The 144,179-nt window shown below is 38.7% G+C and overlaps 2 protein-coding genes and 1 pseudogene across 4 annotated transcripts; all 3 read right to left on the reverse strand.

Annotated features, from left to right (window-relative positions):
- Positions 1–1,497: 1,497 nt before the first annotated feature.
- On the reverse strand, positions 1,498–62,977 carry SLC35D2 (solute carrier family 35 member D2). 3 transcript variants are annotated; one of them, XM_086685180.1, is made up of 13 exons: positions 62,753–62,894; positions 62,359–62,458; positions 56,322–56,355; positions 54,230–54,316; positions 49,219–49,286; positions 40,739–40,810; positions 39,775–39,843; positions 35,029–35,131; positions 33,650–33,742; positions 28,950–29,017; positions 3,925–4,003; positions 2,823–2,905; positions 1,498–2,192 (listed from the first exon to the last, which is right to left on the reverse strand). In XM_086685180.1, exons 4-13 carry the CDS (start codon positions 54,314–54,316, stop codon positions 2,090–2,092), a joined length of 825 nt encoding a protein of 274 aa, XP_086541306.1. In that variant the 5' UTR covers positions 56,322–56,355; positions 62,359–62,458; positions 62,753–62,894; the 3' UTR covers positions 1,498–2,089. The 3 variants fall into 3 exon arrangements, with proteins under 3 accessions (XP_086541306.1, XP_086541304.1, XP_086541305.1); XM_086685178.1 differs by lacking the exon at positions 62,359–62,458 and having other exon boundaries at positions 62,753–62,971; XM_086685179.1 differs by lacking the exons at positions 1,498–2,192; positions 2,823–2,905; positions 3,925–4,003; positions 62,359–62,458 and adding an exon at positions 27,735–28,838 and having other exon boundaries at positions 62,753–62,977.
- Positions 6,365–20,855, reverse strand: LOC147574793 (large ribosomal subunit protein eL33 pseudogene; annotated as a pseudogene).
- Positions 62,978–65,458: 2,481 nt separating the features above from the next.
- ZNF367 (zinc finger protein 367) lies at positions 65,459–92,396 on the reverse strand. Its single transcript, XM_086685181.1, has 5 exons — positions 91,531–92,396; positions 75,001–75,151; positions 71,839–71,958; positions 70,601–70,739; positions 65,459–68,015 (listed from the first exon to the last, which is right to left on the reverse strand). The coding sequence occupies exons 1-5, from the start codon at positions 91,942–91,944 to the stop codon at positions 67,793–67,795; spliced, it is 1,047 nt and encodes a 348-aa protein (XP_086541307.1). The 5' UTR covers positions 91,945–92,396; the 3' UTR covers positions 65,459–67,792.
- Positions 92,397–144,179: the final 51,783 nt, after the last annotated feature.

Raw genomic sequence — 144,179 nt, forward strand, 5'->3', positions numbered from 1 at the left:
GGTGCACCCAGAGAGGGCATGGATGCACCAAGCCCCTTCCCACACACCTTTTCCTACGTATCGCTTCTTTCTGGCTATTCCAGGGCTGTATCCTTTATAATAAACCCTTAAGAGAGAGTAAGGCACTTCCTCTGGGTTCTGTGAGCCATTCTAGCAAACTGTGAAACCCAAGGAAGGGGGTATGGAAACTCCTGATTCATGGCCAGTTGGTCAGAAGCACAACCTGGGACTTGGGATCAGCATCTGAAGTGGGTGGGGGCAACCTTGTGGGACTGAGCCCTTAACCTGCGGGGTCTGCGCTAGCTCCAGGTAGTTAATGTCAGAATTGAATTGTAGGACACCTAGTTGGTGTCCAGAGAATGGGAGAATTCCTTAATATGAGGTCAACACCCCACACATTTGATGTCAGGAGTGTTATGTGTACAAAGGAAAGAAATTTTAATATCCAAAAGAATGGAAATCAGGGTCTCAAAGACACATCTGTACTCCCATGTTCATAGCAGAATGATTCATAAATAGCCAAACGTCCACTGACAGACAAATGGATAAGCAAAATGTGGTATACCCATCCATATGAAGGAATATAATTCAGCCTTAGAAAGGAATTCTAACACATGCTACAACATGGATGAACTTTGGGGACATTAGTTAGCCTAACTAAGGTAAGCCAGGCACAAAAAGACAAGTACTGTGCAATTCCACTTATATATTTAGAGTAGTCATATTCAAGAGACAGAAAGAATGGTGGTTGCCAGGGGCTATGGGGACCTATTGTTTCATGGGTACAGAGTTTCAGTTTTGCAAGATGAAAATGTTCTAGAGATTGGTTGCACAACATGATAAATATACTTAACACTACTAAATGTATACATTTAGAAATAGTTAAGATAACAAATTTTATGTTGTGCGTTTTACAATTAAAACTAAATTTTTTAAATTTTTTTTATGTTTATTCATTTTCTTTGAGAGAGAGAGACAGAGAGTGAGTGGAGGAGGGGCAGAGAGGGAGACACAGAATCCGAAGCAGACTCCAGGCTCTGAGCTGTCTCAGCACAGGGCCCGATGCAGGGTTCAAACCCAGGAACTGCGAGATCATGACCTAGGCTGAAGTCAGATGTTTAACCAACTGAGCCACCCAGGTGCCCCATCCCAGCTCATTTTTTGATGGAGAGAAAAAGAACACTCATCCATTCAGGGCTCCTTCCCACACACCACACATCTGGGAAGTTAGACGAGCCTGTGAAGAAGTGTACCTTTGGTTAAAGTCCAAGTGATCTGAATGTCAAAGCCCCCTGAACTTAGAGAGATGGGAGAGAAATAAGAGCTACTTAAATGTTAACAGGACACATGGAGTTTTTGTTTTTGTTTTTGTTTTCCTGTTGAGTTATTTTACAAGTTTTTTCCAGCATGAGCCTTAAAAGGAAGATCACCCTTGAAGGCACAGTGAATAATTGACTATCTTTCTGCCTATCTCCAATAATGGAACAGTATGAGACATGAGTATAAATTATTCTTTATTTTACTTTGATGACTGGGAAAAGATACCAACATATAAAATGAAATCAGAGCTAACAAATAACTTGGAGCTAACTGGCTAACTTTATTAAAATAAACAAAAGTCTGCTTAAACTGAAAAAAAAATGCTCTCACTGGCACTTTACTTTGGCTGGGACCTTTAAAATTAAGGCCAACGTGCTGATAATAATCACACCATCGACCTTTCCCCTCCTCTTAGCACACAAGGTACTGGCAAACAGCAGCACAGATATTTGGATGGGTCACCAACCGTTCAGTGCCCTGCCTGTGCAAGACCTTTGGAAATAATACCTTTAACCAACGGTTTACTGTGAAAGATTCACTTTCAGATGGTAAAGCTCTGCCCAAATACATTTCTCAGGGCTGATGAGGGCTCGCCGTGCAGCAGCACATGAGGTAGATTCTCTCTGCATTTTGCAGACGTTCCTGTGGTGCTTTAAGCAGGGGGGTAAGTGTTGCCCATGACCAGAACATCGGGATCCACATTCCTACATGTGGGAATGCCGCTGCATGTTCCCAGTTTGCAAGCCAGGCTGCGATTCTGCCCCAGATCCTAACTCTTTAAATCCAGAGGGATGCTTTCTTCGTCCACAGATTGTTTAGGGTTTAACTGGCTGCTCAGAGTTAAAAACGAGTATCTCAAGCCCCCTGCCATGCTGAAAGGAGAAAAAAAAAGTGAGAATAAATAAATCTCATAGGTGGTACCACCAGCAATTCCTGACATCTTTATAAGTATAGCCCGCTTAATTTGAAGGGAATTTTTCTCCTCAAGTTTGTGGATTACTTGATGAGAATCACTCCTCTAGAAATCTTTTGGGAAAGAAAAAAGTAGATCAAATCTAATACAAAACTTTGGAGAGAAACAAATACTTTATTATTGAATAAACTATGCTATTATCTTAAAACAGCACTCCATGTGTAGGACCCCAAAATGCCTTTCAAAAGTATCTCAGCCACTCCTCCCAATATCCTTAGCGGATGGTGCTCTGACAGAGCAGGACATCAGTGAGGCCCACTTCACAAGAGGAAGAAACATAATTTAGGAGACTTTTTTTGTGAGAAAGACACATGAATTAAGTTTGGATCTCAGCCCCTTGAATTTTCATTACACACGTCCCCATGATCCACGTGAAGGAGCATGTCATTAAAACAGATGAACTGAGTGATTTAAGTAAAATTATCTTAGAAACTGAAATGTCAAAACATCTTGCATTCTTTCACTTATAAATCAGACTTTTTAAAACTCATATTTTACTAAAATGAGTTCATTTAGAAATCCCACTTACCAAATATTTAACCCTACAAAGTTTAACACAGAGAAAATGTAGTCTCCACCAACTAACATCCCAATGTAGGCAATGGATACATTCTGCAGAAAGAGAGAGAAGATTAGTCATTTTATTTTACTTTATTAAAGTTTATTTATTTATTTATTTAGTTAGTTAGTTAGTTACTTACTTTCTTATTTAGAGGGAGAGAGAGAGAGAGAATGTGAGCAGGGGAGGGGCAGAGAGAGGGAGGGAGAGAATCCCAAGCAGGCTCCATGCTGTCAGCACACAGCCCAACTTGGGGCTTGATCTCATGAACCACAAGATCACGACCTAAGCCAAAAATCAAGAGTTGGACACTTAACTAACCGAGCCACTCAGGTGCCTCGGATCAGTCATTTTAAAAGTGAAGAATTTAAGGGGGAAATACATGTATATGGTAAAATCTGAAACTAAATATTTTAGCTTTGCTCAGAGACTTTAACTTTGCTCAGAGACTTGTAAGTACATAGGTGTTCACAGAGTATTGAATGAATAAGTAAAAAACCATTACACATGGCTTTATAAAGAAATAAGGTAAACCATGGCATAATTACAGAACACTGCATCACACACAAAAAAAGATGTGTAAGAGTTGAGTTGTCATCAGCTTTTCAGATCCCATCTCTTTACCATCATTGGGTAGTGAATTTTAATCATACTGACCCTAAACTCACACAGATCAGACATCCAGCAAATTCCAAGTAGTGCCCTGCCCCGGGTATTCTAGGAGGGTCTGGGCAGCCAACAGACAAGTCAACTGTTAAAGCAGGAAGTCTTTCTCACTCACTTTATTCATGTGAATAGAGAAACAAAGCAACTGTATGAGAGAACACAGAAAACCCATCCTCTTCTTCAGGACTGTGTGGATTCAAACGCACACACATAAAACACACCTACGCACAATCCATGAGTTTAGAACCTTATAAGTGAGCATATACCTAGATTGAAAAACAGTTCTTCATGGGGCTTCCCTTTCTTACACATTTTTTAATGCTTATTTATTTGCTTAATTTTTGTTTGAGAGACAGAGAGAGACAGAGCATGAGAAGAGGAGGGGCAGCCCCCCTTACCCCCTTACCTTGATGGCTCCAACCACTGCCGTCGTGAGGGCTGAATTGTAATAGCTGCACAAAACTGTGGAGTACATCAACAGAAACCTGGGGCAAGGAAGGAAACGCTTGGATGTATGCCTTACTGTGCTGGGTATAATAACAGATTAAGAAGAGTCCCCATGTGACCCACCCACAAATGCTTTAAACAAAAAAGAAAAACGTACGATAAAGATTTTATAACCTACATCTAAAAACATCCCCTTTGTAACTCCAAATTGTTACAGGAAAATCGTCCAGTGGTGAATCAGCCAAACTTTCACCCTTAGGTATACTTTTCATTCTATCTGTGCACTTCCCATTATATTTCCACATAAAGGGGGGTAAGGACTGGGAAAGTTTTTGTAATGGTCTGAAATCTTTTGTTTAACAACTATGTCACAACAGTGCTCTCTAACCTTCTGTGCATCGGAATCAGCTGGCACACTTTTAACACACAATGATGCCTGACAGAAGTTCTCCTTCCGTTGATTTGAGGTGGGGCCCTTGGCTGCATGCAATATCAAAGCTCCAGAGATAATTCTAATGTGCAGCAGCTGAGAACCACTGGTGTTAGAAGGGAAAATCAGGGAAGGGTCACCGGCTTTGGATGAAAAAGAATGAAATGAATGGATCCCACAGCAATGAGACAACAAAAAGAAACAAAAGACATCCAAATTGGTAAGGAAGAAGTAAAGTTTTCACTATTTGCAGATGACATGATAATCTATAAATTAAACCCAAAGACTCCACCAAAAAACTGCTAGGACTGATCAACAAATTTAGTAGTATACAGGATACAAAATCAATGTATAGAAATCTGTTGCTATTCTATACACTAATGAAGCAGCAGAAAGAGAAATTACAACAACAATCCCATTTACAATCGCACCAAAAATAATAACATACCTAGGAATAAACTTAACCGAAGAGTGAAAGACCTGTCCTCTGAAAACTATAAAACACTGATGAAAGAAACTGAAGATGACACAAAGAAATGGAAAGATATTCCATGCTCCTGGATTGGAAGAACAAATATTGTTAAAATGTCTATACTACCCAAAGCAATCTACAGATTTAATGCAATCCCTATAAAAACACCAACAGCATTTTTCACACAACTAGAACAAACAATCCTAAGATTTGTATGGAACCAGAAGAGACCCTGACTAGCCAAAGTAATCCTGAAAAAGAAAACCAAAGCTGGAGGTATCATAATTCCAGATTTTAAGTTATATTACAAAGATGTAGTCATCAAAACAGTATGGTACTGGCACAAAAATAGACACATAGATCAACAGTACAGAACAGAAAACCCAGAAATAAACCCACAATTACATGGTCAAGTAATATTCCACAAAGGAGGCAAGAATATACAATGGGAAAGACAGTCTCTTCAACTAATGAAAACTGGACGACAATGTACAAAAGAATGAAACTGAACCACTTTCTTTCACTGTACACAAAAATAAACTCAAGATGTATTAAGGACCTAAATGTGAGACCTCAAACCATAAAAATCCTAGGAGAGAGCACAGGCAGTAATTTCTTTGACACTGGTCATAGCAACATCTTTCTAATTAGGTCTCCTGAGACAAAGGAAATAAAAGCAAAAGTAAACTACTGGGATTATATCAAAATCAAAAGCTGCATGGCAAAAGATACAATCAATAAAACTAAAAGGCAATGTACTGAATGGGAGAAGATATTTTCAAATGATAGATCTGATAAAGAGTTGGTATCCAAAATCTATAAAGAATTCATTAAACTCAACACCCCCAAAATAAGTAATCCAGTAAAAAATGGGCAGAACACATAAACAAATATTTCTCCAAAGAAGACATCGAGATGGGCAACAGACAAATTAAAAGATGCTCAACATCATTGATCATCAGGGAAATGCAAATCAAAACTACAATGAGGTATCATCTCACACCTGTCAGAATGCCTAAAATCCAAAATACAGGAAACAAGTGTTGGTAAGGATGTGGAGAAAAGGGAATACTTGTGCACTGTTGGTGGGAATGTAGGCTGGTGTGGCCACTGTGGAAAATGTGGAGGTTCTTCATAAAGTAAAAACAGAACCACCCTATGATCTAGTAATCACACTACTATGTATTTACCCCCAAAATACAAAAGCACTAATTCAAAGGGATACATGCACCGTTATGTTTATTGCAGCATTATTTACAATAGCCGAATTATGGAAGCAGACCAAGTGTCCATCAAGAGATGAATGGATAATGGCAGTTGTAGAACGGGAGGGATGTCTAGCATATCAGGTATGATTGGTGAAAGGGAAATAGCATTGATTCTGATCATTCTTGGTCAGCTTCTTTCTTTTCTTTCTCTTTCCTTCCTTCCTTTCCTCCCTTTGTTTTTTTCCTTCTTTTCCTCCCTCCCTTCCTTCCTTCTTCCCTCCCTCCCTCCCTCTCTTTCTTTCTTTCTACAAAAATTAGGGGCGCCTATGTGGCTCAGTCAATTAAGCTTCCGACTCTTGATCTCAGTGTTGCAAATTCAAACCCTGCACTGGGCTCCACACTGGGTGTGAAGCCTACTTTAAAAAAATTAAATTTAGGGGCATCTAGGTGGCTCAGTCGGTTAAGTGTCTGACTTTGGCTCACAGTTCGTGGGTTTGAGCCCACGCTGGGGTCTGTGCTGACAGCTCAGAGCCTGAAGCCTGCTTCAGATTCTCTGTCTCCCTCTCTCTCTGCCCCTCCCCTGCTTGCTCTCTGTGTGTCTCTCCCTCAAAAAATAAAAAACATTTAAAAAAATTTTTTTAATTAAAAATAAAAAAAATTACATTTAACAGTTTGGCATTACAGGCTCATGATTCATGCTTGCTCTAACGTGAAGGTTAAGGTTATTGTAGAACTTCAAGCTCAGGGGTGCCTGAGTGGCCCAGTTGGTTAGGCGTCCGACTTTGGTTCAGGTCATGATCTCACAGTTCATGAGTTCTAGCCCCACGTTGGACTCTGTGCTGACAGCTCAGAGTCTGGAGCCTGCTTTGGATTCTGTGTCTCCCTCTCTCTCTGCCCCTTCCCTGCTCACACTCTGTCTCTGTCTCTCAAAAATGAATAAATATTAAAAAAAAAAGAACTTCAAGCTCAGTAATTTTGAACACTGAAATGTTCATCTGGGATGTAATAGCAATATTCAGTACTGACCATCACTGTTAAAACAATTTTTAGTTTTCCTCAAGTTAGTTATATTGCCTAAGCAGCAAGTGTGTGTAGGTTAAAACAGTTACACTTATGTTAAATGATGTTTTTTTTTTTTCTTTCTACACCTTTATTTACTTTTCAGTTAGTTTAAATCCTTGAGGGATACAGCATTACATGGATTCTGTGGCCAATGGCTTTAGCAGAAAGGTTGCTTTGGAATTTGGCAGAACCATGCCACTGTTTCCATGAGCACAAGTTACCTTTCCCCAGATTACTCTGGTTTTATTTGGTTTGCCTTCAGGAGTCACTGTGTTGTTCTTTGCTTTGTACACATAAGCATATCTCTTGCCTAAAGAGAATTCAGTTTCATTTCAAGCATAAAGACCTTCAATTTGAAGAAGAGCTGTGTGCTCCCTTTGGTTCCAGAGACCCTGCTTACAGCCAGCAAAAATGGCTTTGGACCACAGCCTTCCAGATATATTTGTCATTTCAGGAGTCCTGTTCCCAGCAGGCCTCCACAGGTTCCAAGATGGCAGAAAGAGCTAAATGTTGCTCTTACAGCACAATACTCTGAAAGCTTTGGATACATGTTGAGAAATACACTTTTCTGCCAAACTGAAATGTAGGAGCTGTGTCTATGATTCAGAGTGAAAACACCTGGCATGTTTGTTAATTCTAACTGTTTGGTTTAATATCCTATAAGGCATGTAAGTGTACACTTGTATTTTTTTAAGATCTGGGACAATTTTGAAATTCAATACCAATACTTTAGGAGTTTGGTCATGTTATTTGTATGAGATGCTGAGGCTTTGATTTAAAACTTTCCTTGTATTGTGATTTCCATTAGATGTACTGTACTAAGTGAAATTTATTAAATAAATCTTTCTTTTAAAAACTGGGAAAAAAGAGATGAATGGATAAAGAAGATGTGCTATATACACACATAAATGGAATATTATTCCCCCATAAAAAAGAAAAATAATGAAATCTTACCATTTGCAATGACATAGATGGAGCTAGAGAGTATTATGCTAAGAGAAATAAGTCAGTCACAGAAAAATAAATACCATATGATTTCACTCGTATGTGGAATTTAAAGAACAAAACAAGTGAGCACAGGAAAAAGAGAGAGAGACCAAGAAACAGACACTTAACTACAGAGACCAAACTGATGGTTGCCACAGGGAAGGTGGGTGGGGGGATGTGTGAAATAGGTGATGGGGACTAAAGAGTGCATGAGAAAAAGAGAGAGAGAGAGAGAGAAATTAGTGAATTCCATATGTCAGTGATAATCCTGTACCCTATGACCAAAGTTAATTCACCAGACATTCAACGTTGAGTACTATATTGAAAAGAAAATGACTACAGAACTGTAATCAAGAACCACACAAAAAGCATATATGTACAGGAAAGAATCCAATCAGAAGAAATATGTTCATTTCACTCAAGAAGTGAAGACAATTAGCTGAGGCGTAAGTGGGGTGCAAATTCCATCCACCCAAAAAGAGGGATCATAAGATGTGTTTGATTTTAAAGCTAAATCCCAGTTAGGAGGCATAAGCCTGGACTCCCAGTGACAGAGCAGAGGGAATCAGACTCCAGAAAGGGCTCAGCCTGTATCCCTGTGTCTTAGGGAGTATCTTCCTACCAGAATTTAGTGCCCAGCCCAGGGTCCAGGTGAGAATCTCCAAACTGTTAATAACAGAATCCGGATCACAAATCTTCAACACAGTAACTGCTTTTGGCCTGAGTATGTTTTCTTAATAGGGATAGTAGAGAAAAATATTAGAGATAAAGTACACCAGGCTTTCATGTTAAGGAATAAACTCAATTACAAACTTAAATTCTGTAATCTTCAGAATACCATGTCTCTGTTATGAAGCTAATTAACACAATTTGACAAGTTAGAGGACCCAACATCTTGGCCTCTGTGGTTTGAAACTGAAATTTGCAATTGGGATTACACTTGCAATTTTCATTTGAAAGAAGTAAGAAAATCTGAGTCCATCTGAACACAGTATCTGATGTTTAAAAGAAGCTGATTTACCACATTTCTAAGTTTGGTTTATTAGATTTCAAAGAGTTGCTTAGGTGTGTTAAGCAACCTGGCTCATAAGCTTTGCTAGGGCTTTATTAGGGCTTAGAATAGCTGGAGAAAAATAAGGTGAATTGTATTTGTAAATGCAGTTTAAAATGTTTAATTTTTTTTGGTAAATGAGACCAATGTACACTAAATTGTTTAGGAGGTTTTAATCAGCTAAACTTGAGTTAATAAACCATTAATAAATAATGAAAGTAAATGCTATGTCAATACAAAAATTAGTAACTTTATAAAGAGAGCAACAGTATTCATAAACTGAATTTAAAGGCTTAAAAAAATCTAAGTTTTTTATGTTTATAATTTTCATAAATTCAACATTAATTCATAGCCCCAGGAACTATAAATAATCCTATTCATGCATAAAATAAAAAGATTAAAAAACTCAATATGATGTTACTGAGTGCCTACTCTGCTAGGTCCAGATAGTAAGAGTACATAACCCACAGCATCTGCCCTGGAGGAGGTGAGTCTAATAAAATACCAGAGATTATAGCACAGAGAAGGGGTCTCACCCAACTTACTGGATACAGAAAAGTTTCCTGCAGGCTTCCTAAATTAGTACAGACTTAAACCCAAAGCAGTCATAGTTTTTACTTTTATTTTTATTTAAAAATTCCTACCCCAGGGTTCTAATCATGCAACGTTTTCTCCATCCTAATTTTAGTTAAAACACCTCCACTTACATTCAGAATTGGAGAATACCTTGGATATAAGATCTCAGTATCCATGAGTGTGGACAACTAGAGCACAAACTCATCAGCTGGGCAGAGCACAGAAGGCGCTCCCCTCTCCAAGGTCTGGAGGAGTCTGAATTAGCCAATGTCCTAAGTAAAAGATGGCCTCTAGACCAAAAGGCTGCACTTCTCAGTATCACCACCAGGTGTCCCCAGAGGGAAGATAAATAGATACACATAGATAGATATACAGACATGGATGTATAGATATATATAGATATATCCACAAGGATCAAAGTAGTGTATTACAATTTTCTTTCTAAGAAACAACCTTTCTATATGCCAATGTGCACCCTATAGAGTCCTTTGGCTAAGAACAAGGTTCTAAACTAAAAGAACTTCTATTAACTCAGTACAAAGGAAACCATACCACTTTTAACACTAAAAATGTCAACCTCCACTTGACAGTAGTTTTGCTTTTAGCATCCGTGGATTAACAAAATGCAGATATTTAAAGGCATTGCTGAATTAGCAGCTTCTTGCCATTCTGTATTTTTTAGATCAGATATCATCTATGTACATTTGAAAAATAATAGCACATATATATGATACACATTCAGACAACAGATGCCAACAGTATATTTGAGCTTATAGGTCTCCAAGAGATGGAGGTGCTCACGTGGAAACCCTGGAGCAGAACTCCTGCTCCAAGGTTCTTACCATTTCTGAAAACGACACAAAAAAATAACTGATTTACCCAAAATTGTAGGGCAAACCGGCGGCAGTCACAAATAGAACACAAATTACCTCGTTTACAACTTGTGCTGGTTATCATTCCATGAATGAGCATATACATAAATTCAACACAAATGTTCAAATAATAATGGGCCACTTTTACAGTCCTTTCACAAACCACAGTGGTACCCTAGCACATTACTCTAATTCCAGATTTCAAAGAATTTCAAGTAATGTCATCTCACCCATCTCTAGTAAGAACACACTCCTACCCAAGCTCTCAGTGGTGTGCCAGGGATGCCAAAATCGTGGGATAACTATGGTCCATCCTCCCAAAGCACCAATCTTACACTAAGATTTGATTTGTTGAGAATGTGGGAATATCTGCAGTCTTTAAAGTGCCGTTGCTCCTATGCCCCAGCTATCTGCAGGGTCCTGTTTTCTCTTATCTGTTACATCTTGGTGGGAGAAGTGAAGGTTCAAAGAATAAAACATTTTTTTATCCTGTGATTAGAAAATATTTGATACTTCTGTGTTTTCATTAAGGAATATATTACTGCTTCAGTGGGATCAAAAGATCTGCTACTGGGGCAGAAAGAGACTAGAATAATCACCTCCAAGGCCCAAGGGCTGGGCCAGCCACTGGTATGAATGAACTGGAGCCTGTAATTTTTCAGCAATATTAAAAAGACTTGCAGAGCAAGCTTTTTAAAATCTAGTTTGTCAACTTAAATTTCAGCCTATATTTTACTTTGGCCTGCATTAAATTATCTTAGGTCCCACAATCCAGTTTACCTTCCTGACATAATTAAACTCAATCATATGTTTTATTTACAAACTCCTGATTACAAACAGCATTTTCAAGAGCTGAATCTTTCTACCATAATTCGAAAAAAAAATTAAAATCCTACCCTTTTCACCATTCCATTCATTTAACATATATTTTTTAAGTGTTATAATTCTGTAATTATATTTCAACAGGGACAGAGGTTTGGTGGTTAGAAAAAGCAAGTTTGAAATGCAAACTTGAAAGAGTGAAAATAAGTAAGAAGCTGAGCATCAGAATCCTCTGGAATCAAGGGTTGGGATGCATATGTATGAGCCCTAAGTCATTCCTTGAGCAGAGGCTAAAGAAAATGGACAGATGAGCCCAGTACCAATTGTTCTGAAAACCAAGAATGTGCTCAGAAGCTTATAATGGCTTCTCTTACTGTGAAAAAATAAGTGATCCAATGCTTTGAGTGAGAAACTTTGAGAAAGGATTTTGAAAAATACACTATGCCAAAATTGGAGTTTCCTTCAAGAGCAGTTTCAGAATTAAAATTTGACCCCTGAAGGTAAAGTAGAGCTGATCCCTGAACAACACAGAAGCTAGGGGTGCCACCCCCCCCCCAGTCAAAAATCTAGGTATAACTTTTGACTTCCCAAAAACTTAACTGCTAATAGCCTACTGTAGACCAGAAACCTTACTGACAACATAGTCAATTAACACATATTTTGTATATTATATGCATTGAATACTGTATTCTTACAATAAAGTAAGCTAGAGAAAAGGAAATATTATTAAGAAAATCATGAGTTATTGGGACCTCATCAAGATAAAAAACTTATGCACAGTGAAGGAAACAATCAACAAAACTAAAAGGCAACCAATGGAATGGGAAAAAATATTTACAAATGACATATCAGATAAAGGGTTAGTATCCAAAATCTATAAAGAACTGATCAAACTCAGGGAGAGGCCAAGATGGTAGAACAGCATGAAAGTTTTTTGTGTGTCTCGCGTCCATGAAATGCGGCCAGATCAACACTAAACCATCCTGCACACCTAGAAAATGGATTTGAGGATTAACACAATAATCTGCACAGCCTGAACCACAGAACTCAGCAGGTACACGGCATGGAGAAGTGAACTGGGGGAGAGAGAAGCCACGGAGGGAAGGGAGCTGTTTTGCTTGTGGAGAGAGGACACAGATAGGGAGAGAGTTCGGGAAAAGTACCTCCCCTCCAAAAGCAGCTGGAAAGTGGAAAACTGGAAACAGCCACAGGGACTGAACTAAAAAGGGAGAAAGGAGAGGGTTTAAATTCCATTAAGACTCTATAAACAGGGGGAGCACAGAGTCTGAAACTCCACAGCTCAATACTTGGCAGTGCTCTGGTGGGAAGGGCAAATCCCCAGGAGCAGAGTGGAGTCCGGGAGGTTCTCAGGCCACACAGGGAGAAACGGTTCCACTGCTGGAAGGGCATTTGGTAGAGGCTATGCAGCCACCCAGTCCCAGCAGACCCCAGAGAACAACCACATTCACTGGTACTGGAGCAAGGTCATTAAGGGTGAAGCCTGGTGCCAGATGTGTGTTGTGATTTTCCATAATCCCTGAAACACTGCTGCTACACAATCATGTGAACTTTTTCTGGGGCAGGCTGCCACCCAGCCACAGTCTCTGGGAATCAGCAGCAGCACGGTCCCGCGAACATTCCTGGGTGCAGCCGACACTCAGCCATTGCTTGGTGAGACTCTCCCCCAGAGGATCTGAGTGGGTGAAAGCCACAGCCCCTCAGAAGTGAGGGGTTGGGAAACACAGCCACATGTGAGATAAAACTCAGGAAGGAGGTACGGCCTGACAACCTGATGGCTTGGTTACAGACAGTGTAAAAGCGGGGAGTAGACAGAAGCCGGAGAAAAAGTACAGGTGTGCAATTGCTCATTGGGGAGAGCACAGAGTTCCAATACTAGAGACTGGGTAGCTGGGTGATGCCATTTTCACCCCCCCTGCACATGCTCATACATACCTACAAGCACCACAACAATCACCCCAGTAATCTAAGCAGCGCCATTTAGTGGAGAATGGAGTTGTTGCACTAAGCCCCACCCAACTGGGCCAACCTCGCTCTTCAGGAACATCACAAATCTCTCCGCCTGCCTAGTTTGTGGACTATAAAGTGCTTCATAGTTTGACTTCTAGGGGAAACCAATGTAATTTCAATTATATTTCAGTCTGTTCAAGGGTCCATCTATTCAATTTTCTTTTTTTTTCTTTTTCATTTCTTTCTTGAATACAGAGAGAAAAAAGTTATTTTTATTTTCAATTTTTATTAAAAATATTTTTATTTTTTAACTATATTTTTTACTTCTTTTGTAAATTTGTCAAATTCTATTTTACTTCCATTTCATTTTATTCTATTTCACTGTATTCATTTTCTCAAATTTTTAAACTTTTTTTCCCTTTTTTTTCTATCAAGCTCCTTTCAATAACCAGACCAAAACACACCTAGAATCTAGCATCATGCATTTGATTTGCATGTGTTGTTTTTAATTTTTTAATTTTTTTTTTTATCTTATCAATTCCTTTTCTTCCTTCAAAATGAAGAAATGAAGGAATTCACCACAAAGAAAGAGCTGGAAGAAATGACAGCCAGGGGCTTAAGCAACACAGATACAAGCAAGATGTCTGAACCAGAATTTAGAATCACAATAACCAGAATACTAGCTAGGGTCGAAAACAGATTAGAATCCCTCTCTGTGGAGATAAGAAGTAAAAGCTAGTCAGGATGAAATAAAACATGCTATAACTGAGCTGTTATCATGAATAGATGCCACAGCAGCAAGGATGGATGAGGCAGAATAGCGAATCAGCGATATAGAAGACAAACTTCTGAAGAATAATGAAGCAGAAAAAAAAGAGGGAGACTAAGGCAAAAGAGTACAAAAATTAGAGAAATTGGTGACTCATCAATAAGGAACAACATTAGAATCATAGGGGTCCCAGAAGATGAAGAAAGAGAAAAAGGGGTAGAAGGGTTATGTGAGCAAATCATAGCAGAAAACTTCCCTAACCCGGGGAAAGACACAGACATCAAAATCCAGGAAACACAAAGGACTCCCATTAGATTCAACAAAAACGGACCATCAATAAGGCATATCACAGTCAAATTCACAAAACACTCAGGCAAGGAGAGAATCGTGAGAGCAGCAAGGGGAAAAAGGTCCTTAAACTACAAGGGAAGATAGATCAGGTTTGCAGCAGACCTATCCACAGAAACTTGGCAGGCCAGAAAGGAGTGGCAGGACATATTCAATGTGCTGAATCAGAAAAATATGCAGCCAAGAATTCTTTATCCAGCAAGACTGTCATTCAAAATAGAAGGAGAGATTAAAAGTTTCCCAAACAAAAATTAAAGGATTTCATGACCACTAAACCACCCCTGCAAGAAATTTTAATGGGGGCTCTCTGAAGGGAGAAAAGACGGAAAAAAAAAAAAAGAAAAGAAAAAGACCAAAAGCAACAAAGACTAGAAAGGACCAGAGAACACCACCAGAAACTCCAATTCTACAAGAAACAAAATGGCAATAAATTCATATCTTTCAGTACTCACTCTAAACGTCAATGGACTAAATGCTCCAATCAAAAGACATAGGGTAACAGAATGGATAAGAAAACAAGATCCATCTAAATGCTGTTTACAAGAGACCCACTTTAGACCTAAAGACACCTTCAGATTGAAAGCAAGGGGATGGAGAACCATCTTTCATGGTAACAGTCGACAAAACAAAGCTGGAGTAGCCATATTTATATCAGATTATATCTAGATTAAAATCTAGACTTTAAAATAAAGACTGTAACAAGAGATGAAGAAAAGCATTATATCATAATTAAGGGGTCTATCCACCGAGAAGATCTAACAATTGTAAACATTTATGCTCCAAATGTGAGAGTACCCAAATATATACATCAATTAATCATAAACATAAACTCACTGATTATAAATACCATAATAGTAGGGGACTTCAACATCCCACTTACAACAATGGACAGATCATCTAAGAAGAAAATCAAGAAGGAAACAATGGCTTTGAATGACACACTGGACCAGATGGACTTAACAGATTATTTCAGAACACTTCATCCTAAAGCAGCAGAATATACATTCTTCTCCAGTGCAGATGGAACGTTCTCCAGAATAGATTACATACTGGGACACAAATCATCCCTCAACAAGCACAAAAAGATTGAGATTATACTGTGCATAGTTTCAGATCACAATGCTATGAAACTCAAAATCAACCACAAGAAAAAATTTGGAAAGATAACAAATACTTGGAGCCTAAAGAACATCCTACTAAAGAATGAATGGTTTAACCAAGAAGTTAAAGAGGCAATTAAAAAGTACATGGAAGCCAATGAAAATGATAACACCACCACCCAAAACCTCTGGGATACAAAGGCAGTCATAAGAGGGAAGTATATAGCAATCCAGGTCTTCCTAAAGAAGGAAGAAAGGTCTCAGATACACAATCTAACCTTACATCTTAACGAGCTGGAAAAAGAACAGCAAATAAAACCCAAAGCCAGCAGAAGACAAGAAATAATAATGATTAGAGCAGGAATCAATGCTATTGAAAACAAAAACAAAAACAAACAAACAAACAAAGAAAAAACAGTAGAAAAGATCAATAAAACCAGAAGCTGGTTCTTTGAAAGAATTAACAAAATTGATAAACCACTATCCAATTTGGTCAAAAAGAAAAAGGAAAGGACCGAAATAAATAAAATCAAGAATGAAAGAGGAGAGATCAAAACCAACACAGCAGAAATAAAAATACTAAGAGAATATTATGAGCAATTATATGCCAATAAAATGGGCAATCTGGAAGAAATGGACAAATTCCTAGAAACATATAAACTACCAAAACTGAAACAGGAAGAAATAGAAAATTTTAACAGACCCATAACCAGGAAAGAAATCGAATTAGTAATCAAAAATCTCCTTAAAAAACCAGAGTCCAGGGCTGGATGGCTTTCCAGGGGAATTCTACCAAACATTTAAGGAAGAGTTAACACCTATTCTTTTGAAGCTGTTCCAAAAATTAGAAATGAAAGGAAAACTTCCAAACTCTTTCTATGAAGCCAGCATTACCTTGATTCCAAAACCAGACAAAGACCCCACTAAAAAGGAGAACTACAGACCAATTTCTCTGATGAACACGGATGCAAAATCCTCAACAAGATATTAGCCAACCAGATCCAACAATACATTAAAAAAATTATTCACCACGACCAAGTGGGATTTACATCTGGGATGCAGGGCTGGTTCAATATCTGCAAAACAATCAATGTGATGCATCACATCAATAAAAGAAAGGAGAAGAACCACATGATCCTCTCAATAGATGCAAAGAAAGCATTTGACAAAATACAGCATCCTCTATTGCTAAAAACCCTTAAGAAAGTAGGGATAGAAGAATCATACCTCGAGATCACAAAAGACATATATGAAAGACCTACCACTGATATCATCCTCAATGGAGAAAAATTGAGAGCTTTCCCCCTAAGGTCAGGAACAAGACAGGGATGTCCACTCTCGCCACTGTTATTCAACACAGTATTGGAAGTCTTAGCCTCAGCAATCAGGCAATACAAAGAAATAAAAGGCATCCAAATCAGCCAGGGGGAAGCCAAACTTTCACTCTTCACAGATGACATGATACTCTATATGGAAAACCCAAAAGATTCCACCAAAAAACTGCTAGAACTGATCCATGAATTCAGCAAAGTTGCAGGATATAAAACCAATGCACAGAAATCGGTTGCATTCCTATACACCAACAATGAAGCAACAGAAAGAGAAATCAAGGAATTGATTCCATTTACAACTGCACCAAAAACCATAAAATACCTAGGAATAAATCTAACCAAAAGAGGTGAAAAATCTATATACTGAAAACTAGAAAGCTTATGAAAGAAATTGAAGAAGACACACACAAAAAAGGAAAAATATTCCATGTTCCTGGATTGGCAGAACAAACATTGTTAAAATGTTGATACTACCCAAAGCAATCTACACATTCAATTCAATCCCTATCAAAATAACACCAGCATCTTCACAGAGCTAGAACAAACAATCCTAAAATTTGTATGGAACCAGAAAAGATCCCAAATAGCCAAAGCAATCTTGAAAAAGAAAACCAAAGCAGGAGGCATCACAATCCTGGACTTCAAACTGTACTACAAAGCTGTAATCATCAAGACAGTATGATACTGGCACAAGAACAGACACTCAGATCAATGGAACAGAATAGAGAATCTAGAAATGGACCCACAAACGTATGGCCAACTAATCTTTGACAAAGCAGGAAAGAATATCCAATGGAATAAAGACAGTCTCTTCAGCAAGTGGTGCTGGGAAAACTGGATAGCAATATGCAGAAAAATGAACCTGGACCACTTCTAAGAAAAAAAATTTTTTTTATTTATTTACAAAAATAAACTCAAAATGGACGAAAGACCTAAATGTAAGACAGAAAGCCATCAAAATCCTAGAGGAGAAAGCAGGCAAAAACCTCTTTGACCTCGGCCACAGCAACTTCTTACTCAACACGTCTCCAGAGGCAAGGGAAACAAAAGCAAAAATGAACTACTGGGACCTCATAAAAAGAAAAAACTTCTGCACAGCAAAGGAAACCATCAGCAAAACTAAAAGGCAACCAACAGAATGGGAGAAGATATTTGCAAATGACATATCAGATAAAAGGTTAGTATCCAAAATCTATAAAGAATTTAGCAAACTCAGCACGCAAAAAACAAATAATCCAGTGAAGAAATGGGCAAAAGACATGAATAGACACTTCTCCAAAGAAGACATCCAGATGGCCAACTGACACATGAAAAAATGCTCAACATCACTCATCAACAGGGAAATACAAATCAAAACCACAATGAGATACCACCTCACACCTGTCCGAATGGCTAACATTAACAACTCAAGCAACAAGAGATGTTGGCGAGGATCAGGAGAAAGAGGACCTCTTTTGCACTGCTGGTGGGAATGCAAACTGGGGCAAACAATCTGAAAAACAGTGTGGAGGCTCCTCAAAAAATTAAAACTAGAACTACCCTATGACCCAGCAATTGCACTACTAAGTATTTATCCAAGGGATACAGGGATGCTGTTTCAAAGGGACACATGCACCCCAATGTTTATAGAAGCCCTATCAACAGTAGCCAAAGTATGGAAAGAGCCCAAATGTCCATCCATGGATGAATGGATAAAGAAAATGCGGTATATATATACAGTGGAGTATTACTCAGCAATCAAATAGAATGGAATCTTGCCATTTGCAACTACATGGATGGAACTAGAGGGTATTATGCTAAGCAAAATTAGTCAAAGAAAGATAAATATCATATGACTTCACTCATATGAGGACTTTAAGATACAAAACAGATGAACATAGGGAAGGGAAGCAAAAATAGTAAAAAACAGGGAGGGGGACAAAAACATAAGAGACTCTTAAATATGGAGAAGAAACAGAGGGTTACTGGAGAGGTTGTAGGAGAGGGGGTGGGCTAAAAGGGTAAGGGGCATTAAGGAATCTACTCCTGAACAATGAAATCATTGTTGCATTATATGTAAACTAACTTGGATGTAAACTTAAAAAATAAATTAAACAAAAATTTTAAAGAATTTATCAAACTCAACACCCAAAAAACAAATAATCCAATAAAGAAGTAGTCAGAAGACATGAAGAGACACTTTTCCAAAGATGACATCCAGATGGCTAACAGACATATGAAAAGATGCTCCACATCACTCATCATCAGGGAAATACAAATCAAAACCAAAATAAGATACCACCTCACACCTGTTAGGATGGCTAAAATTAACAACTCAGGAAACAACAGATGTTGGCAAGGATGCAGAGAAACGGGAACCCTCTTGAACCATTGATGAGAATGCAAACTGGGGTAGCCCCTCTGGAAAATAGTATGGTGGGCCCTCAAAAAATTAAAAATAGAACTACCCTACGACCCAGCAATTGCAATACTAGGTATTTATCCAAAGGATACAAAAATGCTGATTCTGAAGGGGCACATGCACCCTAATGTTTTAGCAGCACTATCAACAATAGCCAAATCATGGAAAGAGCCAAATGGACATCAACTGATGACTGCATAAAGAAGATGTGGTGTATATATATACAATGGAATATTACTCAGTGATCACAAAGAATGAAATCTTGCCATTTGCAACAATGTGGATGGAGCTAGAATGTATTATGCTAAATGAAATAAGTCAGTCAGAGAAAGACAAGTATCATACGATTTCACTCATGTGGAATTTAATTAACAAAACAGATGATCACTGGGGAAGGGAAGGAAAAATAAGACAAAAACAGAGAGGGAAGCAAACCATAAGAGACTCTTAAACACAGTGAAGAAACTGAGGGTTGGTGTTGGGATGGGCTACATGGGTGATGGGCATTAAGGAGGGCACTTGTTGGATAAGCACTGGGTGTTATATGGAAGTGATGAACCACTGGTTTCTCCTCCTGAAACTAATACTACACTGTACGTTAACGAACTTCAATTTAAATAAATTATGTACTCTAAGAAAAAAAGAAAAGAAAAACCCTAAGTAACAAAGACAAGTCACATGCTGGAATGAGATATTTAAGTATATAAAGCTAATAAAGAGTCAATATCTATAATAAAAATAGAAAATAATAAGGAAGAGAAAATATACTTACAGTACTGTATGTATTTATTGAGAAAATTCACACATAAATGAACCCACACAGTTCATTTATGTGTCGTTCAAGGGTCAACTGTATATGTAACAGAAAAAAAAAAAAAACTGTTGAAGCCATGCACTATAGGAAGAACCAATTCTGTCTGGGGTGAAAAGAGGTCAGCTCAAAAACAGGCTGACCTCAAGAAATAGAAATATTTAACAACAGTTAACATTACTGGACATTTTCCGTGTCCAGCATTGTTCTAAGTGCTCATCTCTATTATCTCATTCAATCCACATCCTATGAATCAGATACTTTATTTCATTGTCCACATTTTAAAGATAAGGAAATTGAGGCTCAGAGTGGTTAAATAACTTGTCCAAGGACCCAGAGTTAGTAAGTGGCAAAGCCATGATTCAAACCCAGGCCATCTGATTCCAGAGTTCAGACACTTAGCTGCTGAAATAGTGCCATGATTTTAGTGTCCTCAAAAGACCCACTTAAAAAACAGACCTACCTAGTTTTCATCCTTAAAGTTGGGTAAAACCTGAAATCTTGATGATTTCATCATTTACTGATTTATTTATAATTGATATGCCTTTATGGCATTTTCATTTGCAAAGTGACTACTGATGACAAAAACTTTTGTAAAGTATTTGTTTTCTAAGAAACACATTATTAAATAGGAAAAAATGCATGGAGTTATACACAGATAGGGCCAGGCCTATGGCAGGCAAGTCCCAGAGAGTGGCAGCTCATATCCAGACGCCCCCAGCGCATCATTCACTGAGGACAGCTGACATTGGAGGGTTTACTTCTTGATTTCCTTCAAGGAATGACTAAGTGGTATAATGCAAGTAAAAAAAAACAAAAATTAAAAAAAAATAGAAACAGTATCTCATTGAGTTTATAGTGAAATGAGAAAAACTTTGAAATTTAGCTCTGTTGTTCATAGGTGAATCTGGGATTAGCCAGGGAAAAGTGCTAGTCTGAGTTTGTGTGATATAGGTTGAATTTTTTTTAACCAGAGAGAAAAGATGGTTTGACAAAGGGTGATTCACAAGCATGGCTTAGATTTTGTTTTCAAAGTTAAATGTCAGCCAACAACTGGGAAAACTACAAATATTTCACTTAACTTATGTTTCTGACAATGGCTACCTAAGTGCACTAAGGGACCCTCCCAGTGCAAAGCAACCTATGCCTGGAAAGGACACACTACTTGAGAGATCACTGGTCTTGAAAGAGGCACAAGAGGTCACCCAAACCCTCTTCCTTTAAAAAAGGAGGAACTGGACACAGACTGATAAAGTATTAGGGCCAGGCAGGAGTCGGAGCAGAACACAACTGAAACAGAATAGGGGTGCCTTGGGGCAGAGACCTTAGCAGAACAGCACTGTCTGGAAACAGCCTTGAGCCAGACTCCATGTTGAGAGGGACACTTTAGCTCACTGAGCCTAGACCCTCAGAAATGCACACAGCGGTCCAGGTCAGGGGCAATGCCTGGCTGTCAGCAGGACCAGAAACAATTTGTCCCCACAGGAAGGTTTCTCAAATTTGCATTTTGTTATGAGCGTTCAGCCCATAACACTGATTAAGCACTGTGTTCACAACGACAAGTCACCAACCACACACAGTTTGACAGTCACAAACTATATATAACATTTAGATTCTTAAAAACTGCAGATAAGTGGAATCATTAAATGAAGAATACAGAACAGCTATGTGTATAACATTTAAAGAAATGAAAGTTACTACAGTCCAAAGATCACCAATGAGAGAATGTTAGGAATGAAACGTTTGTTAAAAAAAAAAAAAAAAAAAAAAAGAAACTTTTACAAATAAAAAATTGTTAAAATCAAAAAGTCAATCAAGGGGAGGTTGGAAGATGGCGGCATAGGAGGACGCTGGGCTCACCATGCATCCTGCTGATCACTTAGATTCCACCTACACCTGCCTAAATAACCCAGAAAACCACGAGAGGATTAGCAGAACGGAGTCGCCGTAGCCAAGCGCAGACGAGAGGCCCACGGAAGAGGGTAGGAAGGGCGGCGAGTCGGTGCGCGCTCCAAGGACTGGCAGGAGGGAGCCGGGGCGGAGGGGCAGCCTGCCGCCCAAGCAGAGCCCCCAAGTCTGGCTGGCAAAAGCAGAGGGGCCGGACGGAGTGTGTTCCGACAGCAAGCGCGACTTAGCATCTGGGAGGTCATAAGTTAACAGCTCTGCTCAGAAAGCAGGAAGGCTGGAGGACAAAGGGAGGGAGAGTTGCTGAGTCCCCGGACTACAGAGCTCAGTTTGGTGGGGAACAGAGGCGCTCGCCAGCGCCATGTCCCTCGCCCATCCCCCAGCCAAAATCCCAAAGGGAACCAGTTCCTGCCAGGGAACTTGCTCCAACGCTGTGCTTCTGCAGAGCCAAACCTCCGGCAGCGGATCTGACTCCCTCCCGCTGCCACAAGGCCCCTCCTGAAGTGGATCACCTAAGGAGAAGCGAGCTAAGCCTGCCCTTCCTGCCCCCATGCACCTTGCCTACCCACCCCAGCTAATACGCCAGATCCCCAGCACCACAAGCCTGGCAGTGTGCAAGTAGCCCAGACGGGCCACGCCACCCCACAGTGAATCCCGCCCCTAGGAGAGGGAAGAGAAGGTACACACCAGTCTGACTGTGGCCCCAGCGGTGGGCAGGGGGCAGACATCAGGTCTGACTGCGGCCCCGCCCACCAACTCCAGTTATACACCACAGCACAGGGGAAGTGCCCTGCAGGTCCCCACCACTCCAGGGACTATCCAAAATGACCAAACGGAAGAATTCCCCTCAGAAGAATCTCCAGGAAATAACAACAGCTAATGAACTGATCAAAAAGGATTTAAATAATATAACAGAAAGTGAATTTAGAATAATAGTCATAAAATTAATCCCTGGGCTTGAAAACAGTATAGAGGACAGCAGAGAATCTCTTGCTACAGAGATCAAGGGACTAAGGAACAGTCACAAGGAGCTGAAAAACGCTTTAAACGAAATGCAAAACAAAATGGAAACGACGACGTCTCGGATTGAAGAGGCAGAGGAGAGAATAGGTGAACTAGAAGATAAAGTTATGGAAAAAGAGGAAGCTGAGAGAAAGAGAGATTAAAAAAAATCCAGGAGTATGAGGGGAAAATTAGAGAACTAAGTGATACACTAAAAAGAAATAATATACGCATAATTGGTATCCCAGAGGAGGACGAGAGAGGGAAAGGTGCTGAAGGGGTACTTGAAGAAATTATAGCTGAGAACTTCCCTGAACTGGGGAAGGAAAAAGGCATTGAAATCCAAGAGGCACAGAGAACTCCCTTCAGACGTAACTTGAATCGATCTTCTGCACGACATATCATAGTCAAACTGGCAAAATACAAGGATAAAGAGAAAATTCTGAAAGCAGCAAGGGATAAACGTGCCCTCACATATAAAGGGAGACCTATAAGACTCGTGACTGATCTCTCTTTTGAAACTTGGCAGGCCAGAAAGAATTGGCACGAGATCTTCAGTGTGCTAAACAGAAAAAATACGCAGCCGAGAATCCTTTATCCAGCAAGTCTGTCATTTAGAATAGAAGGAGAGATAAAGGTCTTCCCAAACAAACAAAAACTGAAGGAATTTGTCACCACTAAACCAGCCCTACAAGAAATCCTAAGGGGGATCCTGTGAGACAAAGTACCAGAGACATCACTACAAGCATAAAACATACAGACATCACAATGACTCTAAACCCATATCTTTCTATAATAACACTGAATGTAAATGGATTAAATGCGCCAACCAAAAGACATAGGGCATCAGAATGGATAAAAAAACAAGACCCATCTATTTGCTGTCTACAAGAGACTCATTTTAGATCTGAGGACACCTTTAGATTGAGAATGAGGGGATGGAGAATGATCTATCATGCTACTGGAAGCCAAAAGAAAGCTGGAGTAGCCATACTTATATCAGACAAACTAGACTTTAAATTAAAGGCTGTAACAAGAGATGAAGAAGGACATTATATAATAATTACAGGGTCTATCCATCAGGAAGAGCTAACAATTATAAATGTCTATGCGCCGAATACAGGAGCCCTCAAATATATAAAACAATTACTCATAAACATAAGCAACCTTATTGAGAAGAATGTGGTAATTGCAGGGGACTTTAACACTCCACTTACAGAAATGGATAGATCATCTAGACACATGGTCAATAAAGAAACAAGGGCCCTGAATGAGACATTGGACCACATGGACTTGATAGATATATTTAGAACTCTGCATCCCAAAGCAACAGAATATACTTTCTTCTCGAGTGCACATGGAACATTCTCCAAGATAGATCATATACTGGGTCACAAAACAGCCCTTCATAAGTTTACAAGAATTGAAATTATACCATGCATACTTTCAGACCACAATGCTATGAAGCTTGAAATCAACCACAGGAAAAAGTCTGGAAAACCTCCAAAAGCATGGAGGTTAAAGAACACCCTACTAAAAAATGAGTGGGTCAACCAGGCAATTAGAGAAGAAATTAAAAAATATATGGAAACAAACAAAAATGAAAATACGACAATCCAAACGCTTTGGGATGCAGCAAAGGCAGTCCTGAGAGGAAAATACATCGCAATCCAGGCCTATCTCAAGAAACAAGAAAAATCCCAAATACAAAATCTAACAGCACACCTAAAGGAAATAGAAGCAGAACAGCAAAGGCAGCCTAAACCCAGCAGAAGAAGAGAAATAATAAAGATCAGAGCAGAAATAAACAATATAGAATCTAAAAAAACTGTAGAGCTGACCAACAAAACCAAGAGTTGGTTTTTTGAAAAAATAAAATTGACAAACCTCTAGCCAGGCTTCTCAAAAAAGAAAAGGGAGATGACCCAAATAGATAAAATCATCAATGAAAATGGAATTATTACAACCAATCCCTCACAGATACAAACAATTATCAGGGAATACTATGAAAAATTATATACCAACAAATTGGACAACCTGGAAGAAATGGACAAATTCCTAAACACCCACACTCTTCCAAAACTCAATCAGGAGGAAATAGAAAGCTTGAACAGACCCATAACCAGCGAAGAAACTGAATCGGTTATCAAAAATCTCCCAACAAATAAGAGTCCAGGACCAGATGGCTTCCCAGGGGAGTTCTACCAGACATTTAAAGCAGAGATAATACCTATCCTTCTCAAGCTATTCCAAGAAATAGAAAGGGAAGGAAAACTTTCAGACTCATTCTATGAAGCCAGTATTACTTTGATTCCTAAACCAGACAGAGACCCAGTAAAAAAAAGAGAACTACAGGCCAATATCCCTGATGAATATGGATGCAAAAATTCTCAATAAGATACTAGCAAATCGAATTCAACAGCATATAAAAAGAATTATTCACCATGATCAAGTGGGATTCATTCCTGGGATGCAGGACTGGTTCAACATTTGCAAATCAATCAACGTGATACATCACATTAATAAAAAAAAAAAAGAGAGAGAAGAACCATATGATCCTGTCAATCGATGCAGAAAAGGCCTTTGACAAAATCCAGCACCCTTTCTTAATAAAAACCCTTGAGAAAGTCGGGATAGAAGGAACATACTTACACATCATAAAAGCCATTTATGAAAAGCCCACAGCTAACATCATCCTCAATGGGGAAAAACTGAGAGCTTTTTCCCTGAGATCAGGAACTCGACAGGGATGCCCACTCTCACCGCTGTTGTTTAACATAGTGTTGGAAGTTCTAGCATCAGCAATCAGACAACAAAAGGAAATCAAAGGCATCAAAATTGGCAAAGATGAAGTCAAGCTTTCGCTTTTTGCAGATGACATGATATTATACATGGAAAATCCGATAGACTCCACCAAAAGTCTGCTAGAACTGATACATGAATTCAGCAAAGTTGCAGGATACAAAATCAATGTACAGAAATCAGTTGCATTCTTATACGCTAACAATGAAGCAACAGAAAGACAAATAAAGAAACTGATCCCATTCACAATTGCACCAAGAAGCATAAAATACCTAGGAATAAATCTAACCAAAGATGTAAAAGATCTGTATGTTGAAAACTATAGAAAGCTTATGAAGGTAATTGAAGAAGATATAAAGAAATGGAAAGACATTCCCTGCTCATGGATTGGAAGAATATTGTCAAAATGTCAATACTACCCAAAGCTATCTACACATTCAATGCAATCCCAATCAAAATTGCACCAGCATTCTTCTCGAAACTAGAACAAGCAATCCTAAAATTCATATGGAACCACAAAAGGCCCCGAATAGCCAAAGTAATTTTGAAGAAGAAGACCAAAGCAGGAGGCATCACAATCCCAGACTTTAGCCTCTACTACAAAGCTGTCATCATCAAGACAGCATGGTATTGGCACAAAAACAGACACACAGACCAATGGAATAGAATAGAAACCCCAGAACTAGACCCACAAACGTATGGCCAACTCATCTTTGACAAAGCAGGAAAGAACATCCAATGGAAAAAAGACAGTCTCTTTAACAAATGGTGCTGGGAGAACTGGACAGCAACATGCAGAAGGTTGAAACTAGACCACTTTCTCACACCATTTACAAAAATAAACTCAAAATGGATAAAGGACCTGAATGTGAGACAGGAAACCATCAAAACCCTAGAGGAGAAAGCAGGAAAAGACCTCTCTGACCTCAGCTGTAGCAATCTCTTACTCGACACATCCCCAAAGGCAAGGGAATTAAAAGCAAAAATGAATTACTGGGACCTTATGAAGATAAAAAGCTTCTGCACAGCAAAGGAAACAACCAACAAAACTAAAAGGCAAACAACGGAATGGGAAAAGATCTTTGCAAATGACATATCGGACAAAGGGCTAGTATCCAAAATCTATAAAGAGCTCACCAAACTCCACACCCGAAAAGCAAATAACCCAGTGAAGAAATGGGCAGAAAACATGAATAGACACTTCTCTTAAGAAGACATCCAGATGGCCAACAGGCACATGAAAAGATGTTCAACGTCGCTCCTTATCAGGGAAATACAAATCAAAACCACACTCAGATATCACCTCACGCCAGTCAGAGTGGCCAAAATGAACAAATCAGGAGACTATAGATGCTGGAGAGGATGTGGAGAAACAGGAACCCTCTTGCATTGTTGGTGGGAATGCAAATTGGTGCAGCCGCTCTGGAAAGCAGTGTGGAGGTTCCTCAGAAAATTAAAAATAGACCTACCCTATGACCCAGCAATAGCACTGCTAGGAATTTACCCAAGGGATACAGGAGTACTGATGCATAGGGGCACTTGTACCCCAATGTTTATAGCAGCACTCTCAACAATAGCCAAATTATGGAAAGAGCCTAAATGTCCATCAACTGATGAATGGATAAAGAAATTGTAGTTTATACACACAATGGAATACTACATGGCAATGAGAAAGAATGAAATATGGCCTTTTGTAGCAACGTGGATGGAACTGGAGAGTGTGATGCTAAGTGAAATAAGCCATACAGAGAAAGATAGATACCATATGGTTTCACTCTTATGTGGATCCTGAGTAACTTAACAGATACCCATGGGGGAGGGGAAGGAAAAAAAAAAAAAAAAAAGAGGTTAGAGTGGGAGAGAGCCAAAGCATAAGAGACTGTTAAAAACAGAGAACAAACTGAGGGTTGATGGGGGGTGGGAGGGAGGGGAGGGTGGGTGATGGGTATTGAGGAGGGCACCTTTTGGGATGAGCACTGGGTGTCGTATGGAAACAAATTTGACAATAAATTTCATATATTGAAAAAAAAAAGCCAATCAAGAGGCTCAACATTAAATCAGACACAGCTAAAAAGAGAATTAGTGAAATGGAAGTTATACATAAATGTTTGCATTGTGTGAGACTACAACACTGCAATTAAAATCAAGTTTGAGAATTTTTAAGTGTTGATCAAAGAGACTGAGGTGTTCTTAGCCAATTTAAACATAATGAAAACTGTTCTACTGGCGGTAAAAAAAAAAGGGGGGGGAATTCACAGAATTATTTTTGATAAGTAATTCCCTGACATAGTCATTCAAAGCACCTTTCAGTATGGGATAAGATAGGTGTTCGTCTATGCATGTAGCCCCACTCAGGAAAGATATGCCAAAAACTTCAAACAGGGGTCACCTCTGAAGAAGAAAACTGCAGTGCTGGGGGACAGGGAAAAATGGAGTAGCTTTTGTTCCCTGTGAATTCTGTTGCAGTTCTTGGATTATTTAGTTGCGTGTATTACCTATTCATGAAAGGGAATTTTCAAGTTTTCGGAAGATAAAAGACACAGGCTGCATGGCTTCTCAACAGGAAGACAGACGTAAGGAAAATTTTAAGACAAAAGCCTAAAATTGTTGGACAATACAATGGCTTGGACAATGCTCCTCAGAAATTTCCCTGAATACAGCAGGTACGGCGCTAGAGTAAATGGTTGTCATTTCCACATATTTATGTGGGTGGAAGATCTTGAAAACTGAGGGACATTGTAGCAAAGACAACAACTAGCACTGAATGTAATACATCAGCGGACCTCATGCAGACTTTCAGAAATCAATAGACAACATCATATTTTGGAGAAATGTGATGTTAACATGACTCTCAAAAATAAGTGTTTCATGCTTGCTCCTGGTCTTTTGGGCTGTGTTCCCAGGGATCCTGGGTCTCACTCCACTCCTCTGCTGCAGGGGTACTTTCCAGAGAAAGCTGGAGAAGCATAGACAAAGGGATTTTAACAGAGCATACAGAACGTATATTTCAATTTGACTTGTCAAGAGATGTCAGAGACTGAGCTTCTACTGGTCTATGGTTTCTTACCCCAAAAAACAGGAAAGAAGAAACTGTATGATAAATAGAACATTCTTCCATTCATTGAATTCAGTAGCCTATTACAAAAAAGAAAGAAAACTAATGGTTAGACTCATAATACTGCAGTTTAAATTTATGGATTTTACCAAATCATGTTTTATTACAGGAACCACTTTCCCAAACAAAATACAACTTAAAAAATCCTAGCCAATACCAGCTGTGGGATGTTGGGCATATCACTTTTACTCCCTAAATCTCAGATTCCTTTCACAAAACAGGGATTTTTTTAAAAAAACTTCCTCAAAAAGTCCATGTGAGGATTTAATGAAACTATTTAGAACCTGGCGGGAGCCAAGTATCCAGTATCACTATTGTTGCTGTGACTTTATTAATCTGTAATTAACTCTTTATTAGTCTGTAGTCACAAAATCAGGATTGGGTTTACTTTTTATAAATAATCTTAGAAGAAGGGTGCCCAGAGGGCTCAGTCAGTTGAGCATCCAACTTCGGCTCAGGTCATGATCTCACCAGTTTGTGAGTTCGAGCCCCACATTGGGCTCACGCTGTTAGCAAGAGCCCGCTTTGGATCCTCTGTCCCCTTCTCTCTGCCCCACCCCCACTCACGCTTGCTCGCTCTCTCTCAAAAATAAACATTAAAAATTTTTTTTGGTAATAAATAATCTTAGAAGAAAGCTTATTAGAAAATTAATAATAATGGCTAAGTCCATGAAATATTTTCAAGAATTTACAAATGCTTAGTAAGTATTATGAACAAATAAACTAAATTATTTGCTTTTTACAAAGCAAGGAAGTAATTGGGGTGGTGGAGTTAAGACAGAAGTTGGGTGCAGGAGTTTCAACTCTCAAGAACTTAGCTGAGAAGATGAAATTAACCCCCTTGAAATGACAGGTAACAATAAAAAGGAGCATTTTATTCATGATTTGTCCTTTGTCTACATCCAAAAATGATTTTAAAGAGACTCAAGACAATAAGCATGTGCTGCACATAAGCATGTGCTGAATAACACAGTTGAACATAAGCTCTATTCACTTCCTACTAGGCAAAACTTGGTTAATCAAGTTTTATAAGTTTACAGATTTAAAACTATTTAAATTCTTGTTAAGTTTAGAATTCAAAAATTTTAAGCCAATTAGAATGGAATTCTCCCCCAATTAATACAATCCTGCCACACTTGTTATTTTTTCATTAGTAAGACTCTGCCCACATCTCTTATCAAAAAGATACACGTTAAATATTGATGATAACTGTTGAAGCTGGTTGGTGGGTACGTGGGGTCTGTTATGCTATTTGTTCTCCTTCTGTATAGCTTTGAAAGTTTCCAGCATAAAATTATTTTTTTAATGCTTACTTGTGAAAGGAAAATATAAATATAAAGCTGTCTTACTGTCAAAGGGGCAGAAAACATCCAAGGTAGTCAAAGATCAAAACCAAACAAAAACTATAGAAAACACTCTGTATCTAAAGTTAAAATAAAACTGGAAATAAGAGAAAACCATATGCTCCAAACTCCAAGCCACAGATAGAAAAACATTTATTTGCTCAACAAACTGGAAGTATTTACTCAACAAGCTGAAAGTATTTCTGCAAACAGTAAATAAAAACTGTTCTGATACCATATAAACCACTGAGGGCTATGTAGTAATCTTCACAAAAATATCTGGATTCTTTGCCAATCTATATTTTAATAGATTTTAGTTTTATTTTGTTCCATTAATAATGATGAGGCTGTGCTGGTGGCATTTTAAAAAATAATGTAAAAAATAATGTAGTATGACATTTATTTTAAAACAAAATAATTAAAGGTGAAGAACGATGAAGTGCTGCTTCCTTTAGACTTGCTATTGCTGTGCTCGCTTCGGCAGCACATATACTAGACTTGCTATTTCTCTAGCAGTATGGTGGAGCATGCATCTTTTTTATTTTGCATTTATGTGTGTTTTTTATCAGAAAAATAAATCCTATTATTTACCCTATTCATCAAATGCAATATACCCCATGTACTTTGAGCCTGGTGCAGCAATTCAAATGACTAAAAAAAGGTCACCCAAACAGTATTATCCAGGGGCACAAATTGTTGACAAGAGGAGCTGGCATCATGGACTTGGACAATCAGAGACAGAGTCAAGGTGCTGTTACCAGGTTTGTTGACCGTGTAAGTCCAAGGTCCCAGAGTGAGTGAATCTCCATGCAGTAAGTCATACACATGAGTCTTAACCACAACCTCTGATCCTCTCCAGCCAACCAGGAAAAATGCTTCACCTAAGTACTTTTTCTATTAACAAGTTAACATTTTGCCCTAATTTATCAATTTCTGCTATAATCAAACCAAACTTGGCAAACAAAATGCAATTTTATAGGCTAACACATCTAATTATATAAGTTCTCTTCTTTATTACATTCGGTTCACAATCTAAAATGGATTCACACATGGTTAAAAGTAACCAATTGGAAGAAGCTTACGATTCAATGGAACGAACACACAGCAGAACAATCTTACTAGTGAAAAATACATTATTTTTTTCCACAGGGTTTTAAAAATCACTGATTATAGTGAGTGTCCCATATCTTCTGGATCTCCTATCATACAATACTTTTAAATTAAAATAGAGTCAAATTTTTAACTTCGTGATTTTGTATCTTATCATTTTTACAGAAGGCCCTTTTAACAGTTATAAACACATTCTATTTTTTTCCAATTATAAGTTTCTTACAGATTTTTAAATAAATCTATATATTTAGCTCTGCTCCATCTGGAATTTCTGTGGAGAGTAATCACAGCTGGGGCTCTAAAGTACCTAGACAAACTGTAGATTAGAAGCCTGGTCAAAAAAGAGACTAGATAGGGTACATATTGAGATAGTTCAGCACCAAAAACCAGGATAGGAACATAACATTCTCCTAGAACACCACTACTTAATAAGTTAAAGTATACGTTAGGCCTCTTGTACTTTCTAAGATATAAGTGATAGGTTATAGTTTTTCATGCATGAAGGCAAGAAACACTTTTCATGTACAATAAGGTAACTAAGATTACAGTGGAGAATGAGTTCCAGAGCAAGACTGCCTGGATCGATCACCTGCTGTCCTTGGATGGTATTTAAACACCGTGCTCTAGATTCCTCATCTACAAGATGAATAGCAAACAGTCCCTTCTCCTCAGAAGGCTGCTGTGGAAAGCAGTGAAATCGTTCATGTACAGTGCTTTAAACAATGTCTGATACAGTAAGTCCTCAATAAATATTAGCTGCTATTATTTTTATTATTACCTGAGAAAGTATAATAATTCTGCAGGGATAATCGTTACAAGGAAGAGAAACTTCTGAGAGCCCATGTTACAAGTTATAAAGCAATGGTTTGGGTGTGGGAACACATATTCCTATCAAAACAATGTTATCAATTATTAACATAATACATCTAGTCAATTTAACTCATAAGGTACCTAAACTTCAGTTTCTGGTCTGTTTCCTCTTCTGGACAGGAACTGTACAAATGAAAAGTATAGCTTTGAGAAAGAATATGAAACCCTGACATCCACCCAGGAGCCCACAAGAGCCTGCAGCCTTCTGGAAGTACTCAACCCCCTAAAAGGCGGGGGTTGGATGGGGGGAGATGGAATCAACTCAAACTGTTTGCACCACAGAAACATGCTGATTAGTAAACACAGAAATAACAGTCATGTGGCAGGTGATGGGTTACTGCACAAGGCCTCTCTGAACACCCCCCCTCACCCCCACCCCTGTCGGTCCAGCAACAAAAGGGTTGCTGAGGGTTGGTTCTGTGGGTGGAGGCCAGACTGGACCATAATTCTGCCTAGCAAATCTTCTCATGTGAACTTAAACATCTCCCTTAAGATACAGGCAAAATTCTTAGAAGAGGTGTAGCTGGCAACTTTCTGAAAAAGTAGGGCTTGGCAGGGGCTGACACACCTCAAGGTGGCTACTGGGGATGCTACTGGGTGAACATCACCCTTCCTGAATGACTGGTCTTCACTCCCTCCAGCTGGGCCCCCTCTGTTTCTACTCATCTACCATCTGATTTGTCTCTCATGTATGTGCAGCAGACAGGTGAGCAGGGCAGATACCAAAAGAACAACACGTCCTCAAAATTCAAATGTACATCCTGGAATATTTAGAGACAAAATCCCATGATATCTGGAATTTGCTTTAAAATATTCCAGAGGGGGGAAAAAATGAAAGCAGATGGGGACAGATGAAATAAGAACGACAAAACGCCAAACAGTATTGACCCTGGGCGGTGGGTACAGGAGCGTTCATTTAATTATTCTCTGTACTTTGCATATGTTTCAAAATGTGCATTATAAAGGTAATAGATAAATAAATCCATTTTTAAAACTATCAAAATCCCCTTCTAAGTTAGTTTTCCTAGGATCCCCACATCAGCAAACGGGGATACGAAAACTCAAACTCAGATTTTTACTGTTGTAGTTTTCCAAAATCTTCAAGTCCAGAATTCTTGTGACTACTTCTGCTGCTTCCCAGGTGTCTAAAGATAAACACCAAAGGAAGGATAGTGTCAGAGGCATTACTGGTGATGTCACACATCTCGATTCCATGTACCCTCCTGGTAATCCGACTTACCTTTACGCTTTACACTGCAGTACAAAAAGTTAACTATTAAGACTCTCAGAGGCTGCTCAGCAGGAATGTAATGACTGTCACCAGCTCACCTGCTGAAGGTCTCCAGTAGAGACACTGATGATAAGAGTTGGTATAATCATGAAGCAGGCATTGTAAAAAAGCACTCCATATTTGCCTAACTCCTACAAAAACAAAGAAACACTGAATTTTAGAAACACAAAGCATCAAATTTTGAAGGCATTTATATAACTATGTATTTATGCAGAGTTAAAAATCTATTCTGACCAACTCTGTATTGGAATATTTTCAGTAAATTCCTAATGTAAAATGCTTCACCTCAAGCATATCATGATAGCAAAACAAACATTTGTTTTAAACAAAAATGGCAGATAAAATGGATGAATATGGATGGACTCTGAGGCCCACCCATCTCTCACATTCTAATTGTTTTTTTTTTTTAATCATTTTGTCTGCAAAATGAGAGATCTGGAACAAAATTAAGAACATTTAAAATGTTAATATAAACAGAACTCCTTAAAAACATCTGCTCTTTCTGGTAAGGAACAGCAGTGTTAAAATACAAGGTATCTCATTTTCTAATCTTGCATAAATTTACTTTTCATTAAAGTGGCTTCACTACTTCTCCACCATTTTTCATAAAGGGTGACATACTGTGACCCTCAAAAGGCAAAAAACCTGTTTTTGTAAAACTGCCACCAGTAAAAAAACAAAGGGCCCTGCAGAAAAAAACAGTGCAGATAAAAAGCAGCTCACAGAAATGAGTCTATCCGTCAAAGCAAACTCCCTCACTCAACACAAAGAACTTGGAACAAAGCAACATATGCCTGGCTCATCCTCCAGAGCTTCCGGAACAGCTGGGGTGGGGTAAGCGCTGTCCCCCCACCCCCACAGACGTGGAGGCGGCCACATGCAAGAAACGCCCATCTGCCCACCAGTCTCTGGGGAGACCGCTCAGTTACTGACCAGGAGAGGCAGTTCCTGCTGGGCAAGACCTTACAAATGATCCATTCCACAGATGATGAAACTGAGGTTTGGAGAAGTTTAAGGGTCCAAGTCACAACAACCAGTAAGCAGCATAACTTTTATATGTAACCCATACCTTCAGACTCTCAAACTGGAGTGGCTCTCAGAATACCCCTGACTTTGCCTTGGTCACTGATGAGGATAGCAAAAAACACCTTTTAATTTTAATCTGCCTCTCAAAATAATCTCTTTATATATTCTGACTTTGCATCTAAAATAGTGTCTTATTTTCAACCAAAACTTTGTAAGGTAAGGGATAACAAGAACCCATACAAACAAGATAACTGAAAAGAAATTAGTGACTTATAAAGCATATCATGTAAATTAAATTATGTGCCAACTTTACAAATCCATTTCGTTTTTTCATGTAATTTCAGGGGCCAGAGGACAAAGCCTAAAAATCAAAGGAGTGAAGATCTGGTACCTTTGGGTCCATTTTCTGTTTGGTATAAACTCCATTTGCTGCTGTGAAGATATCATTCAGGAATACAAAAATATAGCCTTCCAAGTTAAAGGCAAGGTCAGAACTGGGAGGGAGAACACAAAAGGATGATTATTCAGAAACTCACAACTTGGCCTTCAAGCCTGCCTGTTTTATCTTGCCCTAATCAAATCCACTTGTGATGCTAGTAACCACTTTCTTTTCCTCTGGCATATTTCCCCCCTCTGTGGTTAATTCCTCTGCTTTGCCTCCAGACAAAACAAAACCAGGCCATCAGGTGGCTTCAATTTAATCATGAATGACTTAAAACCAGAGCAACATTAACCACCTTCCTTTAACTGCAAAGCCCTTTCTTTCGCCAACTGATCAAATGGCGTAATAATCGGTGAGCTCTGCTTTTCTGAGGGGAATGATTTGTCCAACCCACCCAGTGGCTTTGCTTATTGTAATAAACAGGGCCATCTCCAGGGGAGATGCCCTGTGGGGACAGCTGGGCAGTGACTGGGGCAAGAGAGGTCGAAAGAGGAACTGACACCTCCATCTGGTGTCCCTCCGATCACATCATCCACCAGCATGCCCCCACCCTGTTTGTCAAAAAGGCAAGGCATCGATCCATTCCTTCTCTGCAATTCCTCTAAGGCTACCTTCTCCTCATTCTTTTGAACATCTTCTTTTCTACTTCCATTTTATATAAATAATACTGGTATAAAAATGTTCGGGGGCACACGGCACAGGGAGAGAAAGAACAGCTGAGTCATGATATGAGTCACCTACTACACTTGATCCTACAGACAGTACCAGACCCATGTCATAATTCATAAATACATATCATCAAGGAGGTTTCCTCTACCCTCTTAGGTTCAGTGACTGGAGCCTGCAAATTTAACTGACAGTAGCTTAACAAGAAAAAAGGAATACAACTTTTATAAAACATTTCACATGTATAGGAGTTCACAAAAAAGAAATGAATCTCAAACAAGTGGTTAGACTCTGGGGCTTATATATCATTTTAACAAAAAAAGACATTTGGATTCCAAGGAACAAATAAATTATGGAGAAAGGACTAGGAAATGCATGGGGGAAACCAATGGAAGATAAGCGTTACTGTAGTAAGGTTTATCTACACAGACTCATCTCGGTGCAGGTCCTCTGTCTCCAGTGAGAACTGCCCTCCTACTCCTGGTGCAGGAGAAGGGGGGCACATTCACAAAGGGAAATTTATGGTCTGCTTTTAGGCAGGAAAGGGGAAGATCGAGAACTCTTCCTACATCTGTTGGTTCTCAATTGCCTTCAGCTCAAAATAATGTTTGTGCCCAAGTGGCATATTTTAGAATGGCATATCCTGATCTCCTGCAACATAAAAATTTGTTTTAAAGAAAGATCATTTCTAACCAAAGAAAAAGAAATAGGCAAAAGTTGTGCCAAAATCTGAATGCAAACTAAACCAGATTTGCTTGAGGCTTCTGCTGGCATTATTAACTACAAATATATTTGTGAGAATGTAAATTAACTTTAGATCATTATAAATCAGAATTCTCTGGCTCAATCACACAAAAAATAAAATCTCTTATAATAAGGGTCTTCCAAATCTCATGCCTATCCACATTTGGCTCCATGTTAAGAAGCGTCTGCTGTTCCACAAAATGGCAAAGAATCCAATGGATAAAAGAGCCAGGTTTCTAGGGGAGTGGAAAGGTGTTGCTCACTTCCTAGGAGAGCCCGAGGGAAATTCCCAGAGTTCTCAGATCTGCTCCGGGGGCCTCAAGTTTCCTAGCACCACTTGTTTAGGCCACTGGTAAAAGCACAGAAATTTGAAAAGAATTCATTTGCTTTAATAAATGAGAGCAAATTCATGGTTAACCCTTTAGTTGTCATTTACGGCTGTTTACAGACATGATATTTTAACTTTATCTGGCCGTGTAACTTGCTTCAGCAAACAAAATGTAAGAGGAAGTAATGCATGGCATTTCCAGGAAAAAGCTTGAAGAGCTGGGGCACGATTCCCCACATGCCCTTTTCCCTCCCTTTGAGGCAGGGGTTCCATCAGCTTGGGTCCCTGAGTAGCTACAATGAGCTGAGCACCTGCAGAGCGTTAACTAATGTTGGTCTGAGTAAGTAGTGTGAGCAGAATATATTTGGTATGTTAATGTGGGAGCTGTTTGTTACAGCAGCATAAACTGGCTCATCTGAGTAAATCAGCTCTACAGTTATTTGCATTTAGACGAGGTGATTTGAATGAGCAGAGAGAAGGTTGGGGGTCACAGCCAGCCTGCAGCTAAGAACTGTGCTTGTCACCCACCTAGATAGTATCCATTCTGTGGGTGCTGAGGATGGGAAAGGTTGAGAAGTACTGTTCCAAGCTGGCTCTTGGGGGAAAGTTAGATGTTTTGGGAACACTACCCTTTGAGCTCATTAGAATATCACATGTGCTAATTATGAGCTGAATTTCTATTCACTGGGTCTGGAAATACGCCTCCGTATACACAGCATCTGAAGCACCATTCCTCACGAAAGCCTTACAGACATTTTTATAAACCATTTTTGTAAAAGTATACAATTGACTCTGAGTAGTTTCCAAATCAAGCTCTAAGAAACTTACAAAAAAGAGGCTGCCCAGGGGACACCTCAAAGCGCTGTGGGAGGAGGCCACTTTCAACAGAGCACCTCCCTCTTTTAGCTACTTTGCTCCTATGATTATCTTGGAACAAAATCTTCACGACTACAACAGGCTCTAAGTGCTGCTGTTTAAAGTCCACATACCAGAGACCTAAAACAGTGCTGAAAGTAGAGGCCAGCTTGCAGAGGGGCTGAACTCAGCCACAGATAGGACTGGGGACAGGGATGTTACAGATGAAAATGTAAATAATAAACTTTGGTTAGGCAAGGGACTAACCACATTTATAATAATAAAAAAACAAAACAAATAAATTGCTCATATCTGTCACCATCTGGCGTGATGTATTTTCTAATCTGTTTCTTTTACTTATTGTCTGTCTCCACCAACTAGAATGGAAGCTCCGTGCAGGCAAGGTTTCTTGTCTGTTTTGTTAACAGCTGGACTCCCCAGCACCTAGAATGATGCCTGGTGTATAGTACACACTCAACATGTATTTGGTGAACTTGGCCACATGCTAGAGTAAACCCCAGTTTTCTATCTCATTTCATTCTCACAAAGACACTAGTAGGTGGGTCTGTTCTAACCTCCATTGCATAGTCGAAATAACTGGGGTGCGGGCAGGCTAAATCACTTGTCCTGGTTGTACAGCTAGTAAGCAAGGAGACTAGAATAAGAGAATATCCATGCCCTTATTTAATTTGCAATCAATGATCCAGAACTCTTCTTTCTCAATCAGTTAAGGAAACTAATTTAACTGAAATTCATCCACTCTGCATTCTTCCCTTCACTCAGGTAGGGTTTTTTTTTTTTTTTTCCTATTCTTTACTGTACACATGAGTAAAACTGAGGCACAGAGAGGCTGAGAAACGGCTGACAAGGGGCTGGGCTAAGTTTTGGACCCAGGGAATATAACTGTACATATGCTTTAAGCACCAGGCTATAAAAGCCAGGAGTCTAGGGCGCCTGGGTGGCTCAGTCAGTTAAGCATCTGTCTTCGGCTCAGGTCATGATCTCACAGTGAGTTCGAGCCCTGCATCGGGCTTCATGCTGACAGCTCAGAGCCTGCAGCCTGCTTCAGATTCTGTGTCCCCCTTTCTCTCAGCCCCTCCCCTGCTTGCACTCTGTCTCTCTCTGTCTCTCAAAAATAAATAAACATTAAAAAAAAATCTATTTAAAAGCCAGGAGTCTGAGCGTCTGCTTTCAAATGCAAACTTGGAGTCCGAATTCCTGGTCTTACATATTAACAAATATGATACTATAATTGACCCTGAACAACACAGGTTTGAACTGTGCTGGTCCATTTATCCATGCATTTTTTTTTTTCAATAAATACAGTACAATATTGTATTTGTATTTTGTATTTGTATTTGTAAATGTAAATGTATTTTCTCTTCCTTATGATTTTCTTAACATTTTTCTTTAGTTTGCTTTACTTTAGGAATACGGTATATGAAACATATAACATACAAAATATGTGTTAATTGGCTATGTTATCAGTAAGACTTCCAGTCAACAATAGGCTATTAGTAGTGAAGTTTTTAGGGAGTTGAAAGTTATACTTGGATTTTCCACGGAGGGAGGGGGAGTGGGAGGGAGTGCAGTTGGCACCCTTAATCCCCGTGTTGTTCAAGGGTCAACTTAGTCATGCACTGGTATTGGCTCCTGTCCCAGATATACAAATACATTTAATTAGAGTACCCCACCTGGGAAACAGACTGCTAAGGCATCACAGGTGATAAAACAAATCAGCATACAAGGGCTTTATAAAGCTGTTATTCTTGACCAAATGCCCAAGAACTTTTCAAGTAAATTTTTTGTACTGAAGACAAACATTCAGTAATAAAAGCAAGTAGTTTACTCCTTTTTATGAAAAAAAGCTATATTCATATCTTCTAATGTTCCCTTTATACATTCTCAGAAATGTTCCGGCCAAGTTAGAACCCAGTCTGACTTTCACAGGAACACATGGGGAACCCACTAACATCAACAGACTTGTCTCCTGGCTGCTCAATTCAACTGCAGCCAGATGGAAAATGGAAAATGAGGGCGGGGTGGGGCCTATTGTCAAAGGCACAAAGAAGTTACTGAACAGAAGCAGTCCAGAGTCTTACCCAGCTGCTATGAAAGCACCAAGTATGATGGTAAAAACACTGACGATGATGTTCAAGGAATAGTGTTTCCTGGGATAAATAGATGGAAAGATGATAGAGAAGGAAAGAAAAAGGAAAAAATATAGATTATAATTCTTAAACTGAAAATACACATTGCCCACAGTTTTATAGCTAAAATCTAACGGACATCGCTTTACAGAGAGAAAGCACTGTAAGTATCTGTAAGAGGATTAATAAATCAGACCAAATGTCTTTTTTAAACAGTTGTTTAATTTAATTATAAGTGTATTTCTCTGTTCTCATTAGAAAGATGCTGTGACAGAATGCACAAGGGCCCCTGCCGACAGTTCTAGATGGTCTTATGTCAAGCATCCAAAGACTAAGATAAAATTCAACATAGGACTTAGAACATTGGGCCATCATCCAAATTCCATTGCTAAATAATCTTCCTAAGCAAAATCAGGAACCATCTTTTCTGATACTGGCCTGAGTATCTTTATGAGAAATTTTTAAACTAACATTATAAAAATTAATTTATTCCTATGTTCTCTTGTAATCACTACATCAGAATGGATTTTCATGACTTCCTGCATTCCTATTCTATATGTACACATGGAGAATTTTTCCTCTGTATTCCTGTCAGGGTATATTCCAGCTGGCTCAGGAAACATACTTACATCTGTTTGGGGATTGTTGGGGTTTTTTTTTTAATAATTTTCTATTATAAACACATATTATTAGTCTACTATAAAATCACAAGCAAAAAAATCACTCATGTTCTTATGGAATCATGGAAACAGGAGACTGCTTTTAAATGAATAAACCATTTGTCCTTAAGTTATTGCTACTAGCAATTCAAATTGACTATTTGGAAAAACAATTAGATATTGAGAACTTGCTAAGCAAAAATAATATGGGATGAGGGGAAAGGACATGAGAGGAACAGAGGAAACACAAAAATCACCCAAGTATGATGGTTTCCAGGAGTAAAGTAAGTGGAATGGTAAATTTCCTGAGCACGGTGAACATCGGCAAACTGTTGGGAAAAGATTCAAGTATAGTAACATCAGACACCAAGTATTTTTTTCACATGCTTTACATTTTTAATTAAGCCCACTAACTTTCCAAATTAAATATAAGAAATTAACCTTAATTCTCACATATAACACCAATAAATCACATTAAATAATAGAAATGGAGATTTAGTAGCTTCATGCCACTTTTGCTTATTAGCAATTTTTTTCACTTGCTAGCAATTTTTAAAAATCATGTTATCCAACTACTGCAAACATTGTGCTAAAACTACAAAGACTATGCTAAAATACCGTATGCAGTATACACCAACACACCCTTTGGCAAATTAAGTTGGAATTATGTATCAACAGTCATTAAGTGCTAACCTTGGACCTAATGATTTCTTTTTGGGAAATTCAGCCCAAGGTAATAATACAAAAGAAAGAAAAAAACCAGGTGCGCAAATGTGTTCATTACAACAGTGTCTTTGGAGAAAACATCAGAAACAACCTAAAAGTCATACAATAAGGGGCGCCTGGGTGGCTCAGTAAGTTAAGCATCTGACTTCGGCTCAGGTCATGATATTGCGTTTGTGGGTTTGAGCCCTGCAGCAGCAGGCTCTGTGCTGACAGCTCAGAGCCTGGAGCCTGCTTTGGATTCTGTGTCTCCCTTTCTCTCTGCCCCTCCCCTGCTCACTCTCTGTCTCTCTCTGTCTCTTAAAATATAAAATAAAACGTTAAAAAAAAGTCACACAATAAGACAGTGATAAAATATATGATTAATCTATTTGAGAGAACACTACACATTAACTCTAGAATGTAAAACTTTATACCACTATTGTAAAATAAATATTAAATAAAACAAGGAGAATACATAACTATATAGAAGCTACAACTGTAACATGATACATTGTACATATGGGGAAACACTGAAATCAATATTTAAAGTAGTATGTTAGAAGATAAAGAGTTGAGTTATTTTTTCCTCAAAACTTTATGTAATGAGGCTATATTCATTGCCTTTTAAAAATACTTAAGAACTTTCAGTGGGGCCTCAAAACTCAGAGATTCCAAAACACAGCTCAATACACACCCAAAAAAACTGACTAAGCTGGAACAGCCAACCTCCACCTGCTTCCAGATGTCACCCTGAGAAGATGGTGACCTGGAGAAAGAAAGTCACAACCACAGCCAGGACAGCAGTGACCATCTCCTCCGGACCAGACCTGTGGAGGGGTTCCATGTGATCAATGATGCCACAACCAGAGAACAAGTACAGAAAGAATTTTCAGGAACTTTATACCCACACTTAAAGATATCTTATTAGGGGTGCCTGGGTGGCTCAGTTGGTTAAGCGGCCGACTTCGGCTCAGGTCATGATTTCGTGGTCCGTGAGTTTGAGCCCTGTGTCGGGCTCTGTGCTGACAGCTCAGAGCCTGGAGCCTGTTTCAGATTCTGTGTCTCCCTCTCTCTGACCCTCCCCCATTCATGCTCTGTCTCTCTCTGTCTCAAAAATAAATAAACATTAAAAAAAAAAAAAAGATCTCTTATGAGACGGATTAGAACTACCTTTTTCAAAGCACCCAAAAAGTCAATTAATTCCAAAAAGTATTTTTAATGATGCCTTTTAAAAGCAAGTAAGTTATACTTAATGATGAAAAGCTGACTGTTTCCCCTTAAGATCAGTAATAAGACCAGAATGTTTGCTCTCAACACTACATCAATTCAACATATACTTGGGATTCTAGAAGAGGCAATTAAACTGAAAAAAAAAAAAAAAAAAGATACTGTTTAGAAAGCAAGAAATAAAGTTATCCCTATTTGCAAATGACACGTAAAGAAAATCCTAAGGAATCCACTAAAGAGTCATCATAATGAATAGTTAAGCAAGAGTGCAGGAAAAAAACTGCATATACAAAAATCAATTACATTTCTATATATATTGCAATGAGCAATCCAAAAAGGAAATTAAAACAATTCCATTAATGATAGCATCAAAAGAACAAAATTCTTAGGAATAAATTTAAGAAAATAAGTGTAAGACTTGTACACTAAAAACTACAAAATATTGTTAGAGGATTAAAGAAGCGTTAAGTGGAAAGATACTCCATGTTTCTGGATCAATAGGCTTAAAATTGTTAAAGTATTGGAAATACTCCCAAATAGATCTATAGTTTCAACACAATCCTATCAAAATCTCAGTTGGCTTTTTTCCCCCCAGAAATTAACAAGCTGATGTTAAAACTGATATGGTGAGGCACCTGGCTGGCTCAGACAGTACAGCATGAGACTCTTGATCTCAGGGTCATGAGTTCAAGCCCCATACTGGGTATGGAGCCTACTTAAAATAAAGATTGGGGCACCTGAGTGGCTCACTCGGTTGAGTATCTGACTCTTGTTTTCAGTTCAGGTCATGATCCCAGGGTCGTGGGATTGAGCCCCACATTGGGCTCTGAGCTGAGCATGGAGCCTACTTAAGATTCTCTCCCTGTCCCTGTCCCTGTCCCTGTCCCTCTCCCTCTCTCTCTCTCTCCCCCACCCACCCCATGCCCCTTTCCCCAGCTTGCACTTTTTCTCTATCTAAAATTTAAAAAATCTATAAAAAATAAAGATTAAAAAATCAAAATATGGTCATGCAAGAAAGCTAAAACAAGAAAGCTAAACCAGAAAGCTAGAACAATCTTGAAAAAGAATAAAGTTGGCAGACCCAATGTCAAAACTTATTACAAAGGTACAGTAATTAGCACTATCTAGTTATTGATTATAGACATGTAATCAAAGGAATAGGATTAAGAATCTAGAAATAAATCCATACAATTATGGTCAACTCATTTTCAACAAGGGTTCCAAGACAATACAATGGGGAAAGAAAAGTCTTTTCAACAAATGGTGCTGGGACAACTGAATATGCATCCACATGCAAAAGAATGAATTTGAACCCCTTTCTCACACCACATACAAGAATTTATCACATATCAAAGACCTAAATATGGGAGCTAAAATTATTAAAATTTTGAAGAAAGCATAGGGATAAATCTTCATGACCTTGGATTAGGCAGTCTTCTTAGATATAATACCAAAAGTACAAGCAGCAAAAGATAGACTTGATAAATTAGACTTCATCAAAATTTTCAACTTTTATAAATGGATAATCAGAAGGTGATATATTCAAACAATTGAATATTATTTAGCCTTAAAAAAGTAATAGGGGTGCTTGCCTGGCACAGTTGGCAGAGCATGTGACTCATGATTTTGGGGTTGTGAGTTCAAGCCCCAGGGTGGATGTAGAGATTACTTTAAAAATAAAATCTTTTAAAAAGAGAATAAAATTCTTATACATGCTACAACAGGAGTGAACCTTGAAAACATTATACTAACTGAAATAAGCCGTAACTTAAAAAAAAAAAACCAGATTGTATCATTTCACTTGTATGAAATATCTGGAGTAGGCAAGTTAATTGAGACAGAATGTAATATAAAGGTTATCTGTGGCTGGAAGCATGAGAAAATTAGCAGTTTTTTTTTTTTTTTAATTTTTTTTTTCAACGTTTATTTATTTTTGGGACAGAGAGAGACAGAGCATGAACGGGGGAGGGGCAGAGAGAGAGGGAGACACAGAATCGGAAACAGGCTCCAGGCTCTGAGCCATCAGCCCAGAGCCTGGCGCGGGGCTCGAACTCACGGACCGCGAGATCGTGACCTGGCTGAAGTCGGACGCCCAACCGACTGCGCCACCCAGGCGCCCCTGGCAGTTATTTTTTAATGGGTACAGAGCTTCAGTTTAAGATGATGTTAAAGTTCAAGGAATAGATACTGAAGATGGTTGCTCAACATGTGAATATACTGAATGCCAATGAACCATATACTTAAAAATGGTTAAAATGGTTAAAATGGTAACCATTTGGGGCGCCTGGGTGGCGCAGTCGGTTAAGCGTCCGACTTCAGCCAGGTCACGATCTCGCGGTCCGCGAGTTCGAGCCCCGCGTCGGGCTCTGGCCTGATGGCTCGGAGCCTGGAGCCTGTTTCCGATTCTGTGTCTCCCTCTCTCTCTGCCCCTCCCCCGTTCATGCTCTGTCTCTCTCTGTCCCAAAAATAAATAAACGTTGGAAAAAAAAAATTAAAAAAAAATAAATAAATAAAATGGTAACCATTTTATGTTACATATATTTTACCTTAATTGTTAATTTTATGTTACATATATTTTACCTTAATTGTTAATTAAATTTTTAAAAACCTAAAACTTTTGTGTTTCAAAGTATACCATTAAGAGAGTAAAAAGACAACCTACAAAATAAGAGAAAACTTTGCAATCTTGTGTGTTAAGTGTTAAGGGACTTGTATATAAAGTACATAAAGAGGACTTACAGCTTAATAATAAAAAGATGAATAACCATATTAAAAATACGCAGAAGATCTGAATAGATATTTCTCTAAAATATATCTATATCTATATAGATAGATGGCCAATAAGCACATGAAAAGATGCTCAATACCATTAGTCATCAGAGAAATGGAATCAAAACCATGAGATACTACTTCACAACTACTAGAACAGCCATAATCAGAACAACAGACAATAACAAATTTGGCAAGAATGTAGACAAGTTGCAGCCCTCTTACATGGCTGGTGGACTGTAAACTGGTATAGCTACTTTGAGAAATAGTTTGACGTTCCACAAAATGTTAAACAGAGAACTGCCATATGACCAGCAATCCTACTCCTAGGCATAAATCCAATCAATGGCAATCCCATTCTTCAATGAAGTCATCCTTGTCTCCTTTCTTTCTCCCACACATGTTATTTATCAGGAAATTGTGTTGGCTGGTCCTTCACAATATATCCAGAACCTAGATTGTGGCCTGAACATAACCTTTACCATTAAAAACAACCAGGGGAGGGGTGCCTGGGTGGCTCAGATAGTTCAGCGTCCAACTTTTGATTTTTGCTCAGGTCATAATCCCAGGGTCATGGGATGGAGCCCTACATCAGGCCTGCTTAAGATTCTCTCTCTCTCCCCTGCCCCTCTCCCCTGCTCATGTGCTCTCTCTCTCTCCCTCCAAAATAATAAAATAAAATAAAATACAATAAAATACAATACAATACAATACAATACAATACAATACAATACAATACAATACAATAAAATAAAATAAAATAAAATAAAAATAAACAAGGGATCCTTGGAGAATGGCAGGAAAAGTTCAAGATAAGCCTGGGACATCATGTGCCAGAAAGCAAGGAACTAACCAGAGCACTGGGGCCCTAGAACATAAAAACCAACTCATAGGGGCTCCCATTGGCCTGAGATGGGATAATGTGAGCATCAAAAGAATTATGTATATAATTAACTAAAAATATCAAGTAAATGAAATAGATCAATAGAATATACTAGAGCACCCAGAAATATACCCACACAAATACAGTCAACTGACCTTTGACAAAGGAGCAACCATAATTTAATGGAGAATGGATGGTCTTTTCAACAAATCATGCTAAAACAACTAGACATCTACATGCAAAAAATGGAATCTAGACAGACCCTACACCTTTCACAAATAAACTCAAAATAGACCATATGCTTAAATGTAAAATGCAACCTATCAAACTCCTGGAAAATAGCACAGGACAAAATGTAGGTGATGGGGTACAGCAATGAGTTGGGTTTTTTTTATCTTTAAAGACATTTTTTAATGTTTTATTTTATTTTTTGAGAGTGGGGGGAGAGAGGGAGAGTGGGGGAGGAACAGAGACAGAGGGAGACAGAATCCCAAGGAGGCTCCAGACTGCAAGCTGTCAGCACAAAGCCCAACACGGGGCTCTAACCCACGCACCATGAGATCATGACCTGAGCCAAAGTTGGACACTTAACCAACTCAGCCACCAGGCACCCCTAAGATTTTATTAAGTAATCTCTACACCCAACATGGGATTCAAACTTACAACCCCAAGATCAAAAGTCATATGCTCCACCAACTGAGCCAGCCAGACACCCCTCAACAATGAGTTTTTAAATACAACACCAAAAGCATGAACCATGAGAGAAAAAAATGATATGGAACTTCATTAAAATTTAAAACTTCTCTGAAAGACAACACTAAGAGAACAAAAAGACAAAACTACAGACTGAAAGAAAATACTTGCAAAACACAGATCTGACAAAAGACTTCTATCAAGTAAATGGAAATTCATGAGTTTATAATGATTATAGTAAAAAAAAACAAGCAAAAACTCTCACTGGTCACCACTGAAGGTGACAGGACACTAATTTATTATACTGAACATGTATAAATAAAGCTTACATCCTGCCTTTCTTGTGTGAAATGGTGAAAGTTTGTATTTATTAAAGAAGTTTGCATAATACATGAAGACAGTGTGATCTGCAACTTGTAATGAAATAATGGATCTAGAAAGTCATCATCAATGAATCTAAAACCATTTGGTGAAAGACTGATGGGAGTGCCTGGGTGGCTCAGTCAGTTAGGCATCTGACTTCAGCTCAGGTCATGATCTCACGGTTTATGAATTTGAGCCCCATGTCGGGCTCTGTGCTGACAGTCAGATCCAGGAGCCGTCTTTGGATCCTTGTCTCCCTCTCTCTCTGCCCCTCCCTCACTCATTCTCATTCTGTCTCTCTCTCTCAAAAATGAATAAAACATTAAAAAAGGAAGGAAGGAAGGAAGGAAGGAAGGAAGGAAGGAAGGAAGGAAGGAAGGAAGGAAGAGAGAGAGAAAGAAAGAAAGAAAGAAAGAAAGAGAAAGAGAAGAAAGAAAGAAAAAGAGAAAGAAAGAAAGAAAGAAAGAAAGAAAGAAAGAAAGAAAGAAAGAAAGAAAGAAAGAAAGAAAGAAAGAAAGAAAGAAAGGTTGGCTGACTGACAGGGCACTTTCTAATGAAGGGACCAGACTGACCCCTTAAAATCATTAAAAGGGGAATCAATCAATGTAATATCATTATAAGTAGGTCACTTGAGGAAATCTTTATGGGTGTTAGATACTGCAGTGATAGATTTCACAGACTTATACACAGGCCAAAACTTATCAGTTGTGCATTATAATTATGTACAGTTTATTTTATACCAATTATACCTCAAAAAGGGTTTTTTTAAAAAAGTGGGCTAGGGGTACCTGGGTGGCTCAGTCGGTTAACAGTCCAAAGCTATGATCTCACAGTTCATGGGATCAAGCCCCATGTGCTTGGTATTCTCTCTCTCCCTCTCCCTCTGTCCCTCCTCTGCTCGTGCTCTCTCTCAAAATAAAGAAAATAAACATTTTTTTAAGAAGTGGGCTAAAACATTATGTGCCCCATGATGCAATAGAAAGAACCCAACTTCACCAATAAACTGATCTTGTCTGAAAAACTGAACCTAATATGATCAAAGCAGTAGAACCAGCTACCAGTTTATGGAAAATATGAGGCACAGCAGAACACATTACATGACACCACATGAACAATCTTTCTTCCTCCTTACTCTCATTTTCTGGTTAACTCTCTTCTCCTAGAAACCCCACGGCATTTGAGAAGCCCTCTTCTCCAAATGCATGTAGGGAAGTGTTTAAGAACACTTGTAATAAAGATGTTTCTAACATTGCTACCTTGAGAATAGTGTTGTATCAATGAATGGAAGTTATACTCATTCTTCAATGCATGTAGAGCCTTTCAGAACACCTATAATAAGTATGCTTCTAAAATCACTTTTAAAAAAAAAAAGAAGAGGGGCACCTGGGTGGCTCAGTCGGTTAAGCGTTCAACTCCTGATCTCAGCTCAGGTCTTGAGTTCAAGCCCCTCATTGGGCTCTACACTGGGGGTGAAGCCTACTTTTAAAAAAGAAGAGGATGAAGAAGGTGGGGAGGGGAGGAGGGGGAGGGAAAAGGGAGGAGGGGGGAGAAAGAGGGGTGGGGGAAGGAAGAGGAAGAAGGAAGCAAAGCCTTCATCTGTGAAGCGGAGACCCCTGATGCAAGGAGTGAGCAGCTGTCAGTGTTAACCGAAACCATTCCCCACAGCTGCAGGTGAACTCACTCAGAGACAAGCCAATAAGATCCATGGTAACACAGCAATAGCACCTAACTCCGGAAGCTTTAATGCAAATTTGATACAATTAAGGAAAACCGTCCCAATCCCAGAAAGAAACAAAACAACAACAAAAAAAAAACTAAAATGTATAACTAAAACCAGTATTTCACATTTTATTTTCCACAACTACAATCTGTCCTTTCCAAATAAGAGGAAAGATGAGAGGTCTACTTTCTGTTGTCAGTTTTATATGTCCTTCTTCTGGTCTACCTTCCACCTGCCCCCTTTTTACTCTCACTATACAAATAGGGCTTTCCTCAATCTCATGTAATATTTTGAAAAAATCAAACTTGGTCTTTGTATTGTACCATTAGAAACAAACGAGTGAAGAACCTCCCATCAACCATTCCCCTGCACCATACCTTAATTTACTTGTGCTTGATAATCCACTTATGTGGTTTCCAACATAGAGGAGAGGCAGAGGAAACAGCTTCCATGAAAAAAAAAAAAAAAAAGAATATTTGATTAGAACTCCAATAATGATTTTCCTTCATATATATAGATGGTGACACTCACTCCCCATCAGTAAGCAAATCATTTCCCTGTAACAACTGTGAATTTTCCACAATCTAAAACACACCACAGGGTGCCTGGGTGGCTTAGTCAGTTAAGCGTCTGCGTTCAGCTCAGGTCATGATCTCAGTTTGTGAATTCGAGCCCCACGAGCCCCACATCAGGCTCTCTGCTATCCGAGCAGAGCCCGCTTCATACCCTCTGTCCCCGTCTCTTTCTGCCCCTCCCCTGCTTGCTCACACACACACACACACACTCTCTCTCTCTCAAAAATAAATAAAATAAAAACTGTAAATAAATAAAACACACCACTGGAATGTCACAAGGTTGGTGACCCTTTCAAAAAATTGTGTCTACCACCCACATTACTTTGGAGTTACTTTATTTGTTTTCAAGGTCTAGAATGATTACATATCTACCAAGGTTAAACAACATACCAGTAGTACTTGAATTAGGTTTACTGAGCTCTGACCTCCTGAACTATTTTTTCAAGAGAAATACTGTTCAGAACATACTGAAGAAACATCAAAAGACCTACTCTTCCATAAATGAAAAAAAATATATATCCTTTCATAAGGTCACACACTGAGAACTTTTTGACTGATATACAATCCACAGCTATCAAGGGGAGTCCAACATTTTTTTCCCACTAAAAAGACATTAAGTGTGCAATTCAGATAAGACATCCTTTGAAGGATTTTGAAATACTAAGTGTCATTTACCCCCCAAAAATTAGAAAACGTTATTATCAGGAGATTTGCTCAAGAAAGAAGAAAGAAAGAGAGGGCCTCGCATCCAAGACCTTCCCCTTCATTCACAACATTCTTGTTGACAGCCTACAACTGGCTAAACAATAAAACTTCTGGGATATTACAACTTTAGAGGTTCTTAGGTATTGAAAAGAATCAGTTGCCCTCCTTTCCATGTATAATTCAAAATAAAAACAATACTGACTTCTAGTTCCTGGTAATGGTGAGCTAGATTATCTGTGTTAATCTCCCTGCTGAAAACAATTAAAAATGCTAGGTAAAATAACTTAAAACCTTTATAAAAGCATGAAATATGTGGGAGATAGTGAGTCTCCAAGCCAAAAACTAAAGCAAGAACAGAAACCCAGAAACAATGGAAGGCAGAGGGCAGCAGAACTGCATCATCTTCAAGGGTCTGTCAGATTAGAATGCTACCTCCCAACAAGAATGTCTTTTGAAAGCAAAGGAAAAATATGCAGTCTTTTTCAGACAAAAAAAAAAAAAAAAAACTAAGGGAATTTAAGCAGACTATTAGTAAAGGAAATTCTAAAGGAGGTAATTTAATCACGAGGAAAGTAGAAAGTGTGGGATGCAAAAAGGAGAGAAAAGCAAAGGGAGCAGTAAATACGTGGGTAAATATAAATAAACATTGATGGGTTTTTTTTTAAAGAAAATAAAAATATATTGTGAGATTTACATAAAGTTATTCAAGTACCTGTTGAAAACAGCACATTAAATTGGGAGGAGGGGTAAATGTGTAAAAGTCCTTACACTGTTGAAGGGGAAGATACACTTATTTTTTTTTAAGTTTTTCTTTCTTGTGAGAGAAAGAGAGAGAGAGCATGAGCAAGGGAGGGGCAGAGAGAAAGGGAGACAGAGAATCCCAAGCAGGCTTCGTGCTGTCAGGAAAGAGCCCAAAGTGGGCTCAATTTCACAAACCATGAGATCATGACCTGAGCTGAAATCAAGATTTGGACGCTTACTGACTGAGCCACCCAGGAGCATAAGGGGGAAGATACACTTATTAATTAACTTTACAATTTGATAAGTTAGGTATGCCTGCTGTAGTTTCCAGGTACACTAAAAGAACTGAAACAGAAGTCCACCTCATATATAGTTGATCCTTGGACAATGTGAAGCTTAGGGATGCCAACACCCTACACAGTCAAAAATCCATGTATAGCTTTTGATTTCCCCAAAACCTAACTGCTAATAGCCTACTGTTGACTGGCAGTCTTAGTAATAACATAAACAGGCACTCACATTTTGTATGTTACATGTGTTATATACTACATTCTTACATAAAGTAAGCTAGAGAAAAGAAAATGTTAAGATCATAAGAGAAAACACATTTACAACCCTGTACTCTATTCATCCAAAAAAAAAAAAAGAAAAAGAAATCCACATATGATGAACCTATGCAGTTGAAATCCATGTTGTTTCAGGGTGAGCTGTGATTAAACACTTTACCTGGAAGATTTAACTAAAGTTTTAGGCACCTAACGATATGGCCTCAAAATAAATTAAACAAAACAAAAAACCTGACATCAATACCAAGAGAAATAGACAAATCCATAATCAGAGATGATGGCTACAATAATATTTTCTATTTCACATGCTCTTAAAATGTGCCTTTACCACTTTCTTCCATCCAGAGGTATGATCTAGGTCCCTTCCTCTTAAAACTGCATGGGATTGTTTCAATTAATAATGTACAGATGAAATGCTGCTATATGACCTTTGAGGCTAGGTCATAAAAAGCAAGGCAGTTTTGCCCTGCTTGCTGGAACACTCACCCTTGAAGAATTCAGCACCATGTGACCACTTTGACTCCCCTGAGCCTGCCATTTTGTAAGGAAGCCCAAATGAGCCTATAGGAGTGACCACACAGAGAGGCCTAAGATTATAGGAAGAGAGGTTTGTGACCAGCTCCCAGCTGCACTAACCAGCAACCCCATCGTTGTTTCCACTCTGCTACTGTCTGTCCAAAACTATATAGAAGCCTTAAGCCAGAACTACCCAGTTGACACTGTCCTGAATTCCTGAACCACAGTTACTGTGAGAAATAACACAATGATTATTGTTTTGAGTCACAAGTTATGCAGCAAATGACAACTGGAATAGGCATATAAGCTATCTACAAAAAGCCTACAACAAACAACACACTAAACGGTGAAATGCCAAAAGCTTCCCCTTGGAGATCAGCCAGTATTACCACTTATACCAAGTTGTACTGAGGGTCCTATACGATACAGTAACAGAAGTAAAAGAATAAAAGTTAGAATGTTGGAAAGAATGAAGCAAAACTGTCATTTGTTGTAGATGACCTGATCGTGAATGTAGAAAAATCTAAAGGAAACCACAAATAAATTATGATTAATATTCTATAATTTTTCAAATATAAAAACAATATATAAATGCAATATAAAAACATATCCATCTAATTTTCCAAATTATATATACATATATAAATATAGTCATTTATAATATATAAATGAGTAAACATCAAATATATATGAAAAGTATATTATTAAATATATATAAATAAGTAAAGATTAAATTATTAAATATATATTTATACATAAATATATAAATAAGTAAACATTAAATATATATATACATTTTGAGAGTGAGCAGGGGAGGGTGAGAGAGAGAGAGAGAGAGAGAGAGAAAGAATCCCAAGCAGGCTCCATGCCCAACATGGAGCCCCCACATGGGGCTTGATCTCATGAACCATGAGATTACGACCTGAGCCGAAATCAAGAGCTGGACGCTTAACTGACTGAGCCACCCAGGTGCCCCCCAAATAATATATTTTTTAAAGATATATGCAATAGCAAAAACTCAAAAAAAAATGTTCACAACAACAGTATTCTCTTTACAGAACACTCAAGAATAGTACGAGTTCAGCAAAACATAATTCAGGGACACATATTAGAATAATTACAAAGAAAGTAAGAAAATTATTACGAAAGTCAAAATAGTGGGTAAGGAGGATTCTGTGATCCCATCTCATGATCTAGGTAATGATTACATGCGTTATTATTCATTCAAGTATACGTTCATGTATGATGCCTTTTCCCTACATATAGATCATATTTCACAGTGCTTAAAGTGTTTTAAAACTATAGCATATCATAAACTAAGTGTAAGCAAGGCCAACGATATTCTGATTGTTCCTATGATGATTGGGTTAATAGCCTTTGTTATACTTCAATATTTTGTTTTTCTCTTTTTGTGGATGTCCCTGATGCTTAGTCAGACTGATGATTAATCTAGTGACAGATGCCAGCATCTTTCCAGGGCTTAGAGACATGGTAGTGAACAAGCCAGGAGAGGTTCTCACTCTCAAGGAACTGACAGCCTGATTTAACTTCCCTAAATCCAAAAATGTCATCAAAATACAGTTAATACTACCTGTTGTATAGGACTGCTCTAAGAATTAAATGGTTGACTTAAAGCAACTGTTTATTGAGCCAGCAACTGTTTAAAAAAGGTAGTTCTGTTCCTCATTCCCAGTAAGGTAAGGCAGGTTTTATGTTTCTAGTTCCACCACAGACAAACCCATGTATTTCTATGTGCATCAAACTATATTCTTCATTCTACTCACAGCTTTTATCAATCCAGGCAAAAAATGAAAACTTAAAATAGGATCAGAAAAGTAGGGCCTATGAGCCAAATCTGGCCCATCTTTTGTCTATGTAAATAAAGTTTCATTAGAAAACGATGACAGCAATTTATTTATCTATCATGGTACAGTGGCAGAGCTGAATAATTGCAACAGAGATGGTCTGGCCCACAAAGCCTAAATATTTACTATCTGCTTTTTTACCAAAAAAGCCTACCAAATCCTAATGCTATAGGGCTTTGCCATTTCAGAAGACACATAGTATTATTTAGTGTCAGTTGCTAAGCACACACTTTGACTATTATTACATTATGTTAATGAACAACTGAATGAATGATATAAAATCTCTGTTAAGAAGTTTCTACCCAGTGTAAGCAGGAAGCACAGTGTGTATGGAAACCAACATGCATTCCAAAATCAATTTGTAATTCTATAGTATTTTCATATCTTTCACCATAGTTATTTGTACTCGTCATCACATACCTTCACGGGAATTTTCTTGTCAAAATCAGGGAAGTGAATTATTTTATTTAGTTTGGACACATACAGTATCATTATGGTAGCTGCCATCTAAAAAAAGGGAAGGAGAAACTTCAGCAAAATATCTGGAAAGACTGAGGTACAAAGACACCTTCAGAAGAAAATACATTCATCAAAAAGAATACATTATCCAAAAAAAATCCATTTTCTAGGTTCCAAAAAATAACTATTTCTTGGAATATCAAAATTGTTTTTCTTGCCAATGTATGAATTCTATCAGAACTATAGGCAAAAACTGTTAAGATCAAATAGACTCACACACATATATGCATATTATCTCAAGGGGTTCAGAGAAAGAAATGGTGTCCCCCAAAACTGGCCAGAGTAACCACAGTTGGTGAGGCCAGTCCTTGATCCTGGACCATACTTCCCATGTACTGAACATATGGACACCTTTCCACATAAAGTGAGTCTAGGGGTACTGCAAGGGGCAAACTCCACACTAACACACTTTTTGTAAAGTCTCATATTCCTATAACACAGAAGACAAATTAAGAGAAAAACAATTTTAAAAGGAATCTACTTTTCTCTTCAATCTTAGCCGGTACTGCAAAAATGTCTCATTCAAATCCTACTCATCTAGAGTACAAGTATATTAGAAATACTCCAGATTATTATGAAATAAAAAATTTTAATATCATCTTCCTATGCAAATTTTAGAACTTACTCAATTGTTTCCATATTATTATGAAAAAATTTAAGACATCCTTCAACATGATTATCCCTAAACCCTGAGCCTAATGACTTTACAAATGTAATACTTATGATAGATCGTAACATAAGGCCATCCTGAATTATAATTATAGTTTGTATTTATAACTGACCTTATAATTCTTACAGAAATATACTAACATTTATTTAAAATATTCTGTAACTCAGACTTTTAAACGAGGTCTGCTGCCCTCTTCCCCCACAAATTGTGTATCAGAAAGGCTTTATTTTGAGCACAAGCCAGTGAATTTTTATTTGCCTTGGGGATTACTAAGGGCACATTATCACATATTCACTGATCTTTTAGAGTACTTTTTTCTACATTTTTCACACTGAAACATTAAGATGATGTATTTTTGGCATTAAGGAAATATATTATTATATTTTTTATTCCTAAAATGATATTGCAAAGAGTACCTTATCAGCAAAACATTTAACCAGAATAATGTTTAATCATATATATGACATCCTTCTCAAGATTCACAATTAAAAATTTAATTAACAGACACAGTTTTCACAATTTTATGTTTTTCTCCCTATAAATTAAAGCAAAACCAACCAAACAAACAAAAAAAAAAGGTGCCTTTGGTGCCTGTTACCACTTGCCTACTGGAAATCACCAGCATATGATCCAGATAGTAAACAAGCCACAAATAAATATTAATGGGAAATTTCAGAAGCAGCTAAATGGGGTTAGTCTGAAAGCTTATCCAATCTTGTCTTTATACTTGAGAACAAAAATCACAAACGGCAGGAAACAAAACGCAAACATGTTTAGTTAGGCCCACAGAGAGTTTTGTAAAAATCTGAATGTTTTGCTAGCATTTACAAATTTGATGTAAAAATTCAAAATCCCTGCTACTCTTGGAAAACGTCCAGAGGTGTTAAAATAAGGGCATAGTGAACCCAATCTCATCTCCTGAGTCCTTTCCTCTCAGCACAGTGGCTTAAACTGAGTCCCAAATGCACACTTCAACTTTGGCAACTATATCCTTGTCCCACTGCAGCCTCCAATTTATTCATTTGTTCCCCACCAGGCCTTGAGGCTTTCAGTCTTCTGGCCCTTGCTTTAAAGGGTAATTAAATTCAATTAAGAAAGCTGAAACAAGTAATTGCTTTTTCCTACAAATACAACTGTTCCTAAATTATAGAAAGACTTAAAATGTGTGTCAATATTTTATGCTCTTTCACCAAAAGTACCATGATCCTCTGGCCCTCTGTCAGCTGAATAAATTTGTAAACCGCAGTCTTAAACAAAAGCACTTAAAATTTCATTGTGTATAATGACAACTAATTAAGTGGTTAATTTTTCATTTTCACTTACCTGTCCAATTCCAAGAAAAATTGGTGATGGGAAACTATAAAAAACACAGAATAACAATTTTAGCAACTGATAAAAATTTGCAGTCTATAATATGTAATGGCAGGAGTTATTTAAAAATCTTAGACTTTTTTTTCATTCTTAGACCATTAAAACTTAACATAAAATTCATTGACTTTTCATTTGTTCATTTCTTTTCATTTTTAAACTGATTGTTGCTAAACTTGGCAATTTTCTATTGCCCCTTGTCTGTCATCATATTAACAGATAACATGACTATGTATATAGAAAGCCGAAATAATCTGGGGATAAATTATTAGAATAATTTTTAGCAAGGTCACTGGCTACAAGATGAATATATGAAAAAAACATCATTTATATATCTACATGCCAGAAGAAACAAAGTGAAAATTTTAAAGAGATCATTTATAATAGCACTAAAAGCACATCAAATAATACTAACTGTATATTTTATGATATTAGGAATTATCTTTAGTTTTTTAGGTATGAAAGGTATTGGGGTGGTGTTTTTTTTTAAACGAAAGAGCCCTTCTTATCATTTAGAAATACATCTTGAAATGCATATGATGATATGTTTTTAATTTGCCTCAAAATAAACTCGGCGGGCGGGAGGGCGCCTGGGTGGCTCAGTCGACTGAGTGTCCAACTTCGGCTCACGTCATGATTTCATGGCCTGTGAGTTCAAGCCCCACGTCAGGCTCTGTGCTGACAGCTCAGAGCCTGGAGCCTGCTTCAGATTCTGTGTCTCCCTCTCTCTCTGACCCTCCCCCGCTCATGCTCTGTCTCTCTCTCTCTCTCTCTGTCAAAAATAAATAAACATTAAAAAAAAATTTTTTTTTAAACTCTGGGGGGAAATGGTAGGATTGAGTGCAAGGGGGGATACAAATGTAATGAGTTGTTGACACTGGGTGACGGCTACTGGGTGATTCATTAGACAGATATATCTCATTTTATCACTCTTCACTTTATTATGCTTTGCAGATGCCACATTTCTTACAAAGTGAGGGTTTGTGGTAACCCTGCCTTGAGCAAGTTTATCGGCACCATTTTTCCAGCAGCATTTGCTCACTTTGTGTCTCTGTGTCACATATTGATAATGCTCGTGATATTTCACACTTTTTCATTATTATTATACTTGTGATGGTGATCTGTGACTGGTGATTATGACTCCCTGAAAACTCAGATGATGGTTAGCATTTTTTTAGCAATAAAGTATTTTTTTAATTAAGGTATGTACATTGTTTTTCAGACATAATGCTATTGCACACTTAACAGACTACAGTATAGTATAAACATAACTTTTATATGCCCTGGAAAACCACAAAATTCAATTGACTCACTTTACTGCAATACTTACTGTATTGTGGTGGTCTGGAACCAAACCCACAACATCTCTGAAGTATGCCTATGCTATTTTTTTTTTTTTAAATAATATATCCAGGAACAAACCTAACAAAATATTAATTAAAGATTACAATAAATGCATTCCATTACAACTGGTGAGAGAAAAAATTCTCTAAAGGCCTGGGATATAAGAGAAGCCATTTTGGATTTCTTTCTAAGTCAGCATAACTACATGTACACTTTGTTGAAACCAAAAGCCTGATTCATGGCCCACCAAGCATACAATGTACCCCTGCTTGGTGAATGAGTAGCCTAAAAGAAGACCATGTTGTCCTTAAGATAGCAATCAATGCTCCTACTTCCTGTTCCTTGACATTAAAACTTGTGATTCTCGCCTATATGCTAATATATAATCTTCTGAGCTTTAATGAGATGTGAAAACTGTAAAAACCCTGTAAAACCTTTTCATTCTCTGGAGCTCTTTCTTCTTTGTAAAGAATATGTTTCCTGGGCAGCTGTCCTAACTTGGGCTCGAATAAAGCTCTTACTTTTAGAGACTCCAAAAGGTTTGTTCATTTTGCATCCACACAATGGAAGAGAACAGAGATGAGGACAGATACACACATACATACATGACACAGATGACAGTGCACAGCAGTGAGGGAAAGATGGTCTTTCAACAAACGGCATTGGGTAAGTTAGATGATACACTTCGCACCACATTTAACAAGGCAGCACATCACCTCACCCTGCTCACTTACCCAAACCTGCACTGGCTCCCAGTCATTCTCTCAGAGACTCTCCCACACACACACCCCTAGCTCAGCCCTCAATCTGCATGTCAGAGGAAAACACACCTATTTCAGATAGGGCAAGAAGAGAGTAAAGAGCTGACTCGCCTTATCAAAGAAAACAGAATGAATGTCTGGACAGTAACACCATGAGAATGAAATCCATTCTAGTGGATGGATACCAGTTGTGCCACCCAGTTGTTGCTTAAGAAACCTGAACACGTTTTCAGGGCTAGAGCTGCTGAGGCAGAATGAGGAGGGGGTAGGAGTGGAGCATTGCACCCACAGAGAGGAGAGGGGGACCTTAGGTGGATAAAAGGCTCCCTACATATTAGCATAAGGGCACTGTGGGGGCCTCAAATGACACCTTCCACTTTCTCAATAAAGTATCAGAGAAGGGGAGTGGAGGGGGGGGGGGGGGGTAGGTGGGATTCCAGGACGCAGGAGAAAGCAGAAAGGAGTCAAAGCAAAACCCCAGAAGAAACAAGTGGGCAGGAAGGAGAGCCAGCTGAGCTTTGCGATCACCACTTTAAAGCTCAGAAGTGGTTTCCCTCCCACAACAGTCTGACTTGCTCAGTGAAGGAAGGAGGCATGCGGCAGGCTGTGCCAGACCAGGGCCAGGCCCAGTGGGCCCCAGAAAGGACTCTAAGGTTGGATGTGGACACCAGCAGGAGACAGCACTGGGCGTGAAAAGCTGGTGGGTCACAGCCAAGCATGCACCCCCCGGGGACTGTCTGCAGGAAGCAAGGCCACATCGACTGCCAGGGTTCCCCACAAGGAGTCCCTGAGTCCCCAAGGTTGACACCAGTCCAGATGGAGATCAGGCCTCTTCCTTGTGTGAGTGACAGGAGCTCAGAAGCCACCACAAAGGACCATAAGGAGTGGTAAGTCTGGAGCACACAGAGTCTGGGCAGTGGGGAGCCACGAGGACCCAACCCCACCTCCTGGCCACACCTGGGGTGAAACCAACATCCAGCTGCGTCCAGCGGCCAAGGAAGCGGTGTCTTCAGGAGAGAGCAGGTTTTCACCAAAGAAAGAGAAAATTACAAGTTGTTTTTGTTTTTAGTATGGATTTCCAGTTCCCACTGCCCGAGACTCGATACAATATATTTTATAAAAACCTCTCCAAGTAATTCACAGTCCCAGGCAGGTTTGAAAACCACTGTGCTAAATGATCCCAATGTCCTAGGATACATAAAGAACTAGACATACAGGAAATACTCATTGAACTGAATACAACTAAGGTCTATATTTTTATTAAGCACCATTAGTAAATTCTTGCATGTCCTAGAGAACAGTGTATTTCAGTGGCAACAAAAAAGCAACTCCAGACCACCCCACCACCCTCATGAATCTGATTCCAAAGACCCAATAGTGTAACCAACTAGCCACAGATTCTTAGGTGACCTTGCTTTTCCCTCCCACCCTAACAGATTCTGAGAGTTCATATCCTTCAAAGATTTCTCTGTCCAACTAGATAAATCTAGCATTACAATGAACCAGATAAGTCTAGCGTAAGAAATAAGGAACACCACTCATCAGACCTGAACCCCAACCAGAAACAATCCGTTCAAAATGCAGGAGAAAAAAAATACCATGACCCTGTGGATTAGGTAATTATCAAAATGCCCTTCTTTCTACTCTACAACACAATATTCTATCTTCAAACATCTAATGTTTGGATCAGATTTTTGTGGTTTATTGTTATAACCAAATCAACCCAACCCTCCTCCCCTCAAAAATGTGTTCTTAAAGCATTTTGAGATGAGAGAATGAATAATGTTATTTGAACAGGGTTCTCCAACTGTATATTACATTACGGAAATGTGAAATGTTTACTTCTAAGGATTGAAAGAGTTTTGTCTTGCAGAGAAAAAAAAACTCCATTTCCTCCTTTAATCATGGAAAGGCTAGAGTGTAAGATATCTCATATAATAATAATCCTTCCTGGTTGGAGACTTCCCCTTCATCTTCAAAGCACTTAATCACTGTTTACTGGTCCCTGCTTCCAACAAGAAGACACCTGTTTTTGGAGCCAGTGACTGCTATGGCCAGAGAGCACACGGCTCATTCAAGTGCAGAAAATAGAGACTGACCTTCAAACTTCATCCAACATAACTGCCAACCACTCCCAAACAAGCCTATTAGTAGCATTCTCTTATTATTTTTGGTCAAAAAATGTTTAGTTTTCTTTTTTGTTCATTAGCAGTGTTGGTGTTTCCCATGGACACCAGCAAGCATGCTTGCAACACACTGGGAAAGACTTGTAAAGAACATCAACAGCTGTAAGATCACCAAAAAATATCCCAGATCTCTCTCTTCCCTCCATATCTGTCTGCTGCTGCCCCTCCCTACAGTCCAAGACATCTTTTAGAATTATCTAGAATACTAGATAATTCCCTATGCTTCCACCCTGGTCCTCAAGATCATGTTACTCCTCTGCTCAACACTGGCTGGTGGCTCCCATCTCCTGAGAGCCTCCATGGCAGCCTCATAGGCCCTCCCGGGGTCTATGGTAACAATCCATTACCCTCACCTAGTACCATTTCTACCCAAACACCCTTCTCTTTCACGCTTGGAATGTTCTTTCCTCATTTCCTTCGTGTCACTCATCTCTTGGCTCAACTGTCACCTCCTCAGTGAAGCTTCACTGATCACACTGAGATGGCAAACTCCTTCCCATGCCCACACTCCCTAACTCCCTTCCCTGCCTTATTTTTTTCTCCTGACCACACAACTGCATCTGACATAATATAAATTCTATCAGTTTATTTGCTGATTCAGTAGAAAGCTCCATGTAAGCTTTAGAAGGATAGATATTTGCTCCATGACATTTAGGGTTCTGATCTGCTTTATTCACTCCTATATCTCAAGTGCCTAGAATAGTGCCTGACACATAACAGATGCTTAAGAAATATTATTGAGTGAATGAAGGGTCTGATCCTGCCTTTCCTGCCTCCCTCCCCCCCATCATCTCTCCTACCTTCTTCCATTTGCTCATTCAGTTCCTCCAACAGACCAAACTCATGCCCACTTCATCAGACTGCCTGTCTGGAATGCTCTAGCACCAACCGCTCCATCCCAGGCACTCTCATAACATACCTGAAATCACCCTGCTTATTCTTGAACCCACTTCCTTTATGTCTCTACCAATGGTATGGAATCTCCAGAGCAGTGGCTCTGTGTTGATCACACCTGCTTCTCTGGTGCCTGCAATGGGCTTGGCACACAGTAGGTGCTCAGTAAATATCTGTGGGAGGTGTAACCGGCCAAGCTCCTGTGGGTCGCAGCTTTCTCAGGTATAACATAAGAAACCTGAAGATACTCTCTGAGGTCTCTTTAGGCTCTTTATAAAATTCTGATTTTACACTCTTATTGCACAGACAGTATAGTTTACAAAGAGCAGCTTTACTTAAACGGCAGCTCCTGCGAAGCTTTGGAAGGTAATTAACAGGTAATTAACAGGATTATAATTATCCGGCTTTTGCATTTGGGAAAATGCTGACTTTGGGTCTGGCCCAACAGGCACAGCTATTAGATGGTGGAACTGGATCTAAATCCACAGTGCTCTCAGTGCTGATATAAGGATAGCAGAATTAAACAGGATTTTCTAGTCCTTACAAATAGGCTCAAGGAACCAGGAATCTGGTTTACTGCACACTAATCCAAGAAAGTGCGTCATGAGTGAGAACTTTTTTTCCTCGTCATGTGAACTCCTAATGGTTTTCCCCAGTCTTCCATGAATACACTGGTAATTTGACAATGAATGATCAAACGATAAACATAAACTTATCCGCTTAGGACTCATCTGATTGTTGAACATCTCCACTTGTGTAAACTGTTCGCCTTTAAAGTTCACATTCAGATCACTTGTTTCAGCGCACCGGGGCACTTGAACGCTTTGGGGTGTAGCTCTACAAGCGCGGTACGCAGTGTCTCTGTCTCGCAGTAGTAGTAAGCGGTGGAGAGGCGTATCCGCGATTACTGAGAGTAAAACGACTGTTAGCTTGTGGCTTGGGTTGTGGAAGGTCCCGGCTCGGCAAAAACGCGGTCAGTGTGTCGAGCCCACAGCCACCCACGTTGGCACCGGAGTCGGCAGTGAGACCCCACGCGCTCCGTTCCTGCCAGCCCGCGGACCCCGGCGCGGCCAACGTGCTGGGAGCGCAAGGGCAGCCCCGCCGCGCCCCGAACCCTGGGACCTCACGCGGCGCCGCGAACGGACGGTCCCGGGACCCGGCGCCCCGCGGACCCCGCCCGACCCCCTGGCGCTCTCCTCACCGGTAGGTGGTCAGCAGCGCCTTGTTGACCAGCACGATGAGGAAGGAGCAGGCCCCGTAAAAGAGCGCCGACAGCAGTTTGGCCACCCGGGAAGGCCCCCGCGCGGACGCGACATCCGCGTCCGCGCCCTCGGCCTGGCGGCCGGCAGTCATGTCCCGCGGCCGCGCGCCGCCCGCCGGCCTCCGCCACTCTCCGGCCCGCTCCGCCCCAGTTCCGTCCCCGCCCGCGGCCGGCCCGCGAGAGGGCGCGGCCGAAACAGGAAGGGCCGCGGCCGCCCAGAGCGCGCCCCGCCGCTGCGGCGTCGAGGGGCTGGAGCCCGCGTCCCGCAGTGCCCGGGTCTGAGCTCGGCAGAAACGGGGTCCCGAGAGGTGAAAAGTCCTCGCTCCTTCCCAGCGGCCCTCCCGGGGAGACGCTTCAGTTTAGTCTGAACGTTTGTTTTGCCTTTTTTTTTTTTTTTCATACATTTTAAACATATAATTAACGTACAACGAAATGCAGGCTTTACGACCCACAGTTCGTCGTTTGGACAAATGCGTACACCCTTGTAACCACCCAATCAACACATTAACATCACCTCAAAAAGTGCCCTTTGTGCCCCCACTGAAACCAACCCCATCTCATTCTGACTTCTGTTGCCGAGTTAGAGTTCCCTTTTTCTAGAATTTCATAAATAAATTTCATGTATGTACTCTTTCAAGGTTTTTTTGTACTCTTCTTTATTGCTTTTGCTTCCCACCCTTGTTTCTTTAACTTGCTGAAGAGGACCACAGTTTGCCTATTCACCAGTTGATGGGCATGTTGGTTGTTCCCCGTTTAGGGCTATAACTCAAAATGCTTCCATGACCATTCGTGTACAAGTTCTTCTGTGAACCATTTCCATTTCTCTCTGGTAAACACGAAGGAGGAAAGGTTAAGATGGGTGCAAAGTCTCAAGTCTTTTCTTGCCTCTATGTGCTTTATGGCAAGTTGTCTCCTTACATACGGGCCCATTTCTTTTCTAGGCAAAGGGCAACTAGCTCCAGTGTCTGTTGTTCATAGGAATTGAAGAGTCTCCCACAACGGTCTACTTTGACCACACTCTACCTGCTGTAGCATTTTGCAAGTAAGCGTCCCCTATTTTCATCCTATAATGAACTTATAAAAATCTTAAAGTCTAAGGGTGCCTGGGTGGCTGAGTCGGTCAGCCATCCGACTTTGGCTCAGGTCATGATCTTGCAGTTTCTTGAGTTTGAGACCGTCACCTGGTTCTGTGCGGATAGCTCAGCCTGGAGCCTGCTCCAGATTCTGTGTCTCCCTCTCTGCCCCTCCCCTGCAGACACTCTGACTCACTCTCTCTCTCAAAAATAAATAAACATTAAAAAAAAATTTTTTTTAATCTGAAACTTTGGCTTTTTAGAAAAGCTGAAGATTTCAAATGAAAGAAACATTTGAGCGTAACTGTATTCATGCCATGCAATTGTTTGCCATGCAATCTGTGGGCATTGAACAACCAGGAACATTTTCAGCACTGATAAGAACCAAAGTAGAACTCTTAATGAATAACTAGCTCTTAAAAAGCCATAAAGAGTCCACATTACCCAAAATAAGAAAGCAAACACACATTAAGACCATTATAAAATAGAAAATGAAGTCAGATTCCAGTTGAACCAAAAACTCAGAACTTGAAGTCATTTTGGATTATTTCCTTTTAAAAAGATCAGCTTAGTTCCCGTGAGTCTTCCAAATAGTTTTGACTGCAAAACAGTAAAGTCATTTTTAATATTTAATCATATTTGCACTTAATTTGCTTCTACATACATACTTCCGGGACCTTCAGTCACTATTGAAATCTCATCCTGTTTAAATCACAACTCACACTGAAGAGTTGTGTGTGAAATTCTCTTGCTCAAAGCCTGGACAGGCTGAACCTTGCCAATTGCAAGTATACAACTAAAGATAAATAATGAAAAAGTTCAACCAATTTGCTTGATTCTTTAAACAGTAAACAGGCCCCGGGGTGCCTGGGTGGCTCAGTCGGTTGAGCTTCTGACTTCGGCTCAGGCCATGATCTCACGGTGAGTTCCAGCCCCACGTCAGGCTCTGTGCTGACAGCTTAGAGCCTGGAGCCTGCTTCAGATTCTGTGTCTCCCTCTCTCTCTGACCCTCCCCCATCCATGCTCTGTCTCTCTCTGTCTCGAAAATAAAATAAAACATTAAAAAAAATTTAAAACAAAACAGTAAACAGGCCCTGAGCGTCTCCTCAGGGAGGTGACCCCAGATTCAACACATCCTGAATATACGATCTTCAGTCTAATGCTCTCCCAGCTGCGCTATTTCGGCTGCTCAACACATCCTGAATATAAATGAAATGAAATCCCAGGTCCTGATCACCCATCAGGCCTAATATAGAGCTGGCAATACTATCCACACCAGTGTATTTTTAACACGGTAATAATGAACCAGATGAGGAAGTTAAATTTACATCTATAATCTAAAAGGCCATAATTTTAAAGTAAAAAAAGCAATCTACACTATGGTGTCTACTATGCTGAAAAGATACCTGAGATGAGCTCATACTGGAATGAAGTAGAAAATGCACCAAATAATAATGATAGAAGAACGCAGGGCCATAGGTGACATTACTACCTTTTCAATTTTTTATATTATGGTTATTGTTGACAGGAAAACAAATTATAAAGGGTTCAAGAATGAACATGTACTTTAAACTGTAAATTAAAATAAATTTTTATTCAAAGCATCTTTTAAAATTACAGCATGTTTATTCTTATGCTGTTATCTCTGCCAAACTACATCTTAGCCATATGAAGCATAAAACACTTCAAAAATTTGAATGTAAACCACATGTTTAAAACAAAAAGCAGTCTTAACATACCTCAAATTTTAGATGCCAATATATTTTTTCCAAGCATATAGCTTATATCAAAAAAGAACATTTTAAATATTTCTATAGTATGTAGTTGTAATAATTTCTTAAACTTCCAATTATACAAATAAAAAATGTTTGCGAAAATAACTATTATAGTTGACAAAAGCTGACCAAGAAACAAACAAAAACCCTTACTTTTGAAGACTGTAAATTTTATTATCTGTGAATTGACAAGTATTTGTATTTTTAAAATTCCTACTGCCCTTCCTTCTTTAGGTAAGTTCATCAAATTTTAAATTTCCCAAGACTGATGAGTGTTGCTTTTCATAGTTCATTTAAGTCATATTTGAGAGCAAAAAATCTAGAGAAAATGTTGAAACCTAAACCAAGAAAATTCAGATGCTACAGTCTCTCTCCCTGTGCTTATAAGTGCTCCAAGTTAAAATTCTATATACCAGATTACAAACAAAATTCTCAGACCATTACAAATATAAATTCTCTTATTACAAAAAAAAAATCCCTCAAGATTTGTAATTTACTGTACAGAGGAATTACATTTTTAAAGTATGTCCTCGTTCATACACATTATTTGTTACTATCATCTCTCACACTTTTGCTTCCTTCCAAGACATTTACATACCTCCCCTTCCCCATGGCTAGTATTTTAAACTATCTGTGTACTGCAACACACTGGGATTTTTGGATAAAGAAGCCTACATTTTAGATAATGTTTAAACTACATCTGTAGGCTACTACTTCAAAAAAAAAAAAAAAAAAAAAAAAGGCGCTGAAGAGCCCATATTGCCCTCTATTACTCTTGAGGTCTACTCCAATTAAGCAATCTATCAAATTACCATGCTATGCATGTTATTTAGTTTCTGCTTAAAACAAAAGCATAAATGATGGAGGTTTATGCCTACATAAAGGAGGTGAACTGCTCTGGTCTTGATTTTTCTGTTCATGCCTCAGTACATAAAGTGGTATTTAAAAACTTCATCTATTTGGAAAAATGGCTTAAAACCACCACACAAGTTAACACACTTGCAGCTGAAACTATTCCAGAAACCTACTTATTTGAGTAGCTAATATTTTCTGCAGTGTTTACCTGATAACTAAATTTAGTGAACACAAAATAGCTTGGCATGTTATTCTGAAGAAAAGCAAGAAGGTGGCTTTATGCACTGAAAATATAAATAGGAGGCTTCCATTTGCTAATAATTCTAAACAAGCAATACAATTAAAATTTAGTGTTTGCTAACAAAAGATCTAAAACAGTTCACTACAAAACAACCCTGTAGGTGTCCCTTTTATTAATAAAAATCCAAGTGCCAAATCTCTTACAGGGCCCATAATATATATATAAAAAAATACCAATTACCAAGTTACCTAGACTTTGCAAGATTAATCACTCAATTTCAGCAAATGAGAAATATGCAACGTGCAAAAGCTCCCAAGTTAACATAACAGGGATGCCAAGTGCTTTTCAAACCTGAACATCAGAGTGAGCTGTTAAGCCTCGGAAAGACAGAATAAGACTGATATTATCCAATTCTGAAAATTCTCAACTATTGTGCATCTTGCCAAGATCCTCAAATATCTCTTTTCTTCCAAAGTCCATAACTTAGAACATCTTCCAAAATAGTCAGTTTTCCACTTTTCATTAGGCACACTATTTTGCAATTTAAAAATCTATATCTTACACACATATCTTATACTTTCTGGCTTGCCTCAGTGTTTACAGTATTGTTAAACATACTAATATACATTGTTAAAAAATGATCTTATAAATAATCTATTTCAACGTTCTTTGGCTACATGTACCATTCTGTTTTTTCATACAAGTGTCTTATTCAGAAAGTGCTTCCTGTGAGAACTGCTTCCAATGAATGCATTAAACTTGCAAAATCTAGCTTCCCACAATATGTCCTTTTCTACCCTGTACTAGAAGTCCCATATTTACAAAATATTTTAAACTTTACAACAAATCCATTACCATATAAAAAAAAGTGCAATTCTCTCTCACCCCATATTCTGGGGCAATGACATTCTTCATAAGTTTCTACAGAATAGCAGCCTATGATAAGCAAATAAGGTGCTTAGCTTATGCCCAAGGATCTACTTTTTAAGTACGCTGGGCAGTACTTTTTTGTACAGTGGCAGAGTCAGTGTCGAGCCTACTGGCGGAGCGGCGCCCCGGTCAGGTTGGCGAGCTCTATGAGAGCAAGGGCTCCGTGCAGACGCTCCCGCTGCTCTTGCAGCCGGCGCTGGGCACCGCGCTTCTCGTCGTCCTCCTCGTCAGACTGAAGGTACTCCAGAGGGTCCTGCTGCTCCTGATCAGCTTTCTGCACGAGCTTCCCTTTCAAGGTGGGGGCACGCTGCTCTCTTGTCTCCCAATACCTACATGAAACGCATGCACATTAGCTATTTGTATACACGACCTCCTCAACCCTTTACTTTTCTTTAGAAAACAGGTTCTTTACCACAGTATTGTTTTCTGTGTCTTAGTTTATAAAGTTCTAAAGTGATTCATATACTTTACATATATTTCCCATTATAGAGGGAAAGTTGAGGGACACACTCAGATTTCCAAAACCAAAAACTGGCAGTTCTGGGTCTTATACTCAACTCTCTAATCATAGGTTTTCACCAATTAACTGCCTTTAAGATCAGATGTGAAATGGACTACAGTAAAATACACAAACAGTAGAACAAATGTTGTCTGTCAATTACACCTCAATAAAAAATTAAACAGAGTAGAACAAATAATCATTAGAAAACTATTTATCCTATTCTTCTGACAGAGTTAACTATAAGAAACTTTAAACCCACAAAACGTGACAGATTAGTGTCTACAACACACAGAGCTTATTCAAAAATCTAAGAGGTACCATGATTATTCTATTACAAAACCAACTGATAATTCACAAGAGAAAATATTCTACCTTTTGGTAACTAAAGAAAGGCATATTTAAAGAACAGTACCACTATATACAAAAATGTCCCATACAAAGACCTGCATATCAATGCTCATATTAGCTTTATTTGTAATGGCCAAAAACAACCCAAAAGCCCAGCAATAGGCAAATGAATAAACAAGCTGAGGTGTATCCATACAATGGTGTACTATTCAACAGTAAGAAGGAATGAACCTAGGGTTATATGGTGACAGATGGTAGCTACACTTGTGAGCCAGCATAATGCATAGACTTTGAGAATCGCTATGTTGTACACCTGAAACTAATGTAACATTGTGTACCAATTATACTTCAATTAAAAAAATAAACTAAAAAAAGAAAAAGAAATAAACCATTGACAACAGTCAACAACATGGATGAATCCCAAAATAATTACACTGAATAAAAGAAGCCAGACAACAGAAGTGTATACTGTATGACTCCATTTGTATAAAACTGTAGAAAATGCAAACTAGTTTATAATAACAGAAATCAGATCAGTCTGGGGAGCAGGGGAGCAGGAAAGCTGGGAGGGACAAGAGTGATGACTTACAAAGGGGCATGAGGAAACTTCTGAAAGTGACAGATATGTTCACCATCTTAACTGGGATGATGGTTTCACAGGTGTATACATATGTCAAAATGTATCAAATTGTACACTTTATTGTGTGCTGATTACACCTCAGTAAAGCTGTTTTTAAAATTATACAAAAATAACACAACTATTAGATTTCAGGAAATCCAGACATCTCAAACCTGGAAAAATTTGGGCAATACTCAGAGATACAAAAAAATAAATGCAAACAGTTCAGTATGACTTGAAGGACAACTTGGAACGAAGAATGGCAAAGAAGTTTAACAAGGTCAGCAGGGACCACCAGGCAATGAAGGACTTCGAATCACATGATACCGGGTTTAGACTTTATACTGAGTAGAATCCATTAGTCTGTCATTGAGTAGATGGGAGAATGAGAGGAAAACACAAAGATGACCAACAAGTTTCTGACTTGAGCAAAGTTAGAGCTCATGGGGTGGCAGAGGCCAGCCAGGAGCAAGAGGGAGGGAGGAAGTGACGCAGTAATCCAGACAAACAACGCCTGTCTAAGTGGAGCTTCTAGTCTAACAGGGATGACAGACACTAAACGAATAAATAAATATGTGATGAAGGTTTTGAAAAAGAAAACACACTGTGTTATAAAAGGATCTATTAAGTTGATCTAACCTTGTTTGTTCTGGAGGTTAGTGAGCAGGTTAGGGAAGAACTTCCTGACGCAATGTTTGACCTCAGTAAGAAATGAAGAATGAGTAGTGGCTAAACGAAGAGGAAAGCAGCATTCCGGGCAGAGGGAGCAGGGGGCACAGAGGCCTGCAAGCCACAGTGAGGGTGGTGCTGACAAACAGGAAGGCCGGGTAGCTGGAGACAGGTTCGAGGCCAGAGGGAGGCAGAGCTAAACAGCACAATGAGGGATTCCAGACTTTTCCTTAGTGCAGAGGAATCTGATGAAGGAGGGGGTGCCCCAAACAGCCAGTGCTGGTTTGTACACAACAGATGACCAGATGACTCCTTAAATCAGAATACCTTTAGAGATACTTTTGCATGCTGGCCCCCTTGTTGCCATTAAAAAAATTCAACCAGGTGCTTTTCAGAACTTTACTTTAGAAGAATCTCTAGCCTATATCCCAGGAATAATCAGCACCTAACTGATATGAAGAAAACAAAGACAGGCTGCATGGTAGAGTACAATTCATATAAAACAATCTTTAAGAATGAGGAAAATTCTTTCTTTTAAAATAAATTGTGGTCTAGGCACTCAGACTAATTAATATCGTGTACTTGTTTTCTATTGCACAAAGATCCTCACACCACTCCTAACAATTCTGTGGTTTAAAGAAATAAAGCACCATTTCAAGTTATTTTATAAAATATGTATAAAAGCAACTTATTTAAAAGGAGAGAACTGTCAAAGCTCCCAGTGTCAGCCCATGTGCAGGGCAGTACTGTGCAGTGGAGTGCAGGGAGAGCCTTACTTCGCCAACCACTCGGCGGCAGCCTGGTTGTCCACAGCCTGGTGCTTACTGAGAGCGTCTGTGGGCTCCTCCCGTTTCAGCCTGGCATAAGGGTGCTTCGGACAGTGGCGGTTTGCATGGGTGAATCTGCTTAGGCAGCCTTCAAAACACAGAGGGAAACACTTATCAGAATCTGGACATCCAGCAGATGTGGAAAATGTTCATTTTCACTGGTATCCAAGAAAAGTGAATTAAGATCATGGGATTTAGCATTCTGTAACTTGGAGGAGAAAAAAAACAACCCTAAGGAGAAGCAAGCAGTGCCTTCACCTTTTGGTCATGGCAATATAAATGCATCAACCCCACCAGAAAGTGATTTATTAGCAAAAATGATCAAAACCTCTGACCCAGGAATTCCATTCTTGGAATCCATCAGAAGGAAACATCCCATAAGATGAACAAAGCTTTAAGGAGGAAGCCGTGTCCCTCAGCTTTGTTGGCAACAAACAAATTTTAAAAACAAATATTCAATATCCAACATTGAGACAATCATAGTGTATATGCTTACGCAAATGAAAAAGCATATAGACATTCATAACAACTGACAACAATCAAGAGAACCACACAACAGCAGCACGAAACTATACTGAATTTCAGGTATAACTATGTAAAAAGGTGCATAAGGAAAACATCTCAAGAAATGTGATAAGAGATTTAGAAAATCACTTACGAAAAGTGGTAAGAAATTACTAACAGTGGCAGTAGCAAGATGGTAAAATCTCCCCCTTTGTTGAAAATTAAGACAATGATGTATTTCTTTCCATTTAATAGTTGAAAAGTTTAAAATCAATTAAAAGCCTACTATAAAGGCTGCTTTTACTTCTATAGATCTTTCTACCACCTCTACCTAAATCTACTATTTTTTTTTCTTTTTTTAAGTAATCTCTCCACCCATTGTAGAGCTCAAACTCACAACCCCAAGATCAAGAGTTGCATGTTCTGCCAACTGAGCCAGCCAGGTGCCCCCTGAATATACTACTACTTTTAATTACCTTTTAATATTTTCACCTAGAAGGAATATTTTATTTAAAAATCAATTATTCCCAGAAAATGAGCACGGATTTCAATTTAGAAAGACAACTTACGATGTTTTATAAAATTTACATCGAAATCTCTCCTCCCAAAAAACTTAAGTAAAAGGTATTTTAGCTTTTAACTCACAACCAGTTCTTACATAAACTTAACTCTCAACACCATACCATTTTCTGAACAAACAAAAGGTTTCTCTCCGGTGTGAAGACGCTGATGTGTTTTGAGCTGTCCGCTTTGAACAAAGGCTTTTCCACAGTCCGGATAGTCACACAGATAGGGCCTCTCACCTAGGTAGACAAATAGTATATATTATTTCTGAGACAATCATGTAAGAAGAGAAAGGGACAGAGAGAACTGACCTCCATATAGGTCACGACTCCAAAAACAATAAAACATGTCATAGCCTCTACAAAGCTGCAAGTGTTAATGCTAACAACAGCGCTTCCATGCTCCCAAGTAGCTATCCACTTGAAAGCAAAATAATATTTTCGTTAGGCCTTGAGCTTTTAGGCTCCTAGGTTCACATCCTTGAAGTTATCTTTGGCTTATCCTGTCATTTTTCTCCCCATAATCCAAATCACTAGCTCTTGCTAATTCTTTTTTTTTTTTTTTTAATGTTTGTTTATTTTTGAGAGAGAGACAGACAGACAGCACAAGCAGGGGAGGGGCAGAGAGAGAGGGAGACACAGAATCCGAAGCAGGCTCCAGGCTCCGAGCTGTCAGCACAGAGGCCGACACGGGGCCCAAACCCACGAACCGAGAGATCATGACCTGAGCCGAAGTCAGACGCTGAGCCACCCAGGTGCCCCTCTTGCTAATTCTTTAAAATGTCTCCCACTCCTGATTTCCCATTGCAACTTCCCCAACCCTCCCACCCAGCAGGAACCCTAGCTGGCCTCTATTCTCCACCCCTGCACAGTACTTCTGGAGTGAATGCCATAGAACATTTGCTTTTGTCATACAAACTACCTCCTAAATCACCCAAACCCTACTACACCCCTTGAACAGCTGAAAATTATCTGCTGACTTTTCAGTGGTCCCCTAATATCTGCACTATAGCTACTGCATAAGAGGGCAGGGTTTAACTTTACTTCATTCCATGAGATTCATTCCATCCACAAGGCAGTTAGTTCCTCATGTTGTTGTACTCCTTGAAAATCCAATCTTCTCTGCCCATTCAAATGTTCCCAGTCCTGTAGGCTCTCTCAGTGAATCTCCTTGTACCTCCCTGCTACCTCCAAATAATTGAACTATGTATCCCTTCACTACCTCATAATCCACTGTTATTTATGTATCCTGGGACTCTCCTGACACAAAGATGTATAATACTTTGTATTCCATTGCAATTCATATATACAACACAGTGCTAGGCTTGAGAAAGTGCTCAAAAATATTGTTTAACCATAATTAAAATCATTTTTTGAAAAGTCATTCTGTGATCAACAAGTATGCACTGGTCCTTCCAATATGACTCAGTTAACAGTAACAAGTACTCCCTTAATTTCTCATTATTTAGAAATGTACCAAATGATTGTGATAGACACGCATTAATAAAACAGGGGTATGGGGGTATTTAAAATAGTAAGAGATGGGGCGCCTGGGTGGCTCAGTCAGTTAAGCAACCAACTTCATCTCAGGTCATAATCTCACGGTTGTTTGTGAGTTCTACCCCCAAGTCGGGCTCTGGGCTGTCAGCTTAGAGCCTGGAGCCTGCTTCAGCATCTGTGACTCCCTCTCTCTCTCTGCCCCTCCCCCACTCATGCTCTGTCTCTGTCTCAAAAAATAAATGTTTAAAAAATTTTTTTAAGTTAATAAATAATAAAATAGTAAGAGAAAGTTTTTTGCAAACCATATACATACTACTAGAGCTTAACCATACCATGGAGATCTTGGGCTCAGCCCTCTGGCATACAGCATAGTAGGCCAAGGCCTGAAAATATAGGGTGACACATGGTGGACTGGTCGTAGATCAGGCCTGAAACTCAGGGATCTTATCATTACACCACATGGTCCCGAATCTTATCTACACTGGCACTATGTACTCTGTGGCTTGTGAACCAGTTATCTGGGGATATTTCAGACCAATTAGATTGAAAATAAATCTGAAAATTCTCAAAATCATGTATTTCGTTTTGTAATGGTTTTACTGAATGGTTCCTAAAGTCAAAAACCTCTTGGCCACCTTAGTTTGTAATAATTCAAAATTAAAACTTTACCCTTTTTCAGGGATTTAGCTAAGAAAACTATATTCTAGCATATTATTAAAATGTATCTTTTCAAAAACAAACCAAAAAACCAAACAGGTGGTGACATAAACACTGCAAAAAAATAGGGAACTAAGCCTTAACAGCCCAAGTTCTAGACTGGTACTGCCCAATGGAAAGAGAATAGGAACCACTTCTAGGAACCACATTAAAACAAGCAAAAATAAACCGGTGGAATTAATTTTGATAATATATTTTATTTAACCCAATATATCTAAAATATAATTTCAATATATAATCAATATCAAAAGTAATTAAGGACATTGTTTACTCTCTTTTATTCATACTCAGCCCAGTTTACACATATTGTCCATCTCAATTTAGACTAGCCAAATTTCAACTGCTCAAGAGCAGCATGTGCTACGGTATCTGCCAGCACAGCCCTAGACTTAAAGGTATGGGAGGCTGTAAGGCAGTGGTCTTTGCTTTTCTTGATGCCTCAGTTTTATCATCTGTAAATTATTAAATACCATTATTATAACCATAAAGCTCCTTCTTCTGGGGCCAACTTTCTCTATGGAAAGAACAAGGGCTCTTTCTACGTTATTTCTTTGCTCTCTATATGGTATTTAAAATTTAAGTATAATTTCTCTACACAAATAGAGATATGTGATAGTCCTGGGATAACTACCTATAATACATTTAATTCTGAAAAATTATACTTCACCTTAGATTAAATAGCTAGGTGAAACATTCTGATGGCACACTGGGGATTCTAGTAATTCTGCTAAAAACTGGACACTGTTTTAGTATTTGGCCTACAAATCAGTCTTATCAATTACACAGACAACTGAAGGGCATATCAAATATTGACATTTAAGTAGGCAGAATGATAGAATTCAATTTAGCAATAATATTCCTATGACAACTAGATTAATTACCATGATACTTTTAGAAGTCACAGGGTACCAATGCTGAGAAAACCAGTCTTTCCTACCAAAAAAGAAACCGACTATACAGTGACTGTCTTAAAAAACTTCACAGTAAGGAAATATAAAGCAACTAAAATATTAATTTATGGGCCCAAACATCAAATCAGCTTTTAGTAATACTTGCTCAACTTACCTGTATGAGTCCTTTTGTGAGCCTGGAGTGATTTCTCCCGTGGAAACACCCTATTACAGATGTTACAACGGATTCTGCTGGATGAATGCTCTCCTTCACTTATTAAATCCCGGACAGTATCTGCTCTAGGTCTACCACGTCGGATTCCATCCTATTAACAATTTGTGTAAACGTTAATGTAATTTCTTAGATCCTCTCATTAAAGTAAAATATCACAATAAATCATTGTTTAAATCTTTCTTGAGTGACATCAGTGAATATAGTAGAATAGGTAGTTCCAAAGGCCCATCCCTCCACAGATCACTGAAAAAATTGAGAAAAAACTGTCAAAATCACCTTTATCACAACTCCAGAAAATAGATTTACAGCAACTCAGGGAACACTGAATCAAAACACAGGCAACCTAAAACAATAGGAAAGCTTTGCAGTATTTTTATTCCCTGCCCTTGCCTCTCCCTGACCCCCACCAGTGATCTTGAAGAGCCTTCATTCTCACTCAGTCCCTGGCTCCACAAAGAGCAAAGCAGATTTAATTCTAAAAGAATTGTGTTTGTCTATTTTGACCGGTCAGGGGGCTACTTGAAGAACTAACACAAGGTGTTTGTCTTTGTTTGACCTAATTCAGAACTCTCTCAGGGCAGTAAAGTGGCTAAACAGAGCAGCTCAAAACCTTGTAAGGCTAGGAGCACCGGGATGGCTCAGTCGGTTAAGCGTCTGACTCTTGATTTCAGCTCAAGTCATGATCCAGCTGACTCTTTGGTCCAATTCTTTGGCAGCTCTGTGTTGGCACTGCAGAGCCTACTTGGGATTCTCTCTTTCTTTCTCTCTCAGTCTCTCTGCTACTCATGTGCGCATACTTTCTCTCTCTCAAAAATAAACAAACATAGAAAGAAAGAAAGAAGTCACCATCTTTAAAAGAGAGAGAGAGAGAGAAAAAAAAAAAAAACCTTGTAAGGTTTCAATAATAACTTGCTGCCACCAGGGGCAAAACGTTTCAATTGAGACAAAAGGACACATCAAAAGCCTGGGAGGAAAAGCTGGAGGGAGAGTTTCTTTGCGTAATTAGGGCATTGAAAATTGCCCTGGTATCCTAAAGATAAAAATTTAGAAAGCCACCGACTTGCCCAGGGCAGGAAGCATGCTCAGAAAAGACCTGAAAAGAGCCTAAGCTGTCACCTCTGATCCTCAGCTAGGCACAAGCAGGAAATGAAGGCTAAGACAGAGTTATAATGAGTGTAAGCATTGAGAGAAAGCTACAACACAGAGCCATCTCTGCAAAGTCAGGTATTTGTTCCCTTTCAGTTTTTGCCTACAGGCATTCAAGGCAATCTCTAGCAATCTCTAGCTGAGAACAAACACAACAAATGAGTTTACAAAAATAGTTTAGAAAATTTGCAAACCAGGAGAACCTGGGTGGCTCAGTCAGTTAAGCTTCTGACTTTGGCTCAGTTCATGATCTCATAGTTCATGGGTTGAATACCTGCATCAGGCCCTGCGCTGATAGCTCAGAGCCTGGCACCTGTTTCGTATTCTGTATCTCCCTCTCTCTCTGACCCTTCCCTACTCACTCTCTCAAAAAATAAATAAATAAACATTAAAAAATAATAATAATTAAAAAAAGAAAAGAAAAAGCAAATTTACCAAACAAATAACTACAACCCCCAGCACACAACCAAACCAAACTCTGGGGAAATCACCACAGTAGAATATTCAAAACATCCCATTCTCAACAAAGTATTACTAAACATGTAAAGACACAAAGTATGGTCCATACACAAGAGATATTCATAGAAACAGACCAGGAGGAATTAGATGCAGGTCTAACTAGACAAAGACTTTAAATAAATGGTCTTAAATATGCTGAATGAGGTCATGCAATCCATGGACAAAGGACAAAAGGAAAAATGGAAGAACATTGTTGCAACAAACAGAAAATATCAATAAAGAAACAAATTATAGGGATGCCTGGGTGGCTCAGTCTGTTAAGCATCCAACTCTTGGTTTTAGCTCAGGTCATGATCTCACGGTTTGTGGGTTTGAGCTCCACGTTGGGCTCTGTGCTGACAGTGCAGAACCTGCTTCAGCTCCTCTGTCTCTCTCTCTGCCCTTCCCCTTCTCACACACTCTCTCTCAAAAATAAATAAACATTTTTAAAAAGGTGGGGAAGACACTTGGGTGGCTCAGTTGGTTAAACATCCAACTTCAGCTCAAGTCATGGTCTCACAGTTCGTGAGTTTGAGTCCAATGTTGCAGGCTCTGTGCTGAAAGCTCAGAGCCTGGAGCCTGCTTCAGATTCTGTGTCTTCCTCTCTGCCCCTCCACCACTTGCGTGCGCTCTCTCTCTCTCTCTCTCTCTCTCTCTCAAGAATAAATAACCATTAATTTTTAAAAAAAATTTTTTTTTCAACGTTTTTATTTATTTTTGGGACAGAGAGAGACAGAGCATGAACGGGGGAGGGGCAGAGAGAGAGGGAGACACAGAATCGGAAACAGGTTCCAGGCTCCGAGCCATCAGCCCAGAGCCTGACACGGGGCTCGAACTCACGGACCGTGAGATCGTGACCTGGCTGAAGCCGGACGCTTAACCGACTGCGCCACCCAGGCGCCCCACCATTAATTTTTTTAAAAATTATAAAAAGAAACCAAATAGAAATTCTGGAGCTAAAAAAAAAAAAAAGTATGATGACTAAAATGGAAAAATTCACTAGAGAATTTGAATGGCAGATTTGAACTGGCAGGAAGAAAGAATCAGCAAATTTGAAGACTAGTCAATTGAAATTATCCAGTCTGAGGAACTGAAAGAGAAAAGAATGGACAGAGCCCAAGATACCTGTAGGACATCAAGTGTCTTAGTCCATTTGGGCTGCTATAACAAAATACCACAGACTGGGTAACTTACAAACAACAGAAATGTGTTTCTCACAGTCCTGGAGGCTGGAAAGTCCAAGATCAAGGCACCAGTATAGTCAAGTGAGGGCCCTCTTCCTGGCTCATAGATGGTATCCTCTAGCTATGTCTTCACATGGGAGTTCTCTGGAGCCTTTTTCAGAAAGGCATTAATCCCCATCAAGAGGGCACCACCCTCATGATACCACCTCCCAATGGCCCCACCTCCTAACAGCATCATCTTTTGGCAGTCAGAATCTCACCACACAAACTTTGGGGTGCATAAACACTCAAACTATAGCATCAAGCATACCAACATACACATAATTGGAGTCCCAGAAGGCAAGAAAGAAATGGGCAGAGAGAATATTTGAAGAAATAAGGGATGAAAACTTCTCAATTTTGATAAGACATAAGTGTAAACATCTAAGAAGCTCAAAGAACTTCAAGAAGGATAAACGCAAAGAAAGATCACTCTGAGACACATTAGATCAAACTGTCAAGAGACAAAAGGCAGAGAATCATGAAAACAGGAGAAGCAATTCATCAGTTACAAGGAGTCCTCAAGAAGATTAAAAACTGATTTCTCAGGAGAAACTACAGAAAGCAGTAGGATGACATGTCTGAAGTGCTGAAAAGAAAAAAAAGTCAACCAACAATCTTATATCCAACATGATTATCCTTCAAAAATGAAGAAGAAATTAAGACATTTCCAGAGAAACAAAAGTTGAGTTCATGGCTAGTAGACCTGCCCTACAATAAATCTAAAGGAAGTTCTTCAGGCAAAAATGAAAGGACACCTGACAAAGTCAAAGCCATACAAAGAAATAAAGAACCCCAGTAAAGGTATTTACATAAGTAAATACAAATGCCAAAAGTATTGTATTCAGGGCTTGTAACTCTTCTTTTTCTCCTATATAATTTAAAAGACAATTGCCAGGGGCACCTGGCTGGCTCAATCAGAGGAACATGCGACTCTTAGATATTGGGGTCATGAGTCTGGGCACCACATTGGGTGTAGAGATTGCTTAAATAAATAAACAAACAAACAAACTTTAAAAAAAAAAAAAGGCAAATGCCAAATGTATTTTAAAAATTATAAATCCAGGGGCACCTGAGTGGCTCAGTCAAACATCTGACTCTTGATTTGGGCTCAGGTCATAATCTCAGTGGAGGGTTCAAGACCCATGTCAGGCTCTGAGCTGACAGCATGGAGCTTGCTTGGGATTTTCTCTCTCCCTGTGTCTCTGCCCCTTCCCTGCTTACACTTTCTCTCTCAAAATAAATAAATAAACTTAAAAAAAAAATTATGAAAACTGAGCACCTGGGTGGCTCAGTTGGTTAAGCATCGACTTCAGCTCAGGTCATGATATTGAAGTTCTCAAGGTCAAGCCTGCCTTGGGCTCTGTGCTGACAGCTCAGATCCCGGAGCCTGCATTGGATTCTGTGTCTCCCTCTCTCTCTTCCCCTCTCCTGTTCATGCTCTGTTTCTCTCAAACATAAATGAGCAATAAAAAGAAATTATAAATCCATGTTAGTGAGAACATAATGTAAGAATATGTAATTTGTGACTATAACAAAGAGGGAGAGACAGAGCTGAATAGGAGCAGAGTTTTTGTACACTATTGTAGCTAAGGTGGTTATTAATTCAAAATATATTGTTTTAAATCTAAGAGATTAATTGAAATTCCCAGGGCAGCCAGTTGAAAAAACAAAAAACAAACAAACAAAAACCCTAAAAATCAAGAAGAAAACAAGAAAGATATGAAAATAGTACACTACAAAGAAGGCAGTGAGAGGAACTGAGAAATGAAACAGGTAGAAGACATACAGAAAACAGATAACAAAATACCAAAAGTTCTTCCTTAACAGTAACCACTTTAAATATAAATAGATTAAAATCACCAATTAAAAGGCAGAGATGGGCAGAATGGATTTTTCAAAAAACGGTCCAACTATATGCTGCCTCCAACAGACTTCTTTAGATCCAAAACCACAAATAAGTTAGAAGAGTTAGAAGAGAATAGCATGGAAAGGAGGGGCTCCTGGCTGGCTCAGTTGGTAGACCATGTAACTCTTGATCTCAGTGTGGTGAGTTCAAGCACCACCTTAGGCCTAAAGCTTACTTAGAAAAAAAAAGAACGGAAAAAGGGATAACAATTATAAACACTCACCTAACAACAGAACCCCCAAAATGCATGAAGCAAAAATTGACAGAATTGAAAGGAGAAAGAATTCAAAATAGTTGGGGTCTGACTTTTAATAATAGATAGAACTAGACAGGTCAACAAAGATATAGAACACTTGAACATCTAAACCAACTAGACCTAACAGACATATATAGATCACTCAAAATACACAGCAAAATATACATTTTTCAAGTGCACATGGAATATTCCCCAGGAAAGACCATGTGTTAGGCCACAAAGCAAGTAACAATAAATTTTAAAAGACTGAGAAAATCATCCAAAGTATCTTCTGTGACAAACATGGAATGAACCTATAAACCAAAAACAAAAACAAAACTGGAAAATTCACAAATATGTGAAATTAAACAATGCAGTCTTAAACAGCAATGGGTCAAAGAAGAAATCACAAAGGAAATTAGAAAATACTTTGATACAAATGTAAACTAAAACACAACATGTCAAAACTTATGGGATACAGTTCTTGGATTTGAAGGCTTCATAGAAGATAACAATGCTACCTAAACTGATGTGCAGATTTGGTGCAATCCCTATTAAAATTACAAAGGCCCAGAAATGGAAAGTGATCCTCCAACTCATGTAAAACTGCAAGAGGCTCCAAATAACAATATTTAAAAAGAACAAAGCAGGACACATATGTCCCTATTTCAAAACTTACTACAAAGCAGCAACAATCAAGACAGTGTGGTACGAGCCTAAGTAAAGACACACTGAGACAGAATTGAGAGTCAAGAGATAAACCCTTATTGGGTTGCCTGGGTGGCTCAGTTGGTTAAATGTTCAGCTCTTGATATAGGCTCAGGTCATGATCTCCCGTTTGTGAGTTCAAGCCCCACATCGGACTCCATTCCAACAGTGTGGAGCCTGCTTGGGATTCTCATTCTCTCTCTCTCTCTCTCTCTCAAAATAAGTAAATTAAAAAAAAAAGAATAAATAAGCTGGACTTAAAATGAAAAAACATTTAAGTATCAAAGGACAGTCTCAAGAAAATGAAAAGACAACCTTACAGAACAGGAAATTAATATTTGCAAATTACATCTAATAAGTGTCTAGTATCCAGAATATGTAAAGAACTTTTACAACTCAACAAAAAGACAAAGAACCCAATTTAATGTGTAAAGATCTTAAAAACACATTTCTCCAAAGTAGTTATACAAACGGCCAGCAAGTTCATGAAAAGATGCCCAACATCATTAGCAAAATGCAAATCAAAACAATTATAAGGCAAATTACATCTCGATAAAATTAATTTACTTTTTCAAAAAGCACAATAAGATATTACTTCACACCAACTAGATTATACTCAGAAAAAGAAAAAGAAAAAAATAGGAAATAAAAGTGGTTTTTGGCAAAGAGGTAGAGAAATTGGAGCCCTCAAAATCACTGCTGGTGGGAAAACAATTTCAGAGTATAGTACAATGTCATAAACATACACATACACAATGGAATATTTTCAGCAATAGAAAGGATACATGCTACAAGGTAGACAAACCTCAAAAACAGTATGCTAAATGAAAGAAGGCAGACTCAAAAGGCCAAATATGTAGGATTCCGTGTAATGAAACTTCCAGAATAGTTAAGTGTACAGAGACCGAACTCAGATTGGTTTCCAGAGATTGCATGCAGTGGAGAATAGGAAGTAACTACTGAGGACAGGGCTTTCTTTTGGGGTAATAAAACTGTTCTGAAACTTGATATAGGTGGTAGTTGCACAACATTGTGAATTATTAAATGCTACTGAATTACATTTTAAAATGGTTAATTTTGGGGTGGCTCAGTCAGTTGAGTGTCCGACTTTGGCTCAGGTCATGATCTCGCCATTCCTGAGTTCGAGCTTCACGTTGGGCTCTGTGCTGACAGCTCACAGCCTGGAGGCTGCTTTAGATTCTGTGTCTCCCTCTCTGTCTCTGCCCCTCCCCCGCTCATGCTCTCTCTGTCTCTCTGTGTGTGTGTCTCTCTCTCTCTGTCAAAAATAAATAAACATTAAAAAAAATTTTAATGGTTAATTTTATGTTATGTGAATTTCACTTCAATTTAAAAAAAAATAAGGAAATCTGAATACACTATGGATGTTAATTAATAACAATTTATCAAGCTGGTTCATTAATCATAACACACATACCATGCTAATTTAAGATGTTAGCAATGGGAAAACTGGGTATGTGATTTATGGGAACACCCGGTACTATCTTAACTTTTCCATACATCTAGAACTAATCTAAAATAAACATTCACTTGAAAAAAAAAATTTTCTCATTTCCCAGGTAAGTTAAATTTTATACATAAAAGTTACATGAAAAAAAATCATAAAAGGATTATATACAACTACAAACAAAATGAAGATGTTTTTACTGCCTACAATATAAAAACTTAAAGCCTTCCAAATCCTTAAAAACATCAGGCCAAAGCCTTGATGGATAACAATAAGCTCCAGCAAAATTCCATTCCATCAATTTTCACTTTGAAAGAAAAGCTCAATCTCAACATGGGTGAGTTATCTTAAGGATAAGTCATGTTTAAAAAATTCTTAGATATTAAAATCCATTTCCTTAACAGTCAACAGGTGGAAGCAATCTAAATGTCCATTGACAGATAGATTAAAAAGAAAAAAAAGGTGGTATTTACAATACAATGGAAAATTATTCGGTCTTAAAAAAAGAGAATCCTGCCATGTGCTGTAATGTGGATGAACTTTAAAAGGGCTACGCTAAGTGAAACAAACCAGTCACACACACACCACAAATTCGACAGGATTCCACTATGTGAGGTATCGAAACTAGTCAAACTCTTAGAAAGTAGAATGGTGGTTGCTAGGGACTATGGGGAGAGAGAAAAGAAGAGTTCAATGGGTACAGAGTTTCAGTTTTGCAAGATCAATAAGTTCCTGAGATCTGTTATACAACAATGTGCATATAGTTAACACCAAAAAACAATTAAGATGGTAAATTTTGTTGTTTTTTGCCATACACACACCCCAAAAAGGAATGTGGAAAGGCAGTATGGCAGATAATAATACTGTAAAAATATTCACTGCCCCTCTTCTCACTGTGGGTACCAATGAGGCAAACTTGACCATATGATTTGCTTTGGCCAATAAAATGTGAGTGGAAATTATATGTATGACTTCTAAGCAAAAGCTTTAGAAGCCATCACATGACTCTTTCATCTCTCATTTCTTTCTGCCTTAAGACCCAAATGTCCCCAGGTAGGAGATGTTCCTTCGGGGTCCCAGAATGATCAAGACAAGGTGCATACCAGCACAGGGCAGAACAACCCTCACAGGACAGAACAACATGAGTCATGACCAGGCTGAAACTGGGATTTCCAAAGTTGCATTCTGCACCATGCTCCAGCCTAAGCTAATTGAGGCACTTTGTTAATAAATATTTGCTGATGGTATAAAGATCTCATCAATTCTTTTTGAAATCAAAATTGACAAAGGAGGCACATAATTGATGTATTTCCTTAACCTTATATAACTCTTTTAGAAGTTTCCATTTATAATGAAGTTAGGAATTGGGAAGGTCCTACCTGGACCCTGACTTAGTGCAAATTAGCAAATCAACTTGTAACAATTACTGGTCATTACCAAATACTTTCACCTTCACCTTTACTCCTTGGCTGGGACTCTTACTAGCTACACTTTGCTCTAGTCTTGCTTACTGAAACTGTTAATCCAGAGTCAGCAAAGATCTAACCAGGAGTAAAACTAGAGAATCCATTACCATCATTTATTGAGTTACAATAATTGGATTGTTGCTGGTAATGTTTATATGATGAATAATTGGTTTAAATCTTGTTTTAAAAATGTAAAATGCAAAATAAATAAATAAATAATCAATCTATGATCCATAAAAATAGCAGGTGATTTTGTTAAGAAATGGAACATGAAATTAGGTTAATTAAAAACCTTAGTAATATAACTCCTCTGCCATGAAACAATCTTTTCCTAATATTTTTTAAATACATAAAAATAATGCAAATGCAAAAACAAAATGATACTAGACCACTTCCTTACACCATACACAAAAATAAACTCAAAATGGACTAAAGACCTAAAAGTGAGATGTAAAACCATAAAATTCTTAGAAGAAAACATAGGTAGTAATTTCTTTGACATTAGCTATAGAAACATTTTTCTAGGGGCGCCTGGGTGGCGCAGTCGGTTAAGCGTCCGACTTCAGCCAGGTCACGATCTCGCGGTCCGTGAGTTCGAGCCCCGCGTCGGGCTCTGGGCTGATGGCTCAGAGCCTGGAGCCTGTTTCCGATTCTGTGTCTCCCTCTCTCTCTGCCCCTCCCCCGTTCATGCTCTGTCTCTCTCTGTCCCAAAAATAAATAAAACGTTGAAAAAAAAAAATTTAGAAACATTTTTCTAGATGTGTCTCCTAAGGCAAGGGTAACAAAAGCAAAATTAAACTTATTGGGATTATATCGAAATATAAAATTTTGCCCAATGAAGGAAACCACCAACAAAATGAAAAGGCAACCTACTGAATGGGAGAAGATATTTGCAAATGATATATCCAAAATATATAAAGAACTTATACAACAACACCCCCAAAAAACAAATAATCTGATTAAAAACAGGCAGAGGACTGACCAGGGCGCCCAGTTGGCTCAGTCAGGTATGCATCCAATTCTTGATTTTGGCACAGGTCATGATCTCACAGTTCATGAGTTCAAGCCCCACATTGGTCTCCAGGCTGGCAGTGTGGAGCCTGCTTGGGATTCTCTCTGCCTCCTCTCTCTTTCAAAAATAAATAAATAAACTTAAAATAAAATGGGAAGAGGACCTCTAGAATAGACATTTTTCCAAAGACATAGATGGCCAACAGAAAAATGAAAAGATGCTCAACATCACTATTCATCAGGGAAATACAAATTAAAACTGCAATAAAATACATTTTACCCCTATCAGAATGGCTAAAGTCAAAAAGAAGTAACAGGTGTTGACACGGATGTGGAGAAAAAGGAACACTTTTGGTGGGAATGCAAATTGGTACAGCCACTTTGGAAAACAGTATGGAGGTTCCTCAAAAAATTAAAAATGGAACTACCCTGGGATCCAAGAATTCCACTACTAAGTATTTACCTAAAGAAAACAAAAATACTAATTCAAATAGATGCACCAAATATGCACCTCTATGTTTATGGCAGCACTATTTACAACAGCCAAGATATGGAAGCAAACCAAGTATCTATCCATAGATGAATGGATAAAGAAGATATGGTATACATATACACACACACAATGGAACGTTACTCAGCCATTAAAAAGAATGAGGTCTTGCCATTTGCTACAACATGGATGGACGTAGAGGCCGTAATGCTAAGTAAATACATTACAGAAAGACAAAAACCATATGATTTCACTCATGTGAAATTTATGAAACATAACAAAGGAAAAAAGAGACCAACACAAAACAGATTCTTAAATACAGAGAGCAGGGTGCCTGGATGGCTCAGTCGGTTAAGCGTCTAAGACTTCAGCTAAGGTCATGATCTCATAGTCTGTGAGTTCGAGCCCCACATCAGGCTCTGTGCTGACAGCTCCGAGCCTGGAGCCTGCTTCGGATTCTGTGTCTCCCTCTCTCTCTGTCTCAAAAATAAATAAAAACATTTAAAAAATTAAAAAAACAAATACAGAGAGCAAACTAGTGGTTGCCACAGGGGAGGTAGGTAAGAGGATGAGTGAAGTAGATAAAGGGGATTAAGATTACACTTATCTTGATAAGCAATAAGAAATGTATAGACTTGTCAAATCATCATGTTGTACACCTGAAACTAATAATACTGTATGTATTTAATTTTTAAAAAGCCTTAGTGACACAATTACTCCATGATGAAAGAATCTTTTCTCAGTATTTTTATTTATTTATTTTTTAAATTTTTGAGAGAGAGTGCACACACACATGAGCAGGGGAGGCTCAGAGGGAGAGAGAGAATCTTGAGCAGGATCCACACCCAGTGTGGGCCCAATTCAGGCTGGATCTCAGGACTCTGGGATCCTGACCTGAGCCAAAATCAAGAGCTGGACATCTAACCAACTGAACAACCCACATGCCCCTTCCCAGTATTTTTAAATACATAAAAGCATACTGTTGCCTCTATTATAATTTGAAATAACTCACTAGTTAATATCAAAATTTTTAGATTATCCATTACTATCTTCTGTTTCCATTAAAAAAACAAAAATAATACAAAACAAAAAATTGTTTTCAATCATGTCTAACGGGGTTTTGAGTATTTATAAAGTTAACAATTGCTTCCCCGCCTAAATCATATATTTGCAATTTCCAAATGAGAAATAGAGAGCTAAAAAAAATAAATAAAATATAATACAACATCCTAGCAATATACAGGTTAAGGCTTCACTAAGTATATCATTTCAACTGTGAAAATTAAGCAAGGTAAGTAATCATCTTATGCCCTAAATAAATAAAAAGCATCTTTTTTTAACCATACATACAAAAATGAGCTGCATTACTTAAAGGTCCTTTTCATTGTGGCCTTAGCAATAAGAAAACTATGCATCTAGGTACATTCTGACAATAACAGAGTGTTAACTAACTCTCAGCAATCCAGTATGCCTGGAGTCTAAGAGACAAATCTTGTCAGGATTGCTTGATGGCTCACAAGAGAAAGTTAAGTTAAAAAGAAATTCAACAGGCACCTGGGTGGCTCAGTCAGTTAAGTGCCCAACTTCAGCTCAAGTCATGATCTCACAGTCAGTGAGCTTGAGCCCTGCGTCAGGCTTTGTGCTGACACCTCAGAGCCTGGAGCCTGCAATGGATTCTGTGTCTCCCTGTCTCTCTGCCCCTGTCCTTCTCACACTCTGTCACACAGAAATAAATAAACATTTTTAAAAAAAGAAGTTTTTAGTTCTATAAAATATTTTTTAAAAATTATAAAAACAAATTCAACACATTATTTTGTGGCATCTCCTGCAAAATAAGCTACTAAAAAGAAGCAAAATGATTAAATTACAAAAAAAACACTTGCAAACTTTGGTAATTTATTTAGAGAGAGCACAAGATCATGCATGCAAGGTGGGAAGAGGGGCAGAGAGAGACAATCATCAGCAGGCTCCACACTCAGCACGGAGCCCAATGCGGAACCCGAAGCAGAGCTCGGTCCCACGACTCTGGGATTATGACCTGAGCTGAAATCAAGAGTCCAAAGCTCAGCAGAAGGAGCCACCCAGGCATCCCTAAATTTCATTTTTAAGACAGACTTTTCAGTACCACCAGATGGTAGATTAGCAATTTTCAAAGTGTTTTCTGAAATATATATGATAAATGTTTTGAGTTTTCAATGTCAATAACTATCTTTAAAAAGTTATTTAAGGGGCCCCTGAGTGGCTCAGTCGGTTAAGCATCCAACTCTTGATTTCGGCTCAGGTCATGATCTCACAGTTTGTCAGTTCAAGCCCCACATCGGGCTCTATGCTGACAGCACGGAGCGTGTTTGGGATTCTCTGTCTCCCTCTCTCTCTGCCCCTCTCCTGTTCTTGCTCTCTCTCTTTCAAAAATAAACATTTTTTTTTAAAGTTACTTAATAGGGGCACCTAGGTGGCTCAGTTGGTTAAGCATCCGACTTTGGCTCAGGTCATGATCTTGTGGTTGGTGAGTTCAAGCCCCGTGCCGGGCTCTGGGCTGACAGCTCAGAGCCTGGAGCCTGCTTCGGATTCTGTGTTTCCCTCTCTCTCTGCCCCTCCCCTGCTCATGCTCTGTCTCTCTCGTCTCAAAAATAAATAAAACATTTAAAAAAAAAAAAAAGAAAATCTTTACGAAAAAAAGTTATTTAATAAAATTTGGGTTATTTCTCAAGCCACTTAGAATAATGGACACATTTACCTAGATTTTACAGAAAGTTATACTCAAACTGGGTGATGACAAACCTAAAAGTCCTTGGCACATTTTTATACAAAGTAAAATTCAAATAAAGTGCACAAATATAACCTAGAAGGAAAAGAAAAATAGGTCTCAGAGGAAGGCATGTGGACCTTGACAAGAAAATGAGAAAAATGTAATTGATCATATTTCCCTTTTTAAATTCAGATTTAGATCCAAATTTTCTTTGGCTATCATATCTGCTTCCTCATTCTATCCCCCACCTTGCTTTACCTGCACAACTTTCCAAGTCTTAATTTGCATTTGTCAATTGTATTGTGTGTACCCTCATAAAGCACGTCAGTTGAGAAACATACATGTGTAAACAATGTGTATTTCATATGTCTACCATCATCAGCTTACTACTAAAAAAATAATAAACCCCTAAAGTCAATTCATACATGATATATACAGAAGCAATACCACATAGGGATTAAGAACACGGGCTCTTGGGGCGCCTGGGTGGCGCAGTCGGTTGGGCGTCCGACTTCAGCCAGGTCACGATCTCGCGGTCCGTGAGTTCGAGCCCCGCGTCGGGCTCTGGGCTGATGGCTCAGAGCCTGGAGCCTGTTTCCGATTCTGTGTCTCCCTCTCTCTGCCCCTCCCCCGTTCATGCTCTGTCTCTCTCTGTCCCAAAAAATAAATAAACGTTGAAAAAAAAAAAATTTTTTTAAAAAAAGAACACGGGCTCTTGAAAGTGCCAATCAGTTCTGCCACTTACCATACTATGTTAACTAAACAATCTTGGAGACTCTTTTCTCTAATTCCTCCTTGTTCGTTGGATAAACAAGGTTAATTTAATTAAGGAATTCAAAAGCCCAGCAGTTTGCTGTGCTAGGCAATAAACTGTGGCCACTACATTAACAGGTTGTGTTTAACATCGTGGTGATCAAAATTATATGTACTAATCTGTAAGACTCTGTGCAGTGTTCAGGTGACAGAAAGGCAAAGTGGAATAGGCAGCTGGCAGGTCCTGAAGAGTGAATGGTATCTGAGGCTATGCACAGAGAAGCCAAACACAGGTCCAACAGTGAAGAGTAACCTCATGAACATAGTCTGAGTAGATAGGACACAAGGTGCAGAAGCCTGGAAATAACCTAAGGGCAGAGAGAAATTAGACCTGCACCCTCCCCTCCACTCCCCTCTCAGAATTCACAAACTGAGAGAAGATAATGCTAATATATAATTATACCCCAACAGTGCGAAGCAATCTTGTGATGATGGGCCAAAATAAGTTGGTGGATGGTGGATGTTCTCCCCACAGGCAGAAAAGGAAGCGTAGGGCAGGAACAAACAAGAAAGCTGGCAAGAGCTGACACTTACTGTGAAGGTCTCAGATGTTAACACCTGCCCTTGGGGAGGGGGGGCAGTGGCAACAAACAGACAATAAACGAACACAAATGTTTTCTCAAACTCACAACTGTTATTGCCTCTAACCTGTATACTGAGAGAAGGGACTAGGGGGAAACATGTTACTGGTGTCCTATCTTTCCATAAAGTAAACAGATTCAGTCAGCATAATTCACCCGTGTAGAGATAAAGAACTACAAGTACTTTAGAGAAACAAAACAAAGTAAAGGGGACTGGAATTCCCTACCTTTAGTCTAGAACTGATTACAAACAAAACTAGTTACCATCCTTAAATAAAGGTATATTCCAGACCTTTCCCCTCAAGATGGAAAAGCTAAAATGAATGAATTTTTGCAGCTGTAGCTGATTGCTTCACTGATTAAAGGACAAATTAAAATCAAGTCATCTAGTAATTCTGAAATATGACTGTGTGAGAAAAAAGTGAAATATAAAACAGCCTTTTTGCTTACATATTCTTCAAAATTTCTGGTATATTTTACCTCTAAAAAGAGGTGGAGAAAGAGGACCTAAAATTCACACCCACGCACTGTGGGCAACTTTTATATAAGGTTTGTTAAGATAAGTCTATTTTAGGCCAAAATGAACATACCTATAAATTTCATTTATCTATTATAATATTAATCTTCTTGGATAATCCAAAATTAGATTAGTAAAATAATAAATGCAAAATATTTTACGAGTACCTGTGCACTGCATGCCTTTATGGTTCCAACTATATAACCTAACTTTTTTTTGTTTGCTTTTTTAAAGACTAGGTATGTTAACACAGGAAAGTATCTAGGCTACCCAGCCATCTCACTAAGGGCTACCTAGAGACAGCAACAGGGATTGTTTCCTTCACAAACTCACTCAGCACTATTATGAGTATTTTCACTGCTTGTCCTTTCAAATTTGTTTTAAATTTCTACTGAAGTGCAGCTTCAAGAATTACAAGGGTGTCAAACACAGAGTTTTATAATTCTGTAGTTCTTTAATAACACTACCATTAGTAACAAAGTATATCAATTTCCTCTGGGCTCAAAATACATGGAGTTTCAACATCTTTGTTACTGCATGTAAAATCATGACCAAGTTAAACTTGTTTCAATTTGTAGATACAGTATTTGCCAATATCCAGGCACTTATCCACTAATTTACGGTGTTTTCTTCAGTAAACTGCTTATCTGACATAGCCACTTAACAAATAGAACCTGAATATTAACCTTGTATTAGCACAATTCATTCATTACACAAATATTTACCGAGCACTTTTATTCAGCATTTGGAGTGTGAGGAATTAAAGTTGAACAGTCTTCCAGAGAAAAATTATCCCGGCTCTCTAGCAGCTTACAGTCTATAGAGATAAGTATGTCAGCAGAGAGGCACCGAGAATACAAGCTTCAGGACTGCGAGCCACAAAAACTACCATAGTCCCAGTGTTCCCACTACCTAGCTGTGGGACCTTGAGGAGGTCTCTTCACCAATCCCTCTAAGGCTTAGTTGCCTGATCCATAGTAAGCTTGAACCAGGTAGTCCTATCTTTCCCAGCTCTCAACAGTCTGAGCGTAAGCAATTCAAGGTTAACAGCTTCCCATTCCACTGCGTGCTCTCAGCCAACTAGCAAGGTGGTACGCTGGATGCATGAGGGGCAGTGAGGGCCCACTTCCGCTATGGAAGATTGCCCTAAAATCCCTTCTCGCTCTTCGGCTATCTCTGCTGGACATCTTTAGTAGGGCCGGGTTATCTGCATTGATGGAGGGAATCTGAGCAAATCCCTCCCGTCCAGCACCCAGAGGAACAGCTGAAGGCCCGCATCCCTTCGCTCCCTCTCCGGCCAGAGAGGACTCAGCGGTCGGCCCAGCGTCTGCACCGCGAGTGGGCCTCCTCCGCGACCCCAGGCTGCGCTCACTGCACCTGCTGCTGGGTGGCCTCGGGTCTACCCGCCACCCCTCCGCTAGCCTCACGTGACCGTCGTCCCGCCTCCCCCCCCCCCCGCGAGGACCCGTTTTTTGGCGCGCGGCAGTGACGTCAGCGTCCTGTCACCCGCCACCGCCCCCACCGCGGCCAGAGGCGACCTCGCGTTTTAAACTCGGCCCCGCCCCGCCCGCCGCATCCGCGGGCACTGCCGGCTCCCTGGCCGCGCCGTTAACGGGCCTTGGCTGCCCCGCGCCCCTCCCACCCGCCCGCGCCGCTCACCTTGAGGTGGCCGCTGTCCGGGCTGCTCGCTTCCTCCTCGTCCTCACCTCCCGAGGCGGCGGCGGCGGAGGCGGCGGGCGGGGGCGCGCTCCGGCCTCGAAGCCCCGGGTGCTCGGCGGCGGCGGCGGCAGGCAAGGCGGCCGAGGCGGCGCCCCCCGCGGCCCCAGGGCTGAGTGTCACGTTGTGCGCGTTCTCGCCCCAGCGCCACGGGTACACCATGAAGTCGCTGAAGCCGGGGCTGGTGGGGATGAGTGGCGGCGGCGGCTCCGGCTCCCCCCCGCCGCCGCACGTGGGCTTGATCGGGGTCGTCCTGATGACCGACACCAGCACCCGCTTTGGGGAGTCGTGGCAGAAGATGACGGGCGGCGGCTGCGGCGGGTTGTCCGCCATCGGCGCCTCCATGCCCCGGATCATCGCCCGGCCCCGATCCGCAGCTCCGGCAGCCGCACTCCCTAAGCCCCGGCCTGGCCCTTCGCTCCGCTCGCCCGCGCTGCTGCCCAGTCGCCGGCGCTCAGTCCCGCCGGCTCATGGCCGGCGGACGTTTCCCGGAAACCTCTTGCGCGGCGGCCAGCGAAGCAGCGGAGCGGCTCGGCTGGCACCGGGCGGCCAGCGCCAGACCCCCAACCCTGAGTCAGGCCCGCCCTCCGCTCTTTGTACTCCCCAACGCAGGCTGCACCGGCGGGAAGCTGCGGGCGGCCTGCCTCTCGGTGACAGGAAAGCAGGACGTGCTGCGCCGAGCCCCCGAAAATAACAACCTGCCGCCTGGGTCACTGCTCCGGCTTTTCCCGCGTTACATTTCGCGCCTGGGCGGAACCAATCACTGCGAGGCCCCTGCCCGCTGGCCGCAGCGGCGAGTGACAGGTCGCGCGAGCCAATGGCCGGGCCTGGACTTCTTTCTAGCCGAGGGGGGCGGAGCCGGGCCTGCGCGCGGGTCCTTTCTGCCACGCCATTGGCCGCCGTTCTCGTATTTTTTTCTGCCTCGAGGGCCAACTGCGTTCGAAACTCCGGGGGAGCGCGCGACAACGGCACTCGCCCAGACACACCCGCCAGGAGCCCCGGCCCCCGTCATCCCTCTGCGCGGGTTGTCAGGGTCGGAGGCGCGCGGGGCGGGAGGCCAGAGAGGTACGCATTGGAGAGGCTTCGGCGAGGGGATGAGGCCGGGACGGGGGGCGGTCGTTGGCCAGCGGGGGCGCGCGCCCGCCGGCCCCGCCCGTCAGCCCCACCCGCCTAAGGCTGTTGGGCCGCGGTTCCCGCGCGCAGGGAGTTTAAAGGGCTTGGTCCCCCGCCGCCCGCCCCGCCCCCGGCTCCCGCCACCCGCTCTGCGGGACCCAGGCCTTCCTACTGCAGGTCTCTAGTAGACGTCCAGAGGTGCCTAGTTTCTTAGCCGGCTCTGCCTGTCCAGTTGCTGGATTCGCTGACCCTGTCTGCACCCCTTAAGTCCCCGCCCTCAGGCTGAGGTGGGCATCAGCCCTGGCCTTCGCCTTCCCGGGCCTCCGTTTCCCCTCAATAACTGGGGTAGTTAAGACGGTGGTCTTCGAAGTCCCTATGTGTTCTCAGTGCGGAGGGGACAGGAACGTAGGCCTGTGTTCTCACACCCGGGACCGAGGCCCCGAGGACCCCCGCCCCCTTGCCCTGCTTCCCCCCCTTCCCGGGGCCTACCTCCATTCCCGCGTCTGGATGGGCGTGGAGCTCCGGGCTCTCGGGAGTTTTCCGGTCATTCCTGACTCCTCTGTCTGCCCGCTCTTGCTCAGGGATCCCACCCTGCTCCAGAGGGATGCAGGACGACCGGGTTAATCTGACACCCATGAGCGCCAGTGGGGGCTCAAAAGCACCATGCAGCAAAGGATGGGGCAAAAATGGAATGTCCAGCCTCATATTATTAACTAGAATGTGAAAGAAGTGACTGTGTGTCTGTTTGGTTCTTTGATGCATTGCCGGGGCCCAGCGTGACTCATGCTAGGCCTTCACTATTTGTTGAATGAATGAATGAATATCCAGTAGTTAGGGTTAGAGTTGGTAATTAAATTGGAACACGCCTATATAATAGATGTGTGTATAAGACATGCACACATACACACACACAAATACACACAGCTATGCCTAAATTAATTTAGCCACAACTGTTTAAAAAGAAATTTAACCTATATGAACAACTTCTAAGATACATTTTAAGTGGTAAGAAAACTATTCTATTCTATGAATAGAAAACTATTCATAGAAAACTATTCTATGAATTCTATTTCATTCTAGCAAAAAATAAAAAGGTGAGGAAAGTACAAATTTTTGCTATATATTTTGCTATAAATTTTAGATATACAAAATAATCTCTAGCAAGATACACCAGAAATTGATATATTTGACTCCAACCAGGGGAATTATGTGGCTGAGAAAAAGAAGTGAAAATTTTTCAAAAGATGTAACTCTTTGTATCTTTTGCACTTTGAATCAAGTAACAGTATCTTAATAAATAAAATTGTATATAGCTACCATTTCCTGAAGGCCTACTACAATAATATCATATGTCTACTGATATACAACAATATGGATAGATGATTTACTTACATTCTACTACAGTCAACAATTCTGTAAGGTAGATATTACTATAACCATTTTACAGATGAGGAAATATGTCCACAGTCACATACCTCAATAACTAAAAGAGGCCGGGTTTTCTGACCCTAAAAACTGCCTATGGGGGTGCCTGGGTGGCTCAGTTAGTTAAGCATCCGGCTTTGGCTCAGGTCATGATCTCGTAGTTGGTGGGTGGGTTTGAGCCCCCAAGCAGGCTCTGTCCTGACAGCTCAGAGCCTGGAACTTGCTAAGGATTCTGTTGTCTCCCTCTCTCTCTGCCCCTTCTCCACTCATGCTCTCTTTCTATCTCAAAAATAACAAATTAGAAAAAAAAAAAAACTGCATATGGATTATACTTGAGTCTGCTGAACCAAAAGAAGAAGGCACTGAAAAATGGGGCTCCCACATTTCTAAGAACTCTTTCTCATATTTAAAACCTTCAGGTTTTAGGGGTTAAAACTAATTTGATATTTTAATAAATAGTTGATGTGGAAAGCTGGAAGTTCACTTCTCATTTCACGTAATAAACATTTTGTTTTCACAATTTAATGCCAAATGACTGCACCATATACTTCTGGAAGGGAAATCTAACACAACCATTTTATACTTGAAAGATAATAAAAAGAAAAAGTGATAATGTCCATCATGGACACTCAAATTATGGATTGAGTAAAATCCAAAAGATTAAGTACCAACTAATAGTTACTGTTTAACATGCCCCAGGGTGCAAGATAAATTAATCAGAATCAGGACACTGACTTTCTGTTTCTAAAAACTACTCTTCATCAACAGTAAATGGGCAACTCCACTTGCTCTCTGCCACAAGGGAATGAAAGACATGCCAGGAATGTGTGAAGTGAACCAGAGGGTGATTCCAGGAACAGAACTGAGGTCATGCAAGATCTGCTTGTTTGGCTCCCTTTTCATGCAACTAGGAAGCTGAAGTGCGTGGATTACATTCCTGATGTCTTGTTCTACCACAGACATCATCAACATCCCACAGTGGATATTAACTCTGAAGAATACTAAAACCGATCTCAGGATACTGTATTATCACAGTAATCTTTACAACTGTTAAAAATGTAGGCCTCTTCTGATAGTGTTTTTAAAAATTCATCTGGGTAAACTTTAAAAGGTCTTATTGATTTTATTCAGTGATTCATGAGTCAGGCAGCAGCCCATCTAGCAGAAAGGAATTCTGAAGAGCTGTAGAAAATGAAAGACTTTTATAGGTAAAAGGGAAAGTTAGTAGCCAAGAGGGGATTGTTTGTGTCAAGTCACCTTCTGTAGGGGGCTGTAGAAGTCTATGAGGAGGGTTACCTCACTAGAGTTGACCAAGTAATTCTAGATTGACTGGTTTAAGACTTACTTCCTAGGACCAGTTGAAACTGTGTATTTAAGTCTTGGTTTGGTAAAACAGGCTTAGCACAACTGACTCCATTGGGAGCCTTTGTCTCTTTTCTTAACAATAGCCCCCTTTTGATCAGGCTCTCAGCTTAATTGAGAGATGTGATCAAAATTTAAGGCATTAGTGCCGCTTCCAGCTACCACTCTGAAGTTGTTGCAGTTTTTGCCAGTCCTCTGTGTGGTATTTACAGGTCATGATGTCTTTTTGCTGAATCATTGTGATATTCGCACATTACAGCCTCAAGTTCACATTGGTTAAGTTGGTCATTCTCTTTATTCCATTCTTTTTCTGAAGTTCCAGTCTCAAGATTATTTGCTTGGTGGTTTGCAGCTGTGAACGTTCATTTAAAGTTTTTAAGAGAATATAGCACACAAGGAGAATATTCTGATCATTATAAACAAAATTCCCAATATATGGAGTGCACTCCAAAGCCATGGTCTCTAAGACCCAAATCAATCAATCAAATAAGTCAAAGAAGGGGGGGTGCCTGGGTGGCTCAGTCGGTTGAGCATCCGACTTCAGATCTCATGGTCTGTGGGTTCGAGTCCCGCGTCGGGCTCTGTGCTGACAGCTCAGATCCTGGAGCCTGTTTCGGATTCTGTGTCTCCTCTCTCTCTGCCCCTCCCCCACTCTCACTTTGTCTCACTGTGTCTCTCAAAAATAAATAAATGTAAAAATAAGTCAAAGAAGGACCCCCATTGAAGGACTCACTTTCTTAAGCCAAGTGGCCTACCTATTTAGTGATCTTATGCAGCTGAATTTCAACTTCCCTAGAGATGTCAATCCAAGTGCAGCAAGTGGTGTTACCAGAACACAGATACCTCCTGGTGTAGATAAAAGATAATCAAGAGCTATTTTATTATCAACAACAACATTGGCCAGAGACTATAAGGTTGGTGGGGTGCGGGGTGGCAGGCAGCTATTGCTTTAAGGTAGATCCTAAAGTATTTTTTTTTTTAACCTTTATTCATTTTTGAGACAGAGAGAGAGAGACAGAGCATGAATGGGGGAAGGTCAGAGAGAGAGGGAGACATAGAATCCGAAACAGGCTCCAGGCTCTGAGCTGTCAGCACAGAGCCCCAGGCGGGGCTCGAACTCACGGACCGCGAGATCACGACCTGAGCCGAAGTCCGACGCCCAACCGACTGAGCCACCCAGGCGCCCCGATCCTAAAGTATTTTTAAGACTTAAAAAGAGGTTCCTGATCATGACCTCATTTGTACTCACTCCTAGCCCTAGAAGTAAGTGAAATCCTGCCAATGTAAGCAAATCCTGAGTATCTCCTGGCAGGAGATACTTCTAATTTGACAGTGTAAATTCAGGGGAATTGACCAATGAGATTTCCCAGTTTGTGAACATTTGGAGGAAGAGTTAAACAACCTAAGAGGCATTGCCTAGTTGTACACCTGCCATGGAGGCATTCACAGGCCCCAGGAGAACAATAACCACCACAGACAAAGACCAAAGACAAACCCTGTCAGGACACAAACCACTCCTCTTAAGGTGGCACTGTTAACACAATCAGTCATGGGGATTGTTGTGTTTGCCCAGGAGGTCAGTTAGGTTTTCAGTGCATTCAGGAGGTAAATCTCCTAGCCTGAAAAAAAAAAAAAAAAAAAAGTTGTTCTAAATGCCTTGCCAAGATGGGTGCTGCTGGTAAGATCTTTTCACAATTGGGGGCAGATCTGATTTAGATAATCACAAGAACATGGGGGTGCAAATGTACTACAATTTACGAAGGTATTTGTGTCTAATTGTGCAAGTATAGTTATAATCAGAGAAACTTAAAATCAAGGCACTGTATATTCTGGCCATAAAAGTCAGACTCTGTAAGTGATTTCTAAGAGGGATTGATTGTAGTTTATGGTGAGATTGGGAATAGAAGAAAAATTGGTCACAGGGAGGACCAAGGGGTCTCTAGCATCCTGGACAGATTGGAGTTTTTGATGATATATCCAATAGTCGGAAAGGTTGCTCCCATTGGCAATGGACTAATACAGATGATAGTGTTATCTTTCCATGCCAATGCCAGAGTAAAGGTAAAAAAGAGAATAAGAAAAGATTTCATTTTAGGTAAAGTATGAAGTCTTGATCCAGGGTCTTGGATAGAAGTAGTCTACCTCAATTCAGCTACTTCTCTTCTTTGTCAAATTGATTTGGAGGTCTCCAGTATTTTCATGAGACCAGAAAGTCAGGTGGAGCCTTCTTCAGTTGTGAAATATGCACTCAAAGTTTAATACCTTGTAATTTAGCAGCAATGTCCATGATCAAGAGTTCTTGGGGAGACTGGGTGGCTCAGTCAGTAAGCATCTGACTTCGGCTCAGGTCATGATCTCATAGTTTGTGGGTTTGAGCCCTGTGTCCAGCTCTGTGCTGACAGCCCAGAGCCCGGAGCCTGCTTTAGATTCTGTGTCTCCCTCTCTCTCTCTGCCCCTCCCCCACTCATGCTTTGTCTCTCAAAAATAAATAAACATAAAGAGTTCTTAGTAGGGTCCTTTCCATGAGTCTCACTTTTGCAAAAGCATCACAGTAAAACAGTAACTGTCCGTAAATGACAAAAGACTTTAAAATGGCCATGATCAGGGGTCTGATGAAAGTTCATCATAATGGAACTGAGAAGGAAATTTCATTATTTCTGTCATATACAGCATATTAAGATAATAACTGTTATGATTGATAGCATTATACCAGGACATATCAGATTTCTAGGAATTTTGTACAATTTCTGGAACACTTATGATATATACCTATACAAATACAAGATAAAGAAGGCTTAGTATTACTTCTTATTTGACAATGCTTTCCATGGAATTTAGCATATCAAATAAGCCTAATTAGTTTAACATCTCTCTTTTTATAAGGAAAGAGAACAAATTTTTTGAGATATCCCAGGGACACTCTGGAAAATCCCAAAGTTTCATTCAATGTAAAAAAAAAAAATTTAGAATTTTAATTTGGGGAAGTTTGTCAAAAATATCAAGAAGGTTTAAAACACTTGATTAGACATGATTATAAGTCACTGTGGAACAATACTTAGTTATACATTTAAAAAAATTTTTTTAAATATTTATTTAGTTTTGAGAGAGAGAGAGACAGAGTGTGGGTGGGGGAGGGGCAGAGACAGCAGGAGACACAGAATCTGAAGCAGGCTCCAGTCTCTGAGCTGTCAGAGCTGAGCCCGATGTGGTACTCAAACTCCAGATCTGCAAGATCATGACCTGAGCTGGAGTTCAGAGGTTTAACCGACTGAGCCACCCAGGGGCTGAGTTACTTAGTTACCCATTTAACCTAAGTGGCAACAAAAGATGTTAAAGGAAGATTAGGCCTACTTAAGTAAATCAAAGACCTGATGATAAGGAAAACATGAACACAGTAAATTATTGTGGTAAGACACAAAACCTTTGCTTTCCAGGCATATTACTTTTAAGGTAAAGAAAAACCTTTCACAATATCTTATCAAGAACAGACCAATAGTTTGAGAAAACTTTGTTCTTTAAACAGTGAGAAGACCAAATTCTAATTTTGTACTATTTTATATTTGATACTAAAATTCATTCCCTTCATTCCAACCTTAGCCAACTTGACCACACGTAAAATTCCTTTCTGAAGATTCCTTTTTCACAAACCTCCTACAACTTTTTTAAATATCCCTTCAAATTTTGTCCTTTGTTTTTCTTCTTTCTCATCCTAGAACAATTAATCATTTTTCTTTCCTTACCTACTTTTTATACATAGTTGTTTTCTTTTACCCTTGTAATTTCTAAGTGGTTTTAGTTGTATATATTGATTCGAATTCTCAACCCTTAAAATCCTTAATTCCCAGTAAACACTAAAAAGTAAGCAACTGTGTACTGCACTTACATTAGCATTCTGTGGATTGGCAAACTTATAAATACATTTCATAATTTCTAGAAGTATATTCTTCCTCATAGTAATGTTTCCAATGTGGCACAAAACATGTTTACTAATAGACCTAAATATCTTTAGTTCTTTTGTAAAAGGAAACCAAAAATAGATAAGACTGTTCAGTGATCAATGTTTCAATATTTTATTGTATTTGAAAATGACCTAGATATTTAATGAATATCCATCCATCATTTAACTTATTTCAGGATAACTTTAAGGTTTCGAGTAACCAAAGCAATTTTGGAAACTATTTAAGTAGACATACCATAAAGCATAATTATTGATAAAAAGTTGACCTAGAAACACTTATCCCACTTACATCTATTGAATACTTTGTGCTTAACACTTATGTTTAAGTCACATATGAAAATTGAGAGACATTACACAAAGTCAGCCATCACCCCAAGCTATTTTTCTTGCTGACAAAATTTTAAAGGGATAACATGAACTTAATTGACCTTTACTAAACTTAGGCAGAATAAAAGAAGTATATCTAATGTGATAACTCTAAAGACATGCCTGTTTTAATCAAACCAACAAACTTAAACCACTTTTACTTACTAATAATTAAACCTAGAGCACATCAAGTTAAAAACATTTGGGTTAGTTCCTATATTTATGAGAGTTCAGAGAATATTTCATTCATATAAGGAATTTTTCAATTTTCTATAAGTCAATTAAATAGAGCTCTTTTACAAATTAATTTTGGCTATACTATCTGGAAGTAGAAAAATACCCCACATCTACAACACATGCATAGAGAGACACACATAAACATACAGAGAGACACAAACTAAGACTTTTCTAAATAGCTACTGTTGTAAAATCAGCTACACTGATACAAAACTCACTACTTACAAAAAAAAGTTGGATCCAAATTGTTTTGGGCAGGTGGAATAAATTAAGATTACCTGCTAAGATGGCTAAAGTTTTTAACTAATATTTGTGGAGAAGAAACCTAAGATTTTCTATTTGCCTAAGTTTACAATAATGTTTCTCCCTTTTGTTTTTCTTCTGATAAGAATTACCTCCTTAAAGTTTTATTTCTAAGAGATGACCTAAAAGGATGCCTGGAGAAGACCAGGGAGAACATTTACATCTCAAAGCTACAGGGGAAAAGAAAGCAAGTTTCTCCAAGAAGAACTTTTGTTTCCTAAGGCCAGAATGTTTACAATACTTACAAGTTTTTTGTTTGGAGTTTGTTTGTTTGTTTGTTTCTTTGTTTTTGAAATGAATAGGGAAGCTTTGGGATTTGTTAAAAGGGATAGGTAGACTTTGAACTGCTCCTAGAACTGCATTTCTAGTTTTGCCAAGATTTTTAAAGATAAAGATATTAGCTTTTAATTTCTCAAGAAATTGGGTAGCAATTTAAATTATATCATAGGTTAATCTACCCATCCAACTACATTATCCTCAATTTACTTCTTTCTATCAGGGAGAAGATTTTTATCTAAGATAAAAAGCAAAAGGATTCCTAGATTTAGAGCTGTGTGTCTTTGGAATGTTTTAATAAATCCTTTCAGAAAAGCTTCAGAAGTTTTTTGTTTTCTCCTCTTTTCTCTGTGTACATTTAGTGTAGTGAAAACCTAAAAATAAGTTCCTGTCGGGATCTGAATATCAGCTTCCAATTCAGCCAATTTCTGGCCACAAAGCTACTTTTAAAAAAAATATCCTTCCAAATATCTTGTCAGTTTTCAGTTTGGTCAAGCAGTAAAGAAAGGGACAATGTAAAAATTTATTTTCCTCTCTTGATTGGGCAGTGCACACAGAGGTTCAGAGGAGCTGAGTCTGCTAAGAATTTTTTGTTTGTTTTTATTTAAATTACAGTTAGTTACTATACAGTGTAATATTAGTTTCAGGTGTACAGTGTAATTATTCAACAACTCCGTATATCACCCAGTGCACATCACAAGGGCACTACCATCGCCTATTTCACCCATCCCTCCACCCACCTCCCCCTGGGAGCCATCAGTTTGTTCTCTATACTTAAGAGCCTCTTTCTTGGTTTGCCTCTCTTTTTTTCCCCTTCACTCATTTGTTTTGTTTCTTAAATTCCACATATGAATGAAATCATATGATGTTTGGCTATCTCTAACTGACTTATTTCACTTAGCATAATACTCTCTAGCTCCATCCATGCCATTGCAAATGGCAAGGGATCATTCTTTCTTTTCTTTTCTTTTTTTTTTTTTTGGCAATAATATTACTATGCATATATTACTGTGCATATATATATATATATATATATATATATATTGCTATATATATGTATTACTATATATATATCACATCTTTATCCACTCATCAGTCAATGGACACTGGGCTGTTTCCATAATTTGGCTATTATAAATAATGTTGCTATAAACATCAGGGTGCCTATATTCCTTTGAATTAGTATCTTTGTATTCTTTGAGTAAATACCTAGCAATATGATTGCTGGATCATAGGGTAGTTGTATTTTTAACTGTTTGAAGAAACTCCATACTGTTTTCCAGAATGACTGCACCAGTTTGCATTCCCACCAACAGTGCAAGAGAGTTTCCCCTTTCTCCACATCCTCTCCAACATCTGTTGTTTCTTGTGTTCTTGATTTTAGCCATTCTGACAGGTGTGAAGTGATATGACATTGTAGTTTTGATTTATATTTCCTTGATAATGAGTGATGTTGAGCATCTTTTCATGTGTCTGTTATCTTTTCATGTGTCTGTTTCATGTACCATCTGGATATCTTCTTTAGAAAAGAGTCTATTCATGTCTTCTGCCCATTTTTCAATTGAATTATTCATTTTTTTGTGTGTTGAGTTTGCTAAGTTCTTTATGGATTTTAGATACTAACCCTTTATCAGATATGCCATTTACAAATATCTTCTCCCATTCCATAGGCTGCCTTTTAGTTTTGTTGATTGTTTGCCTCACTGTGCAGAACATTTCTTTTTCCGTTGGATATTCTTTCCTGCTTTGTCGAAGATTAATTGACCATATAATTGTGGGTTCACTTCTGGGTTTTGTACTCTGTTCTATTGTTATATGTGTCTTTTTTTGTGCCACTACCATACTGTTTTGATTACTATACCTTTGTAATATAACTTGACGTCTGGAATTCTGATGCCTCCAGCCTTGCTTTTCTTTATCAAGCTTGCTCTGGCTGTTTGGAATCTTTTGTGGGTCCATACAAATTTTAGGATTATTCGTTCTAGCTCTGTGAAATATACTATTGGTATTTTGATAGGGATTGCATTGAATATGTAGATTGCTTTGGATAGTATAGACATTTTAACAATACATCTTCCAATCCATGAGCATGGAATGTCTTTCCTTTTTTGTGTGTCATATTCAATTTCTTCATCAGTGTGTTCTACTTTTCAGACTACAGGAATTTCACCTCTTTGGTTAGGTTTATTCCTAGGTATCTTACTGTTTTGGGCGCAATTATAAATGGTACTGACTCCTTAACTTCTCTTTCTGCTGTTTTGTTATTAGTGTATAGAAATGTAACAGATTTCAGGGGTGCCTGGGTGGCTCAATCCATTGAGCATCCAACTCTTGATTTCAGTTCAGGTCATGATCCCAGGGTCGTGGGATCAAGTGCCATGTCAGGCCCTGTGCTGAGCATGGAGCCTGCTTGGGATTCTCTCTTTCTCTCTCTCTGCCCCCCTCCCTGATCACAATCTCTCTCTCCTTCTCTTTCTGTCTCAAATAAATAAAGTAATTAATCTAAAAAAAAAAAAAAGAAATGTAACTGATTTCAGTACATTGATTTTGTATCTGGTGACTTTACTGAATTCATTTATCAGTTATAGCAGTTTTTTAGTGGAGTTTTTCAGGTTTTCTATTTATACTTTCATGGCAACAGCAAATAGTGAAAGTTTTACTTCTTCCTTGATGATTTGAATATCTTTTATTTCTTTTTCTTTCTGATTGCTGTGGTTATGTAGTACTTCTAGTACTATGTTGAATAAAAGTGGTGAGAGTAGATATCCCTGTCTTGTTCCCAACCAGGAGGAAAAGCTTTGAGTTTTTCCCATTTAGGATAATGTTTACTGTGGGTTTTTTATATATGGCCTTTATTATGTTGAGGTATGTTACCTCTACACCTACTTTGTTGAGGGTTTTTATCATGAAAGTATGTTGTACTTTGTCAAATGCTTTTTCTGCATCTATTGAAATGATTGTGTGATTCTTATCCTTTCTCCTATTAATGTGATGTATCACTTTGATTGATTTGTGAATATTGAACCACCCTTGCAACCCAGGAATAAATCATAGTGAACTTGATCATGGTGAATGTGTTTTTAATGTGTTCTTGGATTCTGTTTGCTAAGTATTTTGTTGAGGATTTTTGCATCTATGTTCATCAAAGACATTGACCCGTCATTCTCTTTTTTTGTGGTGTCTTTACCTGGTTTTGTTATCAGGGTAATGCTGGCCTCATAGAATGAATTTGGAAATTTTCCTTCCTTTTCTATTTTTTGGAATAGTTTGAGAAGAATGTTTAAATGTTTGGCAGAATTCACCTGAGAAGCCATCTGGTCCTGGTCTTTTGTTTATTGGGAGCTTTTTGATTACTGAACCAATTTCTTTGCTGGTTATCACCCTGTTCAAATTTTCCATTTATCCATGTTTCAGTTTTGGTAATTTATATGTTTCTAGGAATGTATCCATTTCTTCTAGGTTGTCCAATATGTTGGCATATAGTTTTTTATAATAATCTCTTATAATTGTTTGTATTTTTATGGTGTTTATTGTTATTTCTTCTCTTTCATTTGTGATTTTATTTATTTGGGTCCTTTCCCTTTTCTTTTTGATAAGTCTGGCAGGGGTTTTTCAATTTTATTAATTTTTTCAAAGAACCAGCTCCTGTTTTCATTGATCTGTTCTTTGTTTGTTTGTTTTTGGTTTCTATATTGTTTATTTCTGCTCTAATCTTCATTAGTCACTTCCTTCTGCTCGCTTTATGCTTTGTTGTTCTTCTTCTAGCTTCTTTAGGAGCAAGGTTAGGTTGTTTATTTGAGATTTTTGTTGCTTTTTGAGGTAGACCTATACTGCTATATACTTCCCTCTTAGAATTGATTTTGCTGCCTCCCAAAGGTTTTGGACCATTTTGTTTTCATTTTCACTTGTTTCTATGTACTTTTTAATTTCTTCTTTTATTTCTGGGTTGACCTATTCATTGTTTAGTAGTATGTTTTTTAGCCTCCATGTATCTGTGATCTTTGCAGATTTTTTTCTTGTGGTTGACTTCTAGTTTCATAGAGTTATGGTTGGAAAAGGTGAATGGTATGACTTTGATTTTTTTGAATTTGTTAAGGCCTGTGCTGTGACCTAATATGTGATCTATTCTGAAGAATGTTTTCTGTGCACTTGAAAAGAATATGTATTCTGCTGATTTTAGATGGAATATTCTAAATATATCTGTTAGGTCCATCTGGTCTAGTGTGTCATTAAAAGCCATTGTTTCGCTGTTGATTTTCTGTTTAGATGATCTGTACGTTGATGTAACTGGGGTGTTAAAGTCCCCCACTAATTTATATTATAATCCATTGGTTCCTTTATGTTTGCTACTGACTGTTTTATGTATTTGGGTGCTTTCATATTGGGTGCATAAATATTTACAATTGTTGTATCTTTTTGTTGGATAGTCCCCTCTATTATTATATAGTCTCTTGTTACCATCTTTGTTTTATTTATTTATTTTTATTTATTTTTTTTTTATTTTTTTTTTTCAACGTTTATTTATTTTTTGGGACAGAGAGAGACAGAGCATGAATGGGGGAGGGGCAGAGAGAGAGGGAGACACAGAATCGGAAACATGCTCCAGGCTCTGAGCCATCAGCCCAGAGCCTGACGCGGGGCTCGAACTCACGGACCGTGAGATCGTGACCTGGCTGAAGTCGGACACTTAACCGACTGCGCCACCCAGGCGCCCCTATTTTTATTTTTTTTTTAATGTTTATTTATTTTTGAGAGAAAGACAGAGTGAGAACGGGGAAGGAGCAGAGACAGTGGGAGACACACAATCCGAAGCAGGCTCCAGGCTCTGAGCTGTCAGCACAGAACTCCACGTGGGGCTCGAACCCACAAACCATAAGATCATGACCTGAGTCCAAAGCTGGATGCTCAACCAACTGAGCAAACCAGGTGCCCCACCATCTTTGTTTTAAATTCTAGTTTGTCTGATATAAGTATTGCTACTTCAGCTTTGTTTTGACATCCATTAGCATGATAAATGGTTCTCCATCCCCTCGCTTTCAATCTGTCTTTAGGTCTAAAATAGGTCTCTTGTAGGCAGCATACAGATGGGTCTTTTTAAAATCCCTTCAGATACCCTATGTCTTTTGATTGGAGCATTTAGTCCATTTCCATTCAAAGTAATTATTGCCATTTCATTACTTTTTTTGCGGTTTTTTTTTTCCTGTAGGATTTCTCTGTTCCATTCTTATCTTTCTCTCTTTCATGGTTTGCTGATTTTCTTTAAAGATACATTTGTATTTCTTTCTCTTTATCCTTTGCATATATATTAGTGGCTTTTGATTTGTGGTTACCATTAGGTTTGTATATAACATCTGCAAATAACAGTCTATATTCAGTTAATGGTTGTTTAAGTTTGAGCCCATTCTTTACTACTCCCTCCCCTTGGTTTAGCTATATGGTGTCATATTTTATATCCTTTTATTTTGTGAGTTCCTTGACTGGTTTTCTTATAGAAATGTTCATTTTTATTGCTTTTGTGTTTCCTACCTTCATATTGTAACTTCTGGTCTTTTTTTTTTTTTTTTTTTTTTTTTCATTCACAGAGTACCCTTTAATATTTCTTGTAGGACTGGTTTCAGGGTGATGAACCCCTTAGTTTTTGTTTGTCTGTGAAATTCCTTATTTCTCTTTCTATTCTGAATGACGGCCTTGCTGGATAGAGTATTGTTGGCTGCAGATTTTTCCATTCAGTATTTTGAATAGTTCATGTCATTCCCTTCTGGCTTGGAGAGTTTTTGCTGAAAAATCTGCTGATAGCTTTATGGGTTTTCCCTTATGAGTAACTGTCTTCTTTTGTCTTGCTGCTTTTAAGATATTTTTTCTTATTACTGTATTTTGTCAGTTTAATTATAGTATATCTTGATGTGGATCTGTTGTTGTTGATTTTGCTCATCATTCTCTGTACCTCTTGGATCTGGATATCTATTTCCTTTCCCAGATTAGGGAAGTTTTCAGCTATTATTTCTTCAAATAAATTTTCTACCCCCTTTTCTCTCTTCCTCTGGGACTCCTATAATATGAATGTTATTATGTTTGATGGAGTCACTGAGATCCCTAAGTCTATTCTCATTTTGCATAATTCTTTCTCTATTTGTTTCAGTTTCATTGCTTTCCATTACTTTGTCTTCTAGGCCATTAATTTGTTCCTCTGCTTCTTCCAGCCTGCCATTCATTGCATTAAGTCTGTTTCTAATCTAGTTTATTGCACTCTTTATCTCTGATTCTTTTTTAACTCTTTTATCTCTGTGGTAGGGGTCTCACTGATATCTTCTATTCTTTTCTTGAACCCAGTGAGTATCCTTATGATAGTTGCTTTAAATTCTCCACCAGATGTGTTATTTATATCTGTTTTGCTTAGATCTCTGGCTGTGGCCTTATCGTGTTCTTTGATTTGGAATATATTCTTCGTTCTTCTCATTTTGTCTAAGTCTCTGCCTGCTTCTCTGTGTTAGAAAAGCCAGTTATGTCTCCTGCTCCTGAAAGTAATGGCCTTATAAAAGAGAGGTCAGGTAGTTCCCAGGGCCTGGTGCACAGGGCGTGTCTCCAGTGTGTGCTGCATGCACTCTGCTGTTGTATTCTGGCTCTTCTATTCTTCAGGCTAGTCGTGTGTAGAGGTTCTCCTTGCCTTCTGTGGGCAGTGTTTAGTCCCTGGCCCATATGTGGCAAGTTTTAACTAGGTGTGGTGTTCTCTGGTCTCCTTGTGAAATGAGACCTGTCTGTCACCACCTCCACTGGAACCAAGGCCATGCAAAACTCTTTGGTCACTTCCCCAGTCAAATGGGGAACCACAGATGTAACCAAGGGCTAGAGACTCGGGTTCCAGGTAGAACCATCTGCCAGGTAGAACCATTTGTGAGCCTAACACAAAAATAGTGGAACTTATAATGGATAGGAACTTGCCCATCACCCTCAGAAATGATGAGAAAGAGAGCTCAAAGGGTTTGTGTTTCTCATTGTCTCTGAAGCCATCAGAAGTTTCCCTCAGATCCCACCATTGCCACCAATATTGTTTAAAAAAAAAACCAAACAAACAGATAAACAAACAAAACTCATCTGAGTAAGTTTTAAAGACTTTATTGGCTTTATTCAGTGATTCATGAGTCAAGCAGCATCATGTCTAGGGGACACAAAGGAGCTCCAAGGAGTTGTACCAAATGAAAGACTTTTTAGGGAGAAGGAGGGAAGGACAAGAAAGTTAGTAGACATGAATGGATTGTTTCTGACAAGGTCACCTGCCTTTAGAAGATAGCAGGGGTCTATCAGGAAGATTACCACACTAGTGCTGACCAGGTAATTCCAGATTGACTGGTTTAAGATTCCACTCCTGGGACAGGTTGAAACTATAATTAAGGTAATTATTAAGTCTTGGTTTGGTGATGTGAGAATTAGCACAAGTGACTCCATTTGGGGCTTATTGTCTCTTTTTTTAACGATGTGTACCACAAACCTGACTTTTTAAAAAATGCATTTTAAAGTTTCAAAATAAATAAAAACCTGAGTGAAACAAAGCAAGATTTTTTTCACCTTGAAAACATACCAATAAGAGCATTTCAAGCTGCTTGATTATTACAAAATCTTCTATTCTGCTTATTGTGGGAGACTGAGCATAACATAAATCCTTTTAAATGATGTCCTTACAGATAAAATTGCAAATAAAATAGCTTTGCAAATAAATGTAGATGAAAAAAGATGAAAGTGCCTGATCACTTGTTTTGAGAATAATAGGAAGATATTTTATCATAAAAATTCTCCTAAATAATATTCTCAATGTTCTATTTGGCAACAGACTCAAACTTGAGTTCCAAAAGTCCTCTTACAAAGACAAATCTAGGGGGGAAATGGCTTCCCAAAATATTTCAAAGGGATTTTTAAACTCTAACAACAGGAAAGTATCTGCACAAACCAAGTACATTTTTCATCCAAAAGAGCCTTCCCCAAAATATTTTTCAAGAACCTTGCCCGTGACTGTTTCCTCAAGTCAAGAGAATAGGGGAACAATTTTTAGCATCAATTTGCCATATATACTATCCCAAATGTCCAAATATTTCCTTATAAGCAATGATAGTATTGCTAATATTCTTAGCAATAACTCTCAAATAGGAACTCTGACTTGGGTTGTAAGTAACGGTAAGACTGTCAGACCAGCTTAGAGAACAAAGACAGAGTTATTAAAAGGAAACAAGGGTGTCTATTGGACTCCAAAGACAGGGTTAAGACCTGGAAGTGGCCATCAGAGCCTACTGGGGACACATGGTTTCTGGCCTCAGTTCCTCTCACTATAGATGTGCTTCATTCTTTTCTCTCTGTAGACACATTTCTTTGCTTCTGCATGTGTATGGCTAAATGTCCATCACTATAAACCAGCACCTGAGTTATTTATGCTGTATTCAGGTCACCAGCAGAAAGAGATTGGCATTTGCAAATTTCAATTTCAAATCACTAAAAGGCAGAATTTGATTGCTCAGCTTGGGTCAGGTGAGCCAATCAGCAGACACAAGTCACTGGTAAAAAGGTGGACTGGGGTCTCTATGGTCTAAGAGACAGTGCCCAGAGAAGAGGGAAATAGCTTATAGACAGTACTTACCATGCAAAAAGTAAATCTTTTTCAGTAAGATGTATGGTTTCCACCTAACAATAAATCATGAGTGTGTATTACATGTTGTAAGTATTCTTTCACAGATCTAGGTGTCATTGTATGTAGCTGCATGGGAGCACTCTAACGTCTTGAGCAATGACCTATTATTGAAATTGAAGTTTTTTAGTTTGCTGTTTTCATAATCAACGCTTTAATGACCGTTCATATAGTTAATTCTTTGCATGTGTTCATAATTTCCTCATTGTATTTTTCGGAGTAGAATTGATAGATCTGAAAGTTTGCAAAACTTTAAGTCTTTTGATATGTATTAGGATGTTATTTGAGGGGCACCTGGGTGGCTCAGTCGGTTGAGCATACAACTCAGGTCATGATCTTGTGGTCCATGAGTTCAAGCCCTGCATTGGGCTCTGTGCTGACAGCTCAGAGCCTGGAGCCTGCTTCAGATTCTGTGTCTCCTTCTCTCTCTGCCCCTCCACCACTCACACTCTTTGTCACTCTCTGTCTCTCAAACATAAATAAACATCAAAAAAATTTAAAAAAAGAGTATTGTTTGATCTTATGTATTCAATTTGATAGTCCCTGAATTCAAGGTATTTGTGTCCTATGCCTTACTTTCCATCTTCTCCAGCAGTTTTCAAGTTGGAGAGCATATTGTAGGGGTTAAATTAACATTTGTTAATTAACTGACTAGCTTCACAAGTAAATATGTGTGATGTGGTTGGGGAAACACTAGATTAAAATATATGAAATATGCTTAACACACCAATAGGGATGATGATTGTTAATAATGTAGACTGATTATAAGTTGGAATTTGACTCTTAGAAAAAAGACAGACACTAAAAATATTTGTAGTTTTTGCACTTACCCAACTCATTTGATTAACCAGAGGGAATAAAGTACCCAATATGCCATAATGAGCCATTATTACCCTAATATGTAGCAAGAAGCTACATGTTCCTCCTTTCTAATTTATAGTGACACTATGGCACTATCCAACTACCCAAATATCTATTCTTCCCTTCTTTCTTCATATTAAAATCCCTATATTCTAGGTGCATCATTGATTCTACCTAAATTCTGTATCTACCATCCTTCCCTGAAACTAGATATGATGTTCACTGTCAATGAGATATCAGCCAATGCTGTTAAATGGAGTTTCAGAAAGCTTCTTTAAAACATAGACCTTTTTGTGTTTTCACCCTTCTTCTCTCTTCAAACCTGAAATGTGAATATATTATCCAGAGATCTAGCAGCCATTTTGAAAAACAGAAGCTAAGAGTTAAGGATGGTAAAGCAGAAAGGTAGAAGTTATCTGAGTTTTTGATGACTTGATGGAACAGCCGTATCTGACGAGACTGCCCAGTTCTGCATATGTTTCATGTGAGAAAGGAATACACTTTGGTCTTGTTTAAGTCACTCTTATTTCTTAAATATATTACTAATAGTCCAAAGCCATTCCTAACTGGTAGAATAACTATATCCAAGTTGGATTTTGACTGGATGTCTCTAATGACAGGGTTTGCTGGTGTGGCACACTAGATGTTCACCAAAAATTTGTGTTTCCCTTCTATAGTCTAGAGTTTTGCCACAAAAGGATTACTCAGGTAAAGACTACTGTTTTTTCATCCCTTACATCTACATATAGCCATGTGACTTGTTTTGCATAATAAAATGTGAGCAGAAGCGATATGTGTTGTTTTCAGACCAGCAATGTTAAGAAGAGGATATACCTAACCCACAGGTCTCTTCTTCTGTCTGTAAGCTAGATGCAGAGAATCAAACCAAGGACACTGAGGCCTTAGGAGATAACAGGCTACAATCCAGTTCTATCACTACAAATATGGAAGCTGCTAGCCATTAAGAACCTCGTGGAGGGGTGTCTGGGTAACTCAATATGTTAAGCGTCCAACTCTTGATCTGAGTTCAGGTCTTGATCTCACAGTCTTGAGTTTGTGGCCCATATTGGGCTCCACACTTGGGCATGAAGCCTACTTAAAAAAAAAAAAAAACAGAAACAAAAACAAAAAAACAAAACAAGGACACCTGGGTGGCTCAGTAAGGTAAGCATCTTACTTCAGCTCAGGTCATGATCTCATGGTTTGTGAGTGTGAGCCCTACATCAGGCTCCATGCTGACAGTATGGAGCCTGCTTGGGATTCTCTCTCTCTCTCTCTCTCTCTCTCTCTCTCTCTCTCTTTCTCTCTCTCTTTCCCTCATTCTCTCCCTTTCTGTCTCTGCCTCTCTCCACTTGTGTGCATGTGTGCACTCCCTCTCTCTCTCTCTCTCTCAAAATAAATAAATAAACTTGAAAAACAAACAAATAAACCTTGCAGAACTTAGTGAGAAATAAGCATCTATAACAACTAAGCTGTTATATTTTTTGGTTCATTTCTTATGGCAACCATATTTATCTTAGCTAATACAGAAATTAGTATCAAAAATAAGATATTAATGTGACAAAAATCTAAAATATGTGAAGCTGGGTTAGTGATCAGGGAAAGCAGTAAAGAAGCTAATACCAAAAGCTGAATAAATACATATTCAGGTCATGTAGCCACAAGACATTTGGCAAAATTGTCTAACTATTGGAAAGAAGACCAGAGTCTACTGAGTCAGTAGCTTTAGCGCAAGTGGTTGGTAAGAGTTGGTGTGATAGTGTATGCTGACATTTACTTTCTGCTTTTAGCAAGTTATTATAAGAAAGAGATGGACTTCTGGAAAGAATTGGCCAGCGTGCAAGCAGAAATGAAAGGTAATAGAGAAAATCCAAACATTTGGCACTTCTAAGGGTTGCAGAAGTGGACTGCTATGGATAAATTTCTATGACTGCTGTGTTTCTCCATTATTCTTGCCTGAATGGGTATTTTATCATGTCCCTGATCCACCATTATATATTGTAGAGCAGATAACTTTTGGGTTAATAGGGTGTAAACCATGACAAGCCACTTCTGGGTTTTGTAAAGAGGACCGTGTACCTCTTAGATATAGTCAATTGGATGGGTCTCTAGAGGAACTGAGTATATACTATGTGTGGAAAGACGGGTGCTCTTGGAGTTTTGTTGGATACATGATAGGCTAAGGAGAAGTGGATAGCTGTCCACTAAAATGTTCTACAAAAATTCTTTTTCAATCAAAAGGATAAGATTTCCTAGACCTCTGTGTATCTAGGTGGAGTCATGTGACGAGAAACTTTAGGGATGAGACCCAAAAATCTGTGGCTTATCAAAACCTCCAGGTGATTCTGGTGACTGCTCTAATGTGGGGGTCATTGCCTTACAAGAAAATGGAGCTCAGTTTCTAAAAAGCCAGTGTCTTTCTGTCCCCAAGAAGGAAAACCATCCATTAATCAGGAACACTTATTTTGGACTTTACCTGAGTGAAAAGTAAAGTTCTTCCATATTTGAACCATCATACATTTGGGTATTTATCTGTTTCAACCACTAGAATTACTTTAATTTGCTTGGAGAGATTGGAAAGGGGCCAAGAACCAAAATCATCTACACCTCACTCATCCTGGACACTGAGAACAGAAATTACTTCACTTACCTTATTCCCTACATTAACATATTTTTTTTTCCTGTCTTCAGGAATAAATTTTTTTTTATTCCTTACTTCTCTGGGAATTTCTTTCCGTAGCAAGGTTTGAGAGTTCATCACAGGAACTTTCCAAAAGAAAATCTCCAATGGAAGACATCAACAGTTTGTGCCCTACAATTCTTCAAAGCCCTAGCCTCAAAACTATTCCTCGTTGTTTCCACCAATCCTGACTGTTTTATCTGATCCTTATCTAATTCTAATCAAGTTCCTGCATTGAAAGACCTACCTTAATACAACTTTCAAATTCTCAGTAAATTCTGACCTGACATTGCCCTCTTTGAGACACTGCCAAAGCTCTGAGGAAGTGTGGTTCTTACTAATCCAAGCAATAAACTTAGCTTTATCTTATTAACAAATAGTGTTGGTGATATTTGGGGACCATCACTAGACAGGGCTAACAAAGTCCCACTATATCCATGAGTTGCTTAGTAAATGGGGCAAGTAGAATTCATGTAGATTAAGAGCATATAATTATGTGCTTATAACTAGAAGAATGAAATCATGACCTCTCATCCTCCTTAGACAGAGTATGATCTTGGCCAAGAATTTACTCAAGAACTTATAAGGACTGATTTTACAGCCTCAGCTAGGCCTAATATAGTTAAGGGAGCAGCCAATAAAAGGTATAGTTTATGAGCTAACAATAGGATTTCTTTGTCTTCCTAGAAGACCTAAGAGGTCATAATTTGAGAGCAGAGAGTGGAGAAGAGGGAACAAGGGAAAAGAACCAATACTGCTTATAGTATAATGTGCAGTAAATAATGTACAGGACAGATTTTATTGATTGAGAAGTGGCTTGTAAATTATGAGTCAGCAGGAAAATACTTCTCTTCCTCCTCATGGGTTTACTGCACTACTTCTGAGAATTAAAATTTGTCCTTGGGAGATGGTATGACAAACATGATAATATATTTGTGTATCTTACTCAGTAGTTAGCCTGGACAGTCCAGAGAATGAAAGATAAGTTCAACTTCCACTGGAAGAGAGACATTAAGAGAATTCAATTTTAAGTTACCCACAGCAATGTTGACATGCTTCCAGCGATCTAAACACCAAAGTCTTCCCTGACACCCATGTGCACCTGTTCTGACACTTGGAGAACCACCACCAACACTGGTTCTCAGGCCCTCTTTCCTGGGGTGTAATTCCAATCTAGAAGAAGTAACTCATACTTGAGCAATTATACTGCTGAAAGAGAGGTGTAGATCTTGGGTAAGACCAATTCTTATGTGCTGGGTCTAGGGTTTCTCAGAATGGCAGGGATAAGGTACATCTATGTATGACAAGGTTTAGAGAGAGGTACTTTCATAGGAAAAATGTGGTCTAATGACAGAGAAGCAAGAGATTCAAACAGGAACAAGGAGTCTATGGAGGGTTTAATCTCTTCGGTTAAATATACACCTAGGACTTCAGGAATACTTTTTAGTGTATACTTTTGGGTTTTTTCCTCTCCTGTGTGATAATCCCAAACATTTGTAAGCCTGGTGCATTCTCAAGGCATGGCAAATAGTCATATGAGCAATAAGGGACAAAGCAGAAAGGAACATCTGGCTGGCCCCTCACTTAATGCTCCCTGCCTGTGTGGACAAAGCAGCATCCCAGCGAGAGTTCATGAGCTCCAGGTGTGACAGGCAGAAAAAATGACAGAACTGATAGGGGCAGGAAATGACAGCTAATGGGGGACAATTTAGGAGGACTTAAAACAGAGAGAATTCCCAGGGCACCTGGGTGGCTCACTTGGTTAAGCATGTGGTTAAGCGTCTGACTCTTGATCTGGATTTAGGTCATGATCTCACAGTTCATGTTCAAGCCCCGCATCAGGCTTTGTGCTCACAGTGTGGAGCCAGCTTAGGATTCTGTCTCTCCCTCTTCCTCTGCCCCTTCCCTGCTTGCACTCTCTCTCTCTCTCTCACAACATAAATAAATAAACTTAAGAAAAAGAAGATCACTCCCTATAAATACATACTACATTAGCTATTTGCATGTATAACTGTTATTTATTTTTTGAGAGAGAGAGAGAGAGAGCATGAGCACACAAGAAGGGGAGGGGCAGAGGGAGAGGGAGAGAGAGAATCTCAAGCAGTCTCCATGCCCAGTGCAATGCCAGAAGTGGGGGCAGTTAGATTTCACAACGATGAGCTGAGCTGGACACTTAACCAACTGCACCACCCAGGCGCCCCTGCATATATAACTTTGAATGTATAGCTGAAAAACCAGGCTAGTTGGGGTGCCTAGTGTCGCAGTCGGTTAAGTGTCCAACTTTGGATCAAGTCATGATCTCACAGTTCGTGAGTTTGAGCCCCGCATCGGGCTCTGTGCTGATAGCTCAGAGCCTAGAGCCTGCTTCAGATTCTATGTCTCCCTCTCTCTCTACCCCTTGCCCACTCACACTGTGTGTGTCTCTCTCTCTCTCAAAAATAAAACATTAAAAAAATTTTTTAATAAATAAATAAAAGAAAAAACAGGCTAGTGAATGAATTACATATTTTGATGAAGATCATTAACAAATTTTTAACCCTCACTCATTACATTGGACATTAATTGTATATGATGATATTGTGAGGTCTCCACAAAGTCTATAAAAATTTTGTTGTATACAATTGCCCTTTTTACAAATCCATGGAGACCAAAAATAAGTTAGTGTTTGACTTGGGCTAAAGGTGGAAATGGGATTAACGGCAGTTAGGCAGAGGGGTGTCCTGGGGGTGAAGCGGAAGCTCTGCAATGGGATTGTAGTAGTGGATGCACCATTTTGTAAACTTTTTAAACCGAATTGTACACTTACAACAGGAGGATTTTGTGGAATGTACATTATTTTTCAATGAAACTGTTTTTACAAAACCCCAAATTACCCTTTTCAGTTAAAAAGAATATTTATTCAAAATCCTCATATTACCAAAGAAAGTCTCCTATGAACATGCATCCTAAGTGCTGCCTGGCCTTCAATCAGAGAAGAAGTTAAGAAAAAATAATTCCAGAGCGTTCCATTTGAAGTGCCAAATCGATGACTTCACTGAAAATACAGTACATGTCAACTTTTAAATAAATAAATAAAAGCACACCTACCTTCGCAATCGGTTGTGAAACATCTACTAATGTAGAGCATTGTTTTCAACGATATACGTACAATATGTTGTTAAAGTTCCTCTAGAATAAACTATTATCATTATAATTTTTACATGCCTTGGAAAACAGCTAAAGCTGATGATATCTTGCTGTCTCAAAAGTTTTCAAAGCAAATGATCTGAATTAGTTCTTGTTTATATTGCGTGACCTGAATCCCCTGGCTAAAGCTGACCAAAACATGAGCAGAATTTAGAATTGGGTCTGAGAGAGCCAGGCAGTTTGCAGGTAGCTGGCATGTCAGCAGGCACGTTGAGGGGCTGTGGGGCAGCAATCTGCCATGTGGATAGAGAAGTGAGGAAAGATAATCTAAGAGATGAAATCTGACCTACAGAGCCCATGGAGAAGAGATCAGAAGGGGGCACACTGCCTGACCTCTCAATGACCCCTCAGCTCCCAGAGTCCTTGGCCCTTTTCTGAGGTCCAGCTACATTGCTCCACATGGTTTCCAGAAGACACTGGGTTTTCTGTTTTCCATTACTTGCAACAAAAAAGTCTTAACTAAGACAGAAATGAAATTACGTGCATAGGAACACACCTGGGAAGGTAGTCACCAAAATGGCAACACCGGCTCCATCTGGGTGGTGGGATTGCTGGTGATGTTCATCTCCTTCCTGTGCTCGTATGAATGTTCTATAATTCAAAAGTTCTATAATTCACCCTGGGGCACCTGGGTGGCTTATGTGGTTAACGTGTCTGACTCTTGATTTCGACTCAAGTCTTCAGCTCAAGTTATGATCTCATGGTTCATGAGTTCGAGTCCTACATTGGGCTCTGTGCTGGCAGTGTGGAGTCGGCTTGAGCTTCTCTCTCTCTTCCTCTCTCTCTCTCTGCCCCTCCCCTGTTCAGACTGTCTCTCAAAAAACAAACAAATAAATAAAATTAACATTTTGTAATAAGGTTATTTTTTATTGTAGTAAAATACATATAACACAAAACTATCTGTAATCATGTGACAGTGAGAATTCAGTGGCATACTGTACATTCACAATGTGGTGCAACCATCACCACTATCTAGCTCCAGAACTTTTTCCTCATTCCAGAAGGAAACCTTGTCCTCATGGAGCAGCTGCTCCTCATTCTCCTTTCTCTCCCAGGCCCAGGCAAAAGCTTCTGTCTCTACAGATTTGCCCATTCTAAAAGGTTACATTCATTTTTTTAAGTTTAACATGCATAAAACAATAACAGATCCCCTGAAGATTTGTGGCTCCCTTGCTAACCCACACTGAAATGCCTCCAGCATTCACAAGTACTGCTATGGAAATATCTGATCTCTTATAACATTACATTTGTATTAGGCAATAAATTTCAAATTTCTCTAATTAAAAAGCATAAAGTGAATGAATGTTACAGATAAGTTAGTTCAACCACTGATGTTTTCAAATGTATACATACCAAAATAAGAAAAATTATTTCCTAAACATAACGTTCCTGACTCTTTTTGGTATTTTTTTTTTTAATTTTTTTTTCAACGTTTTTATTTATTTTTGGGACAGAGAGAGACAGAGCATGAACGGGGGAGGGGCAGAGAGAGAGGGAGACACAGAATCGGAAACAGGCTCCAGGCTCCGAGCCATCAGCCCAGAGCCTGACGCGGGGCTCGAACTCACGGACCGCGAGATCGTGACCTGGCTGAAGCCGGACGCTTAACCGACTGCGCCACCCAGGCGCCCCTCTTTTTGGTATTTTTTAAATGTTTATTTATTTAATTTTGAGCGAGACAGAGTGCAAATGGGGGAAGGGCAGAGAGAGAGGGAGACACAGAATCCGAAGCAGGATCCAGGCACAGAGCGCAACTGCGGAGCTTGAACCCATGAACCATGAGATCATGACCTGAGCCGAAGTCCGATGCTCAACCAACTGAGCCACTCAGACACCCTCCTGACTTTTTGAATGATCTTTGTCCTTACTACCAATATTTATGTGGCTTTCATGGAGTGGAAGTGTGATGATTGATAGGCTTAATGGTATTGTCTTTTTTTCTGTATCTGGAGTTAAAAACTCTATGACAACATTTTTACTATTATTTAGAGATTCTAAGAATTTTCTCAGGTATAGTAGATTAAGTGAAAGGAATATATAGGGCAATATATAAATTTCAATGGTAAAAATAAAGCTATTTCACAAAATCTACAATAAGAGACAAAATAAAAGAATAAAAGTATTTGACAAAATTTATAAGAAGTAAAACAAACCAAAACTTTAAAATAAAAATTAAACAGGCGTGCCTGGGTAGCTCAGTTGGCTGAGTGTCCAACTTTGGCTCAGGTCATGATCTTGCGATTCGAGAGTTTGAGCCCCACATGGGGCTCAGTACTGACAGCTCAGAGCCTGGAGTCTGCTTCGGATTCCGTGCCTCCCTCTCTCTCTGCCCTTCCCCTGCTTGTGCTCTCTCTCTGTCTCTCAAAAATAAATTTTAAAAACTTAAAAAAAATGTTTAATAAAAAATAAAACAAAATAAAAATTACACCAAAAAACTTCATAAAGGGACCTGTCAATGATCAGACTTATTATATGACACTAATTCTTCTACTTCTACTAAGAGAATTTATAGATGTGAGTAGACACTACCACTAATTTAACTTTGAATGATGGTCTTCAAACTAGAAACTCTCAAAACTCTGATTAGCTACATAAAGATGCAGTAGACAATTACTGGTTTTGAAAAAGATTCAGCAGCTATGCACTTCAACTTACAATGGCAAATCAGAAAATGTTAATTTATTTAAAAACAATCCAATGTTAAGAAACATTTATAAATGAAACTAGTACCTCCCTCATGATTGACTCCATTTCCATAACTTTCTCATCAAACCAGACAGGAACTGGGAACTCCATTCCCTCCTCCCCCAGCCTCTGGTAACCTTCCTGTCTTTAAGAGTTTACCTATTCTACGTATATATTCTCATATAAGCATAATCAACCTTTTATTTGCTTATAACCAGAGTGGGGGTGGGGGGCGGAAACACTGTCTTCAACTTTGACTCCACTTTCCTTGATACCCAATGAATTTCCAAATCCTGTAGATCCAATCTCCAGCATGTCTTCTGAATTTATTCCCGCCTTTCTATTCCTGCTGCCAACTGCCCTAGTTCAAACCTTTCTTGTTTCCTCTCTTGCTATTATAAAACCCTTCTTCCCTGGCCCCCCTTCTTTAGCCTCCCTCCCTCAATCCTTTCTAAATTCCTAGAAGAAAGCTTCCTTAAGTATGAAACCAAGAGCTAAGGATATATGTATCTTTGAGTCTGTAGCATTTGGCATTGTGCCCAATACGTGGTAGGTTCTCAATCAATGTTTATTAAATCAAATGAAGTCGAGTAAACTAATTGCCCTTGAGGAGATGACAGTCTAATGGGAAGACCAGAACATAAATAACTTAAATCCAATGTGATTATCTAAAATTGAAGTGTGGTGCAAACTGTGCTAGAACAGATAAGGGATTGATTAATTCTACTTATAAAGATGGACATCCAGAAAGCCTCAAAGAAGAAAGGATATATTTGCTGGTACTAGAAGGATATTATAGAACACACTTGTAGGGGCGCCTGGGTGGCTCAGTCAGTTAAGCCTCCGACTTTAGCTCATGTCATGATCTCTCCATTCGTGGGTTCAAGCACTACGTCAGGCTGTGTGCTGACAGCTCAGAGCCTGTAGCTTGCTTCTGATTCTGTGTCTCCCTCTCTCTCTTTGCCCCTCCCTGCTCATGCTCTGTCTCTCTTTCTCTCTCAAAAATAAATAAATATTAAAAACATTTTTAAAAAAAGAACACAGTTGTATATTTAGGGTGATTCCCACCCTACTCCACTCTCAGTAGATTGCAAACTTTTTGAGGATTTTATTCATCTTTGTCAATTACAAATGTAATCACTTATAACTTTAATTGACAAAGCTGTGGGGATTTTTGTTTGCAGTCTTCCTCCTAGATGGTAAACTCCATAAATATGAGGAACATGTCTTAGGCACTGTTGTCATCCCAGCGCCTGGCACATAGTAAGTGCTTAGTCAATATTTATTGAATAAATAAATGAATTTTGCTAACCCTGCAGAAACTAGGAAGTGCTTTTTGTAATCTCATCTTCAGTTGGAGTCCTTTCTGATGCTTGAGAGGTAAATTAAATTGCTTTGATTCTCCAATTTCACAAGTTTTAGGAGGTCATAATTTTTCCTGAGTTCCTGAGACTGAGACTGAGACTGGGCTGGGACTCCTCCTTCTCTTGGCTGTCTGTCTCCCACATTCTGCCTTCCTCATGTGCAACACCCTGGCCTGGGCTAACATACACCTCTACCTCTTTTTCAGTTATCACAACTCAAAAATGGAGTTTTTGAGCAATGGATACTAGGAGCTGGGGGAAGAGAGAATGGGAGGTTATTGTTGAATGGGTACAGAGATTCCCAGTGGGATAATGGGATATCCAGTGAGATAATGGAAGAGTTCAGCAAACGGATAGTGGTGAGGGTTGTACAATGTCCCAATACTAGCTGTCTCCCCAGAGGGGATTCTAGAGCCACATGGTAAAGTAATGACATTTTTTCTTTAAAAAAGTATTATTGAAGTACAGTTCACATATAATGTTATACTACTTTCAGATATATAACACAGTATTTAATACATGGTTCTGTATGTTACTCCATGTTCACTATCTGTTCCCATATGAGTAATAACATTTTCTTCACTTGGTCACATTGTATGTACTACTTTGAATTTTTAAAATATTTTTATTGATATTTTACTTATTATTTTGTTCCCTCTGTTGCTATTGCTTTATTATTACAGGTAATATTTTATTTTATTTTATTTTATTTTATTTTAAATTCAACTTTAATGAGATATAATTGCACACTAAAAAATTCAGATTTGTGATTTCTGACAACGTCTGCCTAACTACCCTCCCAATGAACAGAGTACATTTCCATCCTCCCAGAAACTTCTCTTGTGCCCCTTAGCTAGTTTCTAAATTGAAAGTAGTATAAGAGCAAAAGGTATACTACTTTGAATTTAGAGACTCTTTAGCTAAAGAGAAAAGGTCCTAAAGATTTCTTACCAATAGATTTTGCCTTATCTTCAGCAATTCCCAAGTTTTCAATCTCCAGAGGACATCCTGCCTGGAAGATTTGGAGAGTGTTTGAGCAGCTGTCTTTGTGCCACATGGCTGGCCTGGAGCAACAGGTGGGAAAATGATCTAACATACTCCCATGGCAAAAAAAAAAAAAAAAGTTCAGGGGAGAAGGAAGGAGGGAGGGAGATAAGAAGAGAGTAGAAAAAAACAAACAGACATGGTTTAGAAAGGACAACGCAAATTGGCTATTAATAACACACCCAGGTACTTCTAAAACCTAATCCAATGAAGCATCACAAATTCTGCAATTATCACCATCTTAACATTGAGATTTTTGCTTTCTTTAAGCAAGGATATATATGTCTGAGAAACGATACCATCGGAATAATGTAATGTAAAATGTTGCCCGTAACTTCATGTAATATTCATGAATTCATGAATGTAATATTCATATTCATTTTGTATAGTGAGAATTTAAACTAATTTAGCATTATCATGATAGCCAAGGAATTTCATGATTAGAATTATAGAAAACTCAATGCCATTCTTGAAGTGTCCAATTGTGACCAGCCTTTTAATAAAGTAAAAATGCTTTTAGCCATAGATAAAGGACTAATCTATACATCCAAACTGACCCTTTGAGTGGAAATATTTCAGATAAATATGGATGGAGATCTAAATACAACTCTATCTATATTGATCTATCAATCTGTATCTTACATATGCACAATACATGGAGTATATGTTCTCAGTGCCCCGCCCATTTCCCCTCATACTTATCATTTCAGCACACACTCCTTACTGAACTTTCATCTGCTACAACCTGCAGCTCTTAGCCTGAGAATTTACTCTCCTCCCTGGAATTCCCTTTTTATGCCAGGCTAGTATGTCAGAAGTGCTGGAGAATTGAATACTACTGTCTCCTCCTAGCACCTCTCCAACAATGAAGATATTTGGTATATACATATTCAGCTCCTCTCTGGTGAGATGACTCAGGAGTATGATCTACACTGGTTCCCAGTATTTCCCCAGTGAGATTCAGTTTCATTTGCTCACAGTGTTAATTTGCTTCCCTGAAAAGGCAGACTTTACTGACTGCCTTCCCTTCCTTGTTTCACTTCCCCACTCTCCAGCCAGTGGTTTCTTCTCTTCCCAAATAAACTTGTACTCAGATCCATCTCAGGATCTACTCTGGCAAACCAAAGATGGCAAGCTATGAAGTCCTTTATGCAGATGTATATGTATGCATAGAAGATAATATGAAATATTGGGCATTGGGGAGATGGAATTAGGGTATTGCTTTTCTTCTTTTTGCTTATCTCTATTTACTAATTTTCCTTTAGTGATCACATTATTCATATCATTTATTTTTTTATTGAGCTAAAATACACATGATATTAAGTTTATAATTTTTACCATTTGAAAGTATACAATTCAGGAATTTATAATAAATTCATAATGTTGTGCAACCAATGCTACTATCAATGTCCAGAACATTTCCATCCCCTCAAAGGAAACCCCACAGTTTCCAATTCTTCTCTTCTCCAGTCTCTTGGGAACCACTAATCTACTTTCTCTGTGGATTTGCCTATTCTGGGCTTTTCAAATAAATGGAATAATACTACATGTGACTTATTGTGTCTGGCTTCTTTCACTTAGTATCTTGTTTTCAAGTCTCACCCATTTATCAGTTGATGAATATTTGGGTTATTTCCACCTTTGGGCTATTATTAATAATGCTGCTATGAACATTCATGTATGTTTTTGTGTCTATATGTGTTTTCAGTTCTCTTGGGCATATACCTAACAGGGAATTGTTGGGTCATATGGTAACTCTATATTTAACTTTTTGGGAACTGCCAAATGGTTACCCTCAGTGGCTATACCATTTTACATTCCCACTAACAGTGTATGAGGGTTCCAATTTCTTCACATCCTCCAATGTTATTTTCCTTTAAAAATTATAGCCATTGTGTCTCATTATAGCCATGGTATCTCACTGTGGCTTTCATTCATACTTCCTTAATGATTAATGATATTACTATCTTTTTATGTGCGTATTGCCCATTTGTGTCTTGTCTTGAGGGAAATGCCTATTGAAATACTTTGCCTAGTTTTAATTGAGCTTTGTATCTTTTTATTGGTGAGTTGTAACAGTTCCTTATAAATTCTGAATGTCCTTCAGCTACATGATTGGAAAATGTTTTCTCCCATTCTGTGCATCCTTTCAGTCTCTGTATAGTGTCTTTTGATACACAAAAGTTTGTAATTTTGATGAAGTCAATTGGCTTGTTCCTTTGATGTTGTAGTCAAGAAGTTACTCACTAACCATAGCATTTTATATCATTTTTTAAAAGTATTTTACGGGGCGCCTGGGTGGCGCAGTCGGTTGGCGTCCGACTTCAGCCAGGTCACGATCTCGCGGTCCGTGAGTTCGAGCCCCGCGTTGGGCTCTGGGCTGATGGCTCAGAGCCTGGAGCCTGTTTCCAATTCTGTGTCTCCCTCTCTCTCTGCCCCTCCCCCGTTCATGCTCTGTCTCTCTCTGTCCCAAAAATAAATAAACGTTGAAAAAAAAAAAAAGTATTTTACACACCTAGTTCTTAGATCTTGGCTTCTAATATAAATCTTCAATATTAAGAACCATGCTTCCTTGGAGAAATGGTTGATACTGATAAGACTGGTGCAAGACTAAGATGAGCCTGAAGCATCTTGTAGTGCCAGAAAGTTAGAAAAGTGCTAAAAAAAGATAAATAAAAAAATGAAAACCAAAAAAATCCCTACATTGATATGTGTATGTCAAAGGGACAGAAGAGTAAGTGGAAGAGTTTTCAGTTGTCAAAACTGGAGTGATTTGAGCAACAAAATAAGTTGTATAGTATTATATAGTATAAGAGTATACATATAGTATAAAATAAATATCTATGAGTCCATATTATGTAAAAAAACTGATTAAATTAATAATAGGGGAGAAGAGACAAATCTTCTATGCAGAATACTTCCAAATAAGAGTGCAGTGTGGAAATGGGAGATCAAAGAGTAACTCAAGAAACACAACAAAGCCTACTTCAGCAGGGGACAAAGTTCAGTATCAACAGTAATAAATCATGTTGATAGTATGTATCCTGATGATGTAATGAAAATGACACTTTGCCTCTGTGATCTTCCTCCTACAAATCCATATCCCACTCTAGCCATGGGGAAAATATCATAAAAATTCCACTAGAAGGACATCCTATAATATATCTCCAGAATGCCTCAAAAATGTCACAGTCATAAAACACACACACACACACACACACACACACACACACACACACACACACAAAATCTGAGAAACTGTCACAGCCAAGAAAAGCCAAGTTTCCTTGACATAACAATTAAATGTAATGTAGTATCCTGGGTAGAATCATGCATAGAAAAGGACATTAGATAAAAACTAAGGAGATCTGAATAAACTATAGGCTTTAGTTAACAATAATGTATATAATATAATGTATATATAATGTACCCTATATTATAATATTATATATTATATTGTAATATATCTAATATATTTCCCTGATGATGAGTGATGTTGAGCATTTTCTCATCTGTTTGTTAGCCATCTGGACATCTTCTTTGGAAAAGTGTCTATTCATGTCTTTTGCCTATTTCTTCACTGGATAATTTGTGTTTTGGGTGTTGAGTTTGATAAGTTCTTTATAGGTTTTAGATACCAACCCTTTATCTGATATGTCATTTGCAAATATCTTCTCCCATTCTGTTGGTTGCCTTTTAGTTTTGTTGATTATTTCCTTCTCCGTGCAGAAGCTTTATATCTTGATGAGGTCCCAATAGTTCATTTTTGGAGAAATATTGAGTAAGAAGTTTCTGTGGCCAAGGTCAAAGAGGTTTTTGCCTGCTTTCTCCTCTAGGATTTTGATGGCTTCCTGTCTTACATCTCAATGTCTTTCATCCATTTTGAGTTTATTTTTGTGTATGGTATAAGAAAGTGGTCCAGGTTCATTCTTCTGCATGTTGTTGTCCAGTTCTCCCAATACCATTTGTTGAAGAGACTGTCTTTATTCCATTGGATATTCATTCCTTCCTGCTTTGTCAAAGATTAGTTGGCCATACATTTGTGGGTCCATTTCTGGGTTCTCTATTTTGTTCCAATGATCTGTGTGTCTGTTTTTGTGCCAGTACCATACGGTCTGGATGATTATAGCTTTGTAATACAGCTTGAAGTCCAGAATTATGATGCCTCCAACCTTGGTTTTCTTTTTTCAGGATTGCTTTGGCTATTCAGGATCTTTTCTGGTTCCATACAAATTTTAAGATTGTATGTTCTAGCTCTGTGAAGAATGTTGGTGTTATTTTGATAGGGATTGCATTGAATATGTAGATTGCTTTGGGTAGTATTGACATTTTAACAATATTTGTTCTTCCTATCCAGGAGCATGGAATGTTTTTCCATTTTTTTGTGTCTTCTTCAATTTCTTTCATAGGTTTTCTATAATCTTCAGTGTTTAGATTTTTCACCTCTTTGGTTAGGTTTATTCCTAGGTATTTTATGGTTTTTGGTGTAATTGTAAATGAGATTGGTTCCTTTATTTCTCTTTCTGTTGCTTCATTATTGGTGTATAGAAATGCAACCAATTTCTGTGCAATGATTTTATATCCTGCTGAATTCATGGGTCAGTTTAGCAGGGTTTTTTGGTGGAATCTTTTGAGTTTTCCACATAGAGTATCATGTCATCTGTGAAGAGTGAAAGTTTGACTTCTTTCTTCTTGATTTAGATGACTTTTATTTCTTTGTGTTGCCTGATTGCTGAAGCTAGGACTTCCAGCTTTAAGTTGAGTAACAGTGGTGAGAGTAGACATCCTTGTCATGTTCCTGACCTTAGGGGGAAGCTCTCAGTTTTTCTCCATTGAAGATGATACTACCAGTGGATCCTTCATATATGGCTTTTATGATCTTGAGGTATGATCCTTATATCCCTACCTTCTTGGGGGTTTTTATCAAGAAAGGGTTTTATCAAGAAAGGCAGCATATGGATGGGTCTTGTTTTTTTTAATCCATTCTGATACCCTTGTCTTTTTATTGCAGCATTTAATCCATTTACATTCACAGTGATTACTGAAGGATATGAATTTAGTGCCATTGTGTTACCTATAGAGTTGGTGTTTCTAATGAAAACTGGAAGTTCAACAAAACTAAGAGCTGGTTCTTTGAAAGAATTAATAAAATTGATAAACTCCTAGCAGGGACTTTTCAAAAAGATATGAGAAAAGACCCAAGTAGATAAAATCAGAAATTAAAGAGAGAGATCACAACCAACACCACAGAAATACAAACAACTGGGGAGCCTGGGTGGCTCAGTCGGTTAAGCGTCAGATCAGATCAGGTCATGATCTCACAGTCTGTGAGTTCGAGCCCCGTGTCAGGCTCTGTGCTGACAGCTCAGAACCTGGAGCCTGCTTCAGATTCTGTGTCTCCCTCTCTCTCTGCCCCTCCCGTGCTCATGCTCTGTCTCTCTCTGTCTCAAAAATAAATAAAAACATTTAAAAAAAAATACAAACAATTGTAAGAGAATACTGTGAAAAAATTATATGCCAAAAAAACTGAGGAATCTGGAACAAATGGACAAATTTCAAGAAACTTAAAACCTACCAAAACTGAAGCAGGAAGAAATAGAAAATTGGAACAGACCCATAACCAGCAAAGAAATTGAATCAGTAATCAAAAATCTCCCAACAAACAAAAGTCCTGGTCCAGATGGCTTCCCAGGGGAATTCTAACCATATTGTTTTTAATTTAAATTTTAGTTAGTTAGCATGCAGTGCAATATTGGTTTTAGGAGTAGAATTGAATGATTCATCACTTACATACAACAGCCAGTGCTCATCATAACAAGTACCCTCCTTAATACCCATCACCCTTCTAGCCCATCCCCCTCCACCTCCCTCCATCAACCCTCAGTTTGTTCTCTGTATTTAAGAGTCTCTTATGGTTTGCCTCCCTCTCTCCTCTTCCCCCCTTTCCCATGTGTTCATCTGTTTTGTTTCTTAAATTCCACATATGAGCGAAATATATGGTATTTGTTTTTCTCTGATTGAATTATTTTGCTTAGCATAATACACTCTATCTCCATCCATGCCATTGCAAATGGCAAGGTTTCATTCTTTGTTATGGCTGAGTAATATTCCATTGTATCTATATACCACTTCTTCTTTATCCATTCATCAGTGGATGGACATTTGGGCTCTCTCCATAGTTTGGTAATTGTGTATAATGCTTCTATAAACATCAGGATACATGTACCCCTTCAAATCTGTATTTTTGCATCCTTTGGGTAAATACCAAGTAGTGTGATTGCTGGATCACAGGGTAGTTCTATTTTCAGTTCTTTGAGAAAACTCCATACTGTTCTCCAGAGTGGCTGCACCAGTTTGCATTCCAGTTTGCACCAGCAGTGCAAGAGGGTTCCCCTTTTTCCACATCCTCGCCAACACTGGTTCTTTCTTGTGTTGTTAATTTTAGCCATTCTGACAGGTGTGAGGTGGTATCCCATCACTGAGTGTTGATAGGGATGGAGGGTTAGGGGGTGGGGAAAAAGGGTGATGGGCATTGAGGAGGGCACTTGTTGGGATGAGCACTGGCTGTTGTACGTAAGTAATGAATCATGTGAATCTATTGCTGAAGCCAAGACTACACTACATGGTAGGTAACTTGACAATAAATTAAAAAAAAAAAAAAAAGGACAAAAAAAAAAAGAAGGAGGGGGAGGAGAAAAGAAACAAAAGGAAAAGAAAAGAAAAAGAAAAAGAAGGAACCAAGAGCTATTTCTTTGAAAAGATAAACAAAATTGATAAACCCTTAGACTTAGCCAGACTCCTGAAGAAAAAAAGAGAAAGGACACAAAAAGAATCAGAAATGACTAAGGAAAAGTAACAACTGACACCACAGTAATACAGATTATGAGACTGCTATGAAAAATTGTATGCCAACAAATTAGACAACCTAGAAGAAGCGGATAGTTTCCAAGAAACATACAATCTTCCAAAACTGAATCAGGAAGAAATAGAAATTATAAACAGACAAATTACTAGTAATGAAATTGAACCAATAATCAATTTACTATCAACAAAATGAAATCCAGGACCAGATGGATTCACAGGTGAATCATACCAAACATTTCAAGAAGAATTAATACCTATTCTCTTCAAACTATTCCAAAAAATAGATGAGAAAAGAAAGCATCTATGTACATTCTACAAGTCCAGCATTACCTTCATACCAAAACCAGATGAAGACACCACACACAAAAAGAAAACTACAGACCAATATCCCTGACCAACAAAGAAGCAGAAGTCCTCACCAAACTATTAGCAAATTGAATTCAACAACACATTAAAAGAATCGTTCACCACAATCAACTGGGAATTATACCAGGGATGCAAGGACAGTTCAATTTTACAAATCAATCAACATGATACACCACATCAACAAAACGAAAGGTAAAAATCAAATGACCATCTCAATAGATACAGAAAAAGCATTTGACAATATTCAGCATCCATTTATGATAAAAATTCTCAACAAAGCAACTTTAGAGGAAATATATCTCAACATAACAGAGGCCGTATATGAAAATTCCATAATTAACATCATGCTTAATGGTGAAAAACTGAGAGCTTTCCCTCTAAGATCAGGAACAAGACAAATATATCTATTCTCACCACTTTTATTCAACATAGTACTGGAAGTTCTAGCCACAGCAACCAGAAAATAAAAAGAAATAAGAGCCATCCATATTGGTAAGGAAGAAGTTAAAATGTTACTATTTGCAAATAAGATGCTATACATAGAAAACTCTAATGACTCCACCAAAAAACAGAAGTAATAAATGAATTAAGTAAAGCTGTAGGATACAAAATCAGTAGCATTTGTATACACTAATAATGAAATAACAGAAAGAGAAATTAAGAAAACAATGCCATTTCAGTTGCACCAAAAGAATAAAATACTTAGGAATAAACTTAACCAAGGAGGTGAAAGACCTGTAATCTGAAAACTATAAAATATTGATAAAAGGAACTAAACATGACACAAACAAATGGAAAGGTATTCCATGTTCATGGATTCTAAGAATTAGTGTTGTTAAAATGTCCATACTACCCAAAGTAATCTACAGGTTCAATGCAATCACTATCAAGATACCAACAGCATTTTTCACAGAACTAGAACAAATAATACTAAAATTTAAGTGGGACCACAAAAGACCCTGAATAGTCAAAGCAGTCTTGAGAAAGAAGAACAAACTGGAGGTATCACAATTCCATGTATCAAGATATACTACAAAGCTGAAATAGCCAAAACAGTTTTGACACATGCAAAAAAAAAAAAAAAAAAAAATAGACACATAGATCAACAGAACAGAATAGAGCCCAGAAATAAACCCATGATTTTATGGTCAATTAATCTATGACAAAGGAGGCAAGAATATACAATGGGGGAAAAGGCAGCTTCTTCAATAAATGGTGCTGGGAAAACTGGATATCTACATGCAATAAAATAAAACAGGACCACTTTCTTATACCAAAATATATAAAATACAAAAAAAAAATCCTCAAAATGGATTAAAGACCTAATTGTGAGACCTTAAAACATAAAATTCCTAGAAGAAAATACAGACAGTAATTTCTTTGACATCAGCTGTAGAGACATTTTTCTAGATATGTCTTCTAAAGCAAATAAAACAAAAGCAAAATTAAACTATTGGGACTACCTCAAAATAAAAATCTTTCATACAATGAAGGAAATCATCACAAAACTAAAAGGCAACCTACTCAATGGGACCAGATATTTGCAAATGACATATCTGATAAGGAGTTAATATCCAAAATATGTAAAGAACTTATACGACTCAACAACAAAACTCCAAATAATCCAATTAAAAATGGGCAGAGAATATTAATAGATATTTTCCCAAGTAAGACATACAGATGGTCAGTAGACACATGAAAAGATGCTCAGTATCACTCATCATCAGGAAAATGCAAATTAAAACCACAATATCATTTTATCCCTATCAGAATGGCTAAAATCAAAAAGACAAGAAATAACAAGTATTGGCATTGATATGAAGAAAAAGGAACACTCATGCACTGTTGGTGAGAATGTAAACTGGTACAGTCACTGTGGAAAACAGTTTGGAGTTTCCTCCAAAGATTAAAAGAAGAGCTACCAAATAATCCAATAACTTTACTACTAGTTATTTACACAAAGAAAAAAAAATACTCATTTGAAAAGATATATACCCCTATGTCGATTGCAAAATTATTTACAATAGCTGAGATATAAAAGCTGTCTGAATGTCCATTGATAAATGACTGAATAAAGATGTAGTATATATGTAAAATGGAATATTACCCAGCCATAATAAGAATGAAATCTTTCCATTTGGCACATCATAGATAGACCTAGAGGGTATAATGCTTAGTGAAATAAGTCTGTCAGAGAAAGACAAATACTATATGATTTCATTCATATGTGGAATTTAAGAAACAAAACAAACAAACATAACAAGAGATAAACAAAAAACAGACTCAAATACAGAGAACAAACTAGTGGCTTCCAGAGAAGAGGTGGGTGGGGGGATGGGTGAAATAGGAGAAGGGGATTAAGAATATACTTATCCTGATGAGCACTCAATAATGTATAGAAGAACTACTGAATCACTGTATTTTACACTCAAAACTAATATAACACTGTCTGTTAATTATACTTCAGTTAAATAAAAATTGGGAGCACTTGGGTGGCTCAGTCAGTTAACCATCTGATTCTGGATTTCAGCTCAGGTCATGATCTCCCAGTTGTGGCATCAAGCCCCATATCAAGCTCTGTCCTAAGTGTGGAGCCAGCTTGGGATTCTCTCTCTCCCTCTCTCTCTGCCCCTCCCTGCTCACATGCACCCTCTATCTCAAAATAAATAGACTTTAAAAATAAATAAATAAATAAATTAATTAATTAATTAAATTGTAGAAGGAAACACAGGCAGCAATTTCTTTGGCTTCAGCCATAGTAATATTTTTCTAGCTATGTCTCCTCAGGCAAGGGAAAGAGAAATGAAATAAGTGGGATACGTCAAAATAAAAAGCTTTTGTCAACAAAACAAAAAGGTAACTTACTGAATAGAAGATATTTGCAAATGATATCTTTGATAAGGGGTTAATATCCAAAATATATAAAAAATTTATGTAACTCAATGTAAAGAAATAAGCCAACTAAAAAAAAAATAGGTGGAAGATCTGACTAGGCATTTTTCCAAAGAAGTCATGTAGATGGCCAATAGACACATCACTTGTCATTAGAGAAATGGAAGTCAAAACCGGAACGAGATATCACCTCACACCTGTCAGAATGGCTAAAATCAAAAAGACAAGAAATAACAATTGTTGGCAAAGATGTGGAGAAAATTGGTACAGCCACTGTGGAAAACAGTATGAAGTTTCCTCAAAAAATTAAATACAGAAATACCATACGATCTGAAAATTTCATTATTCAGTATTTATCCAAAGAAAATGAAAACACTAATTTGAAAATATATATTCACCCCTATATTTATTGCAGCATTATTTCCAATAGTCAAGACATGGAAGCAACTTCATTGATAGGCAAATGGATCAAAAAGATTGGTGTAATGGAATATTACACAGCCATAAAAAAGAATGAGAGCTGGCCATTTGGGACAGCATGGATAGATGTAGAGAGTATTATGATAAGTGAAATAAATCAGACTGAGAAGACAAATACCATATGATTTCACTCATATGTGGAATATAAAAAGAACAAAACAAATGAATAAACAAACAGAAAGCAGAATTAGATCTATCAATACAAAGAACAAACTAATGGTTGTTTGCTGATGAGAGAAAGGGGTTGGGGGGATAGGGAAAATGGATGGAATGAAGGGGAGTGTGAGATACAAGCTTCCAGTTATGGAATAAATAAGTCACAGGAATAAAGGGCACATCACAGGGAATAGGGTCAGTGATATTTTAATAGTACTATATGGTAAGAGATGGCAGCTACACTTGTGGTGAGCATAGTATAACATATAAAGAAGTTGAATCACAATGTCGTACACCTGAAACTAATGTAATATTGTGTCAACTACATTCAAATTTATAATTTTTTAGTAAAATTTCCTAAAAGTGAAAAAAAATCTTGAAAATAGCAAGAGAGATATAAATCATTATGTACACATGAGCCTCAATAACATCAATAGCTGATTTCTCATCAGAAACCGTGGAAATCAGAAGGCAGTGGGATGATATATTCTTATCATCTTATCATCTTAAAAAAATTGTCCCCTGCCAAGTTGTTTTCCAGTGTGATTATATAATTTTACATTCCCACCATAAGTTTATGAGTTGTAATTTCTCCACATTCTTGCCAACCTGGTAGTCAGTCCTTTTCATTTTTGTCAGTCATTTTACTGCATGTATAATGTTATCCCATTGTGATTTTAATTTGCATTTTCTTAATGACTAATTATGTTCAGCATCTATGTGCTTATTTGATCTAAGCACATAGATCTTTGGTGAAGTGTCTTCACATCTTTTGCTCAGTTTGTCTTAGTTTTCTTATTATTTAGTTTTGAGAGTTCTTTATGTATACTGTATACAAATCCATTATCAGATGTGTGATTTGTAATATTTTCTTCTCATCTCTCTTTTTTTATTGAGATATAATTGACATATATTATTTTCAGGTATATAATATAATAATTCCATATTTCTATGTATATTGCAAAATTGTCACAGTAAGTCTACTATCTGTCACCATGCATAGTGACAAATTGTTTCTTGTGATGAGAAATTTTAAGATCTAGTCTCTTAGCAAATTAAAATTGTTTTTTTCTTAGCAAATTTTAAATATGCAAAATAATATTTTTAACTATAGTCACCATGCTATACATTACATCCCTGGGATTGATTTATTTTATAACTGGAAATTTGTACATTTTTACCCCTTCACCCGTTTTGCCTATCCTCTACCTTCTTCTCTGGCAACTACCAATCTGTTCTCTATATCTATGAACTCAGATTCTGTTTTGTTTCATTTTGTGGGGGTGTTTGAGGATTTTTTGTTTTTGTTTTGGATTTTAAATGGAAGTAAGATCATGTGGTATTTGTTTTTCTCTATCTGATTTATTTCATTTAGCATAATGCCCTCAACTTCCATCTATGTTGTCACAAATGGCAAGATTTCCTTCTTTTTATTGCTGAATAATGCTCTATTGTATATGTACAGTATATCTTTTATCGATTGATCCATCAGTGGATGATTAGGTTGTTTCCATATCCTGGTTATTGTAAATAATGCTGCAATGAACATTAAGGTGCAGATATCTTTTCAAGTTAGTGTTCTCATTTTTTTTTCAGATAAATACCCAGAATTGGAATTGTTGGATCATATGGTAGTTCTTTTAATTTTTTGAGGATATCCATACTGTTTTCCACAGTGGCTACAATAATTTACATTCCTACCAACAGTGCACAAGGATTCCTGTTTTCTTTACATCCTTACCAGTACTTGTTATTTCTTGTCTTTTTGATAATAGCCATTCTCATTACACCTCATCACAATGAGATGATATCTTATTGTGGTTTTGGTTTATATTATATTTTCCCCCAATGATTAATGATGCTGAGCACCTATTCATGTACTTATTGGGTATCTGTGGGTCTACTTTGGAAAAATGTCTATTCAGATCTTCTTCCCATTTTTAAATCAGATTGTTTATTTTATTTTATTTTATTTTATTTTTGCTATTGAGTTTTAGTTCTTTATATATTTTGTATATTAACACCTTAACAGATATATAATTTACAAATATTTTCTCCCATTCAGTAGTTTGCCTTTTTGTTTTGCCGGTGGTTTCCTTTGCTTTGTAGAAGTGTTTCAGTTTAATGTAATCCCATTTTTAAAATTCTTGCTTCTGTTGCCTTTGCTTTTGGTGTCAAATCCAAAACATCATTGCCAACACCAATGTCAAGGAGGTTACCACTAACATTTTCTTCTACGAGTTTTATGGTTTCAGCTCTTATGTTCAAGTCTTTAATTCCCTTTAGTTAATTTTTGTATATGATGTAAATTTTACTCTTTTCATTCTTCTGCATGTGGTTGTCTAGTTTCCCAACACTATTTATTGAAAGACTGTCTTTCCCTGTTGTATAGTCTTGGCTCCTTTGTTGTAAATTAACTGACAATATATGCATGAGTTTACTTCTGGGCTGTGTATTCTGTTCTCTTGATGTATGTGTCTGTTTTCATACCAATATCATCCTGTTTTGATGACTATAGCATCTAATACAGTTTGAAATCAGGTAGTGTGATGCCTCCAGTTCTCATCTCTTAACAGTATATTTTGCAAGAGTTCTTAATTTTTATTAAGTCCAACTTATCAATTTCCTTTTTTTTAAGACTTTTTAAAAAGTTTTAAGTAATCTCTATACCCAACATGAGGCTGAAACTCACAACCCTGAGATCAAGAGTTGCATGCTGTAGTGACTGAGTCAGTCATATACCAATTTTTTTTAATGAATTATGCTTTTGGTGTTATATCTAAAACATCTTTACCTAAACTATGGGCACAAATATTTTGTTTCACTTTTATCTAGAAATTTCATTGATATTATCTATTGACCTACTAACTTTTTATTTCATTGATCTCTGCCTTAATCTTTATTATTCCCTTTTTTCTGCTTATTTTGGGTTTCATTTGTTCTTCTTTTTCTAGTTTCTTAAGGTGAAAACAGAAGTTATGCAGGTCCAGTCCCCAAGTTTAGAAATGCAAAGCTTAGATTTTGATACTCTACTGAGACTAGTTCTACTACTAACAATATTCTCTCTCTCTCTCTCTCTCTCTCTCTCTCTCTCTCTTTCTCTGTGTGTGTGTGTGTGTGTGTGTGTGTGTGTGTGTGTGTGTGTACCAAGTAATGACACCTCTTGCTCATTTCTATTCTTTATGTTTTCTTGTAAAAGGACAGAAAAGATATATTTCAGAGAGATAAGAGTAGTATATCTCTTTGCAAGTCTGCTTGATAATACACAGGTCTTATTATTTAGGAATTTTTTGCTTATCATTCATCAGTTACTGGACATTTGAGTTGTTTCTACTTTTTTAAAAATTTTTTTTAACATTTATTCATTTTTTGAGAGACAGAGAGAGAGAGCACAAGCAGGGGAGGGGCAGAGAGAGGGGGAGACACAGAATCCGAAGCAGACTCCAGGCTGTCAGCACAGAGCCCGATGCGGGGCCCGAACTCACAAAACACGAGATCATGACCTGAGCCGAAGTGGGACACTTAACCGACTGAGCCACCCAGGAGCCCCGAGTTGTTTCTACTTTTTGACTATTAGAAATAATGCTATGAACATTTGCACAAGTTTTTGTGCAAATATCTGTTTTCAATTCTCTTGGTTACATGACTAGGCATGGAATTGCTGGGTCACATGGTAATTCTATGCTTAAATGTTTTAGGAACTACCAAACTGCACCATTTTACATTTCCACCAGCAGTATATGAACATCCCAATTTTTTCATAGCCTCACCAATTATACCATACTAGTAGGTATGATATGATGTCTCACTGTGGTTTTAATTATAGCCATACTAGTAGGTATGATATGATGTCTCACTGTGGTTTTAATTTGCATTTCTCTGATGACTAATGACATTGAGCATCTCTTCATGTACTTATCAGCCACTTCTATGTCAGCTAGGGACACCATATTTCTTAATCAGTAAAATTAGGTCTCTTCTTTGGCATACATTAAGTAGTAAAGTGTCGAGTGCTGAAATAACCCTTACAGTAACTTCAGAACCAGTAACACATTTTTTGCTGAGATGGAAGTCAGAAAAGGCTGTACAATTCACATTTTAGTTGGTAGAAACAAAGACCTATTACAAAGAGAATAATTATTATATTGAAGTCCCTTGAAGCTTCCTGCAATTAAATCATGTATTAGTTCAGCAAAAGCCTGTTGTGGGTTAGAGAGTGAACACAAATAGTTCAGGTTTAGGGAGCTGGCATCAGCACTAGACTAACTGAAGTAGGATTGGTGGAAGCCTTATAGAATCAGCTCCTTTAAGGACAATGCAATATGCAACCAGAGTATAAACAGGAAGTTGGATGTATTAAGCCAGCTACCCTTGAGAGGAAAGCCAACTGGAAAACCAACTTATAATATGTGTGTGTCTTTGTGTGTGTATGTGTTGTTCACGCATTAATTTGTTCATACCAGAGTGGGAAAAACTCACTTCTGTGTTTCTCCTTTACTGTCACACTACTACACACTCACAACACTTCTGACACTAGATGTGGTTTTTTTCCCTACATCAAGCAATTCCATGACACCAGCTGAGTGTTCTACAATTTAATGCAATTCTGACACTATCTACACAGAGGTAGCATCAGATCCCACAAGTTAAGGGCCTACAAGATTGCCCTACCCTATGCCCCACTAAAGACACCAACATCAAGTCCAAGTTGTCACCCACGCTTTTGACTAATCAGCTATAAATCATAGGTTCCTGTGAGCCCTTCCTCGGGGTTAATTAATTTGCTAGAGCAGCTCACAGAACTTAGGAAAACAGTTTGCTTACTGTTTACCAATAAAGTATACTGATGGAAGAGATGTGTAGAGCACGGTGTGTGGGAAGGGGCCCAGAGCTTCCATGCCTTCTCCCTGTACACTACTCTCCTACCAAACCCACATGTTCACCAACCTGGAAGTCCCAAACCCCACTGGAATTTTTATGGAGGCTGCATTACATGGGCATGATCAATCGTTAACTCCATTTCCAACCCTTCCCCTCTCTCTCTAGAGAATGAGGAGTGGAGCTGAAAATTCCAAGCTCCTTATCATGACTTAGTCTTTCTGGTGACCAGCCCCCATCAAGGAGCCCACCAAGTCACCTCATTAGAACAAAAGACACTGCTATCACCCAGGAAATCCCAAAGGATTTAAGAGCTGTGCATCAGAAACTAGGAACAGAGATAGATATATAGATATCTAATATATATATTTTTATTTTACAATACTTCACTCAAAACAATTATCTCAGGTGGGCTACAGAAGTCAATGAGTAAGGAGAAAGATAGATAGATAGATATATCTCACATCTTCTTAATCCATTCATCAGTCGATGGACATTTGGGCTCTTTCCATAATTGGGCTATTATTGATAGTACCGCTATAAACCATGGGGTGCATGTGCCCCTTTGAATCAGCATTTTTGTATCCTTTGTATATATACCTAGTAGTGCAATTGCTGGTCATAGGGTAGCTCTATTTTTAATTTTTTGAGGAACCTCTATACTGTTCTCCAGAGTGGCTATACCAGTTTGCATTCCCACCAACAGTGAACAAGGATTCTCCTTTCTCCACATCCCCACCAATATCTGTTGTTTCCTGAGTTGTTCATTTTAGCCATTCTGACAGGTGTGAGGGAATGTTTCGTTGAGTTTTGATTCACGATATTGAGTGATGATGACTGATACTGAGCATCTTTTCATGTGTCTGTTAGCCATCTGGATGTCTTCTTTGGAAAAGTGTCTGTTCATATATTTTGCCCATTTCTTCACTGGATTATTTGTTTTTTAGGTGTTGAGTTTCATAAGTTCTTTATAGATTTTGGATGCTAATCCTTTATTCGATATGTCATTTGCAAATATCTTCTCCCATTCCATCAGTTGCCTTTTAGTTTTGTTGATTGTTTACTGTGCATAGCTTTTTATCTTGATGAGGTCCCAATAGTTCATTTTTGCTTTTGTTTCCCTCGCCTCTGAAGACATGTCTAGTAAGAAGTCATTGCAGCTGAAGTCAAAGAGGTTTTTGCTTATTTTCTCCTCTAGGATTTTTATGGTTTCCTATCTCACATTTACATCTTTCTTTTAATTTATTTTTGCGCAGGTGTAATAAAGTGGTTCAGTTTCATTCTTCTGCATGTCACAATCCAGTTCTCCCAATACCATTTGCTGAAGAGACTGTTTTTTTTTTTTTTCCAAATACTCTTTCTTGCTTTGTTGAAGATTAGTTGGCCATACATTTGTGGGTCCATTTCGGGGTTGTCTATTCTGTTCCATTGATCTATGTGTCTGTTCTTGTGCCATCAGGACAGTACCATACCGTCCTGATAATGACAGCTTTGTAATACAGCTTGAAGTCTGGAATTGTGATGCCTCTGGCTTTGATTTTCTTTTTCAACATTACTTTGGCTCTTTGGGGTCTTCTCTGGTTCCATACAAATTTTAGAATTGTTTGTTATAGCTCTGTGAAGAATGCTGGTGTTGTTTTGATAGGGATTGCAGTCAATATGTAGATTGCTTTGGATAGCTATGGCAGAACATGTTAGATGTTTAGCATACCATTTCTTCTTCCTCCTGGGCATACAGCAATCTACCTTTCTAAGCCTTTGTAGTTAGGTGTGGCCATGTGACTAAGCTCCTGGGAACAAATGTGGACAGAGGTATGGACCCCATTTAGGCCTGGCCCATGAAAAATTCCCACCCTCATTCTTGACTTTCTTTCCCATCCTGGCTGAGGCAGCCAAGCATGCTTACTTGGAAACTATGTTTTGAAAGGACAGATCTCCTAAGATGGGAAAAGTCTTGATCCTTGAATCACTGCTTGGAGGAAGACCACCTCCAATTAGGAACACCCATTGTAGAATTTAAGTGAGAGAGAAATAATCTTTTATGTTGCTAAACACTGAAGTTACAGCAGCAAGTTTTACCTTAACAAAGAGCCATTTTTTAAAGCATTATTTACTGAAAAAATGTGTCCCTTCATTACTGACTTGAGATGCTTTTACTTCATCATAGAATAGTATTGCAGTTAAAAGCACAGCCATGGTGGTGTGCCAGGGTGGTTCAGTTGGTTGAGGGTCTGACTCTTGATTTCAGCTCAGGTCATGATCTCAGGGTTGTAGAGTGAAGCCCCACATTGGACTCCACACTGAGCATGGAGTCTGCTTAAGATTCTCTCTCTCTCCCTCTGCCTCTCCCCCCCACTTACTCTCTCTCTCTCTAAAAAAAAAGAGTAAAAATTTAAAAAAGAGCACAGCCAAGGCCTTGTTTTCTGAACATGGGCCTTGTTCATAGTCTAAGTTTCCCCGTAAGTAAATTGAAGTCAAAGAAAGTGTGGTATATAATGAGCTCTCAATAAATGTTAGTTGTTCTTGATATTATCATTGTTATATGCTAAATCCCACTAAATATGTGTCTATTCTATTCCATGATATATTTGTCCATTCCCTGTTTGTTTATTGTGTCCTATGTCTTTCCTTGGGATTAACTTTTCATTTTTCTGGACTTAGCGCTTGTTGTAGACCTGGGAAGCTAGGCTTCTGCCATGGGACCCCAGGCTTATAGGGCCCTGTCATGGCTCTTGGCTGGTGAAGAGTGTGTGAAATATGTGAAGATCCCATAAGGACTACCCAGAGCCCATGTCCACACCCTCAAGATCATGTTCTAAGTACCTGAGGTTTCAGAATTTCCTGCCCACATGGCCCCAAGGCCACTTCCAGGACCTGTGCAGGCCTCTTTCCTGGACCTACATCCTATGGGTAGATCACACTTCTAACTATACCTGAGGGCTGGTGAGAAGGAGTCTGCTTGAGGCAGGTGGGAAGGAACTTGGACTTGCAGGCTAGGATTCTACATGCATGGTGTGGTTTCCCCTTGCAGAAAGAGATGGAGCTAGTGGTAGGAAGAAAGAGAGGGAAGTGTCACAATTTGGAAGTCTTCATTTGTACTCCTGCCTAGCCTCTACAAAGGTTAAGGAAGCACTTGGCTGGTTTCTATTCTCTGGATTTTTTTTTTTTTCAGTAAGCAATTGTGAGAGGAAAATTTCTAAATCCTTACATTAAACAAACCTTATTTTTGTCATTCCATTGAACTGCTAATTTAGCTGGGACTAGATACAAGTCTGTATCTATACCTTTTAAGATCAAGCTTTGAAAATATTGCTTTAGTATTTTCCGGCATTTAATTTTATTGATGAAAGGTACAACGCAAACTGATTCTTACCCCTCCCCACTCACCCACTCCCCAGAAGGTTTTTTGGATTTTCTCTTTATCCTTCGTATTCTGACATTTCACCATGATGTATTCAAGTATATATCTTTTATTATATACTTTGTTCTTCACTTGTGAACATTTTAAATCTACAGACTCTTGCCTTGCCTTAGTGCCAGAAAATTTTAAATTTACTCTGGATATTGCCATTCTCACTTCCATGAATGCCAGTTATAAGAATTTTGATCTCCTAGACTGATTTTGCATATCATTTAATCTTTTTCTCCCCCTGTTGCCAATGAGTGACACGAAAAGCAAGTCATACCTTTGGCTAATGTATGCTAGAAAGTCTTTCCATATCTTTGCAACTAAATTGATATGTGTACCAGTTAGCTACAGCTGCAAAACAAATAACTACAAAACATCAGGGGCATTAAAAAAAATTCATCCTGCATCTGCAGGTTGATTGGGAGCTGTGCCTTTGGCTGAGCAGTTCAGTTCTAAGAGTTTCTCATCCTCTTGGGACTAGATGGCTAGCACTGGCATGTCTTCCTGCAGATGCTGGAAGCACAACAGTATGCAAGCCTAATGACGTATTCACAGCAGCTTGCTTCACATCTGCTAACATCCCATTGGCCAAAGCAAGATGCATGGCTGAGTGCAGAGTAGGAAATTACACCCTGGCGCTGTGTGAGAGGGTACTGCAAAGTTACATGGCTTAACGTGTGAATACAGGGAAGGGTGAAGAATCAGGCCATTAGTGTCATCATACTCTGAGTGTGTAAGTGCCCTTCTGTGGTACCCAGGTGGTCAGCTCCAGTACCCCACACTGAAAACTGCATAGTTGCAACTTTGTACCTACATAGGCCCTAATATGTGACTTAGATCCACAAAGGAACTTTAGTAACAAAAGGACTACAATTTTGTATAAATGCAATGGTCCTATAAATTTGGGGCTTGTGTAAACCACACAGAAAAGATACCCTCACGGGCACCTGGGTGGCGAAGTTGGTTAAGAAGTTGGTTAAGAAGTTGGTCCAACTTCGGCTCAGGTCATGATCTCACTGCTCCTGAGTTCGAGACCCATGTCAGGTTCTGTGCTGACAGCTCAGAGCCTGGAGCCTGCTTCAGATTCTGTGTGTGTGTCTCTCTCTGCCCCTGCCCCCTCACACTCTGTCTCTCTCTTTCTCAAAAATAAATAAACATTAAAAAAATTTTTAAACAAGAAAAAGAAAAGATACCCTCGTGGGAGCACAGTAAAATTCTTCTTGACTGACTGTGTAACTTGAGTAACCAGGTATAAATCATTGTTAACAGCCTAATAACACTGGGCGTAGCCCGATAAACCTTGTCAACTGTGATTGCCATATTTGTAATAATATGGAAACAAGAGGGATCCAGAATTCTCACACGGCAGAGTTTGAGAGGGGCAGTCCTGTTGGAAGGCAGTGCCAAAGACTTGCCTTGACACTATCGCTCACAGCAAGCATGATGTTTTTATTTAGAGTGTATGTTACACATCAATACCAAATAGTAAACACTTTTACAAAATTTGCACAAAATCGAGGCAGTTTCAATGATTCATACAAATGGATTTTACTTATTACTTACCCCTGGGATTGTTTTTGTTGATACAGGTGGTGGCTTGGGGGAGCTAAATCATCTTCTAAACACTACTCAAGACCCCCACCATCAGCAAGCATAGGCGACTGGGCAGTTTTTACCCCACTGCATAGTATTGAAAGTGACTGACTTACTGTGAGGTACTCATATTAACTCTCTTGTGCTCCACAAAAGACCTACGTTTCATTATTTTAGACTCACAATGATTAATTATCAGCTTGATTTGAAATAAAGTTTAAAATGGCATGTGGCTATGCCCTGTAAATAGTATAATTTGGCGGGGTGCCTGGCTGGCTCAGTCTGTAGACCGTGTGACTCCTGACCTTGGGGTCATTAATTTGAGCTCTGCATTGGGGTAGAGATTATGCAGAGAAATAAAATCTTTAAAAAACTTACATAATTTGACTTGTTAGAATAAAATCCAAAACAGACTAAAATAAAGCAGTTTAATTAGGCAGCTGATTAATAATACCTTCACAAGTACTTAAATCTTATAAGAGGTCATTGAGCTTACTCTTGGGTTGGCTTCCCTCTTTATCACACTTAAGATCTGTAGGTATATTGGGGGCCGCAGTCGTGAGCTTCTGCCAAAGATAGTACATTTGGTATCTACGGAAACTTAAGATTGCGCCATTTCATCTTAATTATTGACATTAAATTAAGTTAAATAAGCACAAATACATCTTTAGTTTAAATTCTCTTCCTCCTTACTTCTGGTGTCAGAGATTAATCTTGAAGAATGGTGTCAGTACAGTTATTGTTGATATTCTCTCTTTTTTTAATGTTTATTTAGAGACAGACGGAGTGTGAGTGGGGGAAGGGCAGAGAGAGAAGGAGACACAGATTCTGGAGCAGGCTCCCGGCTCTGAGCTGTCAGCACAGAGCCTGGTGTGGGGCTTGAACTCATGAACCCAGCCGTGAGATCATCACCTGAGCTGAAGTCAGATGCTTAACTGCTGAGCCACCTAGGTGCCCCATATATTCTCTTTTTTAATGCTTTTTATTCAGAACTGATTTGGAATTTATAGGAAAGTTGCAAAAACAGCACAGAGAGTTTTCATATACCCCAGCTTCCTCTAATGTATAACCACAATGTTCAAAACAGAAAATTAACATTAGTATAATACCATTAACTAAACTACAGTTCTTATTCAAATTTCACCGATTTGTGGAAATTGCCTGGCTTGGTCGGTAGACCAGGCAGGAGGGAAATCATAAGAGACTCTTAAATACAAAATAAACTTAGGATTGCTGGAGGGGAGGTGGAGGGGATTGGCTAAATGGGTGATGGGAATTAAAGAGGGCACTTGTTGGGATGAGCACAGGATGTTATATGTAAGTGATGAATCACTGGGTTCTATTCTTGAAACCAATACTACACTGTATTTTAACTAGCTTGAACTTAAATAAATACATTTTTAAAAATTAGAATAACCCAGAAATAAAAAAACTTTTTTAGGGGCACCTGGGTGGCTCATTTAGTTGAGCACCAACACCGGCTCAGGTTATGATCTCCTGGTTGGTGAATTCAAGCCCTGCATCAGGCTCACAGCACAGAGCCTGATTCAGATCCCCTGTCCCCCTTTCTCTCTACCCCTTCCCCAGTCACGTTCTCTCTGTCTCTCTCTCTCTCAAAATAAATAAAACATACAAAAAAACTTTTTAAAGAAGTATTCTTTAATTCTTATATTTCTGAGTGTTTTATGATGAATAGGTATTGGTTTATTCAAAGGATTTCTCAGCTTCTATATAGACATGATATGATCTTTTTCTTAAATTTAATATTATGGTATGATATTCAATGATTTCCAAATATTAAACCAGATTTGCATTTCCAGAATAAATCCCAGTTGGTCCTGATGTTTTATTTTCTTAATGTGGCATTGAATTCTTTTTGCCAATATTTTATTTAAAAATTTTGTATCAATATTCATGAATAATATTGCCAATAGTTTTCTTTGTACTTTATCTAGTTTAGATATCAGTGTTATATTTACTTCATAAAAGAAATTGTGTGGGGGGCACCTGGGTGGCTCAGTCGGTTAAGCATCTGACTTCAGCTCAGGTCATGATCTCACTATTCGGGAATTGGAACCCCCCCATCGGGCTCTGGGCAGACAGCTTGGAGCCTGGAGCCTGCTTCAGATTCTGTGTCTCCCTCACTCTCTGCCCCTCCCCTGCTCACACTGTCTCTCTCTCTCTCTCTCTCTCTCTCTCTCTCTCTCTCTCAAAAAAAAAAAAAATAAACATTAAAAAAATTAAAAAAGGAATTAGGACGTTTTCCTTCCTTTTTAATGCCCAATATTAATGGTTTGGTAGAATTTTCCTGTGAAATCATAGTTACTTAATAATTTCCTGTCTCTTCTATGGAAATTGGCCTTTTTAAATTTTCTAACTCTAATGGGTTCATTTTGCCAGTCTGAATTTCCTCAGGAAATTAT

The sequence above is a fragment of the Puma concolor genome, chromosome D4 (assembly GCF_028749965.1).
Source record: "Puma concolor isolate L17-30 chromosome D4, mPumCon1.1.hap2, whole genome shotgun sequence".
Taxonomy (NCBI): Eukaryota; Metazoa; Chordata; class Mammalia; order Carnivora; family Felidae; genus Puma; species Puma concolor.

Excerpts from the sequence above, each read along its gene's own strand:
- SLC35D2 (XM_086685178.1), bottom strand. The coding sequence starts at position 62,904 with ATGACTGCCGGCCGCCAGGCCGAGGGCGCGGACGCGGATGTCGCGTCC. Across the intron at positions 56,356-62,752 it reads GCGCTGCTGACCACCTACCG|TTTCCCATCACCAATTTTTC; the intron begins GTGAGGAGAGCG and ends TGTTTTTTATAG. Across the intron at positions 2,193-2,822 it reads TTTGTAGGGTTAAATATTTG|CATGGCAGGGGGCTTGAGAT; the intron begins GTAAGTGGGATT and ends TTCTCCTTTCAG.
- ZNF367 (XM_086685181.1), bottom strand. The coding sequence starts at position 91,944 with ATGATCCGGGGCATGGAGGCGCCGATGGCGGACAACCCGCCGCAGCCG. Across the intron at positions 75,152-91,530 it reads CGGACAGCGGCCACCTCAAG|GATGGAATCCGACGTGGTAG; the intron begins GTGAGCGGCGCG and ends AATTGTTAATAG. Across the intron at positions 71,959-75,000 it reads TCACAAAAGGACTCATACAG|GTGAGAGGCCCTATCTGTGT; the intron begins GTAAGTTGAGCA and ends TTGTCTACCTAG.